Source organism: Phalacrocorax carbo, chromosome 19, assembly GCF_963921805.1.
Source record: "Phalacrocorax carbo chromosome 19, bPhaCar2.1, whole genome shotgun sequence".
Taxonomy (NCBI): domain Eukaryota; kingdom Metazoa; phylum Chordata; class Aves; order Suliformes; family Phalacrocoracidae; genus Phalacrocorax; species Phalacrocorax carbo.
In genome coordinates, this window is record NC_087531.1 from 7,833,860 (window position 1) to 7,978,038 (window position 144,179).

Below are 144,179 nucleotides of genomic sequence, written 5' to 3' on the forward strand. Positions count from 1 at the left end.
TCCTGTTGCCTTGTGGGAAAGCACCAGAGATGGAAGGCTGCTGTATGGAGTCCTACACGACAAGTAGCAGAAACTGCTGAAGCAGAAGGTGAATCGAGCCAGTTTGCAGAGGTAAAGGCCATCCAACTGGCCTTAGACATTGCTGAATGGGAAAAGTGGCCAGTGCTCTATCTCTATACTGACTCCTGGATTGTGGCAAATGCCCTGTGGGGGCTGGTTACAGCCGTGGAAGCAAAGCAACTGGCAGCGCAGAGGCAAACCCATCTGGGCTGCCACATTGTGGCCAGATATTGCTGTCCGGGTAGAGAACCTGGTTGTAAAGGTATGTCATGTGGATGCTCACGTCCCCAAGAGTCGGGCCACTGAAAAACACCGGAACAACCAGCAGGTAGATCAGGCTGCCAAGACTGAAGTGGCTGAGGTGGATCTGGACTGGCAACATAAGGGTGAACTATTTCTAGCTCGGTGGGCCCATGACACCTCAGGCCATCAAGGGAGAGATGCAACATACAGGTGGGCCAGTGATCGAGGGGTGGACTTGACCATGGATGTTATTGCACAGGTTATCCACGAATGTGACACATGCGCTGCAATCAAGCAAGCGAAGCGGGTAAAGCCTCTGTGGTATGGGGGACGATGGCTGAAATATAAATATGGGGAGGCCTGGCAAATTGACTCTTTACACTCCCACAAACCTGCCAATGCAAGCACCATGTGCTTACAATGGTAGAAACCATGACTGGCTGGCTGGAAACATATCCTGTCCCCCACGCCACTGCCCGGAACACTATCCTGGGTCTTGAGAAACAAGTCCTGTGGCGACATGGCACCCCAGAGAGAATTGAGTCAGACAATGGGACTCATTTCCGAAATAACCTCATAGACACCTGGGCCAAAGAGCATGGCATTGAGTGTGTGTATCATATCCCCTATCACACACCAGCCTCTGGGAAAATTGAACGGTACAATTGACTGTTAAAAACTACACTGAGAGCAATGGGGGGCGTGGAACATTCAAGCACTGGGATACACATTTAGCAAAAGCCACGTGGTTAGTCAACACGAGGGGATCTGCCGATCAAGCTGGCCCTGCCCAGTCAGAAATCCTACATACTGTGGAAGGGGATAGAGTCCCTGTAGTGCACATAAAAAATATGTTGGGCAAAAGAGTCTGGGTCTTCCTGCCTCCGGCAAAGGCAAACCCATTCGTGGGATTGCTTTTGCTCGAGGACCTGGGTGCACTTGGTGGGTGATGCGGGAGGATGGAGAAGTCCGGTGTGTGCCTCAAGGGGACTTGATTTTGGGCAAAAACAGCCAATGAACTGAATGGCACAATGCGAACTGCTATATAATACTGTGTGTCACCTCTGTGTTGTATTAATGATATCAGACTACGAGCCTCCCAACCCATGGAAGATGAACTTTGATGAAACAAGCCAAGTGCAGCAGTGATGGAACGATGACTGACTCAGTATGCAGCAACCCAATGCCACACACACCATCTCTCCCACCCTGAAAGACTGATACGACAGATGGAGCCCGGAGTCATGGACTGGGTGAACTCAATGGACATTTTAATGGACATTTTACAGGGAAGGTCCATGAACTAAGGGAATAATGTCTGTGTATTATGTTAAAGGATGGGAAGGGGAGGGGTGGTGGTTGGTAAGGTTGTATTGGATGGTAATGGGACCTGGGCATGGTGTAAATGGTATGGAATAAGGGGTGGAGAATGTGCTGGTTTTGGCTGAGAAGGGGTTAATTCTCCTCCCTGTTGGGGGTCGGCTACCTTTCCAGTTTCCCCTGCTCTGCCGCAGGGCGGGGGTCTGGGAGGGGCAGGGCCATGGCAGGGGTTGGCTGACCCCGACTGGCCAATGGCATTTTCATTCCATACCATGTGACACCACGACCAGTATATTAAGGGGGGGCAGTTTGTGGATGGGAGAGGTGTGGCGTCAGGTCAGTGGGCAGTGAGTGGCTGCGTCGCGTGCGGTTTGTTTCGGCAGTTCATTCCCCTCCCCCCTCCCTTCCCCCCCGCCCGGGTTTTGTGCCTCTTGCTGTTTGCCTTTTCTTTGCATTTTTGTTGTTGTTTTTTTAATTCTAATTATTAAACTGTTCTTATCCCAATCCACGAGCGTTACCCTTCTGATTCTCTCCCCCATCTACCGGTGGGGGAGTGAGCGAGCGGCTGTGTGGGGCTGAGTTGCCGGCTAAACCACGACAATGCCATATCAATGGTATCATGGTGGGTATCTGCTAAATTAAGAAATAAATGAACTTTCATTGAACAAGGACAAACAGTGCAGCGGTGATGGAACAAGGACCGACTTCAGCATACAACAATCCAACACCACATACACCATCTCTCTGAAAGACTCGTACCCAAGATGGAACCAAGATGGAACTCTTACCAAGATGGAACCCAAAGTCATGGACTAAATGAACTCAATGGATATTTCAGAGACATTTTACAGGGGCAGTTCATAGACTAGGGGAATGATAAATGAAATCTCTATACTCTTTTAAAGGATGAGAAGGCGGGTAGGGGTTACTGAAGTTCTGTTGGATGGAAATGATATGGCATAAGGGGTGGATACTTGTGGAACAAGTGAATGTGGCCTCCCGTGACAGCACCGGAGATCTCATCGCCCTTGTTGGACGCAAGCTGTCGGATAGATAAACCACCCGCAAAAACACCGAACTGAGGCCTTGATAAGAGGGACAGAAGGTCAGGGGCACAGCTGGAACACCGAAGCAGGAGAGTGCGCTTATCTATGTTTATACCATATATGGAGCTAATGTGATAGAACACATTCAGAGGCGGAGAGAGGGAAAAATACTAGCTCAGGAAGCAGACTATATTAAGGCTGATCTCTTGCTAATAAACAGCTTTGCTTGTGCATGAATACGGAGTCCGTGTTGTGAATCGCCACAGATACTGTCCTGGTTTCAGCTGGGATAGAGTTAAATTTCTTTGTAGTAGCTTGTATTGGGCTATGTTTTGGATTTGTGCTGGAAACAGTGGTGATAATGTGGAGATGTTTTAGTTGTTGCTAAGTAGCACTTACACTGCTCATTAGTGGCGCTTTTGGCTTTTACTGCTTGCTGTACTGCTTATCACCTTTCTCTGCTGTACCTGGGAACATTCTGATAACAGCAAAGGCCAGGTGCCTGGGCTGGCAGATGGCCAGGGCCCCGCTGCTGTACTAGACAGGCTGGAACTCCAGTGTGAACTTGAATCAAAGGGACTGAGACCTGTGGATGAGTCCATGTGGGAGCAGGACACCCCAAAGCATCTCTGTCTGTGTATAAGCCCATGCCAGAGCAGGTATATCTTGAAGCATCTGTGGCCTTGGTTATGTCTGTGACTGTGCCACAGCAGGTATACCTCTGAGGCAATTGTGGCCCAAGGATAAATCCATCTTGGAGAAGGTACACCTCAAAGTGTCTGTGGCTGTGGATGAGTCCATGCTGCAGCAGGTACACCTTGAAACATCAGTGGCTGTGCTTGAGGTCATGCCGGAGCACCTAAAAGTGCATGGCCATGGATAAGCCCACAACGGAGCAGGTTTACTTCTGAGGGACTGCAGCCATGGGCAAGGTCGTGTTGGAGCAGGTTTACTTCTGGAGGGACTGCAGCTGTGGGTAAGGCCACACTGGAGCAGGTATAGCTCTGAAAGCATTGAGGCCCATGCAGAAGGCCACGCTGGAACAGGCGCACCTCAAAGTGACTGTGGCTCTGGATAAGTCTATGCTGCAGCAGGTGTACTCCTGGAGAGACTGTGGCTCCTGGGTAAGGCTCCACTTGGAGCAGGTACAACCCTAAAGGACTGCAGTCTGTGGATAAGTCCAAGCCAGAGAAGGGGCAAGGGGAGGAGCTCATTACAATGTTAAACCTGATGGTCTGGTCCAAATGGACCAGGGGTGGAGATTGTAATGAAAATACCTTTAAATTGTTGTAAGCCAGGATTTGAGTTACATGTTATGGAAATTACTAAGCCTTGTTGCTAGCCAGGCTGGGAGCAAGGGGAGGAGTTCATTGCAATGTTAAAACCTATAACCTGGCCCAAAGGGGCCAGGGGTGGAGACTGTAATGGATATACCTTTAAATTGTTGTAACCTGTGATTTGAGTTGCATGTTATAAGAATTACTACAGCAGGAACCACCCGAACCAATGCCTTTCAAGGAGCAGTGCAAGTGCAGCAGTGACCCGACCTGAGCTGGCTTTGGTGCCCAGTAACTCCACACAACACACCACCTCTCCTGTCCTGAGTGACCACAAGAACAGATGGAGCCCAGTGCCGTGGACTAAATGATATCTGTATTTTATCAAAGGATGGGAAGGGGGGGTGGAGGTTAATAAGGTTGTATTGGATAGTGTGGAACCTGAGCATGATGTAAAGGGGTGGATACTGTCCTGGTTTCAGCTGGGGTAGAATTAAATTTCTTCATAGCTAGTATGGGGGTATGTTTTGGATTTTTGCTGGAAACAGTGGTGATAATGTGGAGATCTTTTAGTTGTTGCTAAGTAGTGCTCACACTAGTCAAGGACTTTTTCAGCTCCCCATGCTCTACTGGGTGCACAAGAAGCTGGGAGGGGACACAGCCAGGACAGCTGACCCAAACTGACCAAAGGGATATTCCATACCATATGACGTCGTGCTCAGTATATAAAGCTGGGGGAAGAAGCAGGAAGGGGGGGATGTTTGGAGTGATGGTGTTTGTCTTCCCAAGTAACCGTTACACTTGATGGAGCCCTGCTTTCCTGGAGAAGACTGAACACCTGCCTGCCCATGGGAAGTAGTGAATGAATTCCTTGTTTTGCTTTGCTTACACGTGCAGCTTTTGCTTTACCTATTAAACTGTCTTTATCTCAAATCATTAGTTACCTCACTTTTACTCTTCTGATTCTCTCCCCCGTCCCACCGGGGGGAGTGAGCGAGCGGCTGCATGGTGCTTGGTTGCTGATCGGGGCTAAACCACGACAAACACAAACTGCAAAAATGACAACATGGTGCTGTGACCAGCAGCTGTTATTATCTCCAACCCTTGAGCCCTACATTGGGCGACAAAAAGACTGTCGTGGTTTAGCCGGCAACTCAGCCCCACACAGCTGCTTGCTCACTCCCCCACCAGTGGGATGGGGGAGAGAATCAGAAGGGTAACGCTCGTGGGTTGAGATAAGAACAGTTTAATAATTAAAATAAAAAAAAAAGACAACAACTAAAATGCAATGGAAAGGAAAACGAGAGGCACGAAACCCCGGGGGGGAAGGGGAACGAACCACCGAAACAAACCACACATGACGCAGCCACTCACCACCCCCTGACCTGACACCACACTGACCCGAGCCGCAAACTGCCCCCCTTAATATACTGGTTATGGTGTCACATGGTATGGAATTAACATCCCATTGGCCAGTCGGGGTCAGCCGCCCCGGCTGTGGCCCCGCCCCTCCCAGCCTCCCGCTGATGCAGCAGAGCAGGGGAAGCTGGAAAGGTACCCGACCACGACAGTGAAGGGAATTAACCCCTTCTCAGCCAAAACCAGCACACCTTCCTTGAGTTTTGAAGACTAAACTATGACCTTTTAAATGTGGAATTTAAAAAGTTGTTGGAATGAGCATAAATAGAAGTTGGAAAAAAAAACCACAAAAAGTTCAAGCTATCTTGGGTAAAACTGTATGAAATATTTGGAAAAGAACATTAAAATAATGCTCCTTTTTTTCCATTTGTGGAACTATATTTTTGTATTGGAAATCATACTTTTCAGCAATGGCTTTAACATTGCCACTCTACTGCATTTGCATATAACAAAGAAGAAAACTTTCTGTATTTCAGAAATATGATAGCAGCACTCTGGCATTACCCAAAGTTGTCATGCAACATCTGGCAAATGGGATACTTGACAAAATTCAGGACAATTCTTAGGAAGAAATTGTGGCGGACCCTTGCCTGTCCCCTGGCACGGTTCCAGCTCTACAAGGGCTTCTGGGGCACTGCCATGGCAGGACCAGCAGAGACTCCCATGGGAGCAAGGTAAACACCGATTGTGACCCCCTGTATATCAGAATGCACAGTGGTGGTCTCTGCCTACTCCCAAAATAGGGACCCTTGAGCAAAATGCTCTGCTTGCTGCTCTCTCTGGGCAGCACTGCTGCACACCATCTACTCAGGCCATTGACTAAATTCTGTAGTGTGACCCTTAGTCAGCAAATCCCAACCTACTGCAAAATAATGATGACTAGGAATGACTTATTAAATTAAAGAGCAGATAAAGTAGAAAGAAAGAAAAGAACAGAGGAAAAACATCCTTAATCATCTTTACTTTGTATTGAGCCTATTGGAGTGCATGGAATAAACAGATAAATAGACAGAAACCAAAGGGAAGCCAAAAGCAAGCCAAAATGATGCTGCAAAATTGTACTGATAGTAATGTTGCTATTAAGCTACAATAGAAAGTGCAAGAAGGTGGAAATGAAGGAGATGGTCGGTCTTGTAGGTGGTCTGAATGAACAACTCCGGTGTTTTGCTTTGAGAAACATGTAAAAGGAAGTTTACCATTCCTGCTCTTTATTCTGTAAGCGTATCAAGTTCTATAGAAAAAGTACGAGGTTTTTTTGTAGTTGAAATGGTTAAAGAATTGGATTATTGTGGTAGTAAGACTAAAGGGTACATTTGTAGAATGACTAAAACCTGTTTAGGCAATATCAGAGTCACAAAGTATTCTCATAGAAACAGGCCACATTTCATTGTAACTTACTACACATCTTTAGGTGAAATCCAGAGTCACTGAAAGAGAACTAGAATAAAAGGTCGCATCAAGACCTTTGCAGGAATGTATTTTGCATGCATAAAAAGTCCTGAGCAAGGGTGCAGAATAATGTACTACCCTGGTTGCAGCTACAGATTATGTGAAATCGCTGTGGCCTTGAAGAACTGGGATGTTCCCAGTGCAGGACCATGACCTGCTGGACCTGCGCAGTAGGCAGATCCAGCAGTTGCCCAGTTTCCATGTTCACAAACCTGTCAGTGCACTCTATGAAATAATGCTTGCCTGGATTTCTTTCTGCGTGTTCTCTATGCAGTAGCAATATGGCATTTCTATTGTAGCGTGCTCAAGGCAATGTGAGAATGGACTCTTGTAAAATAATTAGTTTTAAATCCTACAGAACTAGCAGAGCTAGGCAACATCTGCAAAGTATTTTAAGGCAGGTCTTAAAGATAGATAAGAATATCATGTAAAATATCTACTTGCTGTTGGGTCCCCAGAAGCAGCTTTAGATGATTCAGCCAGGAAAACCAGAAAACCACCCTTTGCTCTAGAGCACCTTCATGTGCTTTTGCCACCCAAGTAGCTAGGATACAGTAGCGTGTGACCGAGAGCTCATAGATATTTTTCTCCTCTGTGCCTGCTATACCTGATATACAAGAGAGCTGATGGTCTTCCACTGGGGCCACTGATAGGGCATGCTGCAAGGGCAGATGGATTTCAAGCAGCCTGTGCCCAGGCTGAATGTAGGCTGCATGGTGGCCAACGCCACCTTGCAGGAACTCTCAGCTTCCAGCCACCCCCAAAATTAAGCAGATGATAGTGTAAATGTAGCCATTCAAAACCTATGGCTTGATTTGTCTCCCTCTTAATTTGAGGGAGCTCTAAAACTGGCTTGAAAGGAAGCATATGTTGAGCCTCTGCACAGCAGTACTCATCAGGCTGGTGTAATAGGAGAGAAATTATATTTTGTCCTTAGAAGCCAAATATAACTCTGTAACTTGTAGTCCTTCAACAAGAATTAAAAACCAGCAGAACCCACTGTCTTAAACCCAAGCTATATCCCATATCAACAGACCATTATTCTCTCTCTTGTTCAGAAGGGTTCAAAACTGCTCAAAGGAAACTCAAAAATACTGCCTGATGCTGTTTCACACTCTCTTGCCATTAGTTTTGTTGATGACAATGTTTTAATTATACATCCAGCTTTGCAGTACAATGGATAACATTACTTTCAATATCTTTATTATCATTTATCACTGATTTTTAAGTGCCATCCTCATTAGTAAACAGGATCTAATTACTTAAAACTGCTCTATTTTCTCTCCAACAGTGGAGAAAAAAATAATTTTATTTTCATGTAAAACTATGTGTTTTTCATAACAAATCTCAGGATAAATTTTTTCCAAATCATTCATTTCTAATTTGCCTTTTTATAATAGTCAAGAGGAAATTCCTTTTTATTTCCATTTCATTCTCACTAAAGTGAAATAAAGTATTTTTTCACTTTCATCCTTTTTTTACTTCTAACTTCTTTTTCCACTGAACAAAAAGAAAAAATTACTCTGAAAAAAACAACTAACTTTTTCCATTGGAAACTAAAGCAAAATGTTACTTGGTGTTATTTTTATCTCACTTCAAGAGAGAAAGTTGAAAGTGAGAGAAAATGTTATTTTTAAAAGCAAGTGTTGCTTTCCTCACTTTTTTAAAAAAATATTTAACTCCCCCTTTTCTATGGGGAAAGTGGGAGGAGTGGGAAACAGCAGAAATACTGAACAAAATGGATATGTCACCACAAGCAAATAAAAACATTCTTGCTTTTCCTGTTTAAAAAATAGCCATTAAAATTAAAGTAATATAATTTAAAATACTTGAATGTCAGCCAAGTACTTTTTATTTAGCATGTAGTAAAACATAAAATTTGCCATCTTAAAAAGTAAAGTAATTATTTCCCTTCTTAAAATGTCTTTCCCTGAGTCTGAGTCCCTCACTGCTCGCTCAGGTACAGCACTCTCATGCCCCTGGCTTTTGCTATATCACTACTGCAGGAGAAGCTCCTCCAGCAGTGCCAGCTTGAGGGTGCTTTTGTTAGGGATGAGGATGCCTCCCTGTCTAAAAAAATGGGGGAAGGCAAGAGGAGTTGTCTTTATGAACCATACATCCTGGTTCTTGCAGGGACGTGCAGGGCTCCTGACTAATCACGTCACAGCCAGTGGCTGCAGAATGACACTTCTGCTCTGCTGGGGTCAGGGCACGTGCTGATTGTCCCTCCATGCCTGCGCTGCTGCTGTGTGCTCTGCTGAATTGCCGTAAAGAAGCAACACAAGGAGGTGACTCTGGGAGGCAAAGGCTGAACTATGTGGGGATGGTGGAGCTGCTGACTGCAGGAAATGAGGAGTGTAGGGTCACATGTGAGGGAGCGGGAGTATTGAGAGTGACAATAGGTCACACTGGGAAGACATCAGGTGAGGTACAAAATGTTATGGGTATTATTTGCTATAATATTGGTGGCATATTCTTGACTTCATTGTACATCAGGAAACACATTTTCACTGTGAGGGTGATCAAGCACTGGCACAGGTTGCCCAGACAAGTTGTGGAGTCTCCATCGTTGGAGATATTCAAAAGCCGTCTGGACATGGTCCTGGGCAACCTGCTCTAGGTGGCCTTGCTTGAGCAAGGGGGTTGGACAAGATGACCCCCAGAGGTACCTTCCAACCTCAAACATTCTGTGATATCTGGTGTAGGCTGGCAAAGCTTCATCTCTAAAATATGTTGTCTTATTGCCTCTCCTTATGAAAACCTACACACTTCATGAACCCACTTCAAGACTCATTGTGCAGTCTTCATATTAACATTTCACTCAGTGAAGACAGACTATCTAAGAGCCTTCTGAACCACTTCACTATCATTAAAGTTGTTAAATAGGTCTGAAGTAACTGTGCTGGTTTTGGCACATGGATATGTATTTCTTTTATGCTAGGAGTGACATCTTGCCTTGAACAAAGGGCCAGCCTATGGGTTTGTGCATCGCTGAAACCTCATTTAAAACTTGAAGATAGGACTTGAACAAAACCTGAATATCAGTGGGTAACAAATGGTATGCACCATCAGGAAGTATGTTCTAGTTTTAGGCTTCAAGTGCTTTATTTAAAATGGCCTGTTTACTTCAAAAAAATACCAGATCTGGAAGAAAAATACAGCTCTATGTGTAATGTTTGACTATATTAAATTGTGAGATACCAATTTGGTATTAAACATACTAAAGGAACAAAACCAAACCAAAACAAAGCAAACAAAAAGCTAGACAGCAGTGGGTATCAATCATTATCAATCTCTTTAAAATAGCAAGACATATTCCATAATCCACATGTGTTTTGCTATTTTTTCTACTGAAGTGGCATACCTATGTGATTTAGCTGCAGCTAGGAAGCTGGTATCACTTTCAAACATTGAGGGTCACATGACACTGAGTCAGCTTTATACAGCACATCTCCACATTTCACCCAGCAGCAGATCTGTTGATATGCTCCATACTGCAGAATAAAAATGGGTTTCCAGATATGGAAAGATGATGACAAACAAGACTACTGTAGTAAGACTCCAGCAGGGCAAGTTATAGCGTGAACACTGACCATGGAGCTGGGAACCTGCAGCTTTCTCAGACACACATCCATGAGGTTAAAGCATCTTTTCTTGTCTGACTTCCATCCCAGATGAAGCAGCATATGCTTGTGAATACATGAGGGCAAAGGTCTGCATCCCTTAAAGAGTTTAGCGCAAGACCATTTTCTTCCAAAGGCACCCCCTTGTCCTTAGGGTTTTAATGTGTGAAACGTCTCCCATCACAATACAGTTTAATTGTAACAGTTCATCTTTTATCATACTACATTCTAGCTGCATATTCTTTTACAGAGCAATATAAAATAGAGGACTACCTCAGCACTATTTCAAGTATATCTGTATTACCTACCTGTATGTAAGCATTTTCTTCTTTGACACAATACATTCATTTCACCTTTTGCTTTTCAAATCCACAGGCAATTTTGCAGTTATGTATTTATTCATTTTTTCTTAAAATAAGAAAGTGCTAAAAAGCACATATAATGCATTTTGTATACTGGCATGCATTTCTCAAAGTAATAAATATAACCTGCTGTGCTTGTGAGGCAAGTAATTGTTTTACCTTTATGTCCAGGAACCACTACCAGTCTATTCTGCAACCAGTTAGCAAATGCCCTTGGAAAGCCCCTTCCACATTCCAAAGATCAAATGCTCTTGTTGGTGATTGAAATAAAGGCATATCCCAAAGCTATGTATTGCAGTGGGAGAAGCCAGAAGCTGGCTTCCTCCAGTGGGCACCATGTGGCAAATCTTGAGGGCATCTATAATTAGAATACAGACTATTAGGGTGGGGGTCATATAGGACATGACCACAGAGGAGTGGACATTATTTCTAGGTAGACATCTACACTATCTCATGGAAACTTCCAGGCTCAGCAAAGAAACGCCAAAGTCACAGCTGGGCTCAGACAAATGGGGCACCCAAAGAGCAACATTGTACCCATGAATACCTCGCCAACTTTAGAACTGCTACTAGTTCTTCTGCATCTATGCCACTGCATTTGTTCTATTAGCAGTGTCAGCTCTAGTGAAGAATGAACACTATCACTGGTGTCATCTCAGCCACCTGATCTGGCTTTAAAAATGCTTTTCCACAGTCTACAACCTTCAGTGTAACAGCAGCTCAGAAAAATAGTCTACTTTGGATGCAACATCCAAACACATCACACCATATTAGTCAAGGCTCTCAATGTTGTATTTATGCAGAGGAACTATTAATATAAAAAACACTAGGTGCTATAGGCAGATATAACATTATATAACATTTACCAGCACCTACAACAATGGGGTTTCAATTTTTGTGGGTTCCTCTAGGTAAATAAGACATGTTAATTAGAATGAGTCCAGTGTGCCCTGAAACAAAGTACATATTCTAAGAAAACAGGGCTGATGTATTGGTTCATCCAGGCAAGTACTCTGTGTTTCTGAGGAGCAGGCAGGGAATTTGAGCAGTCAGTACTGGAAGGAGCTGCACACAGTGCAGCTATGGAAGTGTCTTCTCAGTCAGGGACCAGAGGTTATCTTAAAAACCAGGCTATAAAAGTTTATATCCTTTCCTAGGTCACAATGAGATTTCTCCCACATCACTTTAGCCATATAAACAAGACACTTAGTGTAAACCAGTGCCTGGCTTCTGTCAGTAAAGTGAGAGGAACATCTTAGCGAGGCTGATTTATCTGTCTGCTTTATCCCAATTTAGGGGAGGACAGAACACTTTTAGGAGGCGATTGAATTTCTCTCTTGAGTATCGGGGAGCAGATGTCTAACTTCTAAGTGGTAATCAAGAGGAATCAAGCCTTTGTTTTGGTAATTGTAGATGTTCTGATATCATTGCCCCCTGGAGTTGCTTGAGCCCGGTCAAAATTAGTTACCCAAAGCCCTTTGAACTTCTGGAGCCTTCAGAGTATGGGTTTTAGCAGCTTGTCCAGAAGCAGTGCTAAGTCATATAACCATGGGCCTTGAATATGTGCAGAAAGCCTATGTTTGAAGTATCTTATTAAGCGAACTGCTTTCAAACAAGCAAAAAAAAAAAAAGGTAACAAGAATATTTAGATCGCCAGGTTGGGGGGGGGGGGGGGGGGGCGAAAATATGGCTCAGATTTTGCTGCAGTGCTACAGCAAGATGCAGGAGACTTGACTCTTGGTCTTGGACAGTGGAGCTGCTTTTTTCATTCAGTATCAGGGGTGCAGCTGGAGCCCTGATGCTGGCTTTCCCAGATGAGCTCACCAGGTCTGCCAGGGCATCACCTGCAGCTCCTCATGGCACAGCCACCATGCTTCAAGGCTGAGACCCTGGGAGAGCCTCGGGGAGCAGGAAACGGCCAAGCCAGCAGAGTGAGGCCCTGGGGGTACAAGGGATGTGGGATGACCAAACCAGTAGAGTAAGACAGCAGGAGGGCACAGGGGAAGGGTGTGTGTATGAGGGACGCGGGACCCGCGCCGGCCGGGGCAACACGGGCAGAGGGGTCACGCGGCCGGCCGGGGCGCACCCCGAAGCCGCCCTCGCGGTGGCCCCTCGAGGCATTGTTCGCACCCCGCGTCCTTACTGCTTCCGAGGGCCGCCGCGGGGAGGATTTGCCGCAGATGACATCAGCTGTGAATGCTGGAAAAGTGGCGGTGCGGGGATGCACCGCCCCCCGGTCCCTGCCCTGCACCGTCTCCGTATAAAAGCGCCGCCGCCTCCCCACCCACCCTCACTCCCTACCTCCTGCGGAGACGCCGCCGAGCGGTCCTTCTTCTTCACCCCCCCCCCCCCCCCCCCCCCCAGCGCCCCGGAGCCGCGGGGAGGAACGGGGCGCCCGCAATGGCCACCGTGGTGGTGGTGGAAGTGGACTCGGAGCCCTCCTGTAGCATCCCCAAAACCACCTCCCTCTCGCCCAGCCTTTCGCACCGCTTCCTGGACAGCAAATTTTACCTGCTGGTGGTCATCGGCGAGCTGGTGACCGAGGAGCACCTGCGGCGGGCTGTCGCCAACATCGAGCGAGGTGAGGCGGCGGGGAGAGGGGCGCCGCAGGCACCGCTGCAGACCCCCAACCCCGCCGAGGCCTTCCTCTCGGAAGCGGCGCGGCGGGGCCCCCCGGCCCAGCGCGGCGCCGCGGAAGGCAGGCAGCCGCTCCCCGTTTTCTTTCCCTTCCCCGCGGGGCAAGCGGAGGCGCTGCCCGGGCTCGGCTGTAGTCCGGGCTCCGTGCAGCGTCCGGTGGCGACAGCTCCCTGACGCCGCCCGCATAAAGACCTACAGTCGGCTCGGCGCGTACCGCGCCCCGCTGTCCATCCCCAGGAGCGTCTGCCCCGCCGCTAGCAGCGGGCGAAGGGGCAAGTCCCCTCCTCACCATTGTTGGGGCGGAGGGGCTGGGGCTGCGGCAGGAGCCAAGGGTCCGCAGCGCTGCCGAGCCCGTCTGCCCGGAGACTGCGGGGGGTGGGCGTGGCGCAGTCCGCACTGCGGTCCCTATGGCAGCTCGGAGCGGACAAAGGGTGTCTGCGCCGCCGAAGTAAAACCCGCGGTCGGGCTGCGGGGCGGCTGTTCGGCGTTTCCTTCGGTTCCCCAGCAAACCCCTATCCCCTACCGCGAAACCAAACCATTCGGATTCGGAGTGTTTTCCTTCTCAGTGGTAAAGACTCCCTGAGCAGGAATGCAGCTGTGCCTATTATGTCTAACTTTCGGCAACGAGACTTCTCTTGGCTAGAAAATTTTTCAGGACCTAAGATTTATATTCACGTATATATTTCAATAAAGAAAAAGATATGGGTAATAAGGCTAATACCTGAGTGCTCAGCCTCATTATTGTCCAGCTATGGGATGCTATGACTCAGTTTATTTGTCCTTTTCTAAAGACAGCAATACAGGAAGGTACCACAAGTGAAATGACAGTTTTATAAGTTCTCGATGTGATTTCTGATACAATAGACTGCAGTGTACATGTAGAGGGGAAAAAAGCCCTGTTGCCATAATAGTGCTATGAAGCACAAAGAAAATTATTGCTGGACCCTATAGTTTGTTAAACTCAATTGATACATGATTTTGTAACATTTTTGTTCTGGGCTGGTGAAAGCAGAAATATCAGAAACCTGCCATTGTTAGAAGGGAGAAAGAGACCCTGGAACGGGGAATTGGTAGCAGCTTTGCCATGTAGGTGTGGTTCAGCAGTCCAGCTAGCACTTAATTTGTCTCTGTTTTCTCAACTATTGTTGCTTTAGTTGGCTATTTCTCTTGATTCTCTTTTCATGACTGTTTGTGGTAAAGGGCTGCTGCATCACAGCTACCCAGCTTCACTGTGACCTGTTCATCTTTATTGCTACCATTGTCTCCTAGGGAGAACTACTGAGGCAGATGCTTTGTCATTCAGAGCCTCTTAGCATTAGGACAGTGCAATGCTTATCTATTTTTTGGTTGTGTCAGAAGGAAATTGGCTGCATTTAATTAAATTATTAAAATTTGTAGAGCAAATGGATAAAACTTATGCCCTCAAGACACTTGATGTCATCCTTCCTCAAGAAATGCTCTTCAATCTCTTCTTGAAGCTTCTATTATGCAGTTGCTGCTGCATAGATCTGTTGCTGCCTCTTGCCACTAAGCATAACGCCCACTTACAGTTTTAGATGTTTAGAGGGAATGCTTTGGCCTTTTTATTCATCATTTTGGATTAGAAGTCACCTCCCTGCTCCTGGTGTCAGACAATTTGATTGGGATTTTGCCTGATAGGAAAAAAACCTTGATCAAATTTTGAGATTAATTGTTCTGGATTAGTATGCTGGGAGTATGAAGCTCTATCTGTATGAGGCAAATATGGACTTGACTAATCTCTTTCTCATTGGAAAGTATGCTGTAGTCTGGAAAAAATGGCTTCTTTCAACCTTTATTCTTAACAGAGCCGTAAATGCATTTAGGGTTCTTGATAACTGCCTCACTGTCTTCTCTGGTACATCTCCTAAGTACCATCACTGAAAAGTGTGGATTCACATGCTGAACTGCAGCACAATGTGTCAAAGAAAACATCTGCTGATAACACATCAGTGGCGTGATGCTACGCAACCTGGTGGAATGCAGAGTCGCTTCTTAATATATCATGAAGAGGGAATGGTGTGGCAAGCTACATTTTCAATAATTACATTTAGGATGTCACTTTGCTAAGGGGGCAATCCTCCAACCCACTGTCCCCCAAAAAAGGAGGGAGTGAAGAGAAAGCGTCAAGATTTTTTCCACTGATTTGGCAGATGCCACTGGGTGTGCCCTGTCTGCTGTCTGATAAGTCCTGTGTCTAGTGGTATTGCGCTCCTAAGCCTGCAGAAAGAAATAGCTCCAGTTCAATCATACTTCCAGTAGTTACTTCCATGCTGTTAATGATATATACATCATTGGATTGACCTTGGATTTTAGTTCCAGAATTACCTCCATTCTACCCAAACATGATTTGGTTATATGATGTATTATATACATTGTACTACATTATAATGTATATGCATAATTTTTGCATCCAGAATGCTGAATCATGCAGCTGCAGATTTGGGATATTCTATCCAAATTCCAACTTCAGCTTCTAGGACTAGTCTGTGTGTGGTATGTCTAGGCTGCTTTTTTTTGTTGTTTATTTCACATTGAGTCCTGTATTTTGGACATTTCCTGGCTCAGCAGTCTGACTAATCAGAATCTTATCCCTACTGCAAATTTGGATTCACAACAAAAGCAGCTAGGGGTGGATGGTGAACCGATCCTATTATTAGCAGCGTTGCTGAATCATAGTCCATATTGCTTAACTGACCTTGGGAAAGCTTTGTAGTCTCTCCACACAAGCTTGCTGTTAGAGGCCAGCAAGCTGTTTATCTTCTAGCTTCCTGAAGTTCAGCACTCATTCAATGTACTCCAGCTTTGTAATCAATGTGAGTTTACTAGTCATAGTTTTCATATGCACTGTACATGCATGGTATTATATCTTCTTTACTTTCTTGCTCTCAAATATTCCAACACCTGGAAAACATTAAAGCCTGCTGAGCTGTATTTGTTTGCCAAAACTATGCTCCAAAAATGTGCCATACAGCCAAGAGATTTTTGATAAAAGAAAATAAGGAGACTTACAGAAGAGACTCACTGCTTATGCCTCTGAACAATGATGCATAATTCAGGAAGTGGAGGTGGCTGGTTATAGTTCAGTTATTTTTTCTCTTGAGTGGTTATGAAACATACAGGCAATACTGTATTTCCAAAATTACTTAGTTTCAAATGGCAGCTACTTAACAGCTAGTAGTATATCCCAGTAAGAAGCATGCTCTGACCTTGACTGGGATGCTGACAAGGAAAAGCCCTGGATGAATTCTCCCTGAAGAGGCTTCAGGCTTTTGAAATACAGATGTTCATATTTGCATGGAGAACCTACCCAGAGCTGCAATAGGAGACTGGCAGCACAGATCTGGTTTCTCTACTCTTCCCCCTCTTTCTCCTCCTCATCCTTCAGCCCTACAACATGGCTTCTGCCAGTGTGAGGCTTGACATTCCTGCTGCCTTGAAAGAGAATAAAGCATGAGAGGCAGCGTTGACAGTGAAGTTTGCAGCCTGAAAACCTGACAGAGTTACCAGCAGAAGTGTTAGGGCTAGTCTCACGGTAAGGGGTTGGCCACACACCTCTTCAGGCATCTCTACCACCCCAAAGGTACCAAACCCAAAAGTGATTTAACTCAACAATTTAATGCAAAGATATGGTCAGGCATGTGGGGAGGGGCCACTAGACACTCCCTCTGCCTGCAGTCCCTTCTGCATTTGCCAGCTAATTTGTGTAAGTCTAATGATATTCCTTTAGGGAAAAAAAACAAAAATCACTAAATGTTGGTGCTCAAAATCGCAGCAGTGCCTGGACTTACTAGTAGTGCAACTGCCTACTCATTATTTTCAAAACAAGAGAACTATAGAAAAATATTAAAACATGTTTTCATGTTAATTTGTTGTGGGGTTTTTATTTTTTTTTTAAATTCAGTCATCAAAATCTTATGGTATGAAACTATAAATTTGTCTTTTGGCTGCAGTGATTCCCCCCCGGTCAAATTTCAATCCTTAAAACTATATTTTGGAATAATACTTTTAATGATCACATATGTTAAGTGTCTCACTTTCTAAGTAGCTGGGGAGAAAAATGGTAGGGAATAGAGATGTGATATTTACTTTTTAAAAGAAAAAAATAAAGCATTGCATTTTAAAATCTCAACTAGAATTTCAATATTTCATAAATAAAAGATCACTTCAATTTTCATTTAAAATATGGGGTGCTTCAAAGCTTTTGAATGAAGAAGTCAGCGACTTAATACTTTGTGTTTAAATATTAATTTGCAACATGCTAGGTGATTCTGTCTCTTTTTTTTTTTTTTTGAGGGACAAATACAGTGGTCTTGCAATAGGGCTAACGTATCCCTTGAGTGGTTCACTCTTCAGTTTTATAAATCAGTGTATTGCTATTTTAAAGTCAATTCCAGGACATCAGTAACTTCCCATAATGTGGCTACTAGGATGTGGGTACCAGCAGTCCTAAAGCAGGGGCCTTAAAGTGTTGTTACCTTTTGGAATGGCAGATTTCCTCTTGTTTGTGACTGATCCCTGTCCAGAGTACTACTTCTGAGCACTCAGCACTTTGCAAAGGATAGCTGTGTGGCTTGAAAAGAAGAGAGGCTTGTTTTGGGTTTTAGAAATATGCAAATGACAAGAATATAAATAGAGAAATAATCAATTAAAACTTCCAGTGCTCATATATCAAGCTAGATGTGTTTTGCATTTTGAATTTTAGGAATCCGATCGTGGGACACAAACTTGATTGAATGCAACTTGGATCAAGAACTGAAACTTTTTGTGTCTCGCCATTCAGCTCGATTCTCTCCTGACAATCGAGGTGAGTTTTTGGAAGTGTTTGACAAAATTTTGTTTTGCATGTTGGGTTTTTTTTTTAAGAGCAGAATTAATAAATACACTCAAGTATTGGATGGCCCACTGTCATTTGTGATTCTTTACAATGGATGCTTTTTTCTTTCTTTTAAAATATGGCTTGAAAATTATAATTTGTTTTAACTTTCTGACAACAGGAAATGTCTGAAACTTTAAAATAATAAGCCTTTTATGTTAGCTTCATGTATCTCACCATGATTACTTTGGCAGTAGATGTTAGCTTTAGGGCCCCATTAAAGTTAAGTGAAACTCACTTTTTGGCTGCACAGTTTGTTCATGTAGCACAAATCTAGTAGTCCTGGAGAATGAAGCTGTTCCTCACTGTGGTAGGTAGAGCACACACAGAAAATAACCTGAAAAGTTAGCTCTACAGTTTGATAGAGCCAGAAATGGTGTCACGGCTGTTGTATGAGTGCGGCTCAAGCCCCATGATTGTCCCCAAACAGCTTGGACTTTTCTCTTTCTTGGTATAAAAAAACTGAGGGGTGGAGGGTCTACCTTGACTCACAGGAACTTTGGCTTGTATGAAGAAATTAGAATTTTACAGGACTTATGAGACTAAGTCTTCTCTTCTGCTGCCTTTCCTTCAAGCCTGTCCTTCCTTTAGAGGATTCATAAAATAAAAAACCCCAACAATTTTGTGTAAATTGTAAAAAGTGTAAAATTTTATTTTATTCTGAACGCATGGGATCCAAGTGTTTAGTAAGTTTTCTAACATCTCATTAACACAAATGCTGAGTATCTGTGAAATTAATCTTGTTTTTTTGTATAAAAATATATAGCCTTCTCCAAGGAGTATTAGGTTGCTTTCATTGGTGAAATTATTGTGGCCATGTGTACGTTGACTAGTACAACCTAGTATTGATGAATGTTATAAATTCTGGCTTCAGGAACATCTCTCAAGTATGGTGAAAAAGACTATGAAATGTTGTATCGTACTACTGCATCACATTCCTAGCTATACCCTAGTGCTATACACTGTTGACAAAGAGATCCTGACGTCTTGCTAATATGACAGCATTGACCTGATGGTCTTGAATAATGTACCAAAATGTCTTGTGTAACTAATTCTTCCTCTTGCAGCATAGATTATAGCAGATTTTTCCATATCTCCCCATATCCATACAGAGTAAAACATTGCCAGATTTAAGAAAAAAAAAATACCTCTGTGTTTCTTCCCCTGGTTTGTAAAACAACAGAACCAATACAAGAATACTCAGTATGAAGATTTAGGGTCAAGGCATGTAGTTCCTGAATTACATAGAAGTAAACTCAGGCCTAGAATACATATCTTTCATTTCATTTTAAATGTCATTAGATCAAGTCAACTTCTCAGTGACATCAGTTGCCTTGTTTTACAGAGAGGGTATTCTAATAAGTGAAATTAGCAGAATTTATCTTTAAGGAATGCAATATGCGGTCCACCTCATTTTTAACATGTATGTGTTTTATTTTAAAACTTCAGAAAATAAAAGATCTTGTGCTTCCTGTTTAGCAAAAATATTCCAGTGTGTGATGGAAAACCAGCGGGAGACAGGCACCATCCGATGATGATCATCAAGTCTCGTTTATTGGCAATCAGCAAACATCTTTTATACCATTCGTTAATTAGCACATACATATTGCAAAAGCACAGCTCATCATTGGCTGGGAGGTAAATGCCAACTCCTCCCATGCTTATCTCTTGTGTTCAGCCTTGCAATTAGCAGTTACTTGCTTCTCACATTCTTTTACCGATCAGCAACAGCTGGGCTCACACTCCTTTGTAAAACACCAGCTGGCCTCACATTCTTCTGTTGACCAACAGCTGGGCCCAAGGTCGCTTCCGACCTGGAGCCTGTTTTCCTACTTCAATGCCCTCTTTCTGCTAGCCATTCCTGGGCTAGAGTTTCCCACATTTCCCCCTTTTTCTTTTGTTCCTTGAGAAAGGAACACGGCACTCATACTTCTTTCCATCATTTGTTGCATACATTGCGATATACAAGGGACACACATTAATATAATAATAAACAGTATAAATATTATTAATCCCATCTGCAAAATACTCTTGATCCAATTGCCAATGCCCCATCCATTAAACAAGCCGTTAAACCAATGCCATGGATCATCCTGTCTTACAGAGTCTACATCTAGTAATAAGTCAGATAATGCCTTTGATGTGGCATTTGTTTGCTTAGCTAGCCAACACCCTAGCTTGTTTAATGTCGTGAGGCTTTGAGCAACACCAACTCCAGGAGCCAAGAAGGAAACAGCTATGATCTTTGTAGGATTCCAAAATTCAGCTGTAGAGTCACAGTTATCCTCAAACTTATGAGTGCTCCTTTCGCTTCTCATCTTTCTATGATGTTGATAAATCATTGAAGTGTTAGGGGTAAGAAACGTTAGGCGACCTATAGAGCAAGGCCCTCCCTTTATATGTGACGGGATGCCAGGCCAAGCCCGATCTCCACAAATTAAAAACAAACCTGCAGGTAGCGCAATAGGCATATTGTTAGAGCGTGATATATTTGCAGAGGTATAGTTACACCAAGCAGTAGCATTAAGAGAGCCCGCAAGGGCAAGCTCTTGTGGTTCTGGGCCTACGGGGAGTACATCATCCCAGATATCATACTCAACAAACACCGAAGGGGCGTCACGCCACTTAAAGGGAAGCTTCCGAGTTATATTATGCTGCTGTTGCAGCTCCGCTACGGACTGAGTAAAAGTCATAAAGGTTGCATTACTTAAAGGCACCCCAATAAGACATGTGACAAATGGGGAGTCGGGCGTTGCTAGGCTGGCACAAAAGCTAGTTGTATTCAATGATCTAGCTAGCGTGACCCAGATATTCTCTCGTGGGTCAAAAACGTTAGGCACAAGGGCAGTGCTACATACACTTAAAAGGGCTAATAACCATAATTTCTGTTCAGCAGAGCTCATTATCAGTCCGCCTTGTATTCTCGGTCGAAACCAGACCAAACCTCGGGCGCTATGCACCCTCTGGGACCTTTGTTCCTCCTGGACCGTGGTTATTCACTGGTGAGTGCTGCACAGCGCTCCTCTGGGTTCCTTCTGCTGATCCCAACCGTTCGGGTGCCGCTTCGGCTGGTGCCGCGGTGGGCAACTGTTCTGCGTCGCGCTGTGTGGGGGAGGTGGCGGGTCTGGCACATCTAGCTGGAATCCATTGCGGCCCTGTAGGGGTAGAAACACAGAGATACCCCCTCCCCCAATATAAAACCTCCACAGGCCCTGACCATACACCCGTACGCGGGTCTTTGTATTTGACCCAAACTCGGGGTAGCTCCCGTTCGTCTTTTTTCTGTCTATAGTGAACGATGACAGCAGGCACTCCCTCAGAGCCAAATACACACAAATAGTTTAACACAAACAGTGCTTTTACCAGCCACTCTTGCGGGTCTTTTATATCTACATACTTTTGAACATAGGTTTTCAGCAACCCATTAGCTCGTTCCACTATTGCTTGACCCGTTGGGTTGTGAGGGATACCTGCAATGTGTTGTACTGACGCACCCACGCAGGAGGGTTATCGTGTTCTGCAAATAGGCATAAGTGATTTAATACAAACAAAACTTTTGCACAAACAAAACTTTTGCCATTCCAACACCCTTATCTTCTCCCCCTTTTTCTTTTTGCACTGAGTAAGTGCACCCAAAATGTGAGTAGAACCATGGAGTATGGTGAGATCGATGGGGAGATCGGGGTCCAGGCGGTCTACTGCTCTCTGGACGATCTCAGAGCTAAGACGTTGTATCATAGTGTGTTGTTCAGCAGTCGGTCGGACCGGCGCGGCAGGGTCAGTGCCCTTTAACATTGGGCGAAGAATTGAGAGTCACTGATGCGCCACCCAAGATATTTCCATACCGGTGAACGTTGAACCTTCTCTGCTGCTATTACTAGGTCGTGTAGCTGGAGCTGTTGCTGTAAATATAATTCTTGCTGTGCTGAGAAAGGTTGTACTTGCGCAAACAAGATGTCATCCATGTAAGGGTAAATTATAGTGTCCGGCCATTGCTGCCTCACTTCTTTCAATGCAGCATCTACGAAGAGTTGACACAGAGTAGGGCTATTCTGCATGCCTTGTGGCAATACTGTCCATCCGAAGCGTAAGTCAGGACCCTCTCTGTTGATTGCCGGTAATGTAAATGCAAACCGCTGGGTATCCTGAGGATGCAGCTTTGTAGTAAAAAAGCAGTCCTTTAAGTCAATAATTAGTAAATGCCAGTCAGTTGGTAGCATGGCTGGATTTGGAAGGCCAGGCTGTAAAGCCCCCATCGCTTGCATTTGCTGATTTACTGCCCGTAGATCATGTAACAGCTTGAGATGTCCTTGATCTAATTGTTGTTTTATTAATATATGGGCTTGTTGTAGACTTTCCCGTTTGAGCGGTCACTGCCCGACCCGTACTGGCTCTGCTGTGAGCCATGTCAGTGGGATTGGGAAAGTCCATGTGGCAGTGACCCTCTTTGGTTACTGTTGAGAGTTTTTGGCTGGACCCAATGGGGCGAGAGTGGCACAAACTTGTTGCTGAACGTGTACCATTCCCTGCCCAACTTCCCTCAATGCTTCAACTAACATAGCTCGGGGGCCGGGAGGTACCCGACTCATGCGTTCAAGCATCACCTCAATGCCTGCGTCTAGGGGAAGTGTAATTAAAATGCTTTTAGTAGCATGGTTGGAGTTTTCCATAACACATTGACGCAGCAATGGGCCCTTCATAAAAATTTTCCAATCAAGAGGATTATGGTGTGCTAATAAATTTTGATTGTTAGCAGGGTCCGGTTGATAGATGACAGGGAAAGCCTGAGCTAACAAATCGGCGGTCTCTAGGTCCCCGTTCTGTAATGCCTCTAACCCGATTTTTCGCCAGTCAACCTGGCTGCGCGCAGCAGGCACAGAACGGTGACTAGACGTGCTCGGCTTATTTTCCTTCACCGGAGAGACTACATCACATAAATTTTCAATATCTTCACCTCCCTTTCCCAAGCTTATTCCTTCTCCGCTAGTTTCTACAGATGTAGATTTATCAGGGGAGGGAGGGGGGGGAATAAGGGGTTTTTGAGGTACGACAACTGGGATCCCCGAGAAGGGAGGTGAGAGATTGTCTAAGACAATTCCAGTCTTTCCAGCATTGGGGTCACAGTTGTCTAGCTGATCAGAGGCGGCTGTTGCTAATCTTTTTTCAGTTTTATATTTTTTCATACAGTTAATCACTTCCCGCCAAGGTTTCATTAACTTTTCCGCTGTCTTATCGTCATCTATCACCAAATCCCACAAACAATCACCATAGGCTCTCCACTCCTCTACTTCAAAAATCGACTCCGGTTCTTTAAAAAACCCTTTCGCTTTACCCACTGCAACTAATCCTGACAAGTCTTTTAACTGACTTACTCCCCGCTTTTCTAAAAAGCGCTTTAATAATTCGAAAGCTACCTCGACCTCCATCGCCCGATGTGAGGAAAATCAGCGTCTTTGTACGGCTCTCGCTCCCGGGTTAGCTTCAACTGCGGAAAGCGGATCCCCTCTTGAATCCCGAGGTTGGATCCAGGCCGGAGGGTCGGGACGTATCAAAAATGATGCATAAATCGACTCCTCTTTGCCCCCTGGCCGCCGTCGGCCAGTGCATCTCCGTCTCTCGCTGCTGTATCCGAAATAGTCCTTTTCAGGTGTGGGTTACTAAAGTGTCCCTTCTCGCATCCCCAGCTTATCAACAACGGTAGTTCTTTACGTAAATCTATACCCTTAATGTTACGCCTCTCTAAAAGAGATGTAAAGAAATCATATGCTGCTTGCCTCTCCATTGTGCTCGTCGGCGCCGTTGCAGCTCCCAAGGTCTCAGCAGCACGTATCGGCTGAGCCCACCTATGTGGTCGCCCAGGGTACGCAGACCAGCTGCGCTGTCTGTTTTGCCGTCCCTCTGCTTGCAGGACCCGAACCCTACGCTGGACCGTCCGTGGTATCACGTCAGGGTCACCATTTGACGGGAGACAGGCACCATCCGATGATGATCATCAAGTCTCGTTTATTGGCAATCAGCAAACATCTTTTATACCATTCGTTAATTAGCACATACATATTGCAAAAGCACAGCTCATCATTGGCTGGGAGGTAAATGCCAACTCCTCCCATGCTTATCTCTTGTGTTCAGCCTTGCAATTAGCAGTTACTTGCTTCTCACATTCTTTTACCGATCAGCAACAGCTGGGCTCACACTCCTTTGTAAAACACCAGCTGGCCTCACATTCTTCTGTTGACCAACAGCTGGGCCCAAGGTCGCTTCCGACCTGGAGCCTGTTTTCCTACTTCAATGCCCTCTTCCTGCTAGCCATTCCCGGGCTAGAGTTTCCCACAAGTGTGTCTAGGGTTTTTTCCTGTCTTGTTTAGATTATACCTTTTGATAGCATTGCATGAATTAAAATAAAGCAAATATTCTGCTTTCATATGATAAATGAAATAAGATTATGCACCTCTTTTTTTTTTTCAACAGAAAGATTATAGAATCCTCTAGGATTTTTTTCTCTAGGAATTGTATTTTTGGTTGTTTTTTTCTTGTTTGTCTAGACTTGCCTATGTAGTCTGTCATTGTGTTGAACTGTAGCTTAATTGCATGTGACTAGAGTTCATCAACATATCTATGACAAGCAGTAATGAATGTGCTTTTCAGCACTGTTCAATCTTTAAACAATAAGCTGCCAAAATCTATGTTGAAAGAGCATTAAGGGAGCCTGAAACTGGGAAAGAGGGTACATCCAGGAATAAAGCTAGCTCTCTTGACCAACTTTAATTTCTCAAATTTTGTGGAGAAGCCCATTGACACCTTCAGAATCCCACTGCACAGATCAGAGGACAATATTTTAGTCTCTCTAGTCTCTCTGTGGTTCTCTGATGCTGAATCTGCATGAGGCTCCTTTGTGTCTTCTCTACTGTTTGATAGGAAGGAAAGTTTTTTCTTGCCATTTGTTAATAAAATTTCAGAATGGTTGATTTTTGTTCAACAAATGTTGAATTTTGAGTGTTTAACTAGGGAAACTGGCAACATTTATACTCCAGAGATGATTCTAAGTATGTATTCTCTTATGGCCTCAAACTAAAAAATTCTCTGGAATTTGGGTAACTAGGTGACCTCTTGTCCAAGGAAACGACAAGATAATGGGATAGTTTGTGGAATTTAATTAAACACCCCTTTTTCAATCTTTTGAGACTGAACTCTTAGTGCGACTCAAGCATAGGGACAGTTTACTCCTGAGGAAGAGTAGAGTCATTCAGTGTGTCTGCACAGCTCTTAGTATAGTGAGGTCTGACTACTGGCTGAAGCCTTTTTGATTATAATCTTTAATTATGGTAACTGTAGTGCCAATTCAGTACATGCTTGTATGCTTCTCAAAGCAGCTTGAGGATACACGCAGCAGCAATGTAAAGGGTAGGACTCTTTCTCCAAAAGGAAGCTTGGAGGAAACAAGGCCAACCCTGTCCCCATGCCATATGCCTGCACTGTTGAAGGAGACATGCAAGAGAATATCTGTCAAAACAGTTGTGTGTTTTCACTTGAGGAATTTGAGGTCTAATCCTTCTCCATGTGTAGTGAATAGCAATGTAGATATTGATATTGCAGGGAGCATGACTGGATCTCAACACTCTTTTTGTGCCCTTATCAAGGGAATGGATTGTCACAGTGGTATTTGTGCATTGTATATTCAGCTGCTGGGCAATTTATAGATGATTTATGATTCCCTGAAAAATAGGATTCAGAATGGAAATGCCAGCAGATCTTTTCTGATATCTTGTAAAGTAGCTGAGTTAGCAGACTCCTTAATAATACCAAATCTCGCAGAGATGTTGTCAGGTGATGGTAAAAAATAAGTAACAGAGCTTATTAACTGGTTGCCAAGACAACAGGCAACATGACTTAAAATGGGTGCTCCAGTGCTTGCCTTTGTTTTCTGTCATGTACTGATGATAATTCCATCTTATGTTAACTTCACAAGGAAGAAAAATTCAGATAATGAGTTGTAACATGTATGTACTGGAAAAGGAACTGTGTATCTGGTAGTGAGGGAGAGCAAGTGGAGAATCTTGGAAAGAGCTTTGTTGAAATTGCAGCTGTTGCTACCAATCTTAATTTAAAAAAAGTTTCAGCTGCATAAAGCTGACTATCCTCCTTCACAAAAGACCAAGTAAAAGGATTTTGTGTGTGGATGAAGCCATTGAGAGCCCTTCTGCAGGACTTCCACACCTGCTGTTTTGTCCCTCAGCTTTCATCTGGGGACACTTGACTGTTTCATTGGTGTGTATTCAAGTCCTTGGCTAGATTAAAATTGGTTTTATTTCAATAGCTGTGCAGTAGCTAGTCACCCTAAATTTTCTAAGAAATACTGTTCAAGCAATGCACTGTGGCTACTTTGTATTTTGTCCTGTTGTTATGAAGAACATTTATCTGCGGAAGGCATGTTTCCTATCTGAGCAGTACCAGAAAGACTCCTGTTGCCCATAAGTCAGTGGTCAGTGACTGCACTGGCTTAAGTGAGTCCTCCTTTACCTGTGCCCAAGACCTTATTTTCACCAGCCTGCATGTGGCCAGGGAGGACCTTGGCAAAGTGCAAGATGTGTTTGATGTCCCCTTGGCAGCTGCTTGCTCAGCAGCGGCAGTGAGCTTGCCTCCTTCGGGCCGTTGTTCTTTGAAACTGTCATTACCCCAAAAAGCCTTAACAGCTTTCATTCTGAAAGTTACCATTTCAAAAGTTACAATTAAGGATTGCTAGTATCTGGGAATTTTGGTCATCAATACTGTCATGGTTTTAGCTGGGATAGAGTTAATTTTCTTCACTCTAGCTGGTATAGTGCTGTGCTTTGAAATTAGCATGGAAAAAAAATCTGTTGAGATAACACACAGATGTTTAGGCTGTTGCTGGGTAGCGCTTATACTAGTCAAGGACATGTCTAGCTTCCCATGCTCTGCTGGGTGCACAAGAAGCCAGGAGGGGAGGGGGCACAGCTAAGAGAGTGGATTCAAACTGACCAAAGGGATATTCCATATCATGTAACGTCATGCCCAGTATGTTACCTGGGAGGGGCTGGCCGGGGGAGGAGGGAGCAATCGCGGTTTGGGGATGGGCAGCGTTGGTCAGCGGGTGGTGAGCAGTTGTATCGTTTGTGTTTCCGTGTTTTTTTTCCCTGTTTTCCCTTTCCCTTCCTTTTCCCTTTTTATTATATTAACATTATTGCCATTATTATCATAATCATTTATCATTATCATTTTATTGTAATCATTAAACTGCTTATCTCAACCCACAAGTTCTTTTGCTTGCCCGATTCTCTTCCCCATCCCACAGGGGTGGGGGGAGTGAGCAAGCAGCTGCGTGGTGTTCAGTTGCCAGCTGAGGCTGAACCATGACAAATACCCATAATTCCATAGTTTGCTAAAATGCTGTATAGTCTTATTGCTTTTGTCAAAGCAGATCTACACCCGGTTAATATCATGCCTAGTAGCTTGCAATATCAGCTCATGAGTCGCTGATAAGATCCTAAAGGGCATGGTTTTAGTGCTATCTTACTGAAAACTGCAGTTAATCAAAATTCATTAAGAGGACTTAGGTACTTGGGCAAAACTTATCACAAGGAACTACACCAACAAAAAAAAAGCTAAGATGACAAGGCCAGATCTCTCAACTGGTATCTGAGCACCATCACTAAGCACCTAGGAATTAATTCAGCTTAAAAACTCAAATAGCTTGGTATGCACATTTACAGGCAACCTATAAATATGATTCTACAGCTATTAGAGACTGTGATAGCTGGAATAGCTATTGAGTAGAGCCATTTATCAGCAGTCCTAGCTAACTGTGGAGGTCCCAGTTGACTAGAGGTTAACAAATGTGACGCCCATCTACAGGAAGGGCCGGAAGGAGGATCCGGGGAACTACAGGCCTCTCAGCCTGACCTTGGTGCCAGGGAAAGTTATGATCCAGCTCACCTTCAGTTCCATCATGCGGCATGTACAGGACACCCAAGGTGATCAAGAACAGTCAGCATGGATTTATGAAAGGCAGGTCCTGCTTGACCTACCTAATCTCCTTCTATGACAAGGTGACCCGCTTAGTAGATGAGGGAAAGCGGATATTGTTTCCCTGGACTTCAGTAAAGCTTTTGATACCATTTCCCACAACATTCTCCTAAGAAAACTGGCTGCTCATGGCTTGGATGGGCATACTCTTCACTGGGTAAAAAAATTGGCTGGATGGCTGGGACCAAACACTAGTGGTAGATGGAGTTAAATCCAGTTGGTGGCTGGTCACAAGTGGTGTTCCCCAGGGCTCAGTACTGGGGACTGTCCATTTATTATCTTTATCAATGATCAGGATGAGGGGACCGAGTGCACACTCAGTAAGTTTGCAGATGACAGCAAATTGGGTGGGAGTGTTGATCTGCTTGAGGGTAGAAAGGCTCTACAGAGGGATTGAGACAGGAAGTCTCGGTGGGTGCGATATTGTTGCTGGTGCACTGTTGTGGTAGCGACTGGCACCTGTTGTTCTTCGACCTTCAACAGCCCCACAACAGAAGGGTCCTTTGAGAGACTGGGCAAGGTAGACAGCTGTTTAATTCTCTCCGTCTCCAAGGCAGCTACACCAAAAGCCCACCTGTACCCTTTTGGGTCCTTGAAATACCCTTTCCTGAGGTAGTCCACGCTAAGGATGCACAGAGCCTCTGGGCCAGTCACAATGGGGTTCTTTTGCCACTCATTCCCAGTTAGTCTTACTTTGGCCTCCAATACAGTTAGCTCTGGGGAATCCCCTTGTCACTCCAGCAATGCTGATGGGTTCTGCTCCTATATAGTTTGGCATTAGGGTGCACTGTGCACCGGTGTCCACTAAAGCTTTATGCTCCTGTGGGTCTGATGTGCCAGGCCATCGGATCCACACAGTCCAGTAAAACCAGTTGTCCCTTTCCTCTACCTGACTGGAGGCAGGGCCCCTCTAGTCCTGATCATAGTATTTGCTACTCACTTTTTGTAAATGCGAATCAAGTCTCTATTAAGCTCAGAAATAAAATCAGCGCTTCTACTCCTCTGTCTGGGGACCTGCTCACTGGAAACTGGAGCAGCAACTTTCCTGGAAAACCCCCCCGAGTGATTGGTTTTCCTTGCAACTCACATACCTGTGCCTCTAGGGTCAAGGTAGGTATTCCATCCCACCTCCTCAGGTCCTCTCTGTGGTCATGCAGGTAGAACCATAGGGTGGCCCGTGGTGAGTATCCTGAGCAAAAGGACGCTTACACCTAATGGATGAGATATTGGTCTGTACAGGTGGGGAGTAGGGCATATCATCTTTGAGTTGCTGAACCTTCTGGGACAGTTGCTTCACAGCCAAGATGGGGGAGGAAGAGATATTTGCTTTTGTGATCCCAGAGTCTGTTAATCACATCCCCCACCGTTGGTGCCTCTTCATCTTTCCAGGATATTACTGCCAATGAGTTTACACATGATGATGGTGTGCTCCATACAAACCTCTGCCACATGGGTTGTGTGCGCTGGGCTTCATCTGGATCTTTGGGTGACTGTTCACTATCTAGGTCACCATAAATGATCTCAAACACTGCTAATTCCCTCAAGTACTGGATACTTTTCTCCATGGTTGTTCACTTGCCTGGGTGATGTGCAACATCTTCCTTGAAGGGATACCTTTCTCTCACACTGGATATCCTTGGGGATACTGCATAGTGTTAAACCGGGGTCGGTAGGTATGGGCCAGGCCCCAGCACGTTGCAGTGATCTGTGTCTCTCTCGAGCTGCTGGGGTGACAAAATACTTCCTCCAAATACTCTACTAGTTTTTCAGGATTCTGCATTTGTTCATACATGAAGTTCCAAAACACTGGAGGTGCATGCTGTCCTAGGTATTTGCCCACACTATCCCACATGCCCTGCCACTCATAACTATCAAGCCTTGGGACTGATATCTGGATGATATTCTTAAATTTTTTACTAACCTTAGATAAAACTGCAACAATATTCCCAATCAATCGAGAGAATTGGAAGGGCAAGAGTAAGATAACTAGTGGGTTTGGGATTGCCTTCTCCTGTGCTTTTAGGAGGCGGTACTTAAAAAACAACCAGCAGTGCTGGACCCCAGCACCTTCACAAGATTTTTCCCAGGGGACCTTACTAAGGAGTTCCCTGAGCAACCTGAAGTCTGTTCTCCTCATATCCAGATTTGAGGTCTTGCTGGCAGCTTTCCTCCTGTCGCCATAGATTTTAAACTTGACTGCTTCATGGTCACTGTGGCCAAGGCTAATCCCACTGACTAACCCTTCTTAAAATTACATTATCAAGTAACAGCTTAAAATAAAGCACTGGTTAAAAATGTAACCGATGATGTAATTTTTACTCTTCTGGCTATGGCTCCTGTTTGCAACCTTCTGACCTGGACTTAAAGCGCTCTCTCTGGAGGAGGTGAGCCCGTGGCTCCTTGGGCTGTTGGCTTCCAGAGGAAATGACTTTTCCTACCCTGAAGAGCCAGCTCCTGCTCTTTTACCCACATGTCTCAATTGCCACCCCCACCCACCCCCCTCCACTGAGATTTTTTTTTATGAAGCCTTCTCTTTCAAGCACAGAGAACCATCTCACAGCTCTGAAATATGAATGATCAGGAAGAGTCATAGACATATTAGGGTCTTCCAGCCCCGCAAATGACAAATGCGGTAGCCCAGGCTTGCCTCTAATCACATGGACTGATTGGCAGTGAAAGTGAATTGACTTCAAGAGCACATCATATCTCAGCTCTCCATTCCTGTTCTCATAGCTTTAGGTTTTTTGTAAGCAAACATCACAGAATCCCAGGTTGGAAGGGACCTCGGGGATCATCTAGTCCAACCTTTCTAGGAAGAGTGCAGTCTAGACAAGATGGCCCAGCACCCTGTCTAGCCAAATCTTAAAAGTGTCCAATGTGGCTGAGTCAACTACTTCCCTGGGGAGATTATTCCAATGGTGCCTGTCCTCAGTGTGAAAAATTTCCCTCTCGTCCAATCGGAATCTCCCCAAGAACAACTTGTGTCCATTCCCCCTTGTCCTCTCCATGTGACTCTGTGTTAAAAGGGAGTCTCCATCTTCTTTGTAACTACCCCTTAAGTACTGGTACACGGTGATGAGATCCCCTCTGAGCCTCCTTTTCTCAAGGCTGAACAAACCCAGTTCTCCCAGCCTATCCTCATATGGCAGGCTTCCCAGTCCTTTGATCATCTTGGTGGCCCTTCTCTGGACCCCTTCCAGCCTGTCCACATCCTTTTTGTATAGCAGGGACTAGAACTGTACACAGTACTCCAGGTGTGGCCTGACAAGCGCTGAGTAGAGTGGGATAATGACTTCTTTATCTCTGCTGGTGATGCTCTTTTTGATGCAACCCAGCATCCTGTTGGCCTTCTTGGCCGCAGCAGCACACTGTTCGCTCATGTTGAGCTTTCTGTCCACCAGGACCCCCAGGTCCCTTTCCACAGAGCTGCTCTCCATCCAGGTGGATCCCAGTCTGTACTGCACTCCTGGACATGTTTTCCCAGGTGCATGACCTTACACTTTTCCTTGTTGAACTTCATAAGGTTCTTGTTGGCCCACTCTTCCAGCCTATCCAGATCTTCCTGCAGAGCAGCTCTCCCTTCTGGAGTGTCTACTTCCCCACTCAACTTGCTGTCATCAGCAAACTTCATCAGGCTACACTTGATGCTGTTATCCAGATCACTTATAAATATGTTGAATAACATTGGGCCCAATATCGATCCCTGGGGGACTCCACTTGTGACAGGTTGCCACTTTGAAAAGGAGCTATTTACCACCACCCTTTGGGTGTGGCCTGTCAGCCAGTTCCCCACCCACTGCACAGACCACTTCTCTAGGCCGTAACACATCAATTTCTCCAGGAGGAGACTATGGGGAACTGTACCAAAAGCCTTGGAGAAGTCCAGGTAAACAATGTCCACTGCCCGCCCCATGTCAACCAGGCAAGTCACTTTGTCATAGAAGGCCACCAGGTTTGTCAAGCACAATCTGCCCTTAGTGAAGCCATGTTGGCTTTTCCCAATCACGTGCTTCATTTGACTTGTGATGGCCCCCAGGAGGATTCGTTCCATAACTTTCCCAGGGATTGAAGTAAGGCTGATGGGCCTATAGTTACCCAGATCCTCCCTCGAGCCCTTCTTGTAGATAGGGGTAACATTTGCCTTCCTCCAGTCCTCTGGGGCATCCCCCGTTCTCCACGATTTCGTGAAGATTATGGAGAGTGGCTTTGTGATGATGTGATCCAGCTCTCTCAACACTTTCGGGTGGATGGTGTCAGGACCCACTGATTTGTAGGGGTCAAGCTCCTGTAATAATTCACGTACTAACTCTTCCTTCACTGATGGTGGGTCTATGTTTGGATCAACTGGGAATTTCGCTCCCAAAGCCTGGGACCAGACAGTGTTGTTAAACATAGAGGTGAAGAAGGTGTTGAGAACTGTGATTTTTGAAGGCAAAACATACAGCTGAATATTTCAGGCCCCATATGTTTATTATTATATTTCAGAATTGGCCCATCTATATTTTTGACAGCTAATTTACACTCCATAGCACCCTATTGACTTCACAAGGGTCCCACAAGGTATGAGGCCACAAACATCTTGCTTCCTTTTTTTTTTTTCTTTTGGTGTTAGCTATAAGCAATTAAAGATGTCCTGCCCCTGTGTTGTGGTTTAGCCCCAGTTAGCAACTAAGCACCATGCAGCTGCTCGCTCATTCCCTCCCCCCGCCCCAATGGGATGGGGGAGAGAATCGGAAGGGCCAAAGTAAGAAAACTTATGGGTTCAGATAAGAATAGTTTAATAATTAAAACAGTAATAATAATAATAATAATAATATAATGCAAAGGAAAATAATGAGAGAGAGAGGTGAAACCTGGGGTGGGGGGGAAACAAATAAAAAGTGATGCAACTGCTCACCACCCGCCGACTGACGCTGCCAGTCCCCGAGATGCGATCGCTGCTTCCCCCGGCCAACTCCCCCCAGTTAATACACTGGGTATTACATCATATGGTATGGAATATACCTTTGGCCAGTTTGGATCAGCTGTCTTGGCTGTGCCCCCTCCCCTCCTGGGTTCTTGTGCACCTGGCAGAGCATGGGAAGCTGGAAAAGTCCTTGACTAGTGTAAGCGCTACTTAGCAACAACTAAAACATCATGTGTTATCAACATTATTTTCATACTAAATCCAAAACACAGCACTGTACCAGCTGTGGTGAAGAAAATTAACTCTGTCCCAGCCAAAACTATGGCACCCTGACATTATTCTTTCCCCAAGGTAGTCCTCCATGCCAAAAAAAATCTCCTTTAAAAGCCAGGGTGGGCAAAAATACCAAGGTCCCAAAGATTACAGGGGACACAATACCCACACAGGCCTGTGTGGATTTTGGGTGAATGGTGGGAGCTGGGCCCCCTGCTCATTGCTTAACAGGAGAGGAGCAGAGTCCATTGCTTGCATATAAACACATAGATGAGCACTGTGATAGAGTGCAGGGGTACCCTCCCCTACTCTAGCAGCCTCCTAGATGTCCTCTGCCTGAAGAAAAGCCTCGGGTTTGGGGTTTGTAAATGCCACCTTCCCCATCTTTGTTGCTTTCTTCTGTCTTGCTATGCTTGACTTTTACTTTGTTCAATCCATCTTTCACTTTCTCTCAATGCTGTTTTCTTCTCTTCCCCCTTTTTCCTAACTAGACACTTCTGAGATGCATTTTTTTAATGACAGAGCATGGGAAGCTAGAAAAGTCCTTGACTAGTATAAGCACTACTTAGCAACAACTAAAACATCAGTGTGTTATCAACATTGTTTTCATACTAAGTCCAATGCACAGCACTATGCTAGCTACAGTGAAGAAAATTAACTCTATCCCAGCTAAAACCATGACACAAGGACAATTAATAATTCTACACTGAGCTTTTGCAACTGAGTCCAAATACTCACATCATAGTGCCTAACCCTTAATAAGTAGCAAAGAGCTTCTAGAACAATTTTTAAATAAACGCTAAACTTGGCAAGTCAGCATCCCCAATCAAAATTGGGGCTGTTAACCAGGATCTCCACCAGGGGCTTTCATCTGTCATCTGGGGGCTACTCCTGGGAAAGCTCAATAAGAAAAGCAAGGCCATAGTCAGACACACACATACACATGTGACATTTCCCCAGGAAAATGCCCCTCCAGCACAAAGCAGCAACAAATTAAAGCAGGTCTGGCTCTGCACAGAGTGGCCTGCAAGCCCATTTCCAGCTCACTACCTACTATCCCGCATCATTTCACCCTTACTGTCACAAAGCTCCTTGCTACACTGTCCCTTCTGATTTGCCTCACTGTTCAAAATGTCCATGGAAATAAATACATGTGTGACGCCTTTCACTGTCCCTGGCATCACAGAGATGAAAGATGCCCTTTCTCAGCAAGCAGCCCCACTGCTGCAATTTCAAACCAGTGGGGCAAAACAGAGGCTGACCAGCTTAAAACTCTTTCCCATAGTTCCAGTTCTTTCAGAGTTGTGCTAACTGAAATGCTGCTTTTCTAGCTTTGTTACTGGGCTTGCATCCAATGTTTACATTGCATTACCAGTATCTCCTCTCTATTGCTTCTGTCACAGTGTTTCAGATAGCATATGTTTTCATTTTATAGCTCTCCTGCTTCCCTTTAACTTATGACCTTTACTGAAAATGAATGCATTTGCAGACTGTCAGGCAAAAGGGTTGAATCACAGGGGCTTGGCATCTATGAAATGCTTTGAAATCCACTGCAGCTGTATCAGGAAAGCACTGGTGGAAAACCATAAACTGCCTAAGATTAGAAGTTTATTCTGGAGGACCCCAACTTTCCTTTGGAAATCCAAGCACATTTCAAACCCTCACCAAAATAAAAACAAAGGCCTGTTGGGAATGGACATTTTGATGCTCCCCTAATGCATTTAATTATTGACTTTTCAATCTTTTAAAAGCATTTCTGTCCTTTTCTTCATACCTTTACTGCTCATGCAACTCACAGTCCTCCTTAGTGGATCCTAGGTGCTTGCACAAAGTGTTTCAGAACCCAAAAGGGGACTGGTTGAATTTCAGAACTCATCAGTGTTTGGCAGCGGGGACTCAACAGCAGCGCCGGGACAGCACATGCTACAAAACAGAGGCAAAAAGCCATTTTGCTTTTATTTGAACAATTCACTACAACCTAATCTGCATTGTTTCCTAGCAACTTAAAGGATGCTCTCAGTTTAAGAAATGCATACTCTGCATGCATCTTGTGTTCAGAGTGGAGCAGGGTGAGCTCTGCACCAGTGCCCCTGACAAGAAGGGTTTAGCACACTTGCTAGGAGGAGGATGGGATATGTATGCTGTTGCTGCAGCTATTCCCCTAACAGTCTCTTCACACCCAGAGAGAACTAAGCAAGCCCTACCTGAGATCACTGTTTAGGAGACTGTGCAGCTTCCCAGGGTTTTAGGTGGAATCTGACACTAGATTAAGTAATTTGTGGAGGGCAACCACAGGTAAAGCTAATCTTCTGCCTGCTGTCCCCCACCCCACTGGTAACGCTCTGGAAGTGTGCAGTAGCAAGGCCACATGCAGTTGCTTGCATCAGGGGCCACAGCTCCTTCACTCCTCTGAGTGCAGCAGAACAGAAACCCCCTGGCAGCTTCCCCTAAATGGGCACAGCCTTCTCTTGTGGTTTATCTGGCAACTCAGCCCCACATAGCCTCTCGCTCACTCCCCCACAGGTGCAATGGGGGAAGAGAATCAGAAGGGTAACGCTCTGGGATTGAGATAAGAACAGTTTAACAATTAAACCAATAACAACAAGAGCAACAATAATGCAATGAAAAGGAAAACAATGAGAGGCATGAAACCCAAGGAAGGGGGAAATGAGCAACCAAAACAAACAACACATAATAACAACTACCACCCTACACCCCAACTCCCCCAGTTAATATACTGGTCATGGCATCACATGGTATGGAATGAATATCCCATTGGCCAGTTTGGGTCAGCTGTTTTAGCTGTGGCCCCACCCCTCCCGGCCTCTTGCCCATGTGGCAGAACATGGGAAGCTGGAAAGGTCCCTAACTACTATAGGCGCTACTTAGCAACACTTAGCCGGTTCTTAACAGTAACTAAAGTGTCAATGTGCCATCGGCACTTTACCAGCTACAGTGAAGAGAATTAACTCTATCCCAGCCAAAACCAGCACACCTTCAGAGTGGCAAAGGGCTGAAACATGAAAAACAGGCAATGAGGTCAGTGGAACAGGCCTTCACTTATTTACCTGGCTACTGAGCTGGTGCTTATGCTCTCCTGCTAGCTATTGACAATTCATAGAAGTTCTAATGGCCTTGGCACCAGTCAGAAAAACAACAGCATCTTTACAGAAGCTGAAGGCTTGGAGTTGGAAGGCTTTGAGATTCTGAGATAGGTATGTTTGGAGCATGTTTCTGAAAAAATAAAAAATAATGAAAAAAAATCAACAACCACAGTGAAGAAGTTGACAGTGGCATTTATGTGTGGTCCATACAATTGAGAGTTAAGGTTACATCCCAGTAAAACATTCAATTCATTGAAGAATTTAACTCAAAAAATGTGTGGAGCCCTCAGGATTCTTCTATCTGTTTATGTGAGTTCTCATTTGCCTCAGCAGGTTACCTCAGACAATGGTCTGTTCTAAAACAAACACCACCAAAAAAAACCCCACTAAAGCCCCATAATAGACAATTGTGATCTAATCTGCCTTAAAGGGACATGTATTCTTACCTCTCAGATCCCGAGATCCATCCTCAAGGAAGAAGGGCAGTCTGGTAGAGAACCTAGACACGTCACCTAGACTGGCCCATTGGCAAAGAAGGATTGAGATCTCAGAAGCAGACAGGATTTCTGAAGTGTGTAAACTGCATGTTTATGTGGAACATTCATCCTCAGAGCTCAGCTGTGCTGTTAGAGCCAATGCTAGTCATCCATTAGAAAACCGTGTGGGTTGTTTGAATTTCCCCTTCAGTCTTCAGAGAGAAGGTATTCTCCCTCTCTTCCTGCCAGAATCATATCATCACATCACATCATCTGCTTCCTCTGCAGATAGGTTATTCTGAATTTAATTTGTGTGGGCATTGATTGGGAGCAAGTGAACACTGGTGTCCATCTGGGGTGGCAGGAAGGGCTGATGGGAATCCCTCTGTTGAGTAGCTTGTTGCCTATAGCATACATCCCCATGGGCTGGTGTTGCATAAGCATACCCTGTAAGGAGAAGTGTGTAAGTAGTGATCCTTGGTTAAACAAGACTTGAAGCAGGGCTTGCTTTCTTTCCCTTGCTATTTGTTTACATTTTGTTTTTGCACAAAATTAACTGCAACGTAATCACCATAAAAAGTGGGCCCCATGACCATGCTGCTTGATTGCCCTGAAAAGATGAGCTGTGTAATTTAGAAACCTGTTCAGTCACTTCTCTAGAAAACATTAGTGACACCATGCCAATCTCAATAATTCTACCATAAATGTCATCAGTATATGGCCAAGTAGGTGAACAATGGGATTCTATGGTCATGGGAACTAAGATGATGCACATGGAAATCACCTTTAAGCGACTATCACATGGTGTTTATTTCTTCTCTCTATTGGACTGATTCTGAATTAAGCAGCTGCCAAGGCTCTTCATTCATATCTGGTTTTAATTTGAAACTTTACTTAATAAAATTGAGGATGAGCAGATACTTAGATTTCTTCCAAACAGGATAAATATTTATTTCCAGAAGTCTTTAGATAGGATTTTGACCTACTTTCCAGAAACTAGAACTGGGCAAAATCTAGCTACCCAACCACTTCTGTGCAACCTGGAAGTTTCTTCCTTTCTTCCTCTGACACCACTAAAATGTTCTGTCCAATGTGTAGAGATATGCTGTAAAAATCTGTAGAGTTAATTTAAAGCAACCCCAGCTCTTCTACACAAGTCTCAGATTCTCCCACTTGATCTGTAGTTTAATGTCACAGTCTCTTGCCAGTTTGTGAAATGCTGTTGCTACTTTCTGCTCCCACACTGTAATACTTCATTCCTGTTTTATCAAACTCTTCCCGTGGGAGACTTACCTTCATTCCAGCTGAGCATCTGAGTATCAACCTGAGAAGTAAGCCTGTGTTGCTCTTACAAAATTGTCAGCAGTTTTAATAAATGCAGGATTGTTTTGTTTGTTTCTCAAGCAGTTGACATAGGACCATGTTACTGATACCAGCAAGTAGAGACCCTTCTGAAGTTTTACATGGGATGGGAGCCCTTGTAGTGACTCACACCTTACCAGTGCTGGGTCCCCACCCTGTAAGATAAGCAGTAACACTTGTTGATGCCAAGGAGTCGAAAAGGGAGGCAGTCACACATGCAACTCTAAACAGGCACGTGTACATGGTGCAGAACATTACACTTCCTCTGGAAATCAATCTCAAGTTGCATGAAACCATGCAACCACTGGAGCTGGGCATCTGGTCTATGGAAGCATAGGATGTATGTAACCACCATCGGTGCTGGTCAGTGAGAGTTGCAACTCCACAGGTCAAATCCCTTCCAGCCACACAGATACATAACTTGGAGCAGCTTCAGTAAAGTCCAAAGTCAATGCTTTGAGTCAGGTGGCCACTATACATCTTTGTCTAACTTTGAATGTGGATAATTGTATTTCTTTTCTATGTTTAATGTGCTAATATCTAATCATATATGAGGCTTAGTCTGGCCTGAAGCAAAGTGTGTTCTGTGTCACCAACTATTAAGCGAGAAATTTCTGTGTCAACTGAAGGGTGATAATTTTTTTTGTTTCCTTCCTAATACTAAAGACTAGATTCAATAAACTGCCTAATGTCTTCATTTGAGGGAAATCTGCAGAATAACTAAAATATCAGATCACAGGGCATCTCCTGAAGGAGTCTGTGGTAACAGAGCCATCTAGATGTTTTATTGAATGTAGTCTTATATATGTATTCCTGTTAGGCAAGGAAGCAAAGCTATTAAATTGAATTACAAAGGGTAATGCCAGAACTGAATGCTGCAGAGGGAGACTTGCCCTCCTCCCCTTTCATAATATACAGTTTGTCTCCTTTCAAGTAAATAGATCAAAAAGAATATGTGTTAGAGAAAACTAGGTTTCTTCAAATGAATTAGATTATTATCCACAAGTCTCTCGGCATTTTCATGCACAAGAGAGTAAACTACAACCCCATCTCTCATTTTACCTGAGAACATTCTTTTCTTCCTTCTCCTTTACTTTCTATCATTCGATTAAAAGCTCTTATGCTTCCTAGGGTCCGCTGCCGGGGAAGGGCCTGGGGCAGCAGCGAGCCTGCCCCAAGGCCAGGGCAGTGTGGGAAAGGCTGGCTACCCACCCTCCCAGACTGCCTCCACCCCACTCTTGTGTTTTCAGGAATGCAGACCTCTCTTCACCATTGCTATTCTTGTCCTGGTCTCTTTACAGGAGAATTTTTCTAAGTTAGCAAATAGGTGACTTGTTCTGTGTCCCTTGTACTTCCTTTTAAGCGTAATTAATTATTTTATTTGATTAATATTGCAGTTTGCTCGGAAGGGACAGCACTTCTGGTTTTTGGACTAATTACCAGTCTGGATTTCTCAATGACAGTACAGCTGCTAATTAATCTCACTGAAGTTCTTTCTTACAGAAAGAGACACTGATAAGACCTTGCTAATTACCACAGAAAAAAAAATCAAGAGTCCTGTTGTGTTTTTCTGGCATCCACTCCCAGTCAGATCACTGTTAAATACAGAGAACAGACTAAGTGTGAAAGCCAATGGACTGTGAGGGTGCTCCAAAATTGCCCAGATGTTATTCATTCAGGAGCTTGCTGTATTTTGTATGTCTGTTCACTCTTGTTGCCTAACATTACTTGCTATAGTTTTTGTAAGCAGGAGAAAGATCATAGAATCACAGAATCATTAAGGTTGGAAAAGACCTCTAGGATCATCAAGTCCAACCGTCCACCCAACACCACCATGCCTCCTAAACCATGCCCTGAAGTGCCAGGTCTACATGTTTTTTGAACACCTCCAGGGATGGTGAATCCACCACCTCTCTGGGCAGCCTGTTCCAATGCCTGACTGCTCTTTCAGTAAAGAAATTTTTCCTAATATCCAATCTAAACCTCCCCTGATGCAGCTTGAAGCTGTTTCCTCTAGTTGTAGCACTAGTGACTTGGGAGAAGAGACCAACACCCACCTTGCTACAACCTCCTTTCAGGTAGTTGTAGAGAGTGATAAGGTCTCCCCTCAGCCTCCTCTTCTCCAGGCTAAACAACCCCAGTTCCCTCAGCCGCTCCTCATAAGACTTGTTCTCCAGACCCTTCACCAGCTTCGTTGCCCTTCTCTGGACATGCTCCAGCAACTCAATGTCCTTCTTGTAGTGAGGGGCCCAAAACTGCACACAGTACTCGAGGTGCGGCCTCACCAGTACCGTTTATAGGGGCACTATCACCTCCCTGCTCCTGCTGGCCACACTATACCTGATACAAGCCAGGATGCCATTGGCCTTCTTGGCCACCTGGGCACACTGCTGGCTCATGTTCAGCCAGCTGTCAACCAGCACCCGAAGATGAAGCAGGGCAGCATGGCAAGTGTTTGACCATCCTGATAGGGAATTTCTCCCAGTGTCCCAGTGTTAATCAATATTAGTAGAAGGCTGGATGGGGAGTTTTGGCAGGGTGGGTCCCAGCTTTCGCCTAGTTTGTTTGGTGTGGCCATGGACCTGTGGTCTGTGTGGGGTGCTGCCTGGCTTGAGAGCACTCCCACAGTGTGTGACAGGGAGCACGTGTGCTGTGCAGGACATTGCTGGTGGTGGTGGGGAGCAGGGATATTCCTGGACTCCTTTGCTTGTCTCACAAAATGTGCTTGTTAGCCATGATGGGCAATGTTGGCGTATGGCCCATGTATTCACTTTGCTTCTTGCAGGGGAAATTTGCAGCCCATTCTGACTTTCCTCCTGCTGTGGCTAAGCCACCAATAGTTCCTGGAAAAGCTCATTTAAAACCACCTAGGCATGTTACAGGACTGTGTAACCTCAGCTGTATCTGTGGTGTAGATATGTCCATGAAAATCACTGGGCTGTCGCATAGTGGAATGTATAACTAGCTCAGTTTAAACCATACTGGTTGAATTTAATGTCTTTTCTTTTTTTTTTTTTCTCTCTGTGCTTGCAGGTCAGAAAATTCTTCACCACAGAAGTGATGTCTTAGAAACTGTAGTCCTGATCAATCCCTCAGATGAAGCAGTTAGTATTGAGGTAAGTCAGTCAGAAATACTTCACTGGACATGTTATAAAAGCTCCATTAAGTGGACAGGTTGAGAGCAGCTCTTAACTGGACGAAAGGACATGTTAGGAGCAAATATCATGAAAAACGTCACCTATCCTTTGATTTTCTTCCTGGTTTCCCGGACTCCTGATAAAGCATCAAAGGCATAGGACAGAAACACACCACTTATCCCAGCACTCATTTCCTCATAACACACCAAATTCCTTTCTTGATGAAGTGAAGGCAGCTGTGGTGAAACTATATCTGCTTTTCTTCTGCTCCTCCATTGTTTGGTAGCTCTGGATGCCTATTTTACATATGAAAAAGTGCCTGAAAATAAACCAGGTGCCCTGAGATAAATTTAGGTCTTTGAGAAGAATTACCATCTATGTGATGGTGACTCTAGGTTGATTTATGTGATCTGTCCTTCAAAAAGCATGTGACGTGATCAGTGGGCTCTGGAGAGTTCCCCAGAAGAGGATTGTCAGTTCCTCATGAACTCGCTAGAGTGGCGTCAAAGAACTGAGCATGTAGCTCAAAGACAAAATTGACAAATTTAGCTAGTGAGACTGAAGGTTGTGAAAAATAGGGCCAATTAAATTGCTAGCCAGTGCTGGGAAGCACTGACACAGTACAAGTTCTTTTGGGAAATGAAGTGGCTCTGCTTGCAGTACTTTGTAAAAAATCTATTTTGTTACCAACCTTAGATGTGACAGAGTTGGGATCTTCTTTCAGATAGATACTCTTCAGTGGCTCTTCTCTACTTATACTAAAAATATGAGTTGTTCAGCGGAGATTTAGGTCAAGCCTTCTTGGCTCAGCCTCGCTGGCGTGAGCAGGAATTGTTTAGAACAACTGATTGCTTAACTATCAATATAAAAATTTGAAAGAATGGCTTGCTAGGAGAGCTGAGGTGATTATGTCATCTCCATGGAGATGGAGTTTGGATGCAATATCTACATGTGGAGTTGTTCCAGATGAACTCTGCTCATTTAGTTTAATAAGTGGATAACCTTATTCTAGAATCATTATTCTGGTTTAACTTAATTTTCCCTGAACAGAGGAATTAGTGCACTTGAAATTAATACCTTACCTTAATTTGAATTGATTTTTCAGTGTTGGACAAGACTTTTGAAATATTTGCTGTATTGGGTCTGGCTGGGATAGAGTTAACTTTCCCTATAGCAGCCCTCATAGTGCTGTGCTTTGTATTGGTAGCTAGAAAGGTGTTGATAACACATCGGTGTTGATAACACATCAGTGTTTTGGCTACTGCTGAGCAGTGCTCCCACGGCATCAAGGCTGTCTCTCTAAACCCCTCACCCCAAAGGCCAGTAGGTGGAGGGTGGGCAAGAGGCTGGGAGGGGACAGAGCCAGGACGGCTGATCCAAAGCGACCAAAGGGATATTCCATACCATATGACGTCATGCTCAGCAATAAAAGCTAAGAGAAAGGAGGAGGAGGGGGACCATTCACTATTAAGGTGCTTGTCTTCCAAAGCAGTCACTACATGTACTGAGGCCCTGCTTCCCAGGAAGTAGCTGGACATTGCCTGCTGATGGGAAGTAGACAATTAATCTTTTTTTGTTTTGCTCTGCTTCCACATGTGTCCTTTGCTTTTCTTTACTAAACTGTCTTTATCTTGACCCATGAGTTTTTCATCTCATTTTCTCCCCCACCGTCCTGCTGAGGAGGGGAGTGAGAGAGCGGCTTGATGACCATGAGCACCTGGCACCCAGCCAAGGTCAACTCACCACATTTGCAAAACATTTACTCAACTGTACAGAATCTTACAAACGTTTTGCTCTTCAATTTAGGTTGAATTCAGCCAACAGAAGTATACTGAATATATGGATTTTTCTTAGCATGCAAGTAAATCTTCCCCTGGGGGGGAAACAGGAATTATTACAAGCTGTAGTGAGGGTCAAGTAAAGTAACGAGGATCTAGTTTAAAATAGTTAATAGTTATTTCAAAATGCAGGAGTGTATTTCTCAGTAGCAAGCTCCTTTATTACTTTGTACTGAAAAAGGTCTTGGGCTGGCACACTTCAAAAAGTTATAGTGTCTATAGTTAGTGATATCATGAGATGTAAATGGTGCATGTGACTATCTGAATGCTTGATTATGATTATGGTGAAGCAGAAGCATCCTTTAACTTTGTAGATTATTCAAGTTACAACAGAATTACAGTCTAAATATGTCACTTTTATGTGTGATTTGTGGCTCTTTTTATTGATATTTATGCAACTGAATGGCAAGTAATGCTGTACACTGGGAAAAGAACAGCCTTCCAGAAACAGTCTGACACATGTAGTTGGCCCTCATTAGCATGTGGGACACAGTTGGCCAAGGCTGTCCTGATACAGTGCTATTAAAATTCAACAAGAGTTATACAATAAATGTATTTATTAATTGAAAATATTGGTTTTTTCATTCAATTTTTGTTCTCTTCTGCTCTTTGCTCTCTTTTACCCCATGTCATGAGTTTGGTTTATTCATCAGACTTTCTCTTTAATTGCTTCTTGTGCCTCCTTTTATCCCTTTTGCTCCTTTCTTGTTGTCTTTTGTGAACCACTACAATTTGAAAATGTTTTGACAGTCCTAGGAATCTCTGGTGCAAAATATGTTTTAAAACATCTCAGCCCCCAGTGGAAAGAGAAAAAAATCTGGAGAAGGGGGGACTTCCCCTTGGTTGAGGAGAATTGGGCTAGAGATCACCTAGGCTAACTGGATCCTCGCAAATCCATGGGCCCTGATGGGATGCATCCACGAGTGCTGAAGGAGCTGGTGGATGTTCTTGCCAGGCCACTCTCCATCATCTCTGAACGGCTGTGGAGGACAGGAGAGGTGCCCAAGGACTGGTGGGTAGCAAATGTCACTCCAGTCTTCAAAAAGGGCAAGAAGGAGGACCTGGGAAACCATAGGCCAGTCAGTCTCACCTCCATCCCTGGAAAGGTGATGGATCAGTTCATTCTGGAGGTCACCTCCAGGCACATAGAGGAAAAGAAGGTTATCAGAGGTAGTCAACATGGATTCACCAGGGGGAGATCATGTTTGACCAACCCGATAGCCTTCTGTGATGGCGTGACTGGCTGGGTAGATGAAGGGAGAGCAGTGGATGTTGTCTGTCTTGATTTCAGTAAGGCATTCGACACTGTCTCTCATAGCATCCTCATAGACAAGCTAAGGAAGTGTGAGTTGGATGAGTGGACAGTGAAATGGATAGAGAACTGGCTCAACAACAGAACTCAGAAGGTCGTGACAAATGGAGCAGAGTCTGGTTGGAGGCCTGTAACTAGTGGTGTTCCCCAGGGGTCTGTACTGGGTCCAGTCCTGTTCAATCTATTCATCAATGACCTGGACAAAGGGATAGAGTATAACCTCAGCAAGTTTGCTGACGATGCCAAGCTGGGAGGAGTGGCTGATATACCAGAAGACTGTGCTGCCATCCAATGAGACCTGGACAGCTTGGAGAGCTGGGCTGAGGGGAACCTGATGAAATTCAACAAGAGCAAGTGCAAGGTCCTGCACCTGGGGAGGAACAACCCCATGCACCAGTACAGGTTGCGGGGGCTGACCTACTGGAAAGTGGCTCTGCTGAGAAGGACCTTGGAGTGCTGGTGGACAGCAAGCTGACCCTGAGCCAGCAATGTGCCCTTGTGGCCAAGAAGTCCAACAGTATCCTGGGTTGCATAAAAAGGAGTGTGGCCCACAGGTCGAGGGAGGTTATCTTTCCCCTCTACTCTGCCCTAGTGAGACTGAATTTGGAGTACTGTGTCCTGTTCTGGGCCCCCTAGTTCAAGAAGGACAGGGAATTGCTTGAGGAAGTCCAGCAGAGAGCTACCAAGATGATCAGGGGACTGGAGTATCTCTCTTATGAGGAAAGGCTGAGAGACCTGGGTTTGTTAAGCCTGGAGAAGAGAAGACTGAAGGGGGGATCTCATTAATGCTTATAAATATCTAAAGGGTGGGTGTCAGGAGGATGGGACTAGACTCTTTTCAGTAGTGCCCAACGACAGGACATGGGGCAATGGGCACAAGTTGGAATACAGGAAGTTCCAGCTAAGCATGAGAAAAAACTTCTTTACTGTGAGGGTGCCAGAGCAGTGGAACAGGCTGCCCAGAGAGGTTGTGGAGTCTCCTTCCCTGGAGACATTCAAAACCCACCTGGATGTGGTCCTGTGCCTCCTGCTTTAGGTGTGCCTGCTCAAGCAGTGGGGTTGGACTAGATGATCTCCAGAGATCCCTTCGTACCCGTACCATTCTGTGATTCTGTGATATAGTAGCTTCCTGCTTCACCGGTAAGACAGCCTGAGCATAGAACAGCTACTATGTCTTGGTATGTGCTGATTCTCCAAATCTCAGGACCACTTTTGCATGGCTCCCTGTGTGACCTTAGCTTTTATAATCATGCATATCTGAGACTTTTGAAAAGCTCGCCTTCTTAACTTGGAAAATAATACTGACATTTATTGAATGGTTGGACTAGATGATCTCCAGAGGTCCCTTCCAACCCTTATTCTGTGAAATTAGATGAGGTAAACTGTGTGATCTCAGAGGAATGTACAAACATGTGCTAACTCCCATTATTGATGTGTTTCTCTCCTTCACTCTAGGTGCGCTTAATGATCACAGATTCTGCAAGACACAAGCTTCTTGTATTAACTGGACAGTGCTTTGAAAACACGGGAGAACTCATTCTTCAGTCAGGGACCTTCTCCTTCCAGAACTTCATTGAGATCTTCACGGATCAAGAGGTCTGTTGAGAAAAGTGTCTTCCATATGTTGTCATGTGATGGCACAGGTTTTTAGAAGAGTAAAAATGACCCTCTGTGGTGTTAGAGTTTGCATTGGCTAACTAATGCTGATGCTCTTTACTCTTCATTATAGGCTTTCTTTCAAGATATTTAATTTACTTTAGTTTTGATGTAAATTGCTTAACAAAGAAATTACATTTTAATGTGGGGAATTAACCTGTAACTTTGAGAAACTGAAAACCAAGGAACATTTTGACAATGGAAGGAGATAGTGTTCTGTTTAAAATATACATCTTGTTTATCTAAGGTGCACGTGCAAAGCAGTCAAATTGAATTTGACACCAGGTTCTTGCCTGGTAGCAGCTAAGTAATAGGTGACATTAAATAAGACAGAGGCTATCTGTTGGAATGGCTGTAGTTTTTTGCACCGCCTACCTGCTTGGCTTCTTTACTGTAGTGTTTAAAATTTTGCTAGTGAAATCTGTAAATCTTGTGATTTTTACATACCAAAAAGATAAGTATGAAGTATACCAATATTTAATGCTATTTCCTTCATAACTTGTTAGTTTGCTGTCTTGCTTAATGTACTGTGTCTGAAAGCTCCCATAGGGCAGGAACCCATAGTAAACAAGCTGTCACACTTAATTTGGCTGCTTTGTAAAATATATATTTAAATAAACTATATGGCTGCATCCCCAGGTATTTCGTTTCCGAAATTAATTAGGAATACTTCAGTGGAGTGAGATTTGAAAGTTCAGCACTGAAAAAGCAAAGTTTGTATGAGCTCCAGTGTGACCTTATCGTATCCATTTGACCCTTTTCTCAAAGCCTCTTTGTTCAACATATGGTTGTAAGGTTGGGAAAAGAACTGGATTCCTGCTCTCTGAAACGTGTGTGATGCCTAAAAGTCACTGTCAGTTCACAGTTAGTTTTCTGTGAAATTGCAAACCCAAGGTTCTTGCATCACTAGCTAATTAGTGACACATAATTATTTTATCACTACATGCAAAACTAGGGTAAAATCCTACCATTACAGTTAAGAAGCCAAACCATTGGCTGGAAAACAGAGCAGTGGTGGTTGTCTATGGGTTACAGCCACCAAGGGATTGCTGCGGTGGTGGGCATGCAGGGTGTACTCCCATGGTCTCTGAATAAAGCTCACTTGGTTTGTCTCTGCTGCTGGCAGCATGCTCGCCAGCCAGCCAGCATGGCTGTTTTAAAGGGCTGGCTTCCAGCTTATTGTCTCTGAAACCTTGGGCTCCCACTGCTTCTAAAAGATTTCACAAAAGCAAAGAAAGATTATATTTGCCATACTGCAGTCTGTGTGACATTTTTTAAAGGGTCCCATTTATGGCCAATTTTTAGGTGGTCTACAAATTGGAAAAAAGGTTAGAAAAAATTTCAGTCTTTAATAATACTGATATATCTTGGGCTGCCCAGTCCCCTGAGTTGGAGGACCATGACTGCAGGAACAGTGACTTTCCATTTGTGGGCACTGAAATTGTAAGGGACCAGCTGTATCAGCTGAATGTTCGTAAGTCCATGGGGCCTGATGGGATTCATCCCAGAGTACTGAAGGAGCTAGCAGATGTTACAGCAGGACCCCTCAATCATCTACCAAAGGTCTTAGGAGTTTGGGGAGGTCCCTGCTGACAGGAAGCTAGCCAATGTTATTCCAATTTACAAGAAGAGCGTGAGGGAAGACCCAGGGAGCTACAGACCTGTTAGTCTAACCTCAATACCTGGAAAAATTATGAAGAAGATCATACTGGGTTCTACTAAAAGGCATTTAAAGAACAATGCAACCATCAGCCACAGTCATCATGGGTTCACAAATTTTTAACTAATTTGATATCCTTCTATGATAAGGTCACCTGCCTAGTGGATGAAGGGAAGGTGGTGGATGGAGTTTTTCTGGATTTTAGTAAGGCTTTTGATACTGTCCTTCACAGCATCCTTCTGGACAAGTTTTCCAACTGTGAGATGAGAAGGTTCACGGTGTGCTGGGTGAAGGACTGGCTGAAGGGTAGACCTCAAAGGGTTATAGCGAATGGGACTACATCTGGCTGGTGACCAGTCACCAGCGGTGTGCCTCAGGGCTCAATTATAGGGCCAGATCTGTTCAATATGCTTATCAATGATCTGGATGCAGGAGTTGAGTGCACCATTAGCAAGTTTGCTGATGATACCAAACTGGGAGGTGCTGTTGTCTCTCTTGAGGGACAGGAGGCCTTGCAGAGGGATCTAGATAGATTGATTGGAGCATTGGGCAATGATTAATGGCATGAAATTTAACAAGTCCAAATGCTGGATTCTGCACCTAGGACGGAGTAACGCCGGGCACAAGTATAGTTTGGGAGAGGAGCGGCTGGAGAGCAGCCCTGCAGAAAGGAATCTGGGGGTGCTGGTTGACAGCAGGCTCAACAGGAGTCGGCAGTGTGCCCTGGCAGCCAGGAGGGCAAACCACATCCTGGGGTCCGTCAAACACAATATAACCAGCCAGTCAAAAGAGGTGATTGCCCCACTGTATTCAGCATTGGTGCATCCTCACCTTGAGTACTGTGTACAGTTCTGGGCCTCACAATTTAAGAAGGATATGAAAGACCTTGAATGTGTCCAGAGGAGGGCAGCAAAGCTGGTGTAAGGGCTAAAAGGCATGTCCTATGAGGAGTGGCTGAGGACTCTGGGCTTGTCTAGTTTGGAGAAAAGGAGGCTGAGGGGCAACCTCATTGTTCATATCTACAGCTTCCTCAGGAGGAGCAGTGGAGAGAGAGGTGCTGATCTCTTCTCCCTGGTATCCAGTGACAGGATGCAGGGGAATGGCTCAAAGCTGCATCAGGGGAGGTTTAAACTGGACATTAGGAAACGTTTCTCTACTGAGAGTTTGGTCAAACACTGGAACAGGCTTCCTAGAGAGTTGGTTGATGCTCCAAGCCTGTCAGTGTTCAAGAGGCCTTTGGACAATGCCCTTAATAACATGCTTTAACTTTTGGTCAGCCCTGAATTGGTCAGGCAGTTGGACTAAATGATTGTTGTAGGTCCCTTCCAACTGAAACAGTTCTATTATTCTATTCTATTCTATTCTATTCTATTCTATTCTATTCTATTCTATTCTATTCTATTCTATTCTATTCTATTCTATTCTATTCTATTCTATTTGTCATGGTTCAGCCTCAGCTGGCAACTGAACACCACGCAGCCGCTCGCTCACCCCCCCCCACCCCTGTGGGATGGGGAAGAGAATCGGACGAGCAAAAGAACTTGTGGGTTGAGATAAGCACAGTTTAATAACTACAATAGAATGATGATGATAAATGATTATGATAATAATGACAGTAATGTTAATATAATAAAAGGGAAAAGGAAGGAAAAGGGAAAACAGGGAACAAAAACGCAGAAACACGAACGATACAACCGCTCACCACCCACCGACCGACGCTGCCCGTCCCCGAGCCGCGATTGCTCCCTCCCTCCCCCGGCCAGCCCCTCCCAGGTAGCATACTGGGCATGACGTTACATGATATGGAATATCCCTTTGGTCAGTTTGAATCCACTCCCTTAGCTGTGCCCCCTCCCCTCCCGGCTTCTTGTGCACCCAGCAGAGCATGGGAGGCTAGACATGTCCTTGACTAGTATCAGCGCTGCCCAGCAACAGCCTAAACATCTGTGTGTTATCTCAACAGGTTTTTTTTCCATGCTAATTTCAAAGCACAGCACTATACCAGCTAGAGTGAAGAAAATTAACTCTATCCCAGCTGAAACCATGACAGTATCCACCCCTTATTCCATATCATTGACATCATGCTCAGGTCCCATACTATTCAGTACAACTTCAATAATCCTTATCCATCTTCTTATCCTTTAACAGTATATATATATATATATACAGATTTTCATTTATCATTCCACTAGTTTATGGAACACCCCTGTAGAATGCCTGTGAAATGTCCATTGAGTTCATTTAGTCCATGACTTTGGATTTCATCTCTTGTAGGGGTCCTTTGGTGCGGCAGTGTGCGTGGGGTCAGATTGTTGCATGTCAGTCCTTGTTCCATCACCGCTGCACTGGTAGTTCGTGTTCTCTCACTGCTGCACTTTGCTCGGTTCCATTGAAAGTTCATTTGCTATTATCATTAATTGGGAGATTCCCACCATGATAACATTCCACTGATGCAACCATAGTAGTGATGACATACAACATCATATTACAATTAACAGCATATTATTCAGTTCATTGGCTGTTTTCACCCAAAATTAAATCCCCCTGGGGTACACACCGAGCTCCTCCATCCTCCCGCATCACCCACCAAGTGCACCCAGGTCCTCAAGCAAACGCAATCCCACGAGTGGGTTTGCCTCTGCTGGAAGCAGGAATAACCCAGACTGTCTTGCCCAAAATATTTTTTATGTGCACTACAGGGACTCTATCCCCTTCCACAGTACGTAAGGATTCTGATTGGGCAGGGCCAGCTCGCCTGGCAGATCCCCTTGTGTTGACTAACCAGGTGGCTTTTGCTAAATGTGTATCCCAGTGTTTAAATGTTCCACCCCCCCATTGCTCTCAGTGTCATCTTTAATAGTCCATTGTATCTTTCGATTTTCCCAGAGGCTGGTGCGTGATAGGGGATGTGATACACCCACTCAATGCCATGCTCTTTGGCCCAGGTGTCTATAAGGTTATTTCGGAAATGAGTCCCATTATCTGACTCAATTCTCTCTGGGGTGCCATGTCGCCACAGGACTTGCTTTTCGAGACCCAGGATAGTGTTCCGGGCAGTGGCGTGGGGGACAGGATATGTTTCCAGCCAGCCGGTGGTTGCTTCTACCATGGTGAGAACATGGCGCTTGCCTTGGCGGGTCTGTGGGAGTGTGATAGAGTCAATTTGCCAGGCCTCCCCATATTTATATTTCAGCCATCGTCCCCCATACCACAGAGGCTTTACCTGCTTCGCTTGCTTGATTGCAGCACATGTTTCACATTCGTGGATAACCTGTGCAATAACGTCCATGTTCAAGTCCACCCCTCGATCACGAGCCCACCTGTATGTTGCATCTCTCCCTTGATGGCCTGAGGTGTCATGGGCCCACCGAGCTAGAAATAGTTCACCCTTATGTTGCCAGTCCAGATCCACCTCAGCCACTTCAATCTTGGCAGCCTGATCTACCTGCTGGTTGTTTCGATGTTCTTCAGTGGCCCAACTCTTGGGGATGTGAGCATCCACATGCCGTACCTTTACAACCAGGTTCTCTACCCGGGCAGCAATATCTTGCCACAGTGCGGCAGCCCAGATGGGTTTGCCTCTGCGCTGCCAGTTGCTTTGCTTCCACTGCTGTAGCCAGCCCCACAGGGCATTTGCCACCATCCAGGAATCAGTATAGAGATAGAGCACTGGCCACTTTTCCCGTTCAGCGATGTCTAAGGCCAGCTGGATGGCCTTTACCTCTGCAAACTGGCTCGATTCACCTTCTCCTTCAGCAGTTTCTGCTACTTGTCGTGTAGGACTCCATACAGCAGCCTTCCATCTCCGGTGCTTTCCCACAAGGCGACAGGACCCATCAGTAAACAGGGCATATTGCTTCTCATCTTCTGGCAGTGTGTTATACAGTGGGGCTTCTTCAGCACGTGTCACCTCCTCCTCTGGTGATAATCCAAAATCTTTGCCTTCTGGCCAGTCCATAATCACTTCCAAGATTCCTGGGCGACTGGGGTTTCCTACTCGAGCCCGCTGAGTGATCACTGCAACCCATTTACTCCACGTAGCATCAGTTGCATGGTGTGTAGAGGGGACATTTCCTTTGAACATCCAGCCCAGCACTGGCAGTCGGGGTGCCAGGAGCAACTGTGCCTCAGTACCAACCACTTCTGAAGCAGCTCGGACCCCTTCATATGCTGCCAATATCTCTTCTTCAGTTGGAGTATAGCGGGCTTCGGACCCTCTGTATCCCCGACTCCAAAACCCTAGGGGTCGACCTCAGGTCTCCCCTGGTGCCTTCTGCCAGAGGCTCCAGGTAGGGCCATTCTCCCCAGCTGCGGTGTAGAGCACATTTTTAATATCTTGTCCTGCCCGGACTGGCCCAAGAGCTACTGCATGAACTATTTCCCGTTTAATCTGTTCAAAGGCTTGTTGTTGTTCAGGGCCCCATTTGAAATCATTCTTTTTCCGGGTCACTTGATGGAGGGGGCTTACGATCAGGCTGTAGTGTGGAATATGCATTCTCCAAAAACCCACAACGCCCAAGAAAGCTTGCGTTTCCTTTTTGCTGGTTGGTGGAGACATGGCTGTTATTTTGTTGATCACATCCATGGGGATCTGACGACGACCATCTTGCCATTTTATTCCCAAGAACTGGATTTCTCGTGCAGGTCCCTTAACTTTACTTTGTTTTATGGCGAAACCAGCTTTCAGGAGGATTTGAACTATTTCCTTCCCTTTCTCAAAAACTTCTTCTGCTGTATTGCCCCACACGATGATGTCATCAATGTATTGTAGGTGTTCGGGAGCTCCACCTTGTTCCAAAGCATTATGGATCAGTCCATGGCAAATGGTAGGGCTGTGTTTCCACCCCTGGGGCAGTCGATTCCAGGTGTACTGGACCCCCCTCCAAGTAAAAGCAAACTGTGGCCTGCACTCTGCTGCCAGAGGGATTGAGAAGAATGCATTAGCGATATCGATTGTGGCATACCACTTGGCTGCCTTGGACTCCAGTTCATATTGAAGTTCTAGCATGTCTGGCACAGCAGCACTCAACGGTGGAGTGACTTCATTCAGGCCACGATAGTCTACTGTGAGCCTCCACTCTCCATTAGACTTCCGGACTGGTCATATGGGACTGTTAAAGGGTGAGTGGGTTTTACTGATGACTCCTTGGCTCTCCAGTCGACGAATGAGCCCGTGGATAGGGATCAGAGAGTCTCTGTTGGTGCGATATTGCCGTCGGTGCACTGTTGTGGTGGCGATCGGCACCTGTTGTTCTTTGACCTTCAGCAACCCCACAACAGAAGGGTCCTTCGAGAGGCCAGGCAAAGTAGACAGCTGTTTAATTTCCGCCGTCTCCAAGGCGGCTACACCAAAAGCCCACTTGTAACCTTTTGGGTCCTTGAAATACCCTCTCCTGAGATAGTCTATGCCAAGGATGCACGGAGCCTCTGGGCCAGTCACAATGGGGTGCTTCTGCCACTCATTGCCAGTTAGGCTCACTTCGGCCTCCAATACAGTTAGCTCTTGGGATCCCCCTGTCACTCCAGCAATGCTAATGGGTTCTGCCCCTATATAGTTTGATGGCATTAAGGTGCACTGTGCACCGGTGTCCACTAAAGCTCTATATTCCTGTGGGTCAGATGTGCCAGGCCATCGGATCCACACAGTCCAGTAAACCCGGTTATCCCTTTCCTCCACCTGGCTGGAGGCAGGGCCCCCCTAGTCCTGATCATAGTATTCATCACTCACTTCCGGTAGATATGAATCACGGGTGCCTCTGTTAAGATCAGTCAGGCCATCAGCACTTCTGCTCCTCTGTCTAGAGAACTGCTTACGGGAAACTGGGGCAGCAGCTCTCCTGGAATAACTTCCCTGAGTAATTGTTCTCCCTTGCAGCTCACGTACCCGCGCCTCTAAGGCTGAGGTAGGTTTTCCATCCCACTTCTTCATGTCCTCTCTGTGATCACGCAGGTAAAACCATAGGGTGCCCCGTCGTGTGTATCCCTTCTCTTGAGCCAAGGGACGATTACTCCTAATGGCTGAGATACTGGTCCGTACTGGTGGGGAGTAGGACATATCTTCTTTGAGTTGCTGGAACTCTCGGGACAGTTTCTTAACAGCAGAGACGAGCGAGGAAGAGAGATTCGCTTCATATTCCCGGAGTCTATCAATCAACTCAGCCACCGTTGGTGTCTCGTCATCTTTCCAGGACATCACTGCCAATGAGTCTGCATACGAGGATGGTGCGCTCCGTACAAACTTCCGCCACATGGGTCGTGTGCACTCGGCTTCATCTGGATCTTTGGAGGACCGTTGATCGTCCAGGTCACCATAAACCACCTCAAGCACGGCTAATTCCCTTAGATGCTGAACGCCTTTCTCCATGGTCGTCCATTTTCCTAGGCGAAATACAATATCTTCTTTGAAGGGATACCTCTCTCTCACCGCGGCCAGGAGCCGCCTCCAGAGGCTGAGGGCTTGTGTTCCTTTTCCAATTGCTTTATCAATGCCCCCTTCCCTAGAGAGGGATCCCAGTTGTTTGGCTTCCTTCCCCTCTAATTCCAAACTACTGGCCCCATTATCCCAGCATCGGAGCAGCCAGGTGATAACGTGCTCACCTGAATGACGCCCGAAATCTTTCCGTATATCCCGCAACTCACTCAAGGATAGAGATTGGGTAGTTTCCGTTTCTTGTACACATGGTTGTTCCTCCTCCTCCTCTTCTCGTGATGGCCCTGGTTCATCGTAATCTCTTTCTAAACGAGTTGACTTTCTCTTCCATGATTTCTTCTTGCATATAGGGGCGACTGATACTGGCACAGGTTGGTCCTCTGGTTCAGCTGCAACGCTTGGCACTGGGGTTTGAGTAGCTGCAGTGCCTGTCGTGGGGGTTTGAGTGGCCGCCGTGCTCATCACCGGGGTTGGAGCAGCTGCAGTATCTGTCGCAACGGGTTGGGTGGCCGCAGTGCTTGTCACCGGGGTTGGAGTAGCTGCATTCTCTGTCGCGGCGGGTTGGGTGGCCGCCGTGCTCATCACCGGGGTTGGAGTAGCTGCAGTCTCTGTCGCGGCGGGTTGGGTGGCCGCAGTGTTTGTCACCGGGGTTGGAGTAACTGCAGTCTCTGTCACGGCGGTTTGGGTGGCCGCAGTGCTTGTCGCTGGGGTTGGAGTAGCTGCAGTGTCTGTCGTGAGGGTTTGGGTGGCCGCAGTACGTGTCACGGGGGTCGGAGTAGTTCCCTTCTCTTTCCCTTGGGGGTACTGAATAGTGTTAAATAGGGCTCGATAGGCATAAGCCAGACCCCAGCACATGGCAGTGATCTGTATGTCTCTGGAATTGCCAGGGTGACAACATATTTCCTCCAAATGTTCTACTAATTTTTCAGGATTCTGCACTTGTTCAGGGGTGAAGTCCCACACCACAGGGGGTGCCCACCGTCTTAGGCATTTGCCCATACTTTCCCACATACCCTGCCACGCATAGCTATCAAGCCTTGGGACAGATCTCTGGATTATATTCTTAACTTGCTTACTAACCTTAGACAGATCTGATACCACTTGCCAAAGCAATATCAACAGATGTATCTTAACTACACAAGGATGTTCAAGATACTGAAAAGTTGTTGTAATGAGGGAGGAGACATTACATAAGATATTAGCTACGGTGCCATTCTGTATTTCCTCCATAAAAAACTCCTCAGAGGAGGTGGTATAATTGCTAATTGCCTCCATGAGGTGGTAGCTGTAGTACAGTAACGGCTTCCATGCAAAACCTAAATAACTGATAACAGTCAAGGCCAGTGTTTTAATAACAAGTCTCCTAGGCAAAATATCTCTAATCACTGCAGAGCACAGCCAGCTGACAGAACCAACAGCAAGTTTTAACATGTACTTTACAATCAGCATGGTAAAGACTGGACAAACTAATACTGCGAGCAGATGAATCAATGCTGTGACCAGCAACTGTTATTATCTCAAACCCTTCTCGCCCCACGTTGGGCGCCAAAAATAGACTGTCGTGGTTCAGCCTCAGCTGGCAACTGAACACCACGCAGCCGCTCGCTCACCCCCCCCCACCCCTGTGGGATGGGGAAGAGAATCGGACGAGCAAAAGAACTTGTGGGTTGAGATAAGCACAGTTTAATAACTACAATAGAATGATGATGATAAATGATTATGATAATAATGACAGTAATGTTAATATAATAAAAGGGAAAAGGAAGGAAAAGGGAAAACAGGGAACAAAAACGCAGAAACACGAACGATACAACCGCTCACCACCCGCCGACCGACGCTGCCCGTCCCTGAGCCGCGATTGCTCCCTCCCTCCCCCGGCCAGCCCCTCCCAGGTAGCATACTGGGCATGACGTTACATGATATGGAATATCCCTTTGGTCAGTTTGAATCCACTCTCTTAGCTGTGCCCCCTCCCCTCCTGGCTTCTTGTGCACCCAGCAGAGCATGGGAGGCTAGACATGTCCTTGACTAGTATCAGCGCTGCCCAGCAACAGCCTAAACATCTGTGTGTTATCTCAACAGGTTTTTTTTCCATGCTAATTTCAAAGCACAGCACTATACCAGCTAGAGTGAAGAAAATTAACTCTATCCCAGCTGAAACCATGACACTATTCTATTCAGAAATGGCTAGAAAGAAGTGGTTAGTGGTTTCTTAACTAGTGATTAGAAGAAAGAATTCCCGTGGTGTCCTGACCCATAAGCATGTATGGTTTGATGAGTACTGTAGTAAAGTTGGTATTTCTGGTCTCTGTCCATTTTTATTTCACTGGACCAAAACTGAACTATGTCATGGGGTGTGCTTACAAATAAGTAAATACTCTTTGAGGTATAATCTTATGAAGTCCTATTCAGAAATCCATCTCTAGCTTGCAGAACTCCCAGCAGGCAATGTGTAAAAGTGTTGTTTTCAACTTCTTCCATGCCAGAAGATTGAAGATGTCCCATTCCACTGCCTCTGCAACAACAGCTAGCAGAGGAAGATCTTTCTTTTTTACCTTTGTGGTCCAGGGTATGAAACAATCTTGTATTTTCTCTGAGCACTCAACTTGTTGTTTGCCTTTGCCAGCTGTAACACCTTTAAAACTTGAGAATTCCTCAACAGATGTATCTCAGTGCTTGAAAAGATGATCAGGTTCACAGATATACTTCTTTGCTCCCAGAGTGACTTTGAATCCAGAGAAGAGAATGAGCAGTAGCAGTTACATCTCTGCGTTATCAAATACCATAAGCAATGGAATTGTCAATATCCTTTGTGTCACCATTTGAAATGCAAATCTATTAAAGCATTTTCTAGGGCATTCTTGAACTAGCTACTCCTAACAGATATGATCTACATCTGGAATAATTTTTCTCCAACATTTCATTGGCCCGTGCTACCAGTGGCCCAACACTGTCTGCATTATGTATGCCAACTTTCAGGAGCAAAGAAAGTAATAATTTAAAAGTATGAAACAGCAATCCAAATATGGTATAATATAAACTGGATAGGACTAACCCCAAACCTTGGCCCAGTATATTCATTAGCCCATGTCATGGTTTAACCCCAGCCAGCACTCCCCCCACAATGGGATGGGGGAGAGAATTGGAAGGGTAAAAGTGAGAAAACTCGTGGGTTGAGCTAAAGACAGTTTAATAGGGAAAGCAAAAGTCGCACGCACAAGCAAAGCAAAACAAGGAATTCATCCACTAATTCCCATTGGCAAGCAGGTGTTCAGACGCCTCCAGGAATGCAGGGCTCCATCACATGTAACAGTTACTTGGGAAGGCAAGCGCCATCACTCTAAATGTCCCCCCTTCCTTCTTCGCTCAGCTCTATATGCTAAGCATGATGTCATATGGTATGGAATATCCCTTTGGTCAGCTGAGGTCAGCTGTCCCACCTGTGTCCCCTCCCAGCTTCTTGTGCACCCCCAGCCTACTCACTGGTGGGGTGGTTTGAGAAGCAGAAAAGGCCTTGACTTCTGTGTAAGCACTGCTCAGCAATAATGAAAACATCTCTGTATTATTGTGCTGGTTTTGGCTTAGTTTTCATCATAGTAGCTAGTATGGGGCTATGTTTTTGATTTGTGCTGAAAACTGTGTTGATAGGAACTGATCTTTTACTACTTTTGTCTCTCCCTAATAATGTGTTTTCAACCCTGACCAGAGACACTGCATAAAGTAGTATGCTTGAGGTCCTAAATCTATTTCAGAGATGTGGTCTGTGCTGCCCCTCTTTTCTTATTTTTGTGGTAAGCAACAGGAATGGTTCTCCTATTTTCCTTATCTTTCATCCTTTTTTGCCTTTACTCCTGTTATTTTGTTTTGCTTTGTTTTCTTCTTTGCTCTTTTTCAGACACAGCTATGTCTGACATAGGGATGAGATTTATACTCCTATCGGATCATTTGAATACAAAGTAAGGCCAACAAAGATAGATAGAAAATATTTATTTTCTGCTTTATTTAGGTATTTGCTGGATTGTTTTTGTTTAGATAACAGCCACTGTATCTTTGTTGAGTTTTATTTTGGTAAATGCTGAAAATAAATTATGTAATACAAAGAAAGAAAATGAGACATACACACACAGAGGCCCACAGAGATTATGGCAGTCAAACATCATTAATTTTTTACATATCCATTTCTTCTGCTGATTCTGCTTGTGGTCCAAGACTTTCAAATTATTCAGCTGTAGCCTAATCTATATCATCTTTATGAAAACTGTTCCTATAGCTTGAACTAACAATTGAGGCTCTGCAAAGAAATTTGTGGTATTTTGCATGATACTGTGCGGGCATATTTTGCACTGACATTTTATGTCTGAATTACTTCTTTAAAGTTTACATAACTTTGTGGTCTCTCTGTTAATAGCAAATAGAACAGAAATGGGCTACATTTAACCTAATTTCCTGTAAAAAAAGTCAAATGAAAGTATCTGTGGAACTGGGAGAAGGTATAAAATATATCATACTTCTTCATGTTTGATGTGTACTAATCTGGAACCACCAGATATTGTTTTTTATTTCAGATTGGAACAGAACAATAGCTCTTCATACTATGGCATAGAACTTTTTGTTTTCTGTGCCTTTATTTCAGTATCTGGTTTTGGTACTAGCATGTTATCGAACACTGTCAAAATTAATGGAGTTATTCCAGATTTTCACTTTTGTGATCCATGAGTTTAAAATCAAAATAATGACAAGAGCATTTTTAACCTTAACACTTTTTTTCTGGCTCTTTCTTCAGCCCTGAGTTTATATTTTTATTTATAAAACTATATATAAAAACACATTGTAAATATATCATATATTGCATAATATGATATAATATGTATTTTTTATATGTTTGTCATGGTTTAACCCCAGCTGGCAACTAAGCACCACACAGCTGCTCGCTCATTTCCCCCACAGTGGGATGGGGAGAGAATTGGAAGGGCTCGTGGGTTGAGATAAAGAGCATTTAATAGGTAAAGCAAAAGCTGTGCACGGAAGCAAAGCAAAACAAGGAATTCATTCACTGCTTCCCATCGGCAGGCAGGTGTTCAGCCATCTCCAGGAAAGCAGGGCTCCATCAAGTGTAACGGTTACTTGGGAAGACAAACGCCATCACTCCGAATGTTCCCCCCTTCCTCCTTCTTCCCCCAGCTTTATATAATGATCATGATGTCATATGATATGGAATATCCCTTTGGTCAGTTTGGGTCAGCTGTCCTGGCTGTGTCCCCTCCCAGCTTCCTGTGCACCCAGCAGAGCATGGGAAGCTGAAAAAGTCCTTGACTAGTGTGAGCACTAATTAGCAACAACTAAAACATCTCCACATTATCACCACTGTTTTCGGCGTAAATCCAAAACATTGCTGCATACTAGCTACTGTGAAGAAAATGAACTATCCCAGTCGAAACCAGGACATGTATATAAATATATGTACCTCACAATCTCACAAATACAAAACGCAACTGTTTGGAATTTTGATGCGGTAAATAATTTCTTAGTGTTCTGGAAAACTATCCTGTAGTCAGTCATGCAAATCTGGGAGTCAGGAGCCAGCCTGCAGAAAGAACTGTAGTAATGATGGTGTCGTGGAATACATCCTGTGTGAGGAGGGGGTGGGGAAGGCAGCTGCCCCGGAAGGATGCTGGCCTCCTCTGGGCTGCAGCTATTCTCAGCCTGTTAAGAGGGTGTGCTGTTTCCTTTAGATATTTGGCTGGCTTTTCTGGATGGGCAGGGGTAGCAGGGAGACTCATGAGCCAATGGCCGAGATAGTGGCAAGTCTGGCAGCGTTAGCCTCATAGTCCTCATCCCCTCTAAATATAAAAGCTTGTACTTTCCTCCTATAAAGGGTGGAGGACAGAAGGAACCTTGGGGTACTTTCCTCCTTTGGTCAGTGAGGAAGGGACCTTTCCTCATAAGCTGCTCCGTTGTATTAAAAAAATACAGTAGTAAACTAATTGTGCTAACAGGTTCCTTTACCTTCTAGGATGGGTACTCAACAGTGCAGAAGCAAATTAAAAAGGTTTTATCTATCTGATCAGGGAATATTATGTTCTGACATTAATTGTAATTTAAAAATGAATTTACATGCATCTTCTTTCATTTTTGTTTTACAACCCTAGATTGGTGAATTATTGAGCACCACACACCCTGCCAACAAAGCCAGCTTAACTCTTTTCTGCCCTGAGGAAGGAGACTGGAAAAATTCCAACCTTGACAGACACAACCTTCAAGACTTTATTAACATTAAACTCAACTCAGCTTCCATGTTGCCCGAAATGGAAGGACTCTCTGAATTCACAGAGTATCTGTCAGAATCAGTAGAAGTGCCATCACCCTTTGACATTTTGGAACCTCCAACTTCAGGAGGCTTCTTGAAACTCTCCAAACCCTGCTGTTATATTTTCCCAGGTGGAAGAGGAGACTCTGCATTGTTTGCAGTGAATGGATTCAACATGCTTATCAATGGAGGATCTGAAAGAAAATCTTGCTTTTGGAAACTTATCCGTCACTTGGACAGGGTAGATTCCATTCTACTCACTCACATCGGAGATGATAACCTGCCAGGAATCAATAGCATGCTTCAGCGAAAGATAGCTGAATTAGAAGAGGAACAGTCCCAAGGGTCTACTACCAACAGCGACTGGATGAAAAATCTGATCTCACCTGATTTAGGAATTATATTCCTTAATGTACCTGAGAATCTGAAGAACCTGGATCCTAACTTCAGAATAAAAAGGAGTGTAGAAGAAGCTTGTTTTACTCTCCAGTGTTTACATAAATTGTCTATGAAACCAGAACCTCTTTTCAGAAATGTAGGAAATACCATTGACCCCATCATTTTATTTCAGAAAATGGGAGTTGGCAAACTTGAGATGTATGTACTTAATCCTATCAAAAATAGCAAAGAGACGCAATATTTTATGCAACAGTGGAGTGGTACTAGCAAAGATACAGCTGAATTCCTGCTACCAAATGGCCAAGAACTAGGCATTCCATTATCCTATTTTACGTCTGTCTCATCCCTGATTGTGTGGCATCCAGCTAATCCTGCAGAAAAAATAATCCGAGTTCTGTTTCCTGGAAACAGCACCCAATATAATATTCTAGAAGGACTAGAAAAGCTCAAACACTTAGACTTCCTTAAACAACCAATGGTTACACAGAAAGACCTAACTGGGAACATTGCTAGTCCAGCTGTGAAACAAGCAAAGTTGAAACAACGAACAGACAGCAAGGAGAGTCTGAAGCCTGCTGCAAAGACACCACCAAGCAAGCCTGTCAGAAAGGAATCTAAGGAAGAAACACCAGAGCCTGCAAAGCCTAGTCCAGCACCAGAAAAGCTTCAGAAATTGGAAAGCAAAGAAAAAGTTCCAGTTAAAAAAGAGAAATCAGCAAAAGTGGAGACCAAACCTATAGTGGCAGAAAAAGATGTAACAAGTAAAGAAGAGCAATTAGTAAAATCTGAAACTCCTGAAAAACAAGCTACAGATGTAAAACAAAAAGTGGCAAAGGATAAGCCAGTGAAAAAGGAAGCCAAAGCAAAACCTGAAGAAAAGAAAGAGGAAAAAGAAAAAACAAAGAAAGAGGTTTCTAAAAAAGAGGAGAAAACACCCATCAAAAAAGAGGAAAAACCCCAAAAAGAAGAGATCAAGCAAGAAGTTAAAAAAGAGGCGAAAAAGGAAGAGAAGAAGGAAACTAAGAAGGAAGTAAAGAAAGAAGCTCCACCAAAGGAAGCTAAAAAAGAAGGTAAAAAAGAAGAGAAGGAAATTAAGAAGGAAGAAAAAGAAGTGAAAAAGGACATCCAAAAGGTTCCTAAAGAAAAAAAGAAGACAGCTGCTCCTTCAACTGAAGTAAAAAAACTAGCAGCAAAGCCTAAACCACGAAAGAAGGAGGAACCTGCTAAAAAAGAAGCAGTAACTGCTGGAAAGCCAAAGGAAAAAGGAAAAATTAAGTCTGTGAAGAAGGAGATCAAGGTCAGTGGGCCGCAAGCTGCCCTTGCAGCAGCTGGAGCCGCCACCACAACTGTAGCAGCTGCAGAAATTACAGGTAGTGGAAAAGAACTTGAAGTGGAGAGATCCCTTATGTCTTCACCAGAGGATTTAACAAAAGACTTTGAGGAATTAAAAGCTGAAGAAGTAGAAACAATAAAAGAAACAAAACCTCAAGTTGCACTTATAGAGGATGAACTGAAACTCCCTGGCACAGAACAAAAAGAGGCCTTTGAAGTCCAAAAAAAAATATTAGATAATGAAGGACCTGCCGAGTCCTCTGATGAAGGCATAACTACCACAGAGGCTGAGGGTGAGTGTGAACAAACACCTGAAGAATTGAAGCCTGTGGAAAAGCATAGGGTTGATGACAATGAAAAGTTTGAAGATGAGGGATCTGGCTTGGAAGAATCATATGAAGCAGGACGTTATGAGGAAAAGGCAGAGACAGAAGAAGCTGAAGAACGAGGTGAAGATGAGGAAGAAAAGACACCACTGGACACCACAAAACCATATATGGAGGAAGCAAGAAAAATGGAAGAGAGTTCAGAAGAAATAATGGCTGAAGCAGATGCTAACATTAAAGCAAAAAAATATATTGAAATGGCAGATGATGAGGCATCAGATGAACGGGCTGAGGAAGACAGGGAAGAAGCAGTAGAAAAGGCAGAAACTGAAGAGACTGAAGAAGAGGAGGAAGACAAAGCAGAAGACATCGGAGATGAAGAGGAGACTGAAAAAATAGAAGCTGAAGAAGATGACGTGATGGCCGTGGTAGACAAAGCTGGAGAAACTGGTGAAGTTGAAGAGAAATATGGCCTACTCATAATTACACCAACAAAACGCTCAGAGCCTCAGTCTCCAGCAGTTGAACCAGCCTCTTCTATCCATGATGAAACATTACCTGGTGGTTCAGAAAGTGAAGCCGCTGTTTCTGATGAAGACAGAGAAGATCAACCTGAGGAATTCACTGCTACTTCAGGTTATACACAGTCTACCATTGAAATATCCAGTGAACCAACGCCAATGGATGAAATGTCTACACCCCGGGATGTCATGAGTGATGAAACTAACAATGAAGAAAGCGAGTCACCTTCTCAGGAGTATATGAACATTACCAAGTATGAGACATCACTGTATTCTCAAGAATTTGCTAGACCTAAACTTTCTCCACTTCTGGATGCTTTTAATGGATTATCAGAAGGATCCAAAACAGAAGCCACAGAAGGTAAAGACTATAATGCCTCAGCTTCTACCATCTCACCACCTTCTTCATTAGAGGAAGACAAATTCTGCAAATCTGCATTCCAAGATATATATTGGCAAAAAGGAAGTGAAATCCAAGGCACTGCCAAATTAGAAATCAAAGAACCCTATCCAGACGATGGTGGAAAACATAGTCCAGCCAGGAGTCCAGCTGAGAGTTTGTCCCCTCCATTACCTGTTGCCAAAACACCCCTGAATGAACGTAGTGTGAACTTTTCACTCACTCCCAATGAGATCAAGGTTGCGGCTGATCCTGTCCCCATTGCTACATTGCCTGATGTACATCAAGAAGTTGCCAAAGAGCACTGTGCAAGCCCTGAAGATAAAACATTAGAAGTAGCATCTCCCTCACAGTCTGCTGCTGGTAGTGCTGGCCACACACCTTATTATCAGTCTCCCACTGATGAAAAATCCAGTCAGCTTCCCTCTGAAACCAGTGAAAAGTCAACAGAAGCTCCTGTTAGCTTTGAACTCAGTGAAGTCAAAGATGAGTCTGCAAAACCCAGAATAAGCCCTATGGATGAGCCTGTACCAGATTCAGAATCTCCTATTGAAAAGGTTCTCTCACCTCTACGGAGTCCACCACTGATAGGTTCAGATACCACTTATGATACATTTTTGAGTGCTGATGTAAAGTCTCCCACCAGAGATTATGGAAGTCCTTCTGAGGGGAAACCTGAAAAAGAAAAATCACCTGTTCAGATGAGCCCAGCTTCTGAAGCCAGCTCTGTGGGCCTTTTCCAAGAAAAACAAGATGAAAAAAGCATGGAGTTTATGGTAATTAAGGAAGGCTTCAGCCTAGAAAGGAAAATGGAGGATACAGAACCCAGCAGCTCCCAGTCTTCACTGGTCTTGGATGAGCAGAAGTTAGCAGGTGATCTCTCACCTACTCAAATAGATATCGGTCAGTTTGTTTCCTTAAAAGAAGACACCAAAATGTCAATTTCTGAAGGCACTGTTTCTGACAAGTCTGCAACTCCAGTTGATGAGATTGTAGCAGAAGACACCTATTCCCATATAGAAGGAGTAGCTTCTGTCTCTACAGCATCTGTTGCTACTAGTTCATTTCCAGAACCAATTACTGATGATGTATCTCCTTCTTTGCATGCTGAGGTTGGATCCCCCCACTCTACTGAAGTTGATGATTCCCTTTCAGTGTCAGTTGTACAAACACCAACAACGTTTCAGGAAACAGACATGTCTCCATCTAAGGAAGAGTGTCCAAGGCCCATGTCAATTTCTCCACAAGATTTCTCACCTAAAACTGCAAAATCAAGAACCCCAGTGCATGATCACAGATCTCCTGAACAGTCAACTATGTCAGCAGAATTTGGTCAGGAGTCCCCTGAGCAGTCTTTAGCAATGGACTTTAGCAGGCAATCTCCAGACTATCCTACTGTAGGCACTAGTATACACCATATATCTGAAAATGGACCAACAGAAGTAGATTATAGCCATTCAGATATACAGGAGCCTAGTTTTGCACAGAAGGTTTCCCCTGTGGAGCAGTCATCTTACTCTCAGGAGAAGGATATTTCAGAAATTATTTCAGTTTCACAAATTGAAGCTTCATCCTCAACTTCATCAGCTCATACACCTTCCCAGTTAACTTCGCCACTGCCAGAAGAAACTTTTTCAGGTTCTGTTCCGCCCACAGATATGTCACTACATTCTTCTTTTACCTCAGAAAAGTTGCAGAGCCTAGGAGAAAAGCTGTCACCAAAGTCTGACCTATCTCCATTAACTCCAAGGGAATCTTCTCCTCTGTACTCTCCTAGTTTTCCAGATTCACCTCCTGCAATCACAGAAGTGGTGTCAGCTAGTCACACATCTTCGTTGTTGCTGCAAGTGTCCTCTGTCAAAGCATTTGGTTACCAGGAACCCCTAACAAAGCACAGTCCAGAACCTTTAATCAGACCAGAAAAAGATCCAGAGAAAAGCAGCAGGTCACCAGAACAACTTAGTTATTCTTACAAGGCCACAGAGAAAACTACTAGGTCACCAGAGGATAGTAACTACTCCTATGAGGCAGTTGCAAAATCTAGATCACCTCAGGCCACAGATTATTCCTGTGAGATAACAGGGAAAGCTACTAGGTCACCTGAGGCCACAGACTATTCTTATGAGATGACAGGGAAAACCACGAGGTCACCAGGAGTCACAGATTTTTATTCCTATGAGATAATTGGGAAAGCCACCAAACCACTTGATGTCGCAGATTATTCCTATGAGAGAATTGGGAAAGCTGCCAGATCACCTGATGCTATGGATTACTCCTATGAAACAACAGGGAAAGCCACCAGCTCACCTGAAGCCACAGATTACTCATTTGAGACAACTGGGAAAACTGCCAGGTCATCCAAAGCTACTAGCTATTCCTATGAAGCAAGTGCACATTTTGCTCCAGGAAAATCATTAGCAGAATCACGTCAAGATGTTGACTTATGCCTTGTGTCCTCCTGCGAATATAAACATCCTAAAACTGAACTTTCACCCTCATTTATCAACCCAAATCCCCTTGAGTGGTTTGCAAGTGAAGAACAGTCTCAAAGTCAAGAGAAGCGTTTAACTCAATCTGGGGGAGCCCAGCCACCTTCTGTGGGAAAGCAGCAAGGGTGGCAGCATGACGAAACCCCTCCCACATCTGTGAGCGAGTCTGCCCCATCTCAGACTGATTCAGATGTTCCCCCTGAGACTGAGGAATGCCCTTCCATCACTGCAGATGCTAACATTGACTCAGAAGATGAGTCAGAAACCATTCCAACGGACAAGACAATTGCATACAAACAAATTGACCCGCCACCTATCCCGATGCAGGATCACAGACCTTCCCCTAGGCACCCTGATGTCTCCATGGTTGATCCAGAGACTTTGCCCATCGATCAGACTTTAGGTAAACCTTTGAAGAAGGACCTCAAAGAAAAGGCAAAGACAAAAAAGCAGGGTGCTAAGACCAAGTCATCTTCTCCTGTTAAAAAAAGTGATGGCAAATCAAAGCAAGTGGCTTCACCAAAACCAGCTGTAAAAGAATCTTTAGACAAAATTTCCAGAACAGCTTCTCCAAAAAAAGAGTCTGTGGAGAAGGCAACCAAAAATATCTCTAATCCAGAAGTGAAGTCTCGAATGGAAGAGAAAGATAAGGACACCAAGAATGCAGCAAATACAACATCATCTAAGTCAGCAAAGACTGCAACCACAGGTAAAGACAGATAGGAGTTCCCTAATGTTAAGATTTTCTTAGTTGTTGCAGTAAAGTTAGGCTGCCTTTATATCACCTGAGAATGTGGTTTGTAGCAAACCCCCAAAGAAAGCCCATGTTTTAAATATAAATCTGGTGTGTTAAGACCACGTTTAAATGATTGAAATTCACTGAATTAACTTTTGCAATCTGAGAAATTTGATGTGTCAGTTTGTGGCAGTCAGCAACGAATGCAGCAGCAGCAGCAACAGTAAGTTCTGCAGCTGGGCGCTAGATTGGGGCAGACAAGGGGGTTCCCGGAGCTAGGGAAGCCTGAGAAAGAGCAGAGCAGTCCACCAGGTCCCGGAAGCTCTTGCAAGCAAGGCTGATGAGGCCTGGACATTGCCAGGAGCAACTGCAGGAGATTTAAACAGCCCCAGGGAGCACGAGTGACCAGGAGCACAGTGAAAAGGACGGGCAACCAGGGCGTGGCACATCAGCTGGGGCATGGTGCTGCAGTTTGTGCAGGCAGGGTGAGGAGGGAGGGTGCTGCATCCCGCTTGTAGGCCCACAGCCCAGGGAAGTTCTCTAGGTCTCTGCCAGGATGGTGGGCACTCACCTCAGACTTAAAACCAGTGTCCCCATAGCAAAAGCCCCAGAGATGTCTGATGCATCCACCCAGATGGGACTGGTAAGGAAGGAGGCTTCAGTACAGGCAGTAGGTTGCAACAAGTACCCCGACCCTTCTCCTAGTGTGAAGGTAAGTACCTGCACAAGGTGTGTACAGGTTGATGATCTGTTGTGCCAGGTGGCTGAGTTGCAGAAAACAGTTAGAAGGCTGCGTGGTATTAGTGGAGCTGAGGTGGAGATAGGTGGTTTCAGAACCACGTTCCTGTAGCGGACACCACTGAGAATGAGGCACCTTGGACCCTGGTGACCCACAAAAGAAGGGCTCTGCTTCAGCCCCCACCCTCCATCATCACTACCAACAACAGATATGAAGCTTTAGCAGCTGCAGACGCTGACGAGCAAGGGCTGCAAGGTGCATCTGTACCAGCAACACAGAACAGATACCGTAAAAAGAAGAGATGAATGCTCGTAGTGGGTGACTGTTAAAAGGCACTGAGGCACCCGTCTGCTGACCTGACAGGGAGTCACGAGAGGTTTGCTCCATTCCAGGAGCAAGATCCGAGACATCGCAGAGAGGGTGCCACAACTTGTCAAGAGCACAGACTACTATCTGCTGTTACTCTTCCATGTGGGCAAAAATGATGCTGTAAGCCAGAGCCTGGGCAGAACTAAGGAAGCCCTGGGGAAGCAAGTGAAAAATATTGGTGTCCAAGTTATCTTCTCCTTCCTCTTACCTGTTGGAGAAAAATGGGCAACTAGAAATAGGCGAATAATACAAATCAACTCCTGGTTACGTGGCTGGTGCCAACGTGAGGGTTTTGGCTTTTATGACAATGGGACATTCTTCAGCAACCATAGCCTGCTAGGGAGGGATGGAATCCACCTGTATGGAAGGGGCAAGGGAATCTTTGGCAGCAGGCTGGCCAACTTGGTGAGGAGGTCTTTAAACTGAGAAAGATGGGGGGTGGGGGCCAAAGTGGCACTGCTAATGCCATCACATCCAACAGGGGAATAAGCCAGGTCAACCAGAGCAGCAACAAAGGTGCCTTATCTGCCTCACTAGATGACACCCAGGGGACCAGCCACCTCAAGGGTGTGCATGGCTATAGTGGGCCCTCATGTACCCCTCCAGGGAAACCTGCACGCTCAAGTACCTCTCTGAAATGCCTGTACACCAACACACGCAGCGTGGGGAATAAACAGGAGAAACCAGAGATCTGTGTGCAGTCGCAGGGCCACGATCTGATTGCAATTACAGAGACATGGTGGGATACCTCACATCACTGGAATGCTGTCATGGATGGCTACAGGCTTTTCAGGAAAAATAGACCAGAGAGGCAAGGTGGGGGAGTTGCCCTTTATGTGAGGAAGCAAATTGAATGCATCGAGCTCTGCCTAGGAGCGGAAGGAGAACAAGTTGAGAGCTTGTGGGTAAAAATTAAGGGACGGCCAAATATGGGCAACACTGCTGTGGGCATTTGCTACAGGCCACCTGATCAAGAAGAGGTACTTGATGAAGCTGTCTACAGACAGCTGGCAGTAGCCTCACAATTGCAGGCCCTGGTCCTCATGGGGGACTTCAACCACCCTGATACTTGGTGGAAAAGCAACACAGCAAGGCATGCACAGTCCAGGAGGTTCCTGCAGAGCATCGAGGATAACTTTTTGACACAGGTGGTGGAGGACCCAATGAGGCAAGATGTGCTGCTGGACCTTATACTAGCAAACAAAGAAGGTCTGGTTGAGGATGTGAGGGTTGGGGGTAGCCTTGGCTGCAGTGACCATGAGATGGTGGAGTTCAGGATCCTGTGAAGTAGAAGCAGGGAAAAAAGTAGGATTACAACCCTGGACTTCATGAGAGCCAACTATGGCCTCTTCAAAGACCTGCTTGGAGGAATCCCATGGGCTAGGGCTCTAGAAGGTAGGGGAGTCCAAGAGATCTGGTTAATATTCAAGGACCACTTCCTCCAAGCTCAAGATTGGTGCATCCCTGTGAGGAAGAAGTCAAGCAGAGGAGCCAGGAAACCTGCATGGATGAGCAAAGAGCTTCTACAAAAACTCAAATGGAAGAGGGAGGTTCACAGTATGGAAAAAGAGACTGGCCACTTGGGAGGAATATAGGAATGTTGTCAGGGTATGCAGAGATACAACAAAGAAGGCCAAGGCCCACTTGGAACTAAATCTGCAAGGTATGTCGAGGATAACAAGAAGGGCTTCTTTAAACACATCAGCAGTAAAGGAAAGACTGGGGAAACTGTGGGCCCACTGCTGAACGAGGTGGGTACCCTGGTGATGCAGGATGCAGAGGAGGCAGAGTTACTAAATGCTTTCTTTGCTTCAGTCTTTATTGATAAGGCTGTCCCTCAGGCATCCCAGCCCCCAGAGGAGAGAGAAAAATTCTGTAGAAAGGAGGCCTTCCCCTTGGTTGAGGAGGATTGGGTCAGAGATCACCTAGGCAAACTGCATCCTTGCATATCCATGGGCCCCGATGGGATGCATCCACGAGTGCTGAAGGAGCTGGTGGATGTTCTTGCCAAGCCACTCTCCATTATCTTTGAAAGGATGTGGAGGACAGGAGAGGTGCCCGAGGACTGGAGGACAGCAAATGTCACTCCAGTCTTCAAAAAGGGCAAGAAGGAGGACCTGGGAAACTATAGGCCAGTCAGCCTCACCTCCATCCCTGGAAAGGTGATGGAACAGTTCATTCTGGAGGTCACCTCCAGGCACGTAGAGGAAAAGAAGGTTATCAGAGGTAGTCAACATGGATTCACCAGGGGGAGATCATGCTTGACCAATCTGATAGGGACAGAGTATAACCTCAGCAAGTTTGCTGACGATGCCAAGCTGGGAGGAGTGGCTGATATACCAGAAGACTGTGCTGCCATCCAATGAGACCTGGACAGCTTGGAGAGCTGGGCTGAGGGGAACCTGATGAAATTCAACAAGAGCAAGTGCAAGGTCCTGCACCTGGGGAGGAACAACCCCATGCACCAGTACAGGTTGCGGGGGCTGACCTACTGGAAAGTGGCTCTGCTGAGAAGGACCTTGGAGTGCTGGTGGACAGCAAGCTGACCCTGAGCCAGCAATGTGCCCTTGTGGCCAAGAAGTCCAACAGTATCCTGGGTTGCATAAGAAGGAGTGTGGCCCACAGGTCGAGGGAGGTTATCTTTCCCCTCTACTCTGCCCTAGTGAGACTGAATTTGGAGTACTGTGTCCTGTTCTGGGCCCCCTAGTTCAAGAAGGACAGGGAATTGCTTGAGGAAGTCCAGCAGAGAGCTACCAAGATGATCAGGGGACTGGAGTATCTCTCTTATGAGGAAAGGCTGAGAGACCTGGGTTTGTTAAGCCTGGAGAAGAGAAGACTGAAGGTCTTCTCATTAATGATCTCATTAATGATGATCTCATTAATGCTTATAAATATCTAAAGGGTGGGTGTCAGGAGGATGGGACTAGACTCTTTTCAGTAGTGCCCAACGACAGGACATGGGGCAATGGGCACAAGTTGGAATACAGGAAGTTCCAGCTAAGCATGAGAAAAAACTTCTTTACTGTGAGGGTGCCAGAGCAGTGGAACAGGCTGCCCAGAGAGGTTGTGGAGTCTCCTTCCCTGGAGACATTCAAAACCCACCTGGATGTGGTCCTGTGCCTCCTGCTTTAGGTGTGCCTGCTCAAGCAGTGGGGTTGGACTAGATGATCTCCAGAGATCCCTTCGTACCCGTACCATTCTGTGATTCTGTGATATAGTAGCTTCCTGCTTCACCGGTAAGACAGCCTGAGCATAGAACAGCTACTATGTCTTGGTATGTGCTGATTCTCCAAATCTCAGGACCACTTTTGCATGGCTCCCTGTGTGACCTTAGCTTTTATAATCATGCATATCTGAGACTTTTGAAAAGCTCGCCTTCTTAACTTGGAAAATAATACTGACGTTTATTGAATGGTAATTGAGTAATCACGGCCCTGTGTAGTAATTGTTGGATAATAGTAGTATATTACTGGGAAAGTTTCAGTCAAATGTTGGTTATGTGTTAGTGAGTTTTTAATGTATTGTATAGTTAGTTACTTTTATTCCTTTTTTTTTTTTCTTCTCCCAGTACAATTGTAATTGGCACACAACAAAGCTGGAACATGTCATTAGATGTAGGAGTGTAGTGCCATAATTGTTTCAGGAGACACAGAAGAAATACAGTTATAGCTCTGTAATGCTTAACCAACACTAGCAATTTTAAGAATATCATCTCAGCAGTTATAATGGTAATTAATAAATGCATGTTTTTAACGAGCCTGTGATATATTCTTCTATTGTTTGATTTCCAAAGGACCTGGGAATAGTAAGTCAGTAAAATCTACAGCGGTGCCTCCAGGACCTCCAGTGTATTTGGATCTGGTATACATTCCCAACCACAGCAATAGCAAGAATGTCGATGTTGAGTTTTTCAAGCGGGTGCGGTCATCCTACTACGTGGTGAGCGGGAACGATTCTGCAGCCGAGGAGCCAAGCAGGGCTGTTCTGGACTCCCTGCTAGAGGGCAAGGCCCAGTGGGACACTAACATGCAGGTAGGCTCTTCACTAGTATTTCTACCTGGAAATGTAATCTTCTCTGGGAAGAAACTTCTTGTTTCTTGTTGCACCTCTCGAGTGGGCAGCAGCTGCTGGGGACAGGAGTTCCCAGCCTAGGCACCTTGTTTCACCAGTAATGTGAGAGGACACCCAAGTGACGCACAGAGCTGCACCATATTCAGCTGCTCCCCCATTTCTGGCCTTTCTGATCTATCTCTGGAGGACAGCAGTTGGGAACTGGTTTACAGGGCCGTTTGGCTATTTCATCTTGTTGCTATACCATATATGATCCATGTTTGGAAATTTTGCAGTTTGTAAGTAGGAAAGAAAAGTGAATGGTTCATGGTTTATATGGTAATCACATACACTTGGAAACTTCATGTGCCTTTCCAACATAATAAATAAGTGAAATAAATAATTTGAGGGTGCCAGAGCAGTGGAACAGGCTGCCCAGAGAGGTTGTGGAGTCTCCTTCCCTGGAGACATTCAAAACCCACCTGGATGCGGTCCTGTGCCCCCTGCTCTGGGTGTGCCTGCTCAAGCAGTGGGGTTGGACAAGATGATCTCCAGAGATCCCTTCCAACCCCTACCATTCTGTGATTCTGTAAACAAAATATTTGGTCATAATCTGAAGAGCTATCGGTGCAGGCTACAGACTGCTACTTCTCTGGAAAGTTGCATCTCAGCACTTTAGAGAACCAAGGTTTTATTTTGATAAACTGCTTCTTTACAGTAATTTTATCTTATCTACATGTTTATTTATTTCCTTTATTTAAGTATTTATTGCATAAAGATCCACTCTTTCCAAAAAGGAATCATACTTGTTGGCCAGGACTTCTTACAAAGATATTTTTCTTATCAGTTGTTTCTGTTGTCCATTCCTCAGGAGTTCTTCTGTTTTGTGTTGCAGGTGACCTTAATCCCAACCCATGACTCAGAAGTGATGAGGGAATGGTACCAAGAGACGCATGAGAAACAGCAGGACCTCAACATCATGGTTTTGGCAAGCAGCAGCACTGTTGTTATGCAGGATGAATCTTTTCCCGCATGCAAGATTGAACTGTAAGAATGAGACCATGCACCACAAGATTTAACTTTGTTTCCCGAAATTCTTCAGTTTGAAAATACCTTTTCTAAAAATTCAACCCATCTATTTCAACTGCTGAACTGTATACCTGCAAAATGCTATACTGTATCATGGTGATGCAAGTCACTAGTATTTTTCAGTCTTTGCTGATTGCTAAGGGAAATAACAGTATTCCCATAGTAGGGTTCAAAATTACTGCAAAAATACAGATCCAGTTTCATCTCCGCTGAATGTTTGGAAAGCATGTACTAGCAATCTCAACTGACTTCTGCCAGGTAGAGGTATTTGCCCTCTAAAGAAACACAAAGAGAGAGAAAGAGAGAGAGGGGTAGGAGGAGAAAGTAATAATTATACCTCCAGTAGTCTCATGGCAATAGCTGTATCACTTACTGCAGTCTGTTTATGCACTCACATGAAAAGGAGGTTTTAAATTTGTATCAATCATCTGAGCTATCACAAAGGAGGTCCTTACTTTACAGAATTAAGTTAGTTAGAAAATAAGAAGTAGAATGTGGCTAGGAAGGAACAGACAACCTAAACGCTCATTAGCAGTTTTCCACTTTAATTTGAACTCTGCATAATGACATACCATAGCAATCATAGGCCAAATATGCACGTAGTCTGAACCCCATGCAGAATTCTAAAACCTTTCTTTCGACATGCAGAATTGTTGGTCTAAGGCATTCTCCCAGTAAAAATCCACTCACTCCAATCAGAGCTGACCAGTCCATATGCTTGAACACCCATATCCACTGTCAATTAACTGAAGCAAAATACCAAACAGTTGGGAGTACATACAGTAGACAATTTGCCTTAGAAAGGGACTTGGATGTACAAAGAAACTTGATGCACTTATTTTTTAATGTTGAGACAGCAAATTTATAAAACATCTGTGTAGGATCTTAGTTACACCAGTAAAGAAGTGTGAGTGTGCATGTGTGGTACTAGAAACCTATCTGACTGGTCAAACAGCTTGGTGCTATGACTTATGTATGTTAGATCTGTGAACAATTCATTGATGCATCAGGACAGCTCAACAAGGCAAGATGAGCATATTTTTTTTTTAAAGCTTCTTTTGTACTTTGGAAGCAAGAGTGGAGTGGTGTCCAGTATCAGAGTTGCAAAACTTAGTGAAACATTCAGGATGATGAAAAAGGTTACCTGCGAGTCTGTACAGTATTCAACCTTCCTTTATCTTACCTTATTTTATGTGTTTAATTTAAGGCTAAATATGGGAACAAATGTACAGAAACCTTTTATTTTTAGTGATGCGTGAACTTTTAATAGATTTTTAACAAAAATTTTCATTTACAGGAAAATGCAAAGAAAAATTTTTCAGGTGAAGGCAAATTTTTAGTAGTTTTGTAAGATACCTTAATAATGTTGCTTAAGGTTCTAGTGAGAATGGATGTTGAGGTAAGATTTATTGAAAATAGTCAACTGCTGATACCTTTTTGGGGTGGGGGAGGGGCATCCTGGTAGTAAAATTAATCTATTGATGATGACAGAAAATGGGATTTGAAATGTTGATTGCCTAATATTTACAAGGGTGTAACTTACATTCTCAATCCTTACAAGATCTTGAAAAAAGATAGAATAAGCAATAAGCCAAAATCAGTCTCCCTTCCCTCCCCTCCCCTCCCCTCCCTTCCTTCCCTCCCTCCCCTTCCCTCCCCTTCCCTCCCCTCCCCTCCCCTCCCCTTCCCTCCCCTTCCCTCCCCTTCCCTCCCCTTCCCTTCCCTTCCCTTCCCTTCCCCCTCTCTCTCTTCCTTTCCTTTCTAGACTGCTTGCAGTGGAACAGCATGTAGAACAGTTCCGTCATTTAAGACAGTTTGGATTTTTTTAGTCTCAGAAGTTTTATCCCAATAAAAAAATCTTGTTACATTGTAGAAGGTTTGCAAATCTGAATTTAAAGAAGGTGTAAATGCCTCCAAAATGAAGATATGTGCTGGTCTCTATGATTCACCATTATGGCTGGTATTACGTTCCACAGTGTAGTGGACTATGACCTAATTTTATTTTCTCTACTTATAATTTATTTCAATTTTACATTGCTAGGATCTTTTTGTTTAATAGGTATATGTTTGCACTCCTAATTTTTATGAGGGTTTTTCTTATACTGCTTTAGGGCCCTTTAAATGTGGGCTCCTGAGGCCTATTTAATGCTGTGAATTACTGTCAGTTGTTGAGGATTTTGATTTATTTTTAATGTCTTCTCTTTTTTTAGGTATCTCTAGCAATGCTTTTTTATTTATTATTATACTTTTTAAGTCTTTAAGAATAACTCGGAATGACTGTGGCAGAAAAGGCAGATGGAAATATATTGTGAAAACAAGCATGTTTGCTGAGCTCATAATCACTCACTTGAAAATTGCTTTTGTAATACATAGTCTTCAAAGTTATAGGCAAAATGTTTGGCAGAATAATTGTACCATTTCTACAGTTCTGCTTTGTCTATTTTCTTATATAGGTCAAATTTCAAACTTTTTGAGTGGGTGGGAACAGGTTTTCTGACAATATCTGAAATGGTTTGTACCTCTGCTTTGGTAGAAAATCTAAGTACAGCAGTGGTCCTGAGACTAATCTCACTTATGCCACTTTCGTGAATCAGGAGCAATTTCAGTACAATCAGGGAAGTTACAGTCATTTGGCCCTACTGTAAATGAAGTTAGAATCAAGCCTTAAATCTCCCCAAATATGTTTGTGATGGCTCAAGCATTTGTTTTACTTTAAAAATAATAATAATGAGGCAGTTACAGACAATCTTAAAATGTTAATTCATTTTTTTTCTGCTACAAGAATATTAAAAACCCAGTCCGGCTATTCTGAGATATTGTAATGCCTCTTCCATCCATTCCCTTTTAAATGGTAATCACGCTTGGGTGTAACACAGCAATCAACTCCTCCATTAGCTCCTCTTGCCCTTAATGCCTTTCCTGCCTGTGGAACTAATCTAATCTAATCATAATATTACACAATTAGTTTAGTAACAGTCATCAACATGTACTGTGTACATTAATGATGAGTGCTGTTGGTCAGCATAGATTTCTAGGAGCATGGTTTGTTATTGATTAATTATAAAGATTCAATATCTGAGTGTAAAGGACAGTCTATTTAAATGATGGTATTACCCATAACAGCATCCCCAGTCATGATCTTTATGCTATTACTATACTGCTTCATGAAATTCAATGAAGAATTAACTTTAGAGATCACACCCCCCTCCTGAACTTGGACAGGGCTTCTCTTGCATGCCTTTTCAAAGTCCTGTGGTGGGCCTGACTTCACTGATCTCTACTTTTTACTCCATCTTTCATAGAATTCACTTGATTTTTTTATTATCTTACATACTGTGGTGAATGGAGCTAACAGCGTATATGAATGGGTTTTTTTAATTGTCTATGATAGCTTATACATTTTAGGAGAGTTCTGGTACTCAATTACTAAGATTTAATCAATTTGTTAATTGAATTTTCAACCCCTCCCACCACAAGCAAGTCAGCTCCAAACAGCACTTACTGTGCATTTAGGACATTTCTGTCATATGCTTCTCTTTGTTCATCTGTCACAAAGGGGTTCTTGCTCAGTAATGATGTTTTGACAGAAATAGTAATTTTGTTGGTCTGGATTTATTAGAAAAGGAAAAAGTATAATGTTTACACTTGTAAGAAACTAAGATTTTCACTTAATTGAACAAAACACTAAAACCAACTAGGGGTAAGCATTTGTAAGAATGCAGTTATATTATTCACCTGGTTTAAAAATGTTTGCTATCTAGAAAAAAAAAGTCTGTTGTGACTTTAAAAAAAAACCTAAAAAATAGGTAACTAAATAAAGCAATGGCATAAAAACATTGAAAGGAGAAAAAAAAAAAAGAAGGAAAAAAAGGCTTCTCTGCACTAGACTAGCTAGGAGCTCCAGACGGCAGAGCTACCTCTTCAAGACTGGGCTGTAATCACAACTGTAAAAGAGGAAATCTGAAATATGCTTTCACACATTTGATGCGGCCATCATCTTCCAAACTATGGAAAGAAACAGTCTTGTTGCTGGCTGAGAAGCACCTCACACACCTCCTCTCTCTTGGTCTGAATGGTGTTTGTGTCAGTCTGCAGCTGTGTATGGTATTATGTCTTATAATCCTGCATCACTTCTATCCAGTCATATCTAATGTAGAAAATTAGTTTCCAGTGAACGTAATATGTAGTGCTTTTATGATATTTGTGTGCAATGTCCCCTCTTCCATTGAGGATATTTGATGTAAAGGAAACAAACTCAGTTCCACAATAAAATACAAAAGTGGTAAAGTGTTATTGACATTTCTTGTCTTTGTGTACATACACATAAGTTTTCCTTTTCCTTCAATCATGATTACCTACTATATGACCTTTTCCTCAAAAGATCAATTCCTATTTAAATATTAGATAAGAAGCAATCTTTATTTAGAAATTGAAAAATAAATGCTGAAGATTACTTCTACCTCTTGTGGTGCAAAACATTACCATGATGTACCATGATGTGACTTCTTTTTGTTGTTCTCATTTCTGTATCACTCAGCAGCATGAGAAAACACCTCATTTTCAGTAAGTACACATTCAAGGGGCTATCTCAGAGATAATACCCAATAAAGCTATATTGCCGAGGCGAGCAGCTCTGGTGCCAGCAGGATCCGCAGCAGATCGCACTAGTGAGTGTTGTGGTTTAGCCAGCAACTCAGCCCCACACAGCCGCTCGCTCACTCCCCCACCATTAGATGGGGGAGAGAATCAGAAGGGTAACACTTGTGGGTTGAGATAAGAACAGTTTAATAATTAAAATAAAACAACAACAAAAATGCAATGGAAAGGAAAACAAGGAGAGGCGCAAAACCCGGGGAGGGGGAAAAGGGAATGACCCACCAAAACAAACCGCACGTGTCACAGCCACTCACTGCCCACCAACCCGATGCTGCCAGTCCCCAAGCCACAACTGCCCCCCTGCACACCAACCACCCCCATTAATATACTGGTTATGGTGTCACATGGTATGGAATGAACATCCCATTGGCCAGTCGGGGTCAGCCGCCCCCACCATGGCCCCGCCCCTCCCAACCTCCTGCCCATGTGGCAGAGCATGGGAAGCTGGAAAGGACCCTGACTACTACAGGCACTACAGTGAAGGGAATTAACCCCTTCTCAGCCAAAACCAGCACATTCTCCACCCCTTATTCCATACCATCTACACCATGCCCAGGTCCCATACAATCCAATACAACCTTACCAACCACCACCCCTCCCCTTCCCATCCTCTAACATAATACACAGACATCATTCCCTTAGTCTATGGACCTTCCCTGTAAAATGTCCATTAAAATGTCCATTGAGTTCACCCAGTCCATGACTCTGGGCTCCATCTGTCGTATCAGTCTTTCAGGGTGGGAGAGATGGTGTGTGTGGAGTTGGGTTGCTGCATACTGAGTCAGTCACCGTTCCATCACTGCTGCACTTTGCTTGTTTCACAGTTTATCTTCCATGGGTTGGGAGGCTCGTACTATGATATCACTGATACAACACAGAGATGACACACAATGTTATATAGCAGTTCGCATTGTGCCATTCAGTTCATTGGCTGTTTTCGCCCAAAATCAAATCCCCTTTAGGCACACATTGGACTTCTCCATCCTCCCACATCACCCACCAAGTGCACCCAGATCCTTCTGTGATGGTGTGACTGGCTGGGTAGATGAAGGGAGAGCAGTGGATGTTGTCTATCTCAACTTCAGTAAGGCATTCAACACTGTCTCACATAGCACCCTCACAGACAAGCTAAGGAAGTGTGGGTTGGATGAGTGGACAGTGAAATGGATAGAGAACTGGCTCAACAACAGAACTCAAGACAGTCGTGATCAACAGGGCACAGTCTGGTTAGAGACCCGTAACTAGTTGTGTTCCCCAGGGGTCTGTACTGGGTCCAGTCCTGTTTAATATTTTCATCAATGACCTGGACAAAGGGATAGAGTATAACCTCAGCAAGTTTGCTGACGATGCCAAGCTGGGAGGAGTGGCTGATATACCAGAAGACTGTGCTGCCATCCAATGAGACCTGGACAGCTTGGAGAGCTGGGCTGAGGGGAACCTGATGAAATTCAACAAGAGCAAGTGCAAGGTCCTGCACCTGGGGAGGAACAACCCCATGCACCAGTACAGGTTGCGGGGGCTGACCTACTGGAAAGTGGCTCTGCTGAGAAGGACCTTGGAGTGCTGGTGGACAGCAAGCTGACCCTGAGCCAGCAATGTGCCCTTGTGGCCAAGAAGTCCAACAGTATCCTGGGTTGCATAAGAAGGAGTGCGGCCAACAGGTCGAGGGAGGTTATCCTCCCCCTCTACTCTGCCCTAGTGAGACTGAATTGGAGTACTGTGTCCTGTTCTGGGCTCCCCAGTCCAAGAAGGACAGGGAATTGCTTGAGGAAGTCCAGCAGAGTGCTACCAAGATGATCAGGGGACTGGAGCATCTCCCTTATGAGGAGAGGCTGAGAGACTTGGGTTTGTTTAGCCTGGAGAAGACTGATATTATCAATGCTTATAAACATCTGAAGGGTGTTTGTTAAGAAGATGGGGCCAGACTTCTTTCAGTGGTGCCCAATGACAGGACAAGGGGCAATGGGCACAGTCTGAAACACCGGAGACTCTGTCTGAACAGCAGAAAACACTTTTTTTCCTGTGAAGGTGACTGAGCACTGGGACAGGTTGCCCAGCGACGTGGTGGTGTCTTCCTCCTTGGAGATAATCAAAAGCTGTCTGGACATGGTCCTGGGCTACCTGCTCTAGATGGCCCTGCTTGAGCAGGGCAGTTGGACCAGATGATCTCCAGAGGTCCCTTCCAACCTCAACCGTTCTGTGATTCTATGATACCAATACCATTATTGCCCCAGTCAAGCAAGAATAATGGAGAGCCTCAATGCTTACTGTCCAAATTTGTCCAAGATGCAAAGAATCTTAAGAGAAAGAGTAAGGCAAGGCCTGCCCACATGATCAATGCACCATCTAACAAAACCATAGGAAATCATCCAAGCAAACACTGCTCTCCCAGAAAAGCAACTATTTCTAATTGCTGATAGAAACATGTCAAGAGATGGAGATGTGGCTTGACCCATGACAGACATTCTGTCACTAAGATCAATAAATGAGGTAGTGCAAACTAAAAAAGCTTTTCTTTCTTTTTTTCTTTTGTTCTAGAAAGGTGAAACAAATCAGGATAACAGCCTGTTGCGGTTGAACTCGGTAAGCATCTAAACACCACACAGCCATTCGCTCACTCCCTGCTCGCGCCGCAATGGGATGGGAAAGAGAACTGAAAAAAAAAAGTAAAATTCGTGGGTTGAGATAAGGACAGTTTAATAGGACAGAAAATGAAGGGAAAATAATAATAAAGAATATACAAACTAAGTGATGCATAATGCAATTGCTCACCACCCACCGACTAGTGCCCCGCCAGTTCCAAGCTGCAGTTGCTGCCCACCCTGGCCAACTCCCCTCAGCTTATATATTGAGCATGACATCACATGGTATGGAATATCCCTTTGGCCAATTTAGGTCAGCTGTCCTGGCTGTGCTCCCTCCCAGCTTCTTGCTGGCAGGGCATGAGAAGCTGAGAAGTCCTTGACTAGTGTAAGCACTACTTAGGAACAACTAAAACATCAGTGTGTTATTAGCATTATTTTCATACTAAATCCAAACACAGCATTATACCAGCTATTAGGAGGAAAATTAACTCTATCCCAGCCAAAACCAGGACAGTATCCTCCCCTTATTCTATGCCATCTATGTTATGCCCGGGTCCCACACTTTCCAACACATCACAACCACCTTTCCTGTCTTCTTATATAAACACAGATATTATTCCCTTAGACTGTGGGCCATCCCTCTCAAACATTGAGTTCATTTAGTCCATGACTTTGGACTCCATCTGTCATAGCAGTCCTTCAGGGCAGGAGAGATGAAGCCAGCTCTGGTTCCAGTGCTTGTCCAGTTCTATCATCGCTACACTTTGCTCAGTTTCATCACAGTTCATTCTTCATTAATCTGAGCAATTCTTACTGTAATACCATTGGTATGGCATATAGCTACTATAGAAGTGATTCTATAGCAATTAAGATCATACAATTTAATTAATTGGCAGTTTTCACCCAAAATCAAATCCCCTTGAGGCGCACACAGACTCCTCCATCCTCCCGCATCACCCAACAAGTGCACCCAGGTCCTTGAGCAAAAGCAATCCCATGAATGGGTTTGCCTTTGCCTGAGACAAGAATAAGTGAAAATGTCTTCCCCAGCATATTTCTTATGTGCACTGCAGGGACTTTATTCCCTTCCACAGTACATAAGAGGTCTGATTGGGCAGGGCCAGCTTGATTGGTACATCCCCTAGTGTTCACTAACCAGGTTGCTTTTGCTAAATGTATATCCCAATGTTTAAATGTCCCACCCCCATTGCTCTCAGTGTAGTTTTTAACACACCATTGTATCTTTCAATTTTCCAAGGGGCTGGTGCATGATAGGGGATGTGATACACCCACTCAATGACATGCTCTTTGGCCCAGGTGTCTATGAGGTTGTTTCAGAAATGAGTCCCACTGTCTGACTCAATTCTCTCTGGGGTGCCATGTCGCCACAGGACTTGTTTTTCAAGACCCAGGATAGTGTTCCGGGCAGTGGCATGGGGCATGGGATATGTTTCCAGCAATCCACTGGTTGCTTCCACCAATTTAAGCACATGGCACTTGACAGGTGGATGGCCTTTACTTCTGCAAAAGTGACTCAATTCACCTTCTGCTTCAGCAGTTTCTGCTACTTGTCGTGTAGGACTCCATACAGCAGCCTTCCATCTCTGGTGCTTTCCCACAAGGCAACAGGACCCATCAGTGAACAGGGCATACTGCTTTTCATTTTCTGACAGCTCGTTATACAGTGGGGCTTCTTCAGCACGTGTCACCTCCTCCTCTGGCAATATTCCAAAATCCTTGCCTTCTGGCCAGTCCATAAAAATTTCCAAGATTCCTGGGCGACTGGGGTTTCCTACTCGAGCCCCCTGAGTGATCACTGCAACCCATTTACTCCACGTAGCATCAGTTGCATGGTGTGTAGAGGGGACGTTTCCTTTGAACATCCGCCCCAGCCCTGTCAGTCGGGGTGCTAGGGGGAGCAACTGTGCCTCAGTACCAACCACTTCTGAAGCAGCTCGGACCCCTTCGTATGCTGCCAATATCTCTTTTTCAGTTGGAGTATAGCGGGCTTTGGACCCTCTGTATCCCCGACTCCAAAACCCTAGGGGTCGACCTCGGGTCTCCCCATGTGCTTTCTGCCAGAGGCTCCAGGTAGGGCCATTCTCCCTGGCTGCAGTCTAGAGCACATTTTTTACATCTTGTCCTGCCCAGACTGGCCCAAGGCCTACTGCATGAACTATTTCTCGTTTAATCTGTTCAAAGGCTTGTCATTGCTCAGGGCCCCATTTGAAATCATTCTTCTTCCGGGTCACTTGATAGAGAGGGCTTACAATCAGACTGTAATTGGGAATATGCATTCTCCAGAAACTCACAATGCCTAAGAAAGCTTGTGTTTCCTTTTTGCTGGCTGGGATAGAGTTAATTTTCTTCACTGTAGCTGGTATAGTACTGTGTTTTGGATTTAGTATGAAAACATTGTTGATAACACACTGATGTTTTAGTCGTTGCTGGATAGTGCTTTATACTAGTCAAGGACTTTTCCAGCTTCCCATGCTCTGCCAGGTGCACAAGAAGCTGGGAGGGGAGGGGGCACAGCCAAGATAGCTAATCCAAACTTGCCAAAGGGATATTCGATACCATGTGATGTCATGCTCAATATATTAACTGTGGGGATTTGGCTGGGACTGGGGGGCAGCGATCGCTGCTCAGGGACTGGCGGCATCAGTTGGTGAGAAGTTGTATAACTTTTTTTTTCCCTGAGTTTCACTTCTCTCTATCTCTAGTTGTTTTCCTTTTCATTCCAATATTATAATTATCTTTATTATTATTACTACTACTATTTTTTTAAATTATTAAACTCTTCCTATCTCACTCTATGAGTTTTCTTACTTTTGCCCTTCCAATTTTCTCCTCCATCTCACTGGGGTGTGGGGAGTGAACAAGTGTCTGTGCGGTGCTTAGTTGCTGGCTAGGGTTAAACCAGGACATGGAGACTTGACTGTTATTTTTCTGATCATATTCCTGGCTGGAACATGGTATTTCCTGCAAAATTTTACATCTATAAAAGGTGAGCACCAGAAGACCTTGGAAGACTTGATAATGGCTTCACTTTTAACAAAAGCTGTCACTCCATGATGCAAAAAAAAAAAAAAAATCCTAAGATTCATGGGTAGGCTCAGCTAGTTCCTTCTGAAGGAACATATGCAAAATTGCCCCTCCACCTCCTTTTTTTTAAGATGCCTTTAAATAATACCTAGTCACCACTGTCAGTGTTGTGAACTGGGACACCCCTGAACACAAAAGAAAATGTCCACATCAGTAACTGTCTCTCACTGATGAATGCCATTATGCCTCCACATCAGGGAATTAACACCCAGGCAGGGACCACTGAGGAAAGAAGCAGTTCAAATGGCACGACAATTACATGGTCAGCAAAGTGCTGCCTATAAAACACTCCCTCTTGATCACACAATTCAAATGAACTGAAACAAGCTCAGGTAGAGAAATTGCAAAGGTGAAGTAATTCACCAGGCTTGAGCAACAGGCAGTACCTAAACAAGGACTATACATCTCAAAGGTGGAATAAAAAAATTAAACTTCTGTTTCAGAGTGTACTGGTTTTGGCTGGGACAGATTTAATTTAGTTGATAGTAGCTAGTATGGGGCTATATTTTGGTTTTGTACTGAAAAGAGTGCTGATAATACAGGGATGTTTTCGTTATTGCTGAGCAGTGCTTACACAGAGACAAGGCCTTTTCTGCTCTTCACGCCACCCCACCAGTGAATGGGCTGGGGGTGCACAAGAAGCTGGGACAGCTGACCCCAACTGACCAAAGGGATATTCCATACCATATGATGTCATGCTCAGCAATAAAAGCTGGGGGAGGAAGGAGGGACAGCATTTTATCTTCCCAAGTAACCATTAGGCATGATGGAGCCCTGCTTTCCTGGAGATGGCTGAACACCTGCCTGCCCATAGGAAGTAGTGAATGAATTCCTTGTTTTGCTTTGTGCGCGTAGCTTTTGCTTTGCCTATTAAACTGTTTTTATCTCAACCCATGAGTTTTCTCACATTTACCCTTCTGATTCTCTCCTCTGTCCCAGTGGAGGGGAAGTGAGCAAGTGGCTGTGTGGTGCTTAAATGCCCACTGGGGTTAAACCACAACAGTGGTTTCACAGAATCATAGAATTATTAAGGTTGGAAAAGACCTCTGAGATCATCAAGTCCAACCATCCACCCAACACTACCATGCCTCCTAAACCATGCCCTGAAGTGCCACGTCTTCACAATTTTTTGAAAACCTCCAGGGATGGCGACTCCACCACCTCTCTGGGCAGCCTGTTCCAATGTCTGACCACTCTTCCAGTGAAGAAATTTTTCCTAATATCCAATCTAAACCTCCCCTGATGCAGCTTGAAGCTGTTTCCTCTAGTTCTAGCACTAGTGACTTGGGAGAAGAGACCAACACCCGCCTCGCTACAACCTCCTTTCAGGTAGTTGTAGAGACCAATAAGGTCTCCCCTCAGCCTCTGTGAAACGATTACGGGGGGTGAGATTACTGAGTGTCGTGGTTTATCCAGCAACTCAGCCCCACACAGCCGCTTGCTCACTCCCCCACCGGTGGGACAGGGGAGAGAATCAGAAGGGTAAAGCTTGTGGGTTGAGATAAGAACAGTTCAATAATTAAAATAAAACAACAACAAAAATGCAATGGAAAGGAAAACCCGGGGCGGGGGGGAAATGAACCACCAAAACAAACTGCACATGACACAGCCACTCACAACACACCACCACCAGTTCCCAAGCCACAACTGCCCCCCTGTGTGCCAACTGCCCCCATTAATATGCTGGTCATGGTGTCACATGGTATGGAATGAACATCTCATTGGCCAGTCGGGGTCAGCTGCCCTGGCTATGGCCCCGCCCCTCCCAGCCTCCTGCCCACATGGCAGAGCATGGGAAGCTGGAAAGGTCCCTGACCACCACAGGCACTACAGTGAAGAGAATTAACCCCTTCTCAGCCAAAATCAGCACACTGAGGTTAAACTTATTGAGTCTAAAGTTATGCTCACATTTCATAAAAGTTAACTTGCAGAGTGGAATGCGGTTGGCATGCTGGAAATTGTTTCAGTGATTTTTCCCTAAGCAATATAACCTGCACTCTTAGATGTTAGGTACACTGGGGGAGCTCGGTGTACTTATCCTAAGGTAGATAATTGTAGGAGGGAGTGAAGCAAAGGCTCCACAGCCAACCGCATCCATAAATCACTGCAGATCCAGGGACTGGATGGAACCATGGATCCATACCCTGACCTGTGCAGTAACATTGTGCCCTGTGGGTGAACTTTGCTAAACCACACACCTCCATCAGAAAGTTACCCACCTCCACGGTACGACCACCCCTCACTGAGTGTGTGCTCTGAATTTCTCTTAGTCTATACCTTTAAATCGAAGCGAGGATTTCCTACAACAATCAGTGACAAAATTATGTATGACTAGGGTCACTCAAGCTCCACCTACACATAAAATGGTATAAAAATGACCCCAAGAGAGAGGGACATTAGGGAAGGTATCATAGCAAACTACTGGGATGACTTGATGGGCTGAACTTCTCTCCCCGCCCCAGGGACACCTACTGGGTAAGACTCAAACACATGGTTATACCAAGTGTTTCCCTGGGAAATTTGGAGAACAAACTTGTTATTTTTTGTTTTGTGTTTTAGCACTTTATACCTGCATGTGATTTGCAGACAGTGCATTTGTCACTGGCAATCCAATAAGAACCTGTATTTCTGTTGCTTCAATAAACCGCACTACTAGTGAATCTGGCCGTGAAGGGTTATTGGGCATGATTAAACTAATAGTGGTCGTACTGTTAGTGAATCCCTCGCGGACTAACAGTGCTTATTTGTGTATCAAACAGAATCTAAGACCAGCCGCCCCTAGTCCCTCTGACATATGAGGATCAACTGGATTGCAAGGGGGTTTATTTTCTGCCAAATTTCTTCCCCTATGAATGCAACAGCCTCCTCTTCTCTGGGCTAAACAACCCCAGCTCCCTCAGTCACTCCTCATAAGACCTGCTCTCCAGACCCTTCACCAGCTTCGTTGCCATTCTCTGGACATGCTCCAGCAACTCAGTGTCCTTCTTGTACTGAGGGGCCCAAAACTGAACACAATATTCGAGGTGCAGCCTCACCAGTGCCGAGTACAGGGGCATGAGATCACTTCCCTACTCCTGTTGGCCACACTATTCCTGATACAAGCCAAGATGCTGTTGGCCTTCTTGGCCACCTGGGCACACTGCTGGCTCATGTTCATGTCAACCAACACCCCCAGGTCCTTCTCCTCCAGGCAGCTTTCTAGCCATTCTTCCCGGAGCCTGTGGCATTGCACGGGGTTGTTGTGACCAAAGTGCAGGACCTGGCACTGGACTTCATACAACTCGCCTTGGCCCATCTATCCAGCCTGTCCAGATCCCTCTGCAGAGCATTCCTACCCTTGAGCAGATCAACACTCCCACCCAACTTGGTGTCATCTGCAAACTTACTGAGGGTGCACTCAATCCCCTTGTCCAGATCATTGATAAAGATATTAAACAAGACTGGACCCAAAACTGAGCCCTGGAGAATGCCGCTTGTGACCAGTCACCAACAGGATTTAGCTCCGTTCACCACAACTCTCTCGGCTCAGCCATCCAGCTAGTTTTTAACCAAGCAAAGAGTACACCCATCCAAGCCATGAGCTGCCAGCTTCTCTAGGAGGATGCTGTGGGAGACAATGTCAAAGGCTTTACTAAAGTCCTGGTAGATAACATCCACAGCCTTTCCCTCATCCACTAGGTGTGTCACCTGGTCATAGAAGGAGATCAGGCTGGTCAGGCATGGAGCCATGCTGACTGGGCCTGATCCCCTGGTTTTCCTGCACATGCCTGGTGAGTGCACTCAGGATGAACCACTCCATAATCTTCCCCAGTACCAAGGTCAGGCTGACAGAGCTGTAGTTCCCCGGATCCTCCTTCCGGACCTTCTTGTAGATGGGTGTCACATCTGGGACCTACCCTGTTAACCAGGACTGCTGATAAAAGATGGAGAGTGGCTTGGCAAGCTCCTCTGACAGCTCCCTCAGTACTCTTAGGTGGATCCCATCCAGCCCCATAGACTTCTGAGTGTCCAGGTGGCTCAGCAGGTCGTAAACTGCTTCCTCCTGGATTATGGGGGGTTTGTTCTGCTCCCCATCCCTGCCTTCCAGCTCAGGGGGCTGAATACCCTGGGAAGAACTGGCCTGACTATTAAAGACTGAGGCAAAGAAGGCATATAAGTACCTCAGCCTTCTCCTCATCCTTGATGATGATTTTCCCCCCTGCGTCCAGTATAGGATAGAGATTCACCTTGGTTGTCTTTTCGTTGTTAATGTATTTGTAAAAACATTTTTTGTTATCCCTTACAGCAGTGGCCAGGCTGATTTCTAGCTGGGCTTTTGCTTGCCTAATTTTGTCTCTGCAAGAGAGAGAACGCGAGCTCTGTACTGTCCTTGAGTTGCCTGCCCCTCCTTCCAAAAGTGGTAAATTCTCCTTTTTTTCCTGAGTGCCAGGAAAAGCTCCCCATTCAGCCAGGCCGGTCGTCTTCCCCACTGGCTCATCTTGCAGCCTATGGGGACAGCCTGCTCCTGTGCTTTTAAGTCTTCCTTCCTGGAGAATGCCCAGCCTTCCTGGACCATTTTGCCCTTCCGGACTTCCTCCCAAGGGACTCTCCCAACCAGTGCCCTGAACAGGCCAAAGTCTGCCCTCCGGAAGTCCATGGTAGTGGTTCTGCTGACCTCTCTTCTTACTTCGCCAAGGACTGAGAACTCAGTCATATCGTGGTTGCTAAGCCCAATACGGCTTCTGACTGCCACATCTCCCACCAGTCCTTCTCTGTTTGTAAACAGGAGGTCAAGCAAGGCACCTCTCCTGGTAAGCTCTCTTACCAGCTCCACCGGGAAGTTATCTTCCACACACTCCAGGAACTTCCTAGACTGTTTCTTCTCTGCTGTGTTGTATTTCCAGCAGACATCTGGTAAATTTAAGTCCCCCACTAGAACAAGGGGAACCGATTGTAAGACTTCTGCCAGCTGCTTGTAGAATGCTTCATCTACCTCTTCATCCTGCTGGGTGTTCTATAACAGACCCCCAGCAGGATATCTGCCTTGTTGGCCTTAACAGCCAACATTAAATAGATTAATGAAATTATAAGGACAGTTTAATAGGTAAAGCAAAGGCTGCGCATCCATGTGAAGCAAAACAAGGAATTCATTCACTCCTTCCCATTGGCAGGCAGGTGTTTGGCCATCTCCAGGAAAGCAGGGCTCCATCACGCCTAATGGTTCCTTGGGAAGACAAATTATATCACCCCGAACGCCTCCCCCCTTCTTCTTCCCCCAGCTTTATATACTGAGCATGACGTCATATGGTATCGAATAGCCCTTTGGTCAGTTAGGGTCAGCTGTCCCAGCTGTGCCCCCTTCCAACTTCTTGTGCACCTCCAGCCTTCTCACTGGTGGGGTGGTGTGAGGAGCAGGAAAGGCCTTGACTTGTGTGAGCACTGTTCAGCAATAACTAAAACATCCCTGCATTATCAACACTGTGTTCATCACAAATCCAAAACATAGCCTCACACTATCTAATATGAAGAAAAATAACTCTAACCCAACCAAAGCCAACACACTTGGGTAGTTAAAATGCTTCTACTGGTATTTCTTAGGAATATTGCTTCATTTTTTTCTAAGGTTAACAAGCAGTTTAGGAATATGACCCAGGCCCCACAACAATATCTTCATGGGTTGCAAGGCATGTGGGAGAATATGGGCAGGTATCTAGAGAACGTCTCACCTCCAATTGTCTGGAACTTCACTCCCGAACAACTGCAGGTTCCTGATGAAGTGATAGAATGTTTGAAAACAAAAAAAATCTGTGCTAAACAACCCCAACTCTCTCAGCCTTTTCTCACAGGAGAGGTGTTCCATCCCTCTGATCATTTCTGTGGCCCTCCTCTGGACCCGCTCCAACAGGTCCATGTCTTTCTTGTGGTGAGGACTCTAGAGCTGGATGTAGTACTCCAGGTGGGGTCTTGCACTGAAGACTCCAGAGCAAAGAAGAGGGGCAGAATTACTTCCCTTGACATGCTGGACATCCTTAACACCACAATAATATTAATCATGTAAAAGGAAGAAGCAGGTCTTGGGATATCTAAGCAATAACCATTGCAGCCTTTGATACCAAAAACTTGGGGAAGGCTTAGTTTCATGGGTAAAAACTTAAAGAGTCTATGAAATGTATACTCTGGCTGGATATACCTATGCACATGAGTTTACCGCCTCAGGAGATTACTTGCCATGGTTCTGCCAGCCATTCACAAAGCTGCCTGAATATGTAAGGATATGTGGAAGGAAAGTGTCTGCTCCTTTAAGGGTATCTGGTCAAAGGAGCCATAAACAAGAAGATACAAACTGATACATGATAAGGGAAGTCATGATGAGAATAAACCTGTTGGTCGCACTAATTGGTAAGGATATGTGGAGTGTGAGGATGTTCATTTTTTTCAGTTGGGAGCATAAGGGAAGGGGTGGATACTTGTGGAACAAGTGAATGTGGCCTCCCGTGACAGCACCGGAGATCTCATCGCCCTTGTTGGACGCAAGCTGTCGGATAGATAAACAACCCACAAAAACACCGAACTGAGGCCTTGATAAGAGGGACAGAAGGTCAGGGGCACAGCTGGAACACCAAAGCAGGAGAGTGCGCTTATCTATGTTTATACCATATATGGAGCTAATGTGATAGAACACATTCAGAGGCGGAGAGAGGGAAAAATACTAGCTCAGGAAGCAGACTATATTAAGTCTGATCTCTTGCTAATAGACAGCTTTGCTTGTGCATGAATATGGAGTCCGTGTCGTGAAGCGCCACAAATGGTGCCCCGTGTGAGGAGCAACGAATCGACCTAAGAAGGTGAACCGGTGGCGAGCCCCACAGGACTGAAGTGCTGCTGAAAGGAAGCAGGAGCCGGCTGCAATCCCTCATCGACTGAGGTGAGCTGTGGGGAACTATGGGGAGTAATATATCGTCCGAGGAGAAGTCAGTACTGAGCCTAATGGAGGGACTCGTACGAAAACACAAGGCTGATATTGACCCGCAGTCATTAAAGAGAATTTTGAAGTGGGTATCGATAAACTGTGAGGGGGTTGATGCAGTTAATGTTTTTAACTCTGAAACTTGGGACGAAGCAGGAGTTAAATTGTAGGATAGAGCAACAAAGTCGGATAAAATTGCTGCAGAGCTCTTAATACCCTGGAGACAAATATTAGAGCTTATGTGCAAGCAGGAAGCTAGTTACCGAGATGCCGGAGAGTGAGTCCGCCGCTCCCCGTGACACTGCCCTACCCACTGCCCCCCCAATGCCAGCTAAATCCGAGGTCCCAGAAAAAAGGAAAGGCACCTGATGTAAGACTCAAGTTTACCTAGGGTTCTCGAGCAGTGATGATGACCCCGATTACCCATTTGATCCTGGACCCATTGACCCAGAGAACGAACCTGATTTGTATCCCCCCAACCCACATGAACAATGGCAAGCAATCCGTAGAGAGGCATTAGCTGCTGGGGCTCATGAGCTGGCCGTGAAGATCATAGCCCCTGTTATCTATGATCCCAATCAACAACCGAGATGGGAAGGACTTAATTTTTCCATTATTAAGGAAATGCGACGAGGAGTGATAGAATATGGACTGGGATCCCCATATTCAAGGAACATGTTGGGGTCAATCATGAAATCTTTTACCCTGGTGCCCCATGATTTTCTACAACCCTGCAAGGGCTATTTTTTTTACCCAACGTTATTGATGCAGATTACTCTGGTGAAATCAAAATTATGGCCTGGACTCCAACCCCACCTTGCACTATTGTGCAAGGCTCACGAATAGCCCAGTTAGTCTACTTTAATGCCCACCCCCCACAAACCACTAACACAGTACGAGGTTGTCAAGGCTTTGGATCAACAGGGGCCCTGCATTTTTTGTGGGCCCAAACAGTGAGTGCCACGCACCTCATGCTGCACTGCACCCTGACGACAAAAGACAAAAAATCTAGCCGATTAGCCAGTATTGTTGACACTGGTGCTGATGTCACCGTCATCGCTAAAGAACTGTGGCCCAAAGACTGGCCTCTGGTGCAACTTGGGGAAGCTTTAACTGGAATTGGCGGGAATGCTTTACCTTTGCAGAGTGAAAACATGATATTAATCAAAGGGCCTGACAAACATGTAGCGTTGGTGCACCCGTTTGTATTAGCAACACCAATTACATTATGGGGACGGGACTGTATGAGTCAGTGGGGGTGCAAATTGGGTCAAATCTATCCTGAGGGCCACTGCGGCGCAAGCCACCTTAGAATTGACATGGACAACACAAACTCCAGTATGGGTGGAACAGTGGCCCCTGCCTGTTGTCAAATCGTGCCATTTACATGAATTAGTTGATGACCAATTACGTGCAGGACACACAGTACCTACCACTAGTCCATGGAATTCACCTGTGTTTGTAATTTAGAAGAAAAGTGGTAAATGGCGTCTCTTACATGACCTAAGGAAAATTAATGCTGTAATGGAGGATATGGGTGCGCTACAACCAGGCATGCCGTCGCCTGCCATGATCCCCTGCAATTGGCATCTTACTATTATTGATTTAAAAGACTGTTTCTTTACAATTCCTTTGCATCCTAACGATGCCCCTAAATTTGCGTTTTCAGTCCCTTCCATTAATACTAGTGAGCCCCACAAATGCTATCATTGGGTAGTGTTGCCACAAGGCACGAAAAATAGCCCTACGATATGTCAATGGTTTGTAGCGAAAGCCCTATCCCCAGGACGTGAACAATTTGCTGGAGCACTTATCTATCACTATATGGATGATATCCTTATAGCCGCAGAATCTGAAGAATATATGCAAATGACCTTAGCGTTTGCATCCCACCGAATAAAGCAGGCCGGTCTGCAAATTGCACCAGAGAAGATTCAACAGGCGAGCCCATGGCAGTATTTAGGGTGGAGAATAACAGAACAAAAAATCAGGCCACAACATGTAAAAATCCAAACTAATGTCAAGACACTTCATGATTTACAAAAACTCTTAGGTACTATTAATTGGGTTCGACCTCTGTTAGGTATTACGAATCATGAATTAAGCCCTTTATTTTCTCTATTGAAAGGCAACCCTGAGCTTTTATCACCTTGCGTTTTAACCCCTGAAGCGATGGTGGCACTTACAAAGGTTTCTGACGCTATCGCTTTGTGTCAAGCAGATCGCATCTGTCCTGAACTACCCTTTCAACTAGTCATCTTGAATCCATCTACCCAGCCATATGCACTGCTTTATCAGTGGGATGCAACACGCAATGACCCCTTAGTGATAATCGAATGGATATTTCTTGCTAATCAGTTACATAAGACCGTTGTGACGCGTCCTGAAAGCTTTGCCCTGCTAATTATGACTCAGAGTATTAGCAGGACAAGATATTGCCAGAATCATTGACCAGTGTCGTCACATATGTTACAGTATTTGATGCAAACTTCTCTGGACTTTCAAACAGCTTTAGTAGACTTTCCTGGTCACCTAGATAATCATAACCCAAGCCACAAGTTGAGCCAACGCAACTTTATATTATATGAAACCCTAAACAGAAGCCATATACCTCTATCAGTCCTCACCGTATTTACTGTTGGATCAGGTCGAACTGGCCGGGCAGTTATTGTGTGGAAAGATCCATGTACTCAAACTTGGTTGTCAGATGTCAGCCATGCTGATGGTTCTCCACAAATTGTGGAACTCGCTGCAGTAGCCTGAGCTTTTCAACTTTGGCAAGAACCCCTCAATATTGTAACAGACTCAGCTTACGTAGCCGGGCTAGTCTCTTGTTTAGAAAATGCATCTTTGCGGAATGTTTCTCATCCTCTATTATTCCACTATCTATTCCAGCCGTCCCATCTTTTGAACCTTATTTTATTATGCATATTAGAGCACATATGACTCTCCCCGGCCCTTTGGTTGAAGGCAACCGGCGAGCAGATGCTCTGACCATGCCTGTTCAAGTACTTCCCAATATGATGGAATCCCACTTGTTTTTTCACCAAAATGTGAAAGCATTAAAAAAAAAAAGTTTTCTTTAGACGTCTGTACAAGTCCGTGACATTATTAGTGCTTGTCCAGACTGCCAACACTTCTTTAGCACAACATCACGCACAGGCATTAATCCTAGGGGATTGACTGCCTTAGAATTATGGCAAACAGATGTTACCCATTTTCCAACATCTGGTCACTTGAAATATATTCATGTTTCTGTTGATACCTTCTCGGGAGCAATTTTTGCTTCTTGACATGCCGGAGAAAGAGCCCGAGACATAATCAAACACTACCTGTGCCTTTGCATCCTTAGGTATCCCACGTATAATTAAGACTGATAATGGCCCAGCTTATATCTCATATTGTCTGCTAACTTTTTTTCAAGATTGAGGGTGTGTGTGAAACACATCACAGGTATTCCTCACTCCCCCACAGGGCAAGCCATTGTTGAACGAGCACATAACACCTTAAAACGCATGTTGCTACAACAAAGCGGGGGAGCTGGAACCTTAACTCCACAAGAATGTTTAGCAAAAGCACTGTATGTCCTCAACTTTTTGAATTTTTCTGATACAAGTCCCCCCATTAGCCGACACTATCTCTCTCTGCAAACAGATCGGCAGAGCACTGAAGGAAAGGTGCAGGTCCTCGTACGAAATTTAGAATCCGAGATAATGGAGGGTCCCTTCCCTCTAATAACATGGGGAAGAGGTTATGCTTGTGTCTCCACAGGGTCAGGACCTTGCTGGATCCCAGCCCGTTGTGTTTGACCGTATCGGTATCAACCCTCAACAGAAAATTCCGCATCGGAAGAACCAAACCCTACTGAAGGAAAATGAAGATGCTCTGTTCGTTGATTGTATTTATAATCTGTTCATGTAACTGGGTATGTTCTTGGCCAGGGTTACCCAAGCTGCCATCGTCTAACAATGTTTGGGTAACCTTGGCAAAAGCCATAAACCAAGACTCTTTCATTCTGAATCTATTCACAAAAGTATTCAGCAGCTAGAAAAAATAAAAATGTAGAAACTGCAAATAGATAAAGATTGGAGTTGGCTTGTGTTGTGGTTTAGCTGGCAACTCAGCCCCACACAGCCGCTCGCTCACTCCCCCACCATTAGATGGGGGAGAGAATCAGAAGGGTAACACTTGTGGGTTGAGATAAGAACAGTTTAATAATTAAAATAAAAAACCCAACAAACATGCAATGGAAAGGAAAACAATGAGAGGCACGAAACCCTGGGGGAGGGGAAATGAAGCACTGAAACAAATCACACGTGATGCAGCCGCTCCCCACCCACTGACCCAACACAGCCCCTCCCCAAGCCGCAACTGCCCCCCCTCAATGTACTGGTCATGGTGTCACATGGTATGGAATGAACATCCCATTGGCCAGTCGGGGTCAGCCGCCCCCACCATGGCCCCGCCCCTCCCAACCTCCTGCCCATGTGGCAGAGGGCGGGAAGCTGGAAAGGTTCCAGACCACCACAGGCACTACAGTGAAGGGAATTAACCCCTTCTCAGCCAAAACCAGCACATTCTCCACCCCTTATTCCATGCCATTTACGCCATGCACAGGTCCCATACCATCCAATACAACCTTACCAACCACCACCCCTCCCCTTCCCATCCTTGAACATAGTACACAGACATCATTCCCTTAGTCTATGGACCTTCCCTATAAAATGTCCATTAAAATGTCCATTGAGCTCACCCAGTCCATGACTCTGGGCTCCATCTGTTGTATCAGTCTTTCAGGGTGGGAGAGATGGTGTGTGTGGAGTTGGGTTGCTGCATACTGAGTCAGTCACCGTTCCATCACTGCTGCACTTTGCTTGTTTCACAGTTTATCTTCCATGGGTTGGGAGGCTCGTACTATGATATCATTGATACAACACAGAGATGGCACACAATGTTATATAGCAGTTCGCATTGTGCCATTCAGTTCATTGGCTGTTTTCACCCAAAATCAAATCCCCTTTAGGCACACATCGGATTTCTCCATCCTCCCGCATCACCCACCAAGTGCACCCAGGTCCTTGAGCAAAAGCAGTGATACACCCATCCAATGCCATGCTCTTTGGCCCAGGTGTCTATGAGGTTATTTCAGAAATAAGTCCCATTGTCCGACTGTATTCTCTCCGGGGTGCCATGTCACCACAGGACTTGTTTTTCGAGACCCAGGATAGTGATCCGGGCAGTGGCATGGGGGACAGGATATGTTTCCAGCCAGCCAGTCATGGTTTCTACCATTGTAAGCACATGGTGCTTGCATTGGCAGGTTTGTGGAAGTGTGATAGAGTCAATTTGCCAGGCCTCCCCATATTTATATTTCAGCCATCGTCCCCCATACCACAGAGGCTTTACCCGCTTTGCTTGCTTGATTGCAGCACATGTGTCACATTCATGGATAGCCTGTGCAATAACATCCATGGTCAAGTCCACCCCTCGATCACTGGCCCACCTGTATGTTGCATCTCTCCCTTGATGGCCTGAGGTGTCATGGGTCCATCGAGCTAGAAACAGTTCACCCTTATGTTGCCAGTCCAGATCCACCTCAGCCACTTCAGTATTGGCAGCTGGTTGTTTTGATGTTCTTCAGTGGCCCGACTCTTGGGGACGTGAGCATCCACATGATGTACCTTTACAACCAGGTTCTCTATCCGGGCAGCAATATCTTGCCACAATGTGGCAGCCCAGATGGGTTTGCCTCTGCGCTGCCAGTTGCTTTGCTTCCACTGCTGTAGCCAGCCCACAGGGCATTTGCCACCATCCAGGAGTCAGTATAAAGATAGAGCGCTGGTCACGTTTCCCATTCAGCAATGTCTAAGGCCATTTGGATAGCCTTTACCTCTGCAAACTGGCTCGATTCACCTTCTCCTTAAGCACTTTCTGTGACAGTGAACAGGGCATACTGCTTTTCATCTTCTGACAGTTTGTTATATAGTGGACCTTCTTCAGCACGTGTCACCTCCTCCTCTGGTGATATTCCAAAATCTTTGCCTTCTGGCCAGTCCATAATCATTTCCAAGATTCCTGGGCGGCTGGGGTTTCCTACTCGAGCCCACTGGGTGATCAGTGCAACCCATTTACTCCATGTAGCATCAGTTGAATGGTGTGTAGAGGGGCTGTTTCCTCTGAACTTCCAGCCCACCCTCGGCAGTCGGGGTGCCAGGAGCAACTGTGCTTCAGTACCAACCACTTCTGAAGCAGCTCAAACCCCTTCGTATGCTGCCAATATCTCTTTTTCAGTTGGAGTACAGCGGGCTTTGGACCCTTTGTATCCCCGACTCCAAAACCCTAGGGGTCGACCTCGGGTCTCCCCGTGTGCTTTCTGCCAGAGGCTCCAGGTAGGGCCATTCTCCCTGGCTGCAGTCTAGAGCACATTTTTTACATCTTCAGAGAATCACAGAAACACAGGTTGGAAGCGACCTCAGGGATCATCTAGTCCAACCTTTCTAGGAAGAGCAGAGTCTAAACAAGATGGCCGAGCACCCTGTCCAGATGACTCTTGAAGGTGTCCAATGTGGCTGAGTCAACCACTTCCCTGGGGAGATTATTCCAATGGTTGACTGTCCTCAGTGTGAAAATTTTCCCTCTGGTGTCCAATCGGAATGTCCCCAAGAGCAATTTGTGTCCATTCCCCCTTGTCCTCTCCATGTGACTCCTTGTAAAAAGGGAGTCTCCATCTTCTTTGTAACTACCTCTTAAGTGCTGGTACATGGTGATGAGATCCCCTCTAAGCCTCCTTTTCTCAAGGCTGAACAAACCCAGCTCTCCAAGCCTATTCTCATATAGCAAGATTCCCAGTCCTCTGATCATCTTGGTGGCCCTTCTCTGGACCACTTCCAGCCTGTCCACATCCTTTTTGTAGAGCGGGGACCAGAACTGTACACAGTACTCCAGGTGTGGCCTGACAAGTGCTGAGTAAAGTGGGATAATGACTTTTTTCTCTCTGCTGGTGATGCCCTTTTTGATGCAACCCAGCATCCTGTTGGCCTTCTTGGCCACAGCAGCACACTGTTCGCTCATGTTGAGCTTTCTGTCCACCAGGACCCCCAGGTCCCTTTCCACAGAGCTGCTCTCCAGTCAGGTGGATCCCAGTCTGTACTGCACTTCCGGATTATGTTTTCCCAGGTGCATGACCTCACACTTTTCCTCGTTGAACTTCATAAGGTTCTTGTTGGCCCACTCTTCCAGCCTATCCAGATCTCCCTGCAGAGCAGCTCTTCCTTCTGGAGTGTCTACTTCCCCACTCAACTTGGTGTCATCTGCAAACTTCATCAGGCTACACTTGATGCCATTATCCAGATCACTTATAAAGATGTTGAATAACATTGGGCCCAATATCGATCCCTGGGGGACTCCACTAGTGACAGGTTGCCAGTTTGAGAAAGAGCTTGTCCTGCCTGGACTGGCCCAAGGCCTACTGCATGAACTATTTTCCGTTTAATCTGTTCAAAGGCTTGTCGTTGCTCAGGGCCCCATTTGAAATAACTTTTTTTCCGGGTCACTTGAGAGAGAGTTTACAATCAGACTGTAATTTGGAATATGCATTCGCCAAAAACGCACAACACCCAAGAAAGCTTGCGTTTCCTTTTTGCTAGTTGGTGGAGACATGGCTGCTATTTTGTTGATCACATCCATTGGAATCTGATGATGTCCATCTTGCCATTTGATTCCTAACAACTGGATCTCTTGTGCGGGTCTCTTGACCTTACTTTGTTTTATGGCAAAACCAGCTTTCAGAAGGATTTGGACTATTTTCTTCCCTTTCTCAAAAACATCTTCTGCTGTGTTGCTCCACACAATGATGTCATCAACGTATTGAAGGTGTTCGGGAGCTTCTCCCTGTTCCAGTACAGTCTGAATCAGTCCATGACAAATAGTAGGACTGTGTTTCCACCCCTGGGGCAGTCGATTCCAGGTGTACTGGACCCCCCTCCAAGTGAAAGCAAACTGTGGCCTGAACTCTGCTGCCAGAGGGATGGAGAAGAATGCATTAGCAATATCAATTGTGGCATACCACTTGGCTGCCTTTGCCTCCAGTTCGTATTGAAGTTCTAGCACGTCTGGCACAGCAGCAGTCAATGGCGGCGTGAGTTCATTCAGGCCACGATAGTCTACTGTTAGCCTCCACTCTCCATTAGACTTCCGCACTGGCCATATGGGACTGTTAAAGGGTGAGTGGGTCTTACTGATGACTCCTTGGCTCCTCAGATGGTGAATGAGCTCATGGATGGGGATCAGAGAGTCTTGGTTTGTGCGATATTGCTGCCGATGCACTGTTGTGGTGGCGATTGGCACCTGCTGTTCTTTGACCTTCAGCAACCCCACAACAGAAGGGTCCTTCGAGAGGCCGGGCAAGGTAGACAGCTGTTCAGTTTCCTCCGTCCCCAAGGCAGCTACACTAGTGTCCAATAAAGCTTTACACTCCTGTGGGTCGGACATGCTAAGCCATCGGATCCACACAGTCCAGTAAGCTCGGTTATCCCTTTCCTCCACCTGGCTGGAGGCAGGGCCCCTCTAGTCCTCATCATGGCAGTCACTACTCACTTCCTGTAAATGTGAATAAAGAGCCTCTCTATTATGCTCAGAAATAAAATCAGCGCTTCTACTCCTCTGTCTGGGGACCTGCTCACTGGAAACTGGAGCAGCAGTTTTCCCAGAAGAACTTCCCTGAGTGATTGTTCTTCATTGTAGCTCACTTCCCTGTGCCTCTAGGGTTAAGGTAGGCTTGCCATCCCACCTCCTCATGTCCTCTCCGTGGTCACGCAGGTATAACTATAGGGTAGCCCGTGGTGTGTATCCCCTTCTTTGAGCCAAAGGACGCTTATTCCTAACAGCTGAGACACTACTCTGTAGAGGTGGGGAGCAAGACATATCTTCTTTGAGTTGCTGGACCTCTCGGGATAGTTTCTTCACAGCAGAGACTAGCTAGGAAGAGATATCTGTTTTGTAATCCCGGAGTCTATCAATCACCTCTGCCACTGTTGGTGCCTCGTCCCCTTTCCAGGACATTACTGCCAATGAATTTGCATGTGAAGATGGTGCGCTCTGTACAAACTTCCACCACATGGGTCGTGTGCACTTGGCTTCATCTGGATCTTTGGATGACCGTTGATCGTCCAGGTCACCATAAATCACCTCAAACACAGCTAATTCCCTTAGATACTGGATGCCTTTCTCCATGGTTGTCCATTTTCCTAGGCAATATGTAACATCTTCTTTAAAGGGATACCTTTCTCTCACACCTGACAGGAGTCGCCTCCAGAGGCTGAGGGCTTGGGTTTTTTTCCAAATGCTTTGTCAACGCCCCCTTCCCCAGAAAGGGGTCCCAGTTGTTTGGCTTCTTTTCCCTTTAATTCCAGGCGGCTACTGGCCCCATTATCTCAGCATCGGTACAGCCAGGTGGCAATGTGCTCACCTGAATGATGGCTGAAATCTTTTCGCATATCTCGCAACTCACTCAAGGACAGGGACCGGGTGGTCTCCGTTTCATTTATGACTTCTTCCTCCTCTCCTTGTGACGGCCCTGCTTTTTCATCATCCCATTCTAAACGAGTTGATGTCCGCTTCCAATATTTCGTCTTGTGTATGGGGGCAACTGATACTGGCACAGGTTAATTCTCTGAGTCAGCTCCAGTACTTGTTGTGGGGGTTTGAGTGGCCACAGTGCTGTCACTTTGCCTTTCAATCCAGAGACCTTCACCTCCCCTTGGGAGCACTGAATACTGTTGAGCAGGACTTGGTACGCATGGGCCAGACCCCAGCATATTGCAGTTATCTGTGTCTCTCTGGAGTTCCCAGCATAACAACATACTTTCTCCAAATATTCTACTAGTTTTTCAGGATTCTGCACTTGTTCGGGGGTGAAACTCCAAAACACTGGGGGTGCCCACTGCCCTAGGTATTTGCCCATGCTATCCCACATGCCCTGCCACTCGTAACTATCAAGCCTCGGGGCAGATTTCTGGGTGATATTCTTGAGTTGCTTAGTCAAAACCAAAACAACACGCCCAAAAACTAACAATAAGTGCACCTTAACCACCCAAGGATGTTCAAGATACAAAAAGGTTGTTGTAACAAAGGCACAGACATCATAGAACAAAGTTGCAAAGGTACTATTCTGTATTTCCTCCATATAAAATCTCTCAGAGGAGGAGGTATAATTGCTAATTGCCTCAACAAGGTGGTATCCGAAGTACAGTAACAGTTCCAGCAAAAACCCCAAATACCAGATAAAGCTGAAAACCTGTGTTTCTATAACAAATCCCTTAGGCAAAACATTACTAATCACAGCAGAACACAGCAGACTAAACAAACCAACACCAATCTTTAATACAAACTGCAAAAAGGACAACATGGTGCTGTGACCAGCAGCTGTTATTATCTCCAACCCTTGAGCCCCACGTTGGGCGCCAAAAAGACTGTCGTAGTTTAGCCGGCAGCTCAACCCCACACAGTCGCTCGCTCACTCCCCCACTGGTAGATGGGGGAGAGAATCAGAAGGGTAACGCTCGTGGGTTGAGATAAGAACAATTTAATAATTAAAGTTAAAAAAACCACCAACAAAAACACAATGAAAATGAGAGGCGCAAAACCCCGGGGGGGGGGGGGGTGGCGGGGGGAAGGGAGTGGGGAGGGGAATGAACCGCCAAAACAAAACACACGCGACACAGCCGCTCACCGCCCACCAACCCGACGCTGTGCCTCAATGAGTTGCAAACTGCCCCCCCTTAATATACTGGTCATGGTGTCCCATGGTATGGAATGAACATGCCATTGACCAGTCGGGGTCAGCCACCCCGGCCGTGGCCCTGCCCCTCCCAGCCTCCCGCTGACGAGGCAGAGCGCGGGAAGCTGGAAAGGTAGCCAACCCCCACAGTGAAGAGAATTAACCCCTTCTCAGCCAAAATCAGCACAGCTTGATCAGCTCTTTAGTGGGCTGGGCCTAGGTGGATGGGTAAAAACCCTTGTGAAGTATGTAATCTTTTGCATTGGAATGTTTTTGTGTATTGTTATCTGTATCCCATGCTTATTACAATGCTTACAATATTGAATAGATAAATCTCTGAAAACCATTTTGGTAGTTGAAAAAGAAGGGGGAATTGTGGAACAAGTTAATGTGGCCTCCCGTGACAGCACCGGAGACCTTATCGCTCTTGTTGGATGCAAGCCGTGGGATAGATAAACAGCCCACAAAAACAAGGCACTGAGGCCTTGATATGTGGGATAGAAGGTCAGGGGCACAGCTGGAGCACCAAAGCAGGAGAGCGTGCTTTTCTATGTTTATACCATATGTGGAGCTAGTGTGATAGAACACATTCAGAGGCAGAGAGAAGGGAAAAATACTAGCTCAGGAATCAGACTATATTAAGGCTGCTCTTTTGTTAATAAATGCCTTTGGCTTTGCTTGTGCATGAACAAGGAGTCTGTGTCATGAATCGCCACAGACGACAAACACGCAGAGACTTAAAACCTGACCAATTAATGTTAACAAAGATAATAACCAGAAACAAACCTGGTTAGTCACACTAATTGATGGGCTATCAAGAAACTGCGGGCAAGATGGGACTTTGCAACTGATAAGCATGCAAACCTGAGGGTCCAGGATGTTGGGGGGGCATGTCAGTGGGATTATTCTAGTTGATGAGGCAATGTGCAGGGGAAGGGGGAGCAGGAAGGAACAAGGAGGGGGAGTAAACATAAAAGAGTACAAAAGGGGTCGGCCCTGTGCAAAACTGCATTCATCTAGAGCCCATCAGAATGCTTGTCTGGCTAAACCCTGCACCTTATCACTGCAATCTGTGCTATCTTCTTATATCTTCTTATGAGAGCTTTTCTTAAATATCTGTGTAATCTCACTCTCTATACTGTGTGCATGTTTGTTATGAGGACTACATGTCAGCTACTGGTGAGACCTGTGTGTGTGTGCGAGTGAAAATTGGTGCCAGCTACTGGAGTCAGACCTGGGGTGTAGGCCTGTGATGTCAGCTACTGGAGCAAGTGGGGGTCTTTAATTTCCAGACACTAGGGTGGGAACAGCGTGTGTTCCCAAAACCAGCTACTGGGGTGGGACCGGCATGAGTGAGGGGCTCAGCGCTGGTGGCTGGAGCAGGACTGCAGGTCACAGCCTGCTGCTGGCAGAGGAGCAAGTGTCTGTATCTCCCCTAAACCTGGTGTGCATGGACTGTGCATGAATAATTCACTAGCTGGAGAGTAGAGGGGCCTCGGGTGCAGGCTGGGGTATCAGGCAGGCAAGGGTCCATGCCGGTATGCCCAGGAGGACTTGTGAGTGTGGAATGCCTATGGGATAAGTGTGTGAGTGTGTGTGTTTGCCAGTGGGCATCAATTTGGACTAGCCAGGGAGTAGGGGACCCATGAAGTAGGTAAGAGGGATCAAGATCTGGCCAGGGGTACCAGGCAGACAGAGAGGCTGTGCCAGTACTCGAGAGCTCTGTGAATGTGTGTGTGCTTGTGAACTAGAGTGTTGTGTGTGCGCTTTCACTAGTGAACTTTTATCTCTACCAGCCAAAGAAGAGGAAGGGAACTTGGCTGTCTATGCTTATGGTTGAGTCCTAGATGTAAATGCTGTTGAAGGCAGCACCTTGTCTGTGTCAGTCTGTGTGACTGGCCACATCAGTGTTCTTTGTGTGTGTGCGCGTGCATGCACGTGTGTCTGTCTGGAACACATGCTCAGCTTCACTACTGATTGAACCTGCAAATAGAAAAGTAGCAGCCACATCTCTCAGCTTGGGCAGAGATTCTAGGTCCCCAGGGCACTGGGCTGAACTCCAGTGGCTGGGCAGGAAATATTACTGGGGCAGAGCTGCCCCAGTCATGGGGCATGACATCTGTCATGGTTTTAGCTGGGATAGAGTTAATTTTCTTCACTGTAGCTGGCATAGTGCTGTGTTTTAGATTTAGTATGGAAATAATGTTGATAACACACTGATGTTTTCGTTGTTGCTAACTAGTGCTTATACTAGTCAAGGACTTTTCCAGCTTCCCATGCTCTGCCGGGTGCACAAGAAGCTGGGAGGGGAGGGGGCACAGCCAAGATAGTGTATCCAAACTGGCCAAAGAGATATTCCATAACATGTAATGTCCTGCCCAGTTTATTGACTGGGGGGAGTTGGCTGGGGGAAGCAGCGATCACGGCTCGGGGAATAGCAGCATTGATTGGTGAGTAGTGAGCGGTTGCATCACTTCGGTTTTATTCTCTTGGGTTTCACTTCTTTTTCTCGCTATTTTCCTTTTCGTTATCTTATCGTTATGCTGTTTTTGGCTGAGAAAGAGCTAATTCTCTTCACTGTAGTGTCTGCAGTAGTCAGGGACCTTTCCAGCTTCCCATGCTCTGCCACGTGGGCAAGAAGCCGGGAGGGGCAGGGCCACAGCCAAGATACCTGACCCAAACTGGCCAATGGGATATTCATTCCATACCATGTGACACCATGACCAGTATATTAACCGGGGCTGTTGGTGCATGGGGGGGTGGTTGTGGCTTGGGGACTGGCAGCATTGGGTTGGCAGGCAGTGAGCGTCTGTCACGTGCAGTCTGTTTTGTTCGTTCATTTCCCCCCCGCCCCTGGGTTTTGCGCCACTCTCATTGGTTTCCTTTCCACTGCATTATTGTTGCTGTTGTTGTTATTGTTTTATTTTAATTATTAAACTGTTCTTATCTCAACCTGTGAGTTTTCTTGCTTTTGCTCTTCCAATTCTCTCCCCCATCCCACTGGGGTGGGGAGAGTGAGCAAGTGGCTGTGTGGTGCTTAGTAGCTGACTGGGGCTAAACCACAACAGGGTTTAACAAAAAACACATGGGTATGATGGTGTCACGAAATGGATATCAGACAATCATAGAGCAGTTTGAAAATGCATGGATTATGACAGTTAACAAAATGACAGCTCCCACCATAAAATGGCAGCTGAAACAAAATGGTGGCCCCCTGTGTATGTAGGGAGGAGGGACTTCTTGGTCACATGTACTTCCAGTTGTAACTGGAGGGAGTGGCTGGTCCTGCCTGCCAATCACAACAGATCACATAGCCATAAAAGGGCAGTGACTTCCAGGGCAAATGAACCACTTGGCTGTTGGGGGGGGGGCAGCGGTGGTGGTGGTGGCAGCGGCGGCGGCGGCCACCGCCTCACCAGTGCCAAGTACAGGGGCATGAGATCACTTCCCTACTGCTGGCCACACTATTTCTGATACAAGCCCGGATGCTGTTGGCCTTCTTGGCCACCTGGGCACACTGCTGGCTCATATTCACCTGGCTGTCAACCAACACCCCCAGGTCCTTCTCCACCAGGCAGCTTTCTAGCCACTCTTCCTGGAGCCTGTGGCATTGCACGGGGTTGTTGTGACCAAAGTGCAGGACCTGGCACTTGGCCTTGTTAAACCTCATACAATTGTCCTCAGCCCATCAATCCAGCCTGTCCAGGTCCCTCTGTAGAGCCTTCCTACCCTCGAGCAGATTGACACACCCACCCAACTTGGTGTCGTCTACAAACTTACCTGATACACTATTTAACATATTCACAGTTTTGACATAACTGTCCTCTTTTCCTTGACTTTTCAGAAAACTCTGCCAGGAATTAAGCCATAACCATACCTTTGATACAATAAGCAGGTCTGCCTGTGCCACTTGTCAGCTCCCTTCTTTTCTATTCAACCATAAGTTGCACAACATGCCCAGTTACCATCCTCTTTCAGACGTCTTCAGTTTATAAGGCTTGCTCCTTTCTTTGCATTAGCTGCTGCTCAAATGCAGTTCTGAAGGCATCTGCCATTATATGTTTCATTTTTGCTCTTCTTCAGCAGTTTGATCTGGTTTTAATTCACAGAAAATTTAAAGTATATTAGGCAATTTTTAAGCAATAGCAGATTTCAGATGTAGATTAAGAGACAGACTGAAGCCATTAACATAGTTCAGAACTTTTGCTGTCAGATCACTATGGGGACGCTGAAGGCAGGCCTGTGCAGGTAAAAGGGGATTGAAGAGAAACCAGACAAATTTTAAATATACCTAATCAGGGAAGTGGTGGAAACCAATGCTTTCTTCCTACATGAATACATATTGACATGTAACTTGAAGACCTTACCTTTCATTTTCTATGCATGCATGCTACAACACCCATCTACACAGTGCATTAGCTAAGCTGCCAGTTGTGCTATTTATCTCTGCCCATGTAGAAGAGCTTGAAGAGGGCAGGAATGCCCCTTATCAGTTTGGTCTATGCACAGGAGCAAAAGAATGGTATCTCTGTCAAGGATAACAACCTTGGTACAACAGAGACATGAATACTTATTTTCAAAATTAGTATTTCAGTTAGAACCTCTGCATTAGGACCATGAGAAAGGATGCCACATTTGCAGAGTAAAATGAAAATTAATAGAAAAAAAATCTCTAGTATCTTAAACTATAGATGTCACTAGATTAAATACTTTAAAAGCTTGAAAATAATTTTATTCACTTAAGCATGTTATAAATATATAGTTTTTAGCAAGATCAGCTCCATGATCTGGCTGGCTGAGAAGTCTTGTGAATGCTGATGCCCACACAAAGGAGGGGTGGAATGCATTGCCGTCCCTTTCAGTGGTAGCCTGCACTCAGAGGGGGCTAAGAGACACTGGGAAAGAAAGAAACTAAGAGATTAAGAGGGGGACACTAACAGAGGGAGAGGGAGAGCAGTGAACAGGGAGAGATGCAAAGAAAGCGGGGGAGAGACAGGGGCGAAAAGACAGAGACAGTGTACTGGGAACTGCTAAATAAAGGAAGAATGGCAAGGAGGAGTATGTCAGGTTGACTGATTCACCCAGTTCTCTAAAGAAATGTGTGCAGACGGATGTCCCACTGCTTGAGGGCTTAGCAAACATACAAACAAAAGAAATAATATATACCTATGCACAGATGTATGGAAAAAGTATAAAGTAGCCTATATTTAGTGCCTATATTTAGTACATACATAAAACACTTCCTCTGGAATCGCAGGAATTGCCCCTGCTTCTTGGCCCCCTTCTTCATCTACTCCTTTGGCAGTTCAGAAGGAGCAGCCCTATGGGCCATTTGGTGTTTCCATACCTGGCTCACCTTCAACTTGGTGGACTTCGTGAACAGGCAGGAATAGTAGTGTTCCACCACTTCGCTCTCTCCCTCTTTCTCTCTCCGCTCTCCTTTTCAGTCTGTGACTCTTCATCTCCTTTCTCTCTCTCCCATTTTATCCATCTCCCTTTTTCTCCCATTCTCTCCCTCCTTCCTTCTATCTTCTCTCTCTCACTTTTTCTCTTCCTCCCTCCCTCTTTCTTCCATTCTGTCTCTATCAATCTCCTTCCTCTCTCTGTTTTCTTGCGCTCTCTCCCTTTCTCTCTTTCTTCCCCTCCCCTCTTTCTCCCTCTCCCTCTCCCCTCTGCCTCCCTTTCTCTGTCTCCTTTCTCCTTCTCTTGTCCCCCTCTTTCCTCGTTTTCTCTACCCTTTCTCTCTCTCCTTGTCTCTTACTATTTCTCCCTCCCTTCTTCCCCTCTCCCTGTTCTCTTTCTCACTCTCTCTCTTTGTGTCACTGAAATTGGGAATAAACCTCATAACACCATTGTAGTGTTAAAAGGCAGGCATTCTTTATTCACGGCGCCGGATGCACCTTACACACCTTTCCCTAGTGATTTATATAGACCAAAAATATACATATTCAATATTATTCTCTTTGGTGAATGGAACAAACTTGCTCACTTCACGTGTAAATTATTGTGCAGACTCAGTTGTCCTTTCCCATTGTTCTCTTCCGAGTAGGTGGTATTACTTGGGTAGGTGGTCCATGAGTCGGTGGCTGCGATCTCCCCCTGCCGGAATTACCTTTTACCTACTTGCCTCTTAATCTTAGCAGTCCTGGCCAGTTTTCTCAGTCCACTGCACAAAACCACATTTTGTCATCCTCTTCTGACAGAAGCACATTGTCTATTGTTTCATTCACATTAATGATTACCTAGAGACTAAAATGCAGATCAACAAGTAAACTGATTTGTATACTCCGTGTCCCCAGACTTAATGTCCAGTTGGATAGGGCTGTACAAGGAGTATAGCAACATCCCTGGTTGGTTAACTCCATCACTCTAGTTACATTTTCCCCCTTTGGAAGTTTTGAAATAATCATATTTTCAAAAATTCCATCTTAAATCAATAATATTCCATTATATAAATTTAGTGTTTGGTTCATCCTCTCAATTGTCCCACTTGATTGTGGTCTCCAGGGGGTATGTAGGTCCCATTTTATACCCAAAATTTTACTAATTTGTTGGACTACATCTGCGACAAAATGTGGTCCTCTATCAGAGGACATTCCCATTGGCACCCCAAACCTTGGTATTATTTCCTTCAGCAATATTTTAACTACTTCTCTAGCTTTGTTGGTGAGGCAAGGGAAAGCTTCTGCCCATCCAGGATATTTATCAATCAGCAGTAACAAATATCTATATCCCTTTTGTCTGGGTAACTCAGAAAAATCAATTTGCAAATAATCTCCGGGAGAATTTCCTTGTTTTGTTACTCCTAAAGGTGGCTTCTTTTGGTTCAGGGGATTATTTCTAGGACAGATTGGACACTTAGCTACTATCGATTTAGCTATTCTTGTCATGCCTACACACACTACAGATGTTATTAAACTTGAAACCATAGCATCTACAACCCAGTGTGTTTGCTCATGCTTTTCTTTTGCAAGTTCTGTCATAACTTGCGGGGTTATTACCTGTTTTTCTGGCGTTACCCACCATCCTTCTGTATTTTGTGATGCTTCCTATAGTTCTGCTAATTGCTCATCCAATTTATTATATCTTGGTTTCAAGTTTGGAATTTTTATCTGTTTTACTGGTACTAGTGCAAGGATACCTTGTTCTGCAGCCTCCTTTGCAGCTTTAGCTGCCAATCGATTACCTATGTTTACAACCGTCTGACCAAATTGATGAGCTTTGCAATGCATTACCACCACTTCTTTTGGTTTCTGCACATCTTCCAGAAGTTGGAGAATTTCTTCTTTATGTTTTATCGATGATCCTTGGGCTGATAGCAGTCCTCTTTCCTTCCAAATAGCTCCATGAGCATGGATCACACCAAATGCATATTTGGAATCAGTCCAGGTATTTACCCTTTGTCCTTCTGCCATTCACAGAGCCTGCTTCAATGCCACCAATTCTGCTTTCTGTGCTGAGGTGTTTGCAGGCAGCATCCTTGACTCCATTACCTTGGTGGAGGTAATGACAGCATATCCGGCCATTTGATTCCCTTCTTGCACAAAGCTGCTTCCATCTGTAAACAATTCCAGATCAGGATTTTCCAGAGGTTCATCTCTCAGATCCGGTCTGCTGGAATAGACTTGTTCAATAGTTAGCAGGCAATCATGTTCTAAATTTCCTGTTGGATTTTCTGCTGACAAGAACATTGCTGGATTAACAATTTCTGTGGTTTTAATTCTACATCATCTTGTTCCAATAAGACAACCTGATATTTCAGCATTCTACTGGGGGATAACCAATGACCCCCCCTTTTGCTCTAAGACAGTTATTACCATGTGTGGTACATATACCACCATTTTTTGACCCATGGTCAGTTTTCGAGCTTCTTGGATCAGCAATATTCTTGCTGCCACAGCACGCAAACATCCCGGCCATCCTTTACTCACATTATCAAGTTGTTTGGAAAAGTATCCCACCGGCCGCCTCCAGGATCCCAACCGTTGTGCCAGCATTCCAAGAGCCAAATGTTGCCTTTCATGTACAAACAACTCAAAATGTTTGGTCAGATCAGGTAAACCCAGTGCAGGGGTCCTCATTAAGTGCCTTTTTAAGTTCTTTGAATGATTTCTGACACTCAGGTGTCCAAGTCAGATACCGATCTTTAGATTCTCTTAAAGCTTCATATAGTGGCTTCACATACAGTCCATAGTTCAGAATCCAGAGTCAACACCATCCAATCATCCCCAGAAAAGCTCTCAGTTTCTTCGGGCTACTAGGTTCGAGACTTTGACAAATAGCTTCTTTCCTTTCATTTCCTAATTGTCTTTGTCCTTGGGATATCTCAAATCCCAAATAAGTAACTGCTTCTTTTCCGACTTGGGCTTTGTTTCTGGAAACTCTGTATCCTCCTTGGCCCAGAAAATTTAATAAGCTGATAGTAATTTCAAAACATTTTTCTTTACTTTCTGCCGCTATCAGAATGTCATCCACATACTGTAACAATATGCCTCTCCCTTGGTTCTGTTTTTTCCACATCTCTAATTCTTTTGCCAGCTGATTCCCAAATATCGTAGGACTATTTTTGAATCCTTGTGGAAGTACAGTCCATGTTAGCTGCGTCTTTCGTCCTGTGGTGGGGCTTTCCCATTCAAAAGCAAATATGCTTTGACTTTTTATGTCCAGAGGTATGCAAAAGAAGGCATCCTTCAAATCTAGTACAGTAAAGCATTTATGCTCCTCTTTTAAAGAGGTCAGTAAAGTGTACGGATTAGCCACTACTGGATGTATATCTTGGACTGTCTGATTTATAGCCCTTAAATCCTGAGCTAGTTGATATTCCTTGCCTCCAGATATCCTTACTGGCAATATAGGAGTATTATATTCTGATTCACATTCTACCAAAAGCTCATATTCTAAAAATTTTGTAATTATTCCCTCTAACTCTTTTCAAACCTCCCACTTAATAGGATATTGTTTTTGTCTTACCGGCTTGGCTCCAGGTTTTAATGTTACTTTTACTGGCTCTGCCAATTTAGATCACCCCGGAACTCCACTCGTCCAAACCAAAGGAATTACTGCATTTTCCACTTCTTTGGGAATCTGTTCCTTCCTGGAGGGATCCTGTAACAAAAACACTCTCGCCTCTATGGCTTTTGATTCTGGTATCAGTAATTTAATCTCTCCCACTTTAAAAGTTATTTGTGCGTCTAGTTTACTTAATAGATCTCGTCATAACAGAGGTAGTGGGCATTCAGGCATATACAGAAACTGGTGAGTTACCCATTGTTTCCCCAATATGAACTTTAATGGCTCTAAGAAAGACCAATTTTCCTTTGCCCTGTCGCACCAAAAACATCTGCTGATTTATGACTAAATTTCCCTTTACATGTATTCAATACCAAATAAGTGGCCCCCGTATCTACTAAAAATTCTATTTCTTCATTCCCTATATTCAGTGTAACCAGGTGTTCAGCTAGGGTTGATTCCCCCGGTCTCCTTCATGCCAAGCTACTTCAAGCATTTTACCCAAAACTCTAGGTTCGGGTCCTTCCAATTTCTGAAGTTTCTTTCTAATATCTGGGACCGATTGTCCCATGAATATAGAGGCTAATTGTATTGCTGCTTCTGGTTTTTCTGGGTCCAAATTAGTATATTTTTCTGGCAGTCACCTTCAGTCTTTCCATAAAGGCTGAAGGGGACTCATTTAATTCTTGTCTCACTTCATAAATTTTTGACCAATTTATTGCTTTTAGCATTGCATGTCTTACTCCAAATAAATCCACCTCTGATATCTAGTCAACATTCTCCTGGGTCCCAGTTGATTAGGGTCCCACTCGGGATTTGTAGATGGAAAATTCTGATCCACTGTCCCCTGTAAATTCCCATTAGCATGTGCTCCCTGCACCTGCCTTCTGGCTGTATTCAATACCATGTTCTTGTCAGTTTCATCAAGCAAAGTATCCAATATCACAAGTAGAACAACACTTTTTCAAGTTCTCACCACATTTTCCTCCCTTCAGAACCATTGCCATAGAATTTTGTGGACATATCCCACACTGTTTCTGCCACTCTGGATGATTCCACAGTGTAAAGAACAAATCAACATATGCCACTTCCTCCCATTTGCCTTCCCTTTTTACAAAACAACATTAACTGCAAAATGGTGTTGTATTGCAATGTCTCATTTTCTGGCCATTTCTCCCCACCTTCCAACTGATACATTGGCCACCAATGATTACAATATTCAATTAATTGCTTCCAAGTTAAAGGATCACCCCCTAGATCTTTCCAATGTCTTAAGATACATCCCAAAGCTGTCTTTTGTGGGATGGGTTTCTTGCTCGGAAAAGTTCCCATCTTCCCAAGAGACTAGTGGTTGTGATCGTGCACTATCACAGGCACTAGTCAGAGGGACCCCAACCCCTGTTGAAGCTCCCTCTGGGATTCCAGCCCCCTGCTGGAAATCCCAACCTCCTTACACCTGTGGAGACTCTAACCCCTTGGGGACTTGAACTCTTTATCCTTGCCTGGGATCCTAGCCCAACCCTGCGAGGCTTTTGCTGCATCTTATAGGCAGGCGTTACCTGTGGGGACTTGAACCCCGTTGAGGTAACTCTCAGCCCTACTCTGCGTAGCTTTCGCTGCATCTTATAAGCAGGCTGGTGGGACTTGAACCCACGTTCCATTACCCCCTTAAAAGAATGCCTTACTACCTTTTGTGCTGGTTTTGGCTGAGAAGGGGTTAATTCTCCTCACTGTGGGGGTCGGCTACCTTTCCAGCTTCCCGCGCTCTGCCGCTTGGCGGGGGGGGGGCTGGGAGGGGCAGGGCCATGGTGGGGCGGCTGACCCCGACTGGCCAATGGCAGGTTCATTCTATACCATGTGACACCATGACCAGTATATTGAGGGGGGGGCAGTGGCAGTGGGGGGCGCGGCGCGGCGTCGGGTCAGCGGGCGGTGAGCGGCTGCGGCGCGTGCGGTTCGTTTCAGCGGTTCGTTCCCCCTCTCCCCTCCCTTTCCCCCTCCCCCGGGGCTTTGCGCCTCTCGTTGTTCTCCTTTACATTGCATTTCTACTGTTGTTTCTTTTAATTTTAATTATTAAACTGTTCTTATCCCAACCCACGAGCGTTACCCTTCTGATTCTCTCCCCCATCTACCGGTGGGGGAGTGAGCGAGCGACTGTGTGGGGCTGAGCTGCCGGCTAAACTACGACAGTCTTTTTGGCGCCCAACGTGGGGCTCAAGGGTTGGGTTGGAGATAACAACAGCTGCTGGTCACAGCACCATGTTGTCCTTTTTGCAGTTGGTGTTAAAAATTGGTGTTGGTTTGTTGAGTCTGCTGTGTTCTGCTGTGATTAGTAATGTTTTGCCTAAGAGATTTGTTACAGAAACACAGGTTTTCAGCTTTATCTGGTATTTGGGGTTTTTGCTGAAACCGTTACTGTACTTTGGATACCACCTTGTTGAGGCAATTAGCAATTATACCTCCTCCTCTGAGAGATTTTATATGGAGGAAATACAGAATAGTACCTTTGCAACTTTGTTCTATGATGTCTGTGCCTTTGTTACAACAACCTTTTTGTATCTTGAACATCCTTGGGTGGTTAAGGTGCACTTATTGTTAGTTTTTGGGCGTGTTGTTTTGGTTTTGACTAAGCAACTCAAGAATATCACCCAGAAATCTGCCCCGAGGCTTGATAGTTACGAGTGGCAGGGCATGTGGGATAGCATGGGCAAATACCTAGGGCAGTGGGCACCCCCAGTGTTTTGGAGTTTCACCCCCGAACAAGTGCAGAATCCTGAAAAACTAGTAGAATATTTGGAGAAAGTATGTTTTTATGCTGGGAACTCCAGAGAGACACAGATAACTGCAATATGCTGGGGTCTGGCCCATGCATACCGAGCCCTGCTCAACAGTATTCAGTGCTCCCAGGGGGAAAAGAATGTCTCTGGATTGAAAGGCAAAGTGACTGGCACTGTAGACAATCCAGCCCTGACAACAGGCACTGCAGCCACTCAAACCCCCACAACAAGTATCAGAGCTAGCTCATAAAATAAACCCGTACCAGTATCAGTTGCCCCCATACACAAGACGAAATACTGGAAGCGGACATCAACTCGTTTAGAATGGGATGATGAAGAACCAGGGCCATCGCGGGGAGAGGAGGAAGAAGTAATAAATGAAATAGAGACCACCCGGTCCCTGTCCTTAAGCGAGTTGCGAGATATGCGAAAAGATTATAGCCGTCGTTCAGGTGAGCACATTGTCACCTGGCTGCTCCAATGCTGGGATAATGGGGCCAGTAGCCTGGAACTAGAGGGAAAAGAAGCCAAACAATTGGGATCCCTTTCTGGGGAAGGGGGCGTTGACAAAGCAATTAGAAAAAAAACCACAAGCCCTCAGCCTCTGGAGGCGACTCCTGTCTGGAGTGAAGGAAAGGTATCCCTTTAAAGAAGATGTACATATCGCCCAGGAAAATGGACAACTATGGAGAAAGGCATCCAGTATCTAAGGGAATTAGCTGTGCTTGAGGTGATTTATGGTGACCTGGACGATCAACGGTCATCCAAAGATCCAGATGAAGCCGAGTGCACACGACCCATGTGGCGGAAGTTTGTACGGACCGCACCATCTTCGCATGCAAACTCATTGGCAGTGATGTCCTGGAAAGATGACGAGACACCAACAGTGGCAGAGGTGATTGATAGACTCCGGGACTACGACACAAATATCTCTTCCTCGCTCGTCTCTGCTGTGGAGAAACTATCCCGAGAGGTCCAGCAACTCAAAGAAGATCTGTCCTGCTCCCCACCTCGACAGAGTAGTGTCTCAGCTGTTAGGAATAAGTGTCCTTTGGCTCAAAGAAGGGGATACACACCACGGGCCACCCTATGGTTCTACCTGCATGACCATGGAGAGGACATGATGAGGTGGGACGGAAAGCCTACTTCGACCCTACAGGCACGAGTACATGAACTGCAAGGAAGAACAGTCACTCAGGGAGGCTCTTCCAGGACAGCTGCTGCTCCAGTTTCCAGTGAGCAAGTCCCGAAACAGAGGAGTAAAAGCGCAGATTTTATTTCTAAGTGTAATAGAGGGACTTTTGATTCACATTTACAGGAAGTGAGTTGTGACTGCCATGATGAGGACTAGAGGGGCCCTGCCTCCAGCCGGGTGGAGGAAAGGGATAACTGGGCTTACTGGACTGTGTGGATCCGATGGCCTGGCACATCCGACCCACAGGAGTATAAAGCTTTAGTGGACACCGGCGCACAGTGCACCTTAATGCCATCAAACTATATAGGGGCAGAACCCATCAGCATTGCTGGAGTGACAGGGGGATCCCAAGAGCTAACTGTATTGGAGGCCGAAGTGAGCCTAACTGGCAATGAGTGGCAGAAGCACCCCATTGTGACTGGCCCAGAGGCTCCGTGCATCCTTGGCATAGACTATCTCAGGAGAGGGTATTTCAAGGACTCAAAAGGGTACAAGTGGGCTTTTGGTGTAGCTGCCTTGGAGACGGCGGAAATTAAACAGCTGTCTACCTTGCCCAGTCTCTCAAAGGACCCTTCTGTTGTGGGGTTGCTGAAGGTCGAAGAACAGCAGGTGCCAAGCGCCACCACAACAGTGCACCAGCGGCAGTATTGCACCAACCGAGACTCCCTGATTCCCATCCATAAACTCATTCACCAACTGAGGAACCAAGGAGTCACTGGCAAGACCCACTCACCCTTTAACAGTCCCATATGGCCAGTGCGGAAGTCTAATGGAGAGTGGAGACTAACAGTAGACTATCGTGGCCTGAATGAAGTCACTCCACCGTTGAGTGCTGCTGTGCCAGACATGCTAGAACTTCAATACGAACTGGAGTCAAAGGCAGCCAAGTGGTATGCCACAATTGATATCGCTAATGCATTCTTCTCAGTCCCTCTGGCAGCAGAGTGCAGGCCACAGTTTGCTTTCACATGGAGGGGCGTCCAGTACACCTGGAATTGACTGCCCCAGGGGTGGAAACACAATCCTACCATTTGCCATGGACTGATTCAGACTGTACTGGAACAGGGAGAAGCTCCAGAACACCTTCAATACGTTGATGACATCATCGTGTGGGGCAACACAGCGGAAGTTGTTTTTAAGAAAGGGAAGAAAATAGTCCAAATCCTTCTGAAAGCTGGTTTTGCCATAAAACAAAGTAAGGCGAAGGGACCTGCACAGGAGATCCAGTTGTTAGGAATCAAATGGCAAGATGGACGTCGTCAGATTCCAATGGATGTGATCAACAAAATAGCAGCCGTGTCGCCACCAACAAGCAAAAAGGAAACACAAGCTTTCTTGGGCATTGTGGGTTTTTGGAGAATGCATATGCCCAATTACAGTAATAAGCCCTCTCTATCAAGTGACCCGGAAGAAGAATGATTTCAAATGGGGCCCTGAGCAATGACAAGCCTTTGAACAGATTAAACAGGAAATAGTTCATGCAGTAGACCTTGGGCCAGTGCGGGCAGGACAAGATGTAAAAAATGTGCTCTAGACTGCAGCCGGGGAGAATGGCTCTACCTGGAGCCTCTGGCAGAAAGCGCCAGGGGAGACCTGAGGTCGACCCCTAGGGTTTTGGAGTCGTGTATACAGAGGGTTCAAAGCCCGCTATACTCCAACTGAAAAAGAGATATTGGCAGCATATGAAGGGGTCCGAGCTGCTTCAGAAGTGGTTGGTACTGAGGCACAGTTGCTCCTGGCACCCCGACTGCCGAGGGTGGGCTGGAAGTTCAGAGGAAACGTCCCCTCTACACACCATGCAACTGATGCTACGTGGAGTAAATGGGTTGCAGTGATCACTCAGGGGGCTCGAGTAGGAAACCCCAGTCGCCCAGGAATCTTGGAAATTTTTATGGACTGGCCAGAAGGCAAAGATTTTGGATTATCACCAGAGGAGGAGGTGACACGTGCTGAAGAAGCCCCACTGTATAACAAACTGCCAGAAGATGAGAAGCAATATGCCCTGTTCACTGATGGGTCCTGTCGCCTTGTGGGAAAGCACCAGAGATGGAAGGCTGCTGTATGGAGTCCTACACGACAAGTAGCAAAAACTGCTGAAGCAGAAGGTGAATCGAGCCAGTTTGCAGAGGTAAAGGCCATCCAACTGGCCTTAGACATTGCTGAACGGGAAAAGTGGCCAGTGCTCTATCTCTATACTGACTCCTGGATGGTGGCAAATGCCATGTGGGGCTGGCTGCAGCAGTGGAAGGCAGAGCAACTGGCAGCGCAGAGGCAAACCCATCTGGGCTGCCACATTGTGGCAAGCTATTGCTGCCCGGGTAGAGAACCTGGTTGTAAAGGTACGTCATGTGGATGCTCACATCCCCAAGAGTCGGGCCACTGAAGAACATCGAACCAACCAGCAGGTAGATCAGGCTGCCAAGATAGAAGTGGCTGAGGTGGATCTGGACTGGCAGCATAAGGGTGAACTATTTCTAGCTCGGTGGGCCCATGACACCTCAGGCCATCAAGGGAGAGATGCAACATACAGGTGGGCTTGTGACTGAGGGGTGGACTTGACCATGGATGTTATTGCACAGGTTATCCACGAATGTGACACATGCGCTGCAATCAAGGAAGTGAAGCGGGTAAAGCCTCTGTGGTATGGGGGACGATGGCTGAAATATAAATATGGGGAGGCCTGGCAAATTGACTATATCACACTCCCACAGACCCGCCAAGGCAAGCGCCATGTCCTTACAATGGTAGAAACAACGACTGGCTGGCTGGAAACATATCCTGTCCCCCACGCCACTGCCCGGAACACTATCCTGGGTCTTGAGAAACAAGTCCTGTGGCGACATGGCACCCCAGAGAGAATTGAGCCAGACAATGGGACTCATTTCCCAAATAGCCTCATAGACACCTGGGCCAAAGAGCATGGCATTGAGTGGGTGTATCACATCCCCTATCACGCACCAGCCTCTGGGAAAATTGAACGGTACAATCGACTGTTAAAAACTACACTAAGACGAATGGCGGGGTTTGGAACATTCAAGCCCTGGGATACACATTTAGCAAAAGCCACGTGGTTAGTCAACATGAGGGGATCTGCCAGGCGAGCTGGTCCTGCCCAGTCAGAAATCCTACATACTGTGGAAGGGGATAGAGTCCCTGTAGTGCACACAAAAACTATGCTGGGCAAAACAGTCTGGCTTCTTCCTGCCTCAGGCAAAGGCAAACCCATTCATGGGATGGCTTTTGCTCGAGGCCCTGGGTGCACCTGGTGGGTGATGCGGGAGGATGGAGAAATCCGATGTGTGCCTCAAGGGGACTTGATTTTGGGCAAAAACAGCCAATGAACTGAATGGCACAATGCGAACTGCTATATAATACTGTGTGTCACCTCTGTGTTGTATCAATGATATCAGAGTACGAGCCTCCCAACCCATGGAAGATCAACTATGAAACAAGCCGTGCAGCAGTGATGGAACGGTGACTGAATCGGTATGCAGCAACCCAACGCCACACACCATCTCTCCCACCCGGAAAGACTGATACAACAGATGGAGCCCAGAGTCATGGACTGGGTGAACTCAATGGACATTTTAATGGACATTTTACAGGGAAGGTCCCTGAACTAAGGGAATGATGTCTGTGTATTATGCTAAAGGATGGGAAGGGGAGGGGTGGTGGTTGGTACGGTTGTATTGCATCATATGGGACCTGGGCATGGTGTAAATGGTATGGAATAAGGGGTGGAGAATGTGCTGGTTTTGGCTGAGAAGGGGTTAATTCTCCTCCCTGTGGGGGGTCGGCTACCTTTCCAGCTTCCCGCGCTCTGCCGTGGGGCGGGGGTGGGGCTGGGAGGGGCAGGGCCTTGGTGGGGGCGGCTGACCCCGACTGGCCAATGGCAGGTTCATTCTATACCATGTGACACCATGACCAGTATATTGAGGGGGGGGCAGTGGCAGCGGGGGGCGCGGCGCGGCGTCGGGTCGGCCAGCGGCTGCGGTGCATGCGGTTCGTTTCGGCGGTTCGTTCCCACGGTTCGTTCCCCCTTTCCCCTCCCTTCCCCCCTCCCCCGGGTCTTTGCACCTCTCGTTGTTCTCCTTTACATTGCATTTCTATTGTTGTTTCTTTTAATTTTAATTATTAAACTGTTCTTATCCTAATCCACGAGCATTACCCTTCTGATTCTCTCCCCCATCTACCGGTGGGGGAGTGAGCAAGCAACTGTGTGGGGCTGAGCTGCCGGCTAAACTACGACACCTTTCCAAGGGACTTGCTTGGAATTCTTTGGTCTGGGGATCAGAGGTTCCCCCTGAGAATCCCTCGGTGCTGGCTGGAAGTCCCGTGATCCCACGGATCCGTTGAAATTCACAAGCGGAGTCCCATCTGGGTCACCAAAACTGTCACCGAAATCGGGAATAAACCTCATAACACCAATGTAGTGTTAAGAGGCAGGCATTCTTTATTTACGGTGCCAGATGCACGGGGGATCGCTCCTCCTAATGTGCATTTGGATCTCCTCTTAATCTCCACTCTCTCATCCTCCCTCTCTCTCGGTGTATCTATCTACTAATCTCTCTCACTCTCACTTTCTCTCTTGTTCTCTCACACTCTCTTACTTCTCTTTCTCTTTCTCCCTGCCTTTCTCTTAGTTCTGTATTTTGCGCTCTTTCACCTTCTCTCTATTTACATTTTTCTCCCTCCCCCTTTCTCTCCCTCCCCCATTTTCTTTCTTTCTCCCTCTCTTTAAGCTCTTCCCCTTTCTCTCACTCTCCCCTTTTCTCTCCTCTCTCTCTCTCTCTCTCCTCCTCTCTCCCCCTGCAGTAGGCTGTCCTCCATCTTTCTCTCTCCTCCTCCCTTTTATCTCTCTCACTCTCCTCCTCCATTCTCTCTCTCATCCAATTGCCGCCCCTCTCTCATATCCTCTTCTCTCTCTCCTTCTTTGTATTGCCATCTGGCTCTTCACTCTCTTATTCTCCCCCTTTTCTCTCCCCCTGTCTAACTCAAGAGACATTTACACTATTTTACTGAACTCAGGGAGAAACATTTACACTACCAGTTGATCCAATCAACTGTGAGAGCTGTTTGTCTAAATGTCTAAAACAAAGGCCACCTGCCAGTCCTCTTTGTGTTGAGATAAAGTCAGCTGCTTTGCAACAGCTGTGGTCAGTTACACACTGCATTATTCTCTGAGTTTCATGGGCACATCCCCTTGCCCATCTCCACTGAGCTTTCTTCCATTGTAGGGGTTTATTCAGTGAGTCACATTCTACCCCTAGAGGTTTAGTTAGTCACACTCTCTCTTCACCCCCTCTCTCTTTGCCTACCCCCTCTCTCACCACCCCCCCCCGCATCTCTTCTCGTCTCTCCCTCTCTATCTGCCTCTCTCTTAGGCTGTCTCTTTCTTTCTCTCTTGCCCCGTCTCTCTTTGTCCCTCTCTCTGTAACCAAGGTGATGAAGTTAACCAACCATGGATGCTGCTATACTATCCAACTGAACATTAAGTCTGGGGACAATCAGTGTACTCTTTGATAGTCATTAGTTAATCATTAATGCGAATGAAACAATAGACAATGTGTTTCTGTCAGAACCCCTCTCTTAAGGCTCAAACCCTAATTTTTAGATCCCAAACCCTCACTTTTAGGGTCCAAACCTCTGTTTCAAGGATTAAAGCCTCACTTTTAGGTAGCAATGATTCAGGGAATAAATGGTTGGGCGTTACTAATGCAATCTAGTGTAGCTCAACAAATGCTGGGGCCCGGAGCCAAAATTGAGCCAGGATAATGAGGTAGCCTTAACAGGAACAGCCTGCACAATGACTAAAACTTGTTGCTTTGGGGGAGTCAGAAAGGCCTCAAGATTAGAAGCTCCTAAACAAAGTTACAATGACATTTGACCTTAAGAAAAGCAGATGTACAGAGCTATAAAGATAAGGAACTGCAGAGCAAACACTGAACCAGAACAGACCATCCCTCAAGGACAGTACGTACGTGATCTCAGAGCTGAGTTTGCGTGAAAGCAAGGGTTAACTAGCGGACACAGTGAGGAAGAGTATATCCTTCATCCAGAGACCCCTGATGACCACCCGGAGACACCAACAGGCATGCGCAAATGACATCTGCATATGATGAATATGTATATCTTTTATTGGAAAACTAATGAATATGTACATAGAGCATGTACTTAACCGGCAGAATTAGATCTGACGGTATGCACGTTAGTAGGAGGAGTGATCCCCCATGCATTCGGCGCTGTGAATACAGAATGCCAGCCTTTTAACACTACATTGGTGTTATGAGGTTTATTCCCGATTTCGGTGACATCTCCACACTTTTCTCACACTGTCTCTCTCTTCATCTGTCTCTCTATTGTTTCCCTCTCCCCTTCACCCTCCCTCCCTCTTCCCCCCTTTCTATTGCTGTATCTCCATCTCTCTTTTCCCTTAGCTCTCTTCAGTTCTTTCTCTCCCCCCCTCTCTCTTTGCCCTCTCTCTTTGCCTCCCCTCTCTTGCCCTTGACTTCTCTTTTCCCAGCTCTCTCACCCTTTGTTGCTCTCTTGCTTCCGCACGTCCACTCTTCCCCTCCCGTCCCATCATGTCCCTGTCTATCCCCAGTGCTCTCTTCTTTGTGCTCTCTCACACTTGCCGCTCCCTCTCTTTGTCTCTCACTCTACCCTCTTCCATCTCCTGCCAGCTCTCTCTTCCTCTCTGTGTCTCCTTCTCTCTCTCTTTCTCTCCGTGTTTCCTTCTCTTCCTTTTTGGCTCTTCTCTTCTTTCTCTCTCTCTGACTTGATCTTTGACTTGCTCTCACACATTCTTCCTTTTAACTCTTTCTCTCTTTGGCTCTCTCATTCTCTCTTCTATTCTCTCTTTGTCTCACTCCTGTGGAATAATTGCTGGAGGTGACTTAGAAATTAAACTTATATTTTTAGAAAAGGTACAGCACTGAAGAAGCTTTGAAGGTGGAGAGCAGCTAATATGTGAGGAGTCCATTCCATGGAAGTTCCCTAGTAACCTTAGATGTCAGTAATGCCAGGAGAACTTGGTGTACTGACTCTAAGAGGAGTTGTCTGGAGGGTGGAGCAGTGTGGAGGCATCATGGCCAGGCTCTGTGATAAATGGGAACTTGAGGTACCATGGAGCTGGTACACTGCATATTTGCTACCCTGAGCCAACAGTCTGTCATGCTTTTGACAAAATGCTGTCCTTTTGGTGAACTTTGCTCATTATAATATCATTATAATACCAAAACACACCTCCATCTCAAAAGTCATCTGCCTCTAAGTTGCGACCACACCTCACTGGGCATGTGCTTTGAATTGTTCTAGTCTACACCTTTAAAAGTAAAGCAAGGAAATTTTACACCAATCATAATAAAGGTATGTATGACTAGAGTCACTCAAGCTCCACCTGAAAGATAAAAAATAGTATAAAAAGTGTGAAGAGAAAGAGGGTGTTAGGGAAGATACCATCGCGTACCACTCTGACTTCTGGGATCAGTTGACGGGCTGAGCCTCTCTTCCCCCGCCACTGGGATGCCTTTGGGTAAGATTATAACATTTGGTTATACCAACTGCTTCCCCAGGAAAACTTAGAAACCTCTTTATAGCTTCACTTTAAATCTCCAATGCTTTGTATTTGCTTAATGCACTTGTAGCCTAGCAGTGTTACTCATTTTCTTAGTATTTATGTGTGCCTTGTAACCAGCAATCTTATCACCGGTAATCCAAAGAACCTGTGTATCTGTTGCTTTAATAAATTGTGCTATTCATTAATCTAGCTGTGATCATTCTCATTGAATGAGACTGGCCTGGGTATCTGCCAAATTAGTTACAACAAATACTCTGATGAGTGGTTATTTCTACAACCCTTAGAAGATAAACTGTTAACCAAGTCTGAGACTAAGACTGGACTTAGCCACACCTAGACTCCTCTCCGAGAAGGAGTTTAGAAAGCAAGGGGGTCCTGTCTGAACCTTGTGACTCAACAGTAGGGTCTCTCCCTAGCCACTCCTCAGACTCCTACCATTAATGCAACAGCTCCCCACTTGGCTCCTTGTCTCTCTCCTCTCCCTCTATACCCCCCTCTCTCTAGTGTGCTCTCTGTCTCTCTCTGTGTATCTCCCTGTCTTTCCCTGTCTCTCACGCTTTCTTTGCATCTCTCCCTGTTCACCGCTCTCCCTCTCCCTCTCTGTTAGTGTCCCACTCTTAATCTCTTAGTTTCTTTCTTTCTCTCTTAGTGTCTCTTAGTGCCCTCTTTGCCTCACTCTCCCCACCTCTCTCCCTGCTCCCATCTTTCCCTGTGTCTTTAAGTCTCTACCTCTCTTAATAGCTCTCTCCCCACTCCCTCCTCCCCCTCTCTCTCCAAGCCTCTCGTCATTGTCCCTCTCTCACTGTCTCAGTCTTTTCACCCATTTGTCCCCATCTAGCTCTCCCTCTCATAATCTCCCCAGTCTCCTAGGTCTCACCCTTTTGCCTCTTTGCCTCTCCCTCTCTCTGCTTCTCTCTCTTTGTGTGCTTTTGTCTCTTGCGTCATCTCTCTCTCAGTCTGTAACTTTTCTGTGTCTCTTTCCTCCCCTCCTCTGCCTGTCCCTCTGCCTTCCCTGCTCACTCTCAATATTGCTCTTTCTTCACCCCTCCCCCCTTGCACTCTTTGGCTTCCCCCCCCAAACTGTCTCCATTCCTCTTCACCTTTCTCTCTTCATCTCCTAATCTGTCATCTTGTTGTCTCTCTCCTCGTTTTGGTCTTTCTCTCTCCCTCCTAATCAATCTCTTCCCCTCTCTTCATCTCTCTCTGGCTTTGTATCCCTCTGTCTCTCCTTGGCCTCTCTGTCTCTTTGATGCTTTCTCTATAAGTTTCTCTGTCTCTCTCTCCCCCCTCAGCAAAACTAGCTCTCTTAATCTCTCTCCTTGTCTCTTCCTCTTGTCATCCCCCAATCTCTCCCCCTCTCTTTGTGTCTTTCTCTGTCTTTTTATCTTCCTTCTCACTGTCTCTTTTCCTCCCTCTCATGCTTCCTCTGTCTTTTCCTCTCACTCTCCATAGCTCACTCTATGCCTCTCTTTTCCCCCCCGCCCCACCTTCTGTGCCTCTGCCCCTGTAACCCCCCACTTACACTCTCACTCCCTCTCTGGGTCCCTCTCTCTCCATCACACACTCTCTCATTGTCTCTCTTTCTCTCTTGTTCTCCATACCCTTCACCAGCTTTGTTGCTCTTCTTTGGACACACTCAACCACCTCAATGTCTTTCTTGTACTGAGGTGCTGTCATGGTTCAGCCCCAGTCAGCAACTAAACACCACGCAGCCGCTTGCTCACTCCCCCCCACCCCTGTGGGATGGGGGAGAGAATCAGAAGAGCAAAAGCAAAAAAACCCCCACAACTTGTGGGTTGAGATAAGAATAGTTTAATAATTAGAATAAAATAATGATAATATTGATTATTATAATAATAACAATAATGATAATATAATAAAAAGGAAAAGGGAAAAAAGGAAAAAAAAAACAGAAACACAAACAATACAACCACTCACCACCCACCGACCAGCGCTGCCAGTCCCCAAGCTGTGATTGATGCCTGCCTCCCCCAGCCAGCTCCCCCCAGTTAACATACTGGGCATGATGTTACATGATATGGAATATCCCTTTGGCCAGTTTGAATTCGCTCTCTTAGCTGTGACCCCTCTCCTCCCGGCTTCTTGTGCACCCAGAGAGCATGGGAAGCTAGAAAAGTCCTTGACTAGTACAAGCACTACCCAGCAACAACCAAAACATCTGTGTGTTATCAACATTATTTTCATGCTAATTTCAAAGCACAGCGCTATACCAGCTAGAGTGAAGAAAATTAACTCTATCCCAGCTAAAACCATGACAGGGGCCCAAAAGTAATCACAGTATTTGAGGTGCAGCCTCACCAGTGTCGAGTACGGGGCATAAGATCACTCCTCTACTCCTGCTGGCCACACGATTCCTGATACAAGCCAGGATGCTGTTGGTCTTCTTGGCCACCTGGGCACACTGCTGGCTCATGTTCAGCTGGACATCAACCAACACCTCCAGGTCCTTCTCCTCCAGTCAGCTTTCCAGCCACTCGTCCCCAAGTCTGTAGCATTACATGGGGTTGTTGTGAAAAAAGTGCAGACCCAGCACTGAGCCTTGTTGAACCTCATACAATTGGCCTCAGCCTATAGATACAGCCTTTCCAGATCCCTCCGTAGAGCCTTTCTACCCTCAAGCAAATCAACACTCCCACCCAGCTTGGTGTCACCTGCAAACTTACTGAGGGTGCACTTGATTGCCTCATCCAGATCATTAATAAAGATATTAAACAAGACTGGCCCCAAAACTGAACCCTGGGGAACACAGCTCATGACTGGCCACCAACTGGATTTAAATCCATTCACCACCACCCTTTGGGCCCAGGAGTGGATGAAGAAGGGGGCCAAGAAGCAGGGGCAATTCCTACAATTCCAGCGGCTGTTTTACCTGGATAGAGGGAAACTTACCAGTATCATCCTGGGTCATGTGGAATCCCTGAGGTGCGGTATTCCACTAGATGAAGTACACAAAGTGTTCAAGTCAAGGTGGGAATCGCTGGGAACATTCAAGGGCCTTGGTGCTTTAAGGACTGCTGGTTGCATGGACAACTCGGCATTCAAAGCCATGATTATGGCTAAAGAAATCTCTAAAAACATGAAAGAGATGAGCAAGAATGCGGCACCAGGACCAGATGGACTTAGTTTGAGGGATCTCATTAAGATTGATCCTTACTATAACCAGTTAATGGAACTTTATATCTATGGATAGTGTCGGGAACCATACCAGACATGGTGAGATAATGTCAGACTGTGTTAATATCAAAATCCGCCCCGCCAGACTGCCAGAAGGACATCAATAATTGGCGGTCAATTACCATCAGCTCAAATGTTTTAAGGTTGTTTTCAAAGATCTTAACAGCAAGGCTGACTAAGGCATGCCCCATTAATCCCAGCCAAAGACGGTTTATAAGGTCAGCAGGATGTTTGGAAAATCTAAAATTATTACAGTTTTTGATTTGCAATGCTAAAAGGGAACATTGACCCCTGGGGGTAGTCTTTGTTGATCTAGCAAAAGCCTTCGACACCGTGAGCCATTCTCACATCATTTTGGCTCTTAAGCAGAAGGGTATGGATAGTCATACTATCGCCCTGATTACTAACTTATAACGTCACCATATGAATCGATTTGAAGAATGAACAGTCGGATCCCATTGGGATTTGGATTGGTGTAAAACAGTGCGATCCAATGCCCCAATATTATTCAGCTTATCTGTGGACCCTCTGCTGTGTAAGTTGGAGGAAGAAGAAAGTGGGTTCCAACACTGCTTGAAGAACATAACAACTATAGCTTACACAGATGACTTCATTTTGTTAAGCAGTTCATGGGAAGGGATGCAGAAAAATGTTGAAGTATTGGAGGTCTTTTGCGATCTTACTGGCCTCAAGACCCAGGGAGAAAAGTGCCACGGCTTTTACATTCAGCCAACAAAAGACTCATATACCATCAATGACTGTCCAGCACAGATGATTAATGGTACTCCCCTTAATATGACTGAACCCAGGAGTTCTGAGAAATTCCTGGGCCTACATGTAGACCCATGGAGAAGAATATCAAAACCAGAACTACTGGAGAAAGTAAAGGACTGGCTACAACGGATTGGGAAGGCTGCTTTAAAGTCATTTCAGAAGGTGGACATCTTGAAAGGATATGCTATCCCATAATTGATCTACTTGGCAGACCAGGCCAACGTGAAAACTACATACCTGGAAACCCTTGACATGGCAATTCGATTGGCCATCAAGGAACAGCTATATCTCCCAGTAAGTATGTGTGATGCCATCCTATATTCCAGCACTCAGGACGGAGGCCTAGGTATCACCAGGCTCTCAGGACTGTTTCCCAGCATGCAGGTCCGAAGGCTACACAGAACTGCGCAGTCTTCAGACGAGATAGTACAATCAGTGGCTTGAGAAGAGGGACTTGAGAAAGAATTTGAAAAACTATGGATTGCAGCAGGAGGGGATAAGGGAAAAGTTCCATCCATTTGGGACCCAAGAACAGCAATGGTGATATCTGAGAAGCCCAGCAGTGAGGAACCAGTCTCGGAATGGGAGATACCCACTCCAAAAATCATCTTTCCAAGGCCCTGTAACTGGAGAAAACAGGAATTCGAAACTGAACCAAGTTGGTTTCCCAGGGCCATGGTATTTCCAGCTTTGAGAAGGATAAGATCAGTAACAACTGGTTAGAGTTTTATAGGGGCATTCACCACAGAAAGCTCATCACCACAGTTGAGAGCCAATGCCTACCCAATGCCAGAATTTTTAACAAGGGGTAGATAGGAAAGTCAAATTAAATCTTGTCGACACTGTCAAGTGGAGAATAAGTCCTGTGCCCATCTTATTGGTTATTGCCCAGTGGTACAGGATGCCAGGATTAAAAGGCACAATCACTTATGTGAATTGTTGGCTGAGGAGGCAAAAAAGGACTGGGTAGTATTCCAAGAGCCGCTGCTGAGAGATGAACAGGATGTACTATATAAACTGGACCTGGTATGGTTTACGACGTAGACGTATGTTGCGGTTTATGGTTAGATGACCAAGCCCTGGTTGTCGACATCACAGTTAGGTATGAAAGTAAATTAACATCTTTGGTGGATGCAGTGGCAGAAAAAATTAAGAAATACGAACACCTAAAAGATCAAGTGCAGGAACTGACTAATGTTAATATCATTAAATTTATGGGATTTCTGCTAGGTGCACGTGGAAAATGGTATTGGGGCAACTATGAATTATTGAAAGAACACGGACTCTCTAGTTCCCAGCAGGAAAAGTTAGCTCGTCGATTATCAAATTGAGCACTGTTCTCTTCAGTGGACATTATGTGTATGTTTGCTAGTAAAGTAAGAACTATTGTGAAATCTTAGTGTTTGATTGTAAATATGTTATATGATGATTTGTAAACAGACTGACCTTTCCTCTCTATCTAAGGTGAGAGCCGGACCCCCCTGGAGCTGTCGAGGACAACAAAAGCTTGTGATAATGAGGGTGAGAGTAAGTAGGGATGAATTGGGGCTCAGTATCATGACATGTCACCATTCCTGCCAAAAAGACAATTATCACTAGTCTTTACCAAGATGGACAGGCTACCTATACTTAACCCTGAAAAGGAACATGTATATAATTATATATGTTTGATAAATAGTAAGTGATAGGATGAGAGGAAATGGCCTCAAGTTGCACCAGGGGAGGTTTAGACTGGATATTAGGAAAAATTTCTTCACTGAAAGAGTTGTCAAACATTGGAACAGGCTGCCCAAGGAAGTGGTTTAGTCACCATCCCTGGAGGTATTAAAAAGATATGTAGATGTGGTGCTTAGGGACATGGTTTAGTGGTGGACTTGGCAGTGCTAGGTTAATGGTTGGACTTGATCTTAAAGGTCTTTTCCAACCTAAACAATTCTATGATTCTATGAGGATCAGGTCAGGGAGATGTCATTGCAAAGCCATTCTCAATAATCTTTGATCAATCATGGCAACTGGGAGAAGTGCCCAAAGACTGTAGGAAAGCAAATGTCACTCATAGATTCAAGAAGGGAAGAAGGAGGACCCAGGGAAGTACAAGCCAATCAGCCTCACCTTGATCCTTGGGAACGTGATGGAGCAGCCAGTCCTGGGAACCGTTTCCAGGCACATGAAGAACAAGAAGGTGATCAGGAGTAGTCAGCATGGCTTCACCAAGGGGAAGTCATGCTTGACGAACCTGATAACCTTCTGTGATGAAAAGATGAGCAGAGAGCAGTGGGTATTGTTTACCTAGCCTTCAGGAAGGATTTTGACAGTGTCTCCTATAAGATCCTCATAGATAAGCTGTTGAAGTATGGGCTGGATGAGCAGACAATGAGGTAGATTCAAAACTGGCTGGACGTCCAGGCCCAGAGGGTGGTGATCAGTGGAACAAAGTCTAGTTGGAGGCCAGTAACTAGCAGGGTACCCCAGGGGCCAATACTGGGTCCATATCTTCATTAATTAACTGGATGAAGGGCCAGAGTGTACCTTCAGCAAGTTTGCTGACCATGAGCCAGCAATGTGCCCTTGCCACAAAGAAGGCTAACGGTATCCTGGGCTGCATTAGGCAAAGTATTGCCAGCAGGTCAAGGGAGGTGATCCTTCCCCTCTACTCAGCACTGGTGAGGCCACACCTGGAGCCCTGTGGCCAGTTCCTGGGCTCCCAAGTACAAGAGAGACATGGACATGCTAGAGAGAGCCCAACGAAGGGCCACTAAGATGAGTAAGGGATTGGAGAACCTCATATATGAGGAAAGGCTGAGAGAGCTGGGACTGTTTAGCCTGGAGAAGAGAAGGCTCATGGGGGATCTCATCAATGTGTATAAATGCCTGAAGGAAGAGTGTAAAGAAGATGGAGCCAGGCTCTTTTCAGTGGTGCCCAGTGACAGGACAAGAGGTCAGGCTTTATTTCAGTACTGATTTTGCTGATGTGATGGCAGTTTACCAGCATGTAGTGCAGTTTATCATATGTCACTGTAACAATCTTGCTATTACCACCTGTTGGGACACAGTGCAATAATGGAATCAAAAAGTCCCCAAAAAGCTTGTGGTCTATAAAATCCCTGTAGAGATAGGGTGAGTTAAACCCTCCAGTGATGTCTGCCATAAAAGGAAATTTCTTAGCAGCAACCTCTGGAGAAGCCCCCAAAATATGTGCTAGAGCCCCTGTTGTAGAAAAAGTGTGTATTGGGTTAAATGGCAAGGTTTTGGTAGCGCGAGGGCTGCAGGGGTGGCTTCTGTGAAGAGAGCAGGAGCTGCCCCCATGTCAGAAAGAACCAGTTCCAGCCAGCTCCAAGACAGACCTGCGGCTGGCCAAAGCTGAGGCAATCAGTGACAATGGTAGTGCCTCTGGGATAACATATTTAAGAAGGGGAAAAACTGCTGCACAAAAGTAGCTGGGAGAGAGGAGTGAGACTATATGAGAGAAACAACCCTGCAGACACCAAGGTCAGTGAAAAAGGAGGGGGAGGAAGTGCTCCAGGCACCAGAGCAGAGACACTCCCCTGCAGCCTATGACTGCAGGTGAAGACTATGGTAACACAGCAGAGCAGAGCAGAGACACTCTTTTAAATCAATTTTAAATCAACCATTTTGTGATAACTGTGGCCACCTACCATCACATTCCCAATGAGTCCTTCTCTATTCACAAATAGCAAGTCTAGGAGGGCATCTTTCCTAGTTGGCTCACTGAGTGCCTGTGACAAGAAGTTATCTCCTACGAACTTCAAGAATTTCCAAGACCTGCTCATCACAACAGTATGCTATTCCCAGTTGATGTCTGGGAAGTTGAAATCTCCTATAAGGACAAGGGCTACCGATCCAAAAATTTCTCCTAATTGCCTATAGATTAACTCATCAATGCTTACATCCTGGCTGGGCAACTGTCATGGTTTTAGCTGGGATAGAGTTAATTTTCTTCACTCTAGCTGGTATAGTGCTGTGCTTTGAAATTAGCATGGAAAAAAAAACCTGTTGAGATAACACACAGATGTTTGGGCTGTTGCTGGGTAGCACTTGTACTAGTCAAGGACATGTCTAGCTTCCCATGCTCTGCTGGGTGCACAAGAAGCCGGGAGGGGAGGGGGCACAGCTAAGAGAGCGGATTCAAACTGACCAAAGGGATATTCCATATCATGTAACGTCATGCCCAGTATGTTACCTGGGAGGGGCTGGCCGGGGGGGAGGGAGCAATCGCGGCTTGGGGACGGGCAGCGTCAGTCGGCGGGTGGTGAGCGGTTGTATCATTTTTGTTTCTGTGGGTTTTTTTCCTGTTTTCCCTTTCCCTTCCTTTTCTATTTTATTATATTAACATTATTTTCATTATTATCATAATCATTTATCATTAGCATTTTATTGTAATCATTAAACTGTTCTTATCTCAACCCACAAGTTCTTTTGCTCGTCCGATTCTCTTCCCCATCCCACGGCGGGGGGGAGTGAGCGAGCGGCTGCATGGTGTTCAGTTGCCAGCTGAGGCTGAACCACGACAGTCTATTTTTGGCGCCCAACGTGGGGCACGAAGGGTTTGAGATAATAACAGTTGCTGGTCACAGCATTGATTCATCTATTCTCAGTATTAGTTTATCAGATCTACACCATGCTGACTGTAAAGCATATGTTAAAAATTGGTGTTGTTTTTTATAGTTTTCTGTGCTCTGCAATGATTAGAGATGTTTTGCCTAGGAACACTGGCCTTGAGCTTTATTGGTTATTTGGGTCTTGCATGGAAGCCATTACTGTACTTCAGCTAGCAACTCATGGAGGCAATTAGCAATTATACCTCCTCCTCTGAGAAGTTTTTTATGGAGGAAATACAGAATGGCACCATAGCTACCATCTTATATAATGTCTCCTCCTTCATTACAACAACTTTTCAGTATCTTGAACATCCTTGGGTAGTCAAGATACATCTGTTGATATTGCTTTGGCAGATGGTATCAGATCTGTCTAAGGTTAGTAAGCAAGTTAAGAATATAATCCAGAGATCTGTCCCAAGGCTCGATAGCTATGCATGGCAGGGTATGTGGGATAGTATGGGCAAATGCCTAAGACGGTGGGCACCCCCCGTGGTGTGGGACTTCACCCCTGAACAAGTGCAGAATCCTGAAAAATTAGTAGAACATTTGGAGGAAGTATGTTGTCACCCTGGAAATTCCAGAGAGATACACATCACTGCAATGTACTGGGGCCTGGCTTATGCCTATTGAGCCCTATTTAACACTATTCAGTACCCTCAAGGGAAAGAGAAGGGAGCTACTCAAACCCCCACGACAGACACTGCAGCTACTCCAACCCCAGTGACAAGCACTGCGGCCACTCAAACCCTCACGACAGATACTGCAGCTGCTCCAACCCCAGTGCCAAGCATTGCAGCTAAACCAGAGGACAAACCTGTGCCAGTATCAGTCGCCCCTATACGCAAGAAGATATCATGGAAGAGAAGGTCAACTCGTTTAGAAAGAGATTACGAGGAATGAGGGCCATCATGAGAAGAGGAGGAGGAAGAGGGAGAATGTGTACAAGAAACGGAAACTACCCAATCTCTATCCTTGAGTGAGTTGCGGGATATACGGAAAGATTTCGGGCGTCATTCGGGTGAGCACGTTATCACCTGGCTGCTCCGATGCTGGGATAATGGGGCCAGTAGTTTGGAATTAGAGGGGAAGGAAGCCAAACAACTGGGATCCCTCTCTAGGGAAGGGGGCATTGATAAAGCAATTGGAAAAGGAACACAAGCCCTCAGCCTCTGGAGGCGGCTCCTGGCCGCGGTGAGAGAGAGGTATCCCTTCAAAGAAGATATTGTATTTCGCCTAGGAAAATGGATGACCATGGAGAAAGGCATTAGGCATCTAAGGGAATTAGCCGTGCTTGAGGTGGTTTATGGTGACCTGGATGATCAACGGTCCTCCAAAGATCCAGATGAAGTTGAGTGCACACGACCCATGCAGCAGAAGTTTGTACGGAGTGCACCATCCTCGTATGCAGACTCATTGGCAGTGATGTCCTGGAAAGATGACGAGCCACCAACGGTGGCTGAGTTGATTGATAAACTCCGGGAATATGAAGCGAAACTCTCTTCCTCGCTCGTCTCTGCTGTTGAGAAACTGTCCCGAGAGGTCCACCAACTCAAAGAAGATAGGTCCTGCTCCCCACCAGTATGGACCAGTATCTCAGCCATTAGAGAAGGGATACACACGATGGGGCACCCTATGGTTCTACCTGCGTGATCATGGAGAGGACATGAAAAAGTGGGATGGAAAACCTACCTCAGCCTTAGAGGCACAGGTACGTGAGCTGCAAGGGAGAACAATTACTCAGGGGAGTTTCTCCAGGAGAGCTGCTGCTCCAGTTTCCCGTAAGCAATTCCCCAGACAGAGGAGCAGAAGTGCTGATGTCCTGACTGATCCTAACAGAGACACCTGTGATTCATATTTATAGGAAGTGAGTGATGAATACTATGATCAGGACTAGAGGGGGCCCTGCCTCCAGCCAGGTGGAGGAAAGGGATAACTGGGCTTACTGGACTGTGTGGATCCGATGGCCTGGCACACCCGACCCACAGGAATATAAAGCTTTAGTGGACACCGGCGCACAGTGCACCTTAATGCCATCAAACTATATAGGGGCAGAACCCATCAGCATTGCTGGAGTGACAGGGGGATCCCAAGAGCTAACTGTATTGGAGGCCGAAGTGAGCCTAACTGGCAATGAGTGGCAAAAGCACCCCATTGTGACTGGCCCAGAGGCTCCGTGCATCCTTGGCATAGACTATCTCAGGAGAGGGTATTTCAAGGACCCAAAAGGTTACAAGTGGGCTTTTGGTGTAGCTGCCTTGGAGACGGCGGAAATTAAACAGCTGTCTACCTTGCCCAGTCTCTCAAAGGACCCTTCTGTTGTGGGGTTGCTGAAGGTCAAAGAACAGCAGGTGCCAAGCGCCACCACAACAGTGCACCAGCGGCAGTATCGCACCAACCGAGACTCTCTGATCCCCATCCATAAACTCATTCACCAACTGAAGAGCCAAGGAGTCACTGGCAAGACCCACTCACCCTTTAACAGTCCCATATGGCCAGTGCGGAAGTCTAATGGAGAGTGGAGACTAACAGTAGACTATCGTGGCCGGAATGAAGTCACTCCACCGTTGAGTGCTGCTGTGCCAGACATGCTAGAACTTCAATACGAACCGGAGTCAAAGGCAGCCAAGTGGTATGCCACAATTAATATCACTAATGCATTCTTCTCAATCCCTCTGGCAGCAGAGTTCAGGCCACAGTTTGCTTTCACATGGAGGGGTGTCCAGTACACCTGGAATCGACTGCCCCAGGGGTGGAAACACAGTCCTACCATTTGCCATGGACTGATTCATAATGCTTTGGAACAAGGTGGAGCTCCCGAACACCTACAATACATTGATGACATCATTGTGTGGGGCAACACAGCGGAAGAAGTTTTTGAGAAAGGGAAGAAAATAGCTCAAATCCTCCTGAAGGCTGGTTTTGCCGTAAAACAAAGTAAGGTGAAGGGACCCGCACAAGAGATCCAGTTCTTAGGAATCAAATGGCAAGATGGTCATCGTCAGATCCCAATGGATGTGATCAACAAAATAGCAGCCATGTCACCACCAACAAGCAAAAAGGAAATACAAGCTTTCTTGGGCATCGTGGGTTTTTGGAGAATGCATATTCCCAATTACAGTCTGATCGTAAGCCCTCTCTATCAAGTGACCCGGAAGAAGAATTATTTCAAATGGGGCCCTGAGCAACAAGCATTTGAACAAATTAAACGAGAAATATTTCATGCAGTAGGCCTTGGGCCAGTGCGGGCAGGACAAGATGTAAAAAATGTGCTCTAGACTGCAGCCGGGGAGAATGGCCCTACCTGGAGCCTCTGCAGAAGGCACCAGGGGAGACCCGGGGTCGACCCCTAGGGTTTTGGAGTCGTGTATACAGTGGGTCTGAATCTCACTATACTCCAACTGAAAAAGAGATATTGGCAGCATATGAAGGGGTCCGAGCTGCTTCAGAAGTGGTTGGTACTGAGGCACAGTTGCTCCTGGCACCCCGACTGCCAGTGCTGGGCTGGATGTTCAGAGGGAATGTCCCCTCTACACACCATGCAACTGATGCTACGTGGAGTAAATGGGTTGCACTGATCACCCAGCGGGCTCGAGTAGGAAACCCCAGTCGCCCAGGAATCTTGGAAGTGATTATGGACTGGCCAGAAGGCAAAGATTTTGGATTATCACCAGAGGAGGAGGTGACACGTGCTGAAGAAGCCCCACTGTATAACAAACTGCCAGAAGATGAGAAGCAATATGCCCTGTTCACTGATGGGTCCTGTCGCCTTGTGGGAAAGCACCGGAGATGGAAGGCTGCTGTATGGAGTCCTACACGACAAGTAGCAGAAACTGCTGAAGCAGAAGGTGAATCGAGCCAATCTGCAGAAGTAAAGGCCATCCAGCTGGCCTTAGACATTGCTGAACGGGAAAAGTGGCCAGTGCTCTGTCTCTATACTGACTCCTGGATGGTGGCAAATGCCATGTGGGGCTGGCTGCAGCAGTGGAAGGCAGAGCAACTGGCAGCGCAGAGGCAAACCCATCTGGGCTGCCACATTGTGGCAAGCTATTGCTGCCCGGGTAGAGAACCTGGTTGTAAAGGTACATCATGTGGATGCTCACATCCCCAAGAGTTGGGCCACTGAAGAACATCGAACCAACCAGCAGGTAGATCAGGCTGCCAAGATAGAAGTGGCTGAGGTGGATCTGGACTGGCAGCACAACGGTGAATTATTTCTAGCTCAGTGGGCCCATGACACCTCAGGCCATCAAGGACGTGATACAACATACAGATGGACTCGTGACCGAGGGGTGGACTTGACCATGGATGTTATTGCACAGGTTATCCACGAATGTGACACATGCGCTGCAATCAAGGAAGTGAAGCGGGTAAAGCCTCTGTGGTATGGGGGACAATGGCTGAAATATAAATATGGGGAGGCCTGGCAAATTGACTATATCACACTCCCACAGACCCGCCAAGGCAAGCGCCATGTCCTTACAATGGTAGAAACAACGACTGGCTGGCTGGAAACATATCCTGTCCCCCACGCCACTGCCCGGAACACTATCCTGGGTCTTGAGAAACAAGTCCTGTGGCGACATGGCACCCCAGAGAGAATTGAGCCAGACAATGGGACTCATTTCCCAAATAGCCTCATAGACACCTGGGCCAAAGAGCATGGCATTGAGTGGGTGTATCACATCCCCTATCACGCACCAGCCTCTGGGAAAATTGAACGGTACAATCGACTGTTAAAAACTACACTAAGACGAATGGCGGGGTTTAGAACATTCAAGCCCTGGGATACACATTTAGCAAAAGCCACGTGGTTAGTCAACATGAGGGGATCTGCCAGGCGAGCTGGCCCTGCCCAATCAGAATGCTTACGTACTGTGGAAGGGGATAGAGTCCCTGTAGTGCACATAAAAAATATTTTGGGCAAGACAGTCTGGGTTATTCCTGCTTCAGGCAGAGGCAAACCCACTCATGGGATTGCGTTTGCTCAGGGACCTGGGTGCACTTGGTGGGTGATGTGGGAGGATGGAGGAGTCCGGTGTGTACCTCAGGGGGTTTTAATTTTGGGTGAAAACAGCCAATGAACTGAATAATATGCTGTTAATTGCTATATGATGTTGTATGTCGTCACTACTATGGTTGCTATAGGCCATATCAATGGAATGTTATCATGGTGGGAATCTCCCAGTTAATAATAATAGCAAATGAACTTTCAATGGAACCGAGCAAAGTGCAGCAGTGAGAGAACAAGAACTACCAGTGCAGCGGTGATGGGACAAGGACTGACATGCAACAATCTGACCCCACACACACCACCTCTCTGAAAGACTCTTACAATAGATGAAACCCAAAGTCATGGACTAAATGAACTCAATGGACATTTCACAGGCATTTTACAGGGGTGGTCCATAGACTAGGGGAATGATAAATTAAAAAAAAAATAATCTGTATATACTGTTAAAGGATGAGAGGATGGGTAGGGATTATTGAATTTGTACTGAATAGTATGGGACCTGAGCATGATGTCAATGATATGGAATAAGGGGTGGATACTGTCATGGTTTCAGCTGGGATAGAGTTAATATTCTTCACTCTAGCTGGTATAGTGCTGTGCTTTGAAATTAGCATGGAAAAAAACCTGTTGAGATAACACACAGATGTTTGGGCTGTTGCTGGGTAGCGCTTGTACTAGTCAAGGACATGTCTAGCTTCCCATGCTCTGCTGGGTGCACAAGAAGCTGGGAGGGGAGGGGGCACAGCTAAGAGAGCGGATTCAAACTGACCAAAGGGATATTCCATATCATGTAACGTCATGCCCAGTATGTTACCTGGGAGGGGCTGGCCGGGGGGAGGGAGCAATCGCGGCTTGGGGACGGGCAGCGTCAGTCGGCGGGTGGTGAGCGGTTGTATCATTTGTGTTTCCGTGTTTTTTTCCCTGTTTTCCCTTTCCCTTCCTTTTCTATTTTATTATATTAACATTATTTTCATTATTATCATAATCATTTATCATTAGCATTTTATTGTAATCATTAAACTGTTCTTATCTCAACCCACAAGTTCTTTTGCTCGTCCGATTCTCTTCCCCATCCCGCGGGGGGTGGGGGGAGTGAGCGAGCAGCTGCATGGTGTTCAGTTGCCAGCTGAGGCTGAACCACGACAGCAATCAATAGTAGACACAGACCATGACATCTTTGTTTTCCATCCCCCTGATCCTCACCCAGAGGCTCTCAACCACTGTAGCTGTACGCTTCTATGGGAGAACTTATCTTGGGCCGCATATCTCCGGGACACAGGGCTCTACCCACCCTGGGGACAGTGATGCACAGACACCAATATGATGGATACAAAATGTCCGTTTATTTAGCTGCGTCACACGCTTATATAGCTCTTGCGGTTCCTGTTCCTGCCACTCCTATGGGGAGGAGTCTATCTTTCCATCACATCCCGTAATCTTCCGGTCGCCGATCCCTGTCTATTCCCCTACAAACCACATCATCACTAACCATAAGGGCTGTACAATCAAGCCTCTCCCTTACATATAGTGCGAGACCTCCACCTCGCCTGTCCTGCCTATCCCTCCTGAACAGGCTGTAGCCTTCCATCCCAGCACTCCAATCATGGGACTCATTCCACCAAGTCTCTCAATGATATCATAGCTCTGGGAGCTGACCAACACTTCCCGTTCATCCTGTTTGTTTCTCATACTGTGTGCGTTGATGTACAAGCATTTCAGATACACTCCTGAACCCTTAGTGCTCCCAGGAGCAGTGTAAATGTTCCCATTAGCATTGCCACCTTCAGGCAGTGCCATTCCAACCCTTGGCTTACCTACTGCGATCCTGTTGGTATCCCCTTCCCCCATCAATTCTCGTTTAAAGCTCTCTCAATCAGTCCTGTCAGCTTACACACAAAGACTGTTTTCCCCATCAGGACAGGTGGATCCCATCAGGCCCCAGCATACCTTGTGTCTCAAAGGCTCTTCCATGGTTTAAAAATGCAAAGTTTTGGCAGAGGCACCAGTCCTGGAGCCAGATATTGATATCCTGATCTCACCTGTTTCTTTCAAAGCCTGCCCCCATTACTGGGAGGATGGAGGAAAACACTACCTGTGCTCCCGAATATTTTAGCATTCTTCCCAGGGCTCTGAAACCTCTTTTGATCAACCTCAGACTTTTTGTTGCAACATCATTAGTACCCACATGAAAGAGCAGGAATGGATAGTAGTCTGAAGGTCTTGTGGTGACGTCCCTGATTCAGGTCCCAGGGAGGCAGCAAACTTCCCTGAAAAGAGGGTCCAGTCTGCAAATGGGTGCTTTTGTTCTACACAGGAGGGCATCACCAATGACCATAACTCGCCATTGTTTCTTCTTGGTGTTGGTCTTGCAAGCCAAGACCAATGGTGTTGCAAGGGGTTGGTCTCTCTGACCTTGGCAAGACTGCTTGCACAAGTTCCTCTTCTTTCTCATTATGCACTTCATCTACCATATCCAGGGCCTTGTACCTGTTTTGTAATGACATCTTAAAGGGTAAGGAGGGGTTCCTCTTACTGCTCCATGCTGTAACCTTCTTCCACCCCTCCTTATTCCTTGTGACACTACCTTCTTGGCACAAAGCAGATCCAGGACCTGCCTCCATAGTAGCCTCACTGAGTTGGCTTGTGTCATAAATTGAGACCACAATGGATCATAATCCAATTAGAATTTTATTAATTGTAGCAAGTAGAATATGAGCAAATACAGCGCTGGACGGCAGGGGAGTCTGCGCTCCGCCAACTGCCGTACTGAGCAGTTCAAACAGTCTCTCTTTATACATCTTTACTTCCATGTTCAATGAGATAGTGGAGGTACTTTTCGCATGCTTCAGTTGTTGTTAGGGGGTCGTTTCCTGCTTCCTGGTGATATGGGGTTGCTTGTCTTATCTCTGTCGATAAGTTTGGACATCTGATGGTTATCTTGCATAAGCACGCCTGGGAGGTATTCTTCGCATGCTTTACATTGAGCTTAACATAAGTCTTAATAAACAATACCTTAGTTCAGTTTCTCACAATCCCCCCTTTTTCTTTTTATCCTATTATTGTTTATTAGACACTACTTTCATTTTCGGCACTGCAGGCAAATCTTCTTCCACAATTCCGACATTTATCATAACACTCACAAGGTAATATCTCACAATTACAATCATAGTTCTTATGTGGCATAATGCATTCACAACAATCGTCATCTTCATTAATAGATACACTCTTATATTTTGCTTCAGACCTTGTAGTCAAAATAAGCAATTTAGCTGGGTCAAACCATTCTTTAATAAAATGTAAAATACAGCGTAATATACAAGGTCCAAATATAAGTCCCAGAATCAACATAATAAGCGGTCCTGCTAAAGCAGACAACAAAGTGGTTAGCCAAGGTGAAACATTAAACCAGCTTTCATACCATAACTTGCCCGCTTCACGATCTTTTTTACGTTGATCTAACCTTTTCCGGAGTTTGGGCTATTATCGATAATAAAACTAACGATATACCAGGAAAAAGGGTGTCTGTCAATTTTTCCAATTTAAGTACACTTTTACCAGTCTTGGGGAAGTTCGACCATAGCTGCTTTTGCATCTCATTGTTCTGGTTCTTTTCTCCACAGTTTGTTCCTCCTCTGCCTCGCCCGTCGACTCGGTTGCTTCGAGCCACGGGGTGTACCATCTTCTTGGCAGCAAGGGAAATCTTCAGGAGAACAGCTGTTTCAGGCTTTCTGCCTGTTTATATAGGCCTCCCACTTTGCAGCTTTAACTAATGGGACTAAGCAAGACACAGCTAGTACTTCCCTTCTGCACTTTGTAGCCAAAATTTCAACCACAAAGGGGATTGATTCGTTGGAATGGTAACAATAATACTAAGGGTTTATTCCTTTGGCAAAACTTTCCACCATTCATGGGATCCTCGAATAATTTCTTGTTCCGACTCTAATTGTTTTTAATTTCCACTCAGTGAGAGTTCTTTGGGTTTTCCAACACTGTGTGCAAACTCCTATCGGAGGGTATCCATATTCACAGTGTGTCCACCATTTATCCTGGCATACCTTACACTTGCAACGAGCAAATGGATAACAATCGCAGTTCAAATGATTGCATCTAATTTGTATATCTAAAGTGCTTATTAGCTTTTCCTCTATATTCAATATTGTGTTACTACATAAGTTTAGCAATTTCCTTCAACACACTTTGTACGCTTCCATATATAATAGATTAAAAAAGATAATTATAGCAAATATAAACAGCAATATACACTTTATACCAAAAGGTAATGCGGCAAAATAATCAACTAAAGTTCTTATCATTACGTTATCTTTTCAGAGTTATCTTGGTGTCACCTGGAGTACTGATTACTTTCCAGTGGGGTCTCGTCACTGGGCCTTTAATGCGACTAGCATGAGTCCATCCACGCTCAGCAGTCCGGACAGCTGTTTCATCTTGTTCCTTAGCTCCCATTTGTTCTAGTTTTTCCTTTTCTGCAGACTCAAAACTCAAATTATTACTAACAGGTACTTGTTGCATAGTCAAAATCGTACTATAATTGCCTGCTACTCGTTTTGCTTCTGTATCAGCTGCATTATTTCCTCTAACTTGATAACTCGTGCCTCGCTGGTGTCCCTTTATATGTACAACTGCTATTTTATTTGGTATTTTCAATGCCCCCAGAACTCACCGAATTAATTCTGGGTGTATCAGTTCTTTTCCCTGTGAGTTAACAAATCCTCTCTCCTCCCATATTTTCCCAAAGGTATGTACTACTCCGAACGCATAGCGTGAGTCTGTATATATAGTTCCATCCTTTCCCTTCAGTGACACTAAGGCTTTCCACAATGCGTACAGCTCACAGGCTTGAGCCGACCAGCTGGCACTCAGGGGGCCCGATTCTATTGTCTTAAATTCTCCTTTTGCCCCAATTACTTGTACTTTTTCAGGGGAAACTTTACATCCCTCAGGTATTTGCCTAATAGTCGATTTCTCAGCCCCAGTGTCTACTAAAAAGGTGAACTCTTGTTTATGGGGACCTATTTTTAATTTTATCAAGGGCTCATGATGACTCCGGTCCCCTAAGATATAGAGCCCCTGACTCTCCTATTCCGTTTTTAATATTTCCTCATCCCTGATCCTTTCTCTGCAATTCATCTTTATATGTCCCTTCTTTCCACAGTAAAAACAACATCTCTGTTCCTTCTTTACTACCACGTTCCCTTGTTTCGTTCCAGCAGATCTGTGTTCACCAGTCCGCCCTTTGCGATCCTCTCTGACTGCTGCTACCATCATTTTTACTTGTCGCTTGCTGCTCTCTTCTTCCCGCTTTACGTAGACTTTCTGAGCTTCCCTCAATAATTCATCCAACCCTCTATTCTGCCAGTCCTCTAACTTTTCAATCTTCTTTCTGATATCTTCCCATGATTTTGCCACAAACTGAGTTTTGAGGAGCGCTTGCCCTAAAGGGTCGTCTGGATTTACCCCAGAATACAGCTGAAGGGCTTTCCTCAGTCGTTCCAGCCACTCAGTAGGGCTCTCATCTTTCTTTTGTATTTCATTAAATGCTTTATTGATATTCTGGCCACGGGGTACTGCTTCTCTAATCCCTTGAATTACTATAGTTCTCAGGTCCTGCATATGAGTTCTATGCACCGGATCCTGATTATCCCAATTAGGTCTTTGGAGTGGCCATTTAATATCTGCTTGGGGTCCCTGGGCATGCTGAGCATTCCACAGTCTCATTCCTGCTCGTCTAATCATATCTCTTTCCTCGGTAGTAAATAATTGACCAAGGATAGATTGCATCTCATCTCAAGTATAAAGGTTTGGTCCCAAAAATTGATCTAATCTTTCTGCCACTCCGAGTGGGTCTTCAATTAGGTTTCCCATCTCGGTTCTTTTAAAATCTCGTAGGTCAGCCGAACTTAGGGGCACAAAAATATATCCAATCACAGGTTGGGGTCCCCCCATGGGCATTTCCCTTAAAGGATACATCTGAGCTGCCCCTTTTTGACTCCTAGTTACGCGTCTAGGAGGAGGGGGAGACCCTTGTTCCGATTCTGGTGGGGGAGTGGGCACTCTGGGGACCTCTGAAGGGGCTGCGGGAGCAGGAGGAGAAATATAAGGAGGGGGGGTTAGAAGGGTTTCGTCTAACCCTTCCTTCTTTTTCTTTTGTTCAGTTTTTACTTCATTCAGTGGATAAAGTCTAGCTCTCGGTCTTTCTATCCACACTTCCGCATACTGACTCTCTTCTGGGTTAAGGGGTTTTTTTATTGTTAACCCAGAGGTTTAATTGTTGTCTGACCCAATCCTCTTCTGACCCATAGACTGGCCAAACGACATCTTTAGAAATCTTCTTCCCTCCCCATATCCTAGTACAATATTTTATCATTTTCTGTTTATCTTTCCCTAGGGTTCCAGGGAAATATCTCCAATTGTCTAGGATATATGCCAGAGGGGTATTCTTAGGTACAGTGGGTACCTTTCCCATGGGAGTCGAAGGCTTGCTGCCCTTCGCCCCCATCTTCTGGAATATCCACAAGCGTGCACTCACTCGTTCCCCTTGTTCCTGGCCCAGTCCCTCGCGGGAGATGGGAAACGCAGTACTTAAGGGTCCGCACTCGCCTGGTTCAATATAGCGAACCTCTCACTCGTTATATTCCAGGAAACCCAATCCCGCCCGAACGGTAAACCCGCGAACAAATTCGCCATATACTTACGCGCCCTGCGTCTTCGTCCGGACTCCCGTGCACAGAATTTTTATGGGATTTTACCGGTTTCTCCTTTGCTCATCATTCTAGAATTTAGGTTCGTCGGTAAGGTTGAGGTAAGCTGTCGGTCGCGGGGCCGCGGATTGCCGCGGGGCGCCTCCCCGGAGGACAGAAGCTCACCGTTCCTTATCCGAGTCACGGCACCAAATTGTCATAAATTGAGACCACAATGGATCATAATCCAATTAGAATTTTATTAATTGTAGCAAGTAGAATATGAGCAAATACAGCGCTGGACGGCAGGGGAGTCTGCGCTCCGCCAACTGCCGTACTGAGCAGTTCAAACAGTCTCTCTTTATACATCTTTACTTCCATGTTCAATGAGATAGTGGAGGTACTTTTCGCATGCTTCAGTTGTTGTTAGGGGGTCGTTTCCTGCTTCCTGGTGATATGGGGTTGCTTGTCTTATCTCTGTCGATAAGTTTGGACATCTGATGGTTATCTTGCATAAGCACGCCTGGGAGGTATTCTTCGCATGCTTTACATTGAGCTTAACATAAGTCTTAATAAACAATACCTTAGTTCAGTTTCTCACAGCTTGCATGCTTCATTAGATGGTAGAGTACAGTTCCATTGATCAATCTCCCTCTCAGACTCTCAAATACTCCTCAATCTGCCCATCTCGTCCTGCAGCTCGGCCACCAAGCAAAGCAGTTCATCAATCCGGTCACACCTCCCACAGGCTCGCTTGCTATCACTTTCTACCTCTAGGCATATTCCTGTGCACATCCCACAGCTGGAAACCTGGGTGGTAGCATGCTTTGATAGGGGCTCTGTTTGGGTGGCTGCATTGGTTCTACTGGGTGCTAGAAGCTCAGAAGAAACAGAAGACACTGCTTTTTGCCAGATGGTCACCATATCACCCACTGCTCTGTGTGTGCCTGCCTGATGGGAAATATATATGCTTGTCCATTGCAATCAGCTGGGCTGATTCTTTTAGCCTGTTTAAATCTCCCGTGCTGCAGGGTGCAGGCTCCATCCCTTGCTGTCTCTTCCAATCAGCGAGTCTAGGGTCAGTCACTCAGGGAATGTCCCCTGTTCAGACGAAGCCTGTACTTGTCCTCGTGAATCCCTCCTGTGTCCCCTACCACTGCTTGCTGCCGCAGCTGCTGGTGCTCCTTGCACTGCTCTGTGCAATCAGTCCGTTGCAATCAGTTTTGTGTGCATCTTTGTTCTTTTAGGCTTTGATTTGGCAAATAGCTTAAACATCATCTTAAATTGGCAAGGCACTTAAAGTTCATCATACCATCCAATTAACTTTGAGATAAAGGTCTTTGTGTTCAGGGGCTTTATGAAAAAGGTTGTCTTTCATTAAAAATTTAAAATGAGATATGAGCCTCAGTCATGAGTGGCTGAAGTGGAGTCTGACAGTGTGGGTGGGGACTGCATTATTGATTCAGGGAATAAATAGGTAAACATTACTAATGCAATCTAGTGTAGCTCAACAAATGATGGGGCCTGGAGCCAAATCTTAGCCAGGATAATGAGGTAGCCTTGGGCTGTAAGATAACAGGAACAGCTTGCAGGATGACTAAAACTTGTTGCTTTGGGAGAGTCAGAAAAGCTTCAAGACAAGAAGTGCCTAAACAAAGTTACGATGACATTTGACCTTAAGAAAAGCAGATGTACAGAACCATAAAGATAAGGACACTGCAGAACTACTAAACTCCTGTCTGGAAACCACCCCATGATCCCTGAGGTTCCACTCAGAAGCACCCAGGACAAACACACAACAGCCTCAGGACCTGCCACTGTTGTAAGGGGCCTCAGGCAAGAATGCACTCAAGGACACAATCTTCGCAAGCCTGATGGGGAACATCCGGGGGTGGGGTGGGGGGGGTGGGGGGGTGGTATGCAAACAACCTAGCAGCAGGCGGTAGTTGAAACCAAGACAAAAGGAACTAA

General features: G+C 45.4%; 1 protein-coding gene and 1 long non-coding RNA gene across 2 annotated transcripts; both read left to right on the forward strand.

Annotated features, from left to right (window-relative positions):
- Positions 1 to 13,113: 13,113 nt before the first annotated feature.
- Positions 13,114 to 74,903, forward strand: LOC135316300 (microtubule-associated protein 1B-like). Its single transcript, XM_064469352.1, has 7 exons — positions 13,114 to 13,380; positions 18,160 to 18,261; positions 41,526 to 41,608; positions 46,235 to 46,375; positions 60,675 to 67,008; positions 71,937 to 72,175; positions 73,089 to 74,903. The coding sequence occupies exons 1-7, from the start codon at positions 13,200 to 13,202 to the stop codon at positions 73,242 to 73,244; spliced, it is 7,236 nt and encodes a 2,411-aa protein (XP_064325422.1). The 5' UTR covers positions 13,114 to 13,199; the 3' UTR covers positions 73,245 to 74,903.
- Positions 74,904 to 90,211: 15,308 nt separating this feature from the next.
- Positions 90,212 to 94,475, forward strand: LOC135316328 (uncharacterized). The gene is made up of 2 exons (XR_010375717.1): positions 90,212 to 90,532; positions 94,346 to 94,475. It is a non-coding gene; the product is annotated as an uncharacterized LOC135316328 (long non-coding RNA).
- The last annotated feature ends 49,704 nt before the right edge of the window (positions 94,476 to 144,179 follow it).

Bases quoted from the DNA above. Each gene is read 5' to 3' on its own strand.
- LOC135316300 (XM_064469352.1), top strand. From the start codon at position 13,200: ATGGCCACCGTGGTGGTGGTGGAAGTGGACTCGGAGCCCTCCTGTAGC. The intron at 13,381-18,159 runs GTGAGGCGGCGG...TTTGAATTTTAG, and splicing joins TGTCGCCAACATCGAGCGAG to GAATCCGATCGTGGGACACA. The intron at 72,176-73,088 runs GTAGGCTCTTCA...TTTGTGTTGCAG, and splicing joins AGTGGGACACTAACATGCAG to GTGACCTTAATCCCAACCCA.